This window comes from Labeo rohita, chromosome 16 (assembly GCF_022985175.1).
Source record: "Labeo rohita strain BAU-BD-2019 chromosome 16, IGBB_LRoh.1.0, whole genome shotgun sequence".
NCBI classification, from domain to species: domain Eukaryota; kingdom Metazoa; phylum Chordata; class Actinopteri; order Cypriniformes; family Cyprinidae; genus Labeo; species Labeo rohita.
In genome coordinates, this window is record NC_066884.1 from 35,994,954 (window position 1) to 36,139,132 (window position 144,179).

The 144,179-nt window shown below is 35.3% G+C and overlaps 7 protein-coding genes across 13 annotated transcripts in view; 3 read left to right on the plus strand and 4 right to left on the minus strand.

Annotated features, from left to right (window-relative positions):
* The first annotated feature begins 1,376 nt into the window (after positions 1-1,376).
* cdcp1a (CUB domain containing protein 1a) lies at positions 1,377-16,965 on the plus strand. The gene is made up of 10 exons (XM_051132439.1): positions 1,377-1,780; positions 3,085-3,288; positions 4,031-4,354; positions 4,442-4,804; positions 6,764-6,961; positions 8,063-8,440; positions 8,553-8,906; positions 9,027-9,108; positions 14,880-15,226; positions 15,505-16,965. Exons 1-10 carry the CDS (start codon positions 1,708-1,710, stop codon positions 15,549-15,551), a joined length of 2,370 nt encoding a protein of 789 aa, XP_050988396.1. The 5' UTR covers positions 1,377-1,707; the 3' UTR covers positions 15,552-16,965.
* Positions 16,966-24,593: 7,628 nt separating this feature from the next.
* Positions 24,594-26,843, minus strand: clec3ba (C-type lectin domain family 3, member Ba). Its single transcript, XM_051130564.1, has 3 exons — positions 26,683-26,843; positions 26,386-26,481; positions 24,594-25,423 (listed from the first exon to the last, which is right to left on the minus strand). Exons 1-3 carry the CDS (start codon positions 26,777-26,779, stop codon positions 25,023-25,025), a joined length of 594 nt encoding a protein of 197 aa, XP_050986521.1. The 5' UTR covers positions 26,780-26,843; the 3' UTR covers positions 24,594-25,022.
* Positions 26,844-28,164: 1,321 nt separating this feature from the next.
* fez2a (fasciculation and elongation protein zeta 2a) lies at positions 28,165-43,918 on the minus strand. Of its 3 annotated transcripts, XM_051131675.1 has the most exons (9): positions 43,579-43,918; positions 41,524-41,632; positions 41,325-41,441; positions 39,059-39,191; positions 38,725-38,975; positions 37,797-37,877; positions 37,282-37,357; positions 37,111-37,176; positions 28,165-30,669 (listed from the first exon to the last, which is right to left on the minus strand). In XM_051131675.1, exons 1-9 carry the CDS (start codon positions 43,881-43,883, stop codon positions 30,653-30,655), a joined length of 1,155 nt encoding a protein of 384 aa, XP_050987632.1. In that variant the 5' UTR covers positions 43,884-43,918; the 3' UTR covers positions 28,165-30,652. The 3 variants fall into 3 exon arrangements, with proteins under 3 accessions (XP_050987632.1, XP_050987631.1, XP_050987633.1); XM_051131674.1 differs by lacking the exon at positions 28,165-30,669 and having other exon boundaries at positions 35,796-37,176; XM_051131676.1 differs by lacking the exons at positions 28,165-30,669; positions 37,797-37,877 and having other exon boundaries at positions 35,796-37,176.
* A 4,175-nt stretch (positions 43,919-48,093) lies between these two features.
* Positions 48,094-53,645, plus strand: cnih4 (cornichon family AMPA receptor auxiliary protein 4). Its single transcript, XM_051132322.1, has 5 exons — positions 48,094-48,185; positions 48,536-48,604; positions 50,876-50,988; positions 51,080-51,220; positions 52,674-53,645. Exons 1-5 carry the CDS (start codon positions 48,117-48,119, stop codon positions 52,699-52,701), a joined length of 420 nt encoding a protein of 139 aa, XP_050988279.1. The 5' UTR covers positions 48,094-48,116; the 3' UTR covers positions 52,702-53,645.
* A 6,777-nt stretch (positions 53,646-60,422) lies between these two features.
* wdr26a (WD repeat domain 26a) lies at positions 60,423-88,556 on the minus strand. Of its 3 annotated transcripts, XR_007829401.1 has the most exons (15): positions 87,312-88,556; positions 84,764-84,863; positions 82,317-82,373; positions 82,101-82,237; positions 80,434-80,531; positions 76,579-76,735; positions 72,830-72,968; positions 72,370-72,510; positions 72,150-72,269; positions 70,032-70,177; positions 69,856-69,934; positions 65,177-65,306; positions 64,857-65,091; positions 60,770-62,463; positions 60,423-60,653 (listed from the first exon to the last, which is right to left on the minus strand). XR_007829401.1 is itself a non-coding variant. In XM_051131379.1 (14 exons), exons 1-14 carry the CDS (start codon positions 87,554-87,556, stop codon positions 62,441-62,443), a joined length of 1,767 nt encoding a protein of 588 aa, XP_050987336.1. In that variant the 5' UTR covers positions 87,557-88,556; the 3' UTR covers positions 60,423-62,440. The 3 variants fall into 3 exon arrangements, 2 of the variants coding, with proteins under 2 accessions (XP_050987336.1, XP_050987335.1); XM_051131379.1 differs by having other exon boundaries at positions 60,423-62,463; positions 64,897-65,091; XM_051131378.1 differs by having other exon boundaries at positions 60,423-62,463.
* Positions 88,557-90,840: 2,284 nt separating this feature from the next.
* adcy3a (adenylate cyclase 3a) lies at positions 90,841-129,710 on the minus strand. 3 transcript variants are annotated; one of them, XM_051131174.1, is made up of 20 exons: positions 129,690-129,710; positions 123,643-123,792; positions 116,222-116,352; positions 116,019-116,130; positions 114,645-114,772; positions 114,353-114,511; positions 111,109-111,274; positions 110,906-111,025; positions 106,690-106,832; positions 105,768-105,929; positions 103,341-103,428; positions 102,393-102,509; positions 99,750-100,018; positions 96,925-97,006; positions 95,082-95,240; positions 94,847-94,993; positions 94,642-94,758; positions 94,433-94,559; positions 94,227-94,351; positions 90,841-91,316 (listed from the first exon to the last, which is right to left on the minus strand). In XM_051131174.1, exons 2-20 carry the CDS (start codon positions 123,742-123,744, stop codon positions 91,134-91,136), a joined length of 2,637 nt encoding a protein of 878 aa, XP_050987131.1. In that variant the 5' UTR covers positions 123,745-123,792; positions 129,690-129,710; the 3' UTR covers positions 90,841-91,133. The 3 variants fall into 3 exon arrangements, with proteins under 3 accessions (XP_050987131.1, XP_050987130.1, XP_050987129.1); XM_051131173.1 differs by lacking the exon at positions 129,690-129,710 and adding an exon at positions 126,551-128,411 and having other exon boundaries at positions 110,906-111,022; XM_051131172.1 differs by lacking the exon at positions 129,690-129,710 and adding an exon at positions 126,551-128,411.
* Positions 129,711-133,253: 3,543 nt separating this feature from the next.
* Positions 133,254-144,179, plus strand: part of preb (prolactin regulatory element binding) — a 10,964-nt gene continuing 38 nt past the window's right edge. The window contains 11 exon segments of the mRNA XM_051131175.1: positions 133,254-133,320; positions 133,322-133,414; positions 135,630-135,825; positions 135,911-135,941; positions 135,943-136,147; positions 136,223-136,303; positions 138,160-138,287; positions 140,324-140,497; positions 140,585-140,657; positions 142,586-142,745; positions 143,666-144,179. The exon segment at positions 143,666-144,179 is cut by the window's right edge and continues 38 nt beyond it. Coding sequence (XP_050987132.1) covers positions 133,279-133,320; positions 133,322-133,414; positions 135,630-135,825; positions 135,911-135,941; positions 135,943-136,147; positions 136,223-136,303; positions 138,160-138,287; positions 140,324-140,497; positions 140,585-140,657; positions 142,586-142,745; positions 143,666-143,760 — 1,278 coding nt within the window. The 5' untranslated portion in view covers positions 133,254-133,278 and the 3' untranslated portion in view covers positions 143,761-144,179.

The window sequence follows — 144,179 nt, forward strand, 5'->3', positions numbered from 1 at the left end:
AGCGCCCCCTATTGACATATTGTGAAGTCATTTGGCATCCACCCACAGAATGACCTGTTGGCTATGCCTATCAAGTTTCATTTAGTTTGGACATTGCATTGAGCAGATATGTAAATTAGTCAAAATGGGTGATGACAGGCTTTTTAAGTGGCTTAGATCTTCACAACGGTTTGATAAATACATATTCTTGTGATAACATTTGAAATAAGACATGGGAGCAGAGATGAGTAGAAACATAGTTCATGCAGACTTTACATGCATGACACAACATAACAATTACCTTTTAAATTACTACCACAACTGTAATCATAATTCAACTCTGAACTGTATGAAGGGTTACTGTCTTGCTGCATGTTCAGTTTACTCACACAAATTAGAAAAATTTGTGCTGCATCTCTTATATGACTCTATAATGACTTTTTTCTTTTGTGACTTTCTTAATGTTCAGCTTCGCTTGAACAAACAACATCTCCACTGATCCTTCTAAAAGTGTGGCATAATGTGTGCAAATGGATAAAATAACAATGTCTCACAGCGCCTCCTACAGGATAGCTGTTTAGTTTAAAGTGGCGTGATTCCAGAGCCTTTAATTAATTTCATTCCAAACTAAACTAAGTTGGAACTAACCTATAAGAATATTAAAAGCATTCATTTGCAATAAATGTATGTTTTCTACCTTTAAATTGCCTTTGATGTGTATCGGTTTTTTATAGTTGTACCCTTGTCCATTCATTACCAGTGCCTTTTTTTAAAAGAAAAGTCAAAATTATATATATATTTAAAATTATTTATTTAATTAATTTATTTATTTAGTGGAGCTTGTATTGGATCCTAAATATTCATTTAATGTATACACATATTTACACAGATATTTGTAACACACTGAGTAATTACTGATAAATGTTTACATTTCTTATACAGGACAAAGATAGTGCTATTTCTGGTTAGCATGCACCAACAGACTAACAGGTTTTGGCCTGTGCCCATTTGAAACAAACTAAGTGAGGGAAAAAAACTCTTTAGTCATAAAAGAGTTTTGTTGCAACTAGCTGGTAGCTCCAACTTTTCCATTTGCCATAGTCTAAAAAAATGCCAAAAATGCCAAACACCTTGAATTACAAACAAGCTAATGAATTTGCCTTTATAATTATTTTAAATGACTGCTTCTAAATATTTGACATTTAATTATAGTAACTTTGTTAGTTTGTTTAATGTTGAAGTAGGCTAAGATATTCCATACTTGAAGCATTTTCGTGCATTTCTACATAAATACCACTTTACATGTACAATTAACATTGTTCTGGATAAAGAAAAAGGAGAAAGAGAACAAGGTCGTTTAAGTACTGACCAGCGCTTACCTGTTTTGATAAATGAGGTTATAAAACATGAGGCGGGACTAACGCTACAGGTTGATCACATGATAAGCAGGTAAATTAGCCTACTACTACCTGTTCATTTTATTCTCTAGCTCAAGTTTTTTTTAAGTGACGTGAGTGAATACGAGGTCGTCGTTCCTACGGGTTCTGTGATCATTTGCATGCTTCATCGGATCCATACAGGCAGCATAGATGACTAAGGTGAAGTCTGTCGCAAACCAGGAAGACGTTTTATATTCTCTGAAGAACACTGAAGATATGACATGTCTACGGTCGATGGCGCACTCTCACATTTTTAGGCCATTGTAAGGAGTTTTAATGCTAAAAAGTCATGCGAATTTGGCGGTTCACGTACTTTTCACTCCTTTTTGGGTTTTTCCTGTCGTCTGTCCCGGAGCTCACAGGTAACAGCCAAACCCACCTAACACTTACCTGCACAGGTATTAACTTGCTATCGATGTTGTTGTGCAGTATATTGGAGTTAATCTTCTTCTGGAGTTTATTGGCGGTTGGCAGACAGACTTATTGGGATTAATCTTTACCTCTTCTCTAATTTAAATGTGAATCTAAATCTACTGGTTTTATAAACTCAACCTGACTATGAGGTTACACCGTTTTTAAAGATTTAATCAGGTTTGATGTTTTGGTCATTTAGTATTTTGGTAATTTTTAAATATGCTTTTCACGTTAGGAAATTAATTATGGTTTAGCTAAAATACACGGGTTTTTTTTTTCTTCTAAAATACACGGGTTAACAGTGTGTTTGTTTAATCTACCTCGTCATTTCCTGAGCTAAAAAAAAAAAAAAAAAAAAAAAAACGACAGCAGGGTGTTGGACTTATTGATTTATTGGATTTATATTGGCGAATAACAAATATCTTTTCCATAAAAAAATCAACACCTTTTAACTGTGCTGTTTTTGGGGTGCATATCTAAACTGCATTATTTTTGTGTTTTTATAAATAATTTTATCATTTTTTTTCACTCCCTGTATATCTGAAAAGAGCTAAAGGTTACGGTGGTTATGATTAAAGTGTCTAAAATATATTTTTCCCTTATATACACTACCATTCAAAAGTTTGGGGTCAGTACATTTTTATTGTTTCTTTTTTTTTTTTTAAGAAATTAATACTTTTATTCACCAAAGATGTATTAAGTTAATAATTAAAAGTTTATTAAAAGTTAATAATAAATAATTTACATTGTTATAAAATATTTATATTTTGAATAAACACTGTACTTTTTAAACTTGTTATTCATGAAAGACTCCTGAAAAAAAAAAATCACAGGTTCCAAAAAATATTTGGCAGCACAACTGTTGATATTATCCAACACTGATCATTCTAATAATAAATCCACATATTAGAATGATTTCTGAAGGATCATGTGACACTTAAGACTGGAGTAACAGCTGATAACAATTCAGCTTTTCATCACAGGAATAAATTCTATTTTAAAGTATGTTAAAATAAAAAACATTATTTTATATTGTAAAAACATTTTGCAATATTATTGTTTCTTTTCTATATTTTTAATCAAATAAATGCAGCCTTGATGAGCATAAGAGACTTCTTTAAAGACTATTACAAGTCTTACTGACCCCAAACTTTTGAACGGTAGTGTAGTTTTACATTTTAATCTAAAGTATTGATGTTTATTTAATAAAAATATGTTATTATGCATGTTATGTCATTATGCATCATTTCAGGTAGTGCAGAGCTCAGTGTTGCTGTTGAACTGGGCACAACCATCCGCATTAATTCTAGTCTCCAGACAAATTGCAAAGTTTGTATCAAACAGGGCACACAACAGTTGTGCCAGTCGGCCGTGGTCCTCAAAAGTACCACGCTTTTGGATTTCAGCTGTTCACTGCCAGAGAATGTATTCACCGTGCAGATCATCAGAGATAATGGTGAGAGCTGTTAGATTAAAAAAAAAAAATTAAAAAAAAACTTTGTATTCTTTACATTTTCATTTAGACATTCATATTTCACTGGTTATCAAGACAAGTATTTTTTTTTTGTATTATTATTAAACGTCTGCATAAAATGCATAAATAAAGGTATAATTTTTACATTTTTTCTGCTTTTTACACATCTTAGCATCTGTATGAAGACCTATTAAATAAAAACAAGCCTATTAAATGTGACCCTGGACCACAAAACTAGTCATAAGGATCAATTTTTTGAAATTGAGATTTATACATTGTCTAAAAGCTGAATAAATAAGCTTTTGTTAGGATAGGACAATATTTAGCCGAGATACAACTATTTGAAAATCTGGAATCTGAGGGTGCAGAGAAATCAAAGTACTGAGAAAATCGCCTTTAAAGTTGTCCAAATGAAGTTCTTAGCAATACGTGATACTAATCGAAAATTAATTTTTGATAATTTTTCGAAAGGGAATGTACAAAATGTCTTCCTGGAACATGATCTTTTCTTAATATCCTTATGGTCTTTTGCGTAAAAGAAAAAACAATAATTTTGACCCATACCATTTATATTTGGCTTTTACTACAAATATACCTGTGCTTCTTAAAACTGGTTTTGTGGTCCAGGGTCACAAATGCTTGATTTTACTGCTAATGCATGCTTAATCCACGCTTAACATAAAGCTCCTGTAGTCTTTCTCTGACATGCACTTTTGTTCCACAGTATTTAACATTGAACCCAAAGAACACAATGCCCTTCAAAAGTTCAATCGCACTTTCATCTGGAATTTGAAGCCAACAGCCACACAGATCTTACATTTGAATTTCAGTAGGACTGGTTTACGGCAGATTCATCCCACAGACAGCTGCCCAGACAAACACGTTTACATGCTCACAGTGGAGAATGTCAACATTGGAAGGTTTTGTCAGAATGGAACTATTAGACAAATCGACGTGCGTAAAGATGGCAAACTGTCTTTGGAAGTGTCTGGAGGTCGAACTCTGGACGCGAAGGTTATCGGCGTATCACTGGGACGTCTCGTTAACTGTAAGTACAATGTTAAACTTTTTTTTTTTTAAGTTTGTCTAAACAAACTCGGCATATGTGAAATGTCGAACTTTCTCTATTTTACAGCACTGGCTAATATCCATGTTGTTCTCCCAGAGAGGAGTTCAACCCAGGACTTCTTTACCCCAAACGCTTTTCCTGAAAGTGCTGAGACAATGTGGTATTTTACGGTTCCCCAAGCGTACTACACTGATGTGCGCATTCTCGACTACACTGTTCCAACATGCCTCCAACCTGAAAACATCCCTACAATGAAGTACACTTGGCAGGGCAAAGACCCTCTGGTGAAATTGATGAATGTAAGCCAGCCGTCGGTGGAGCCTGGAAACTTTAACCTGTCCATACAAAACTGTAAAATGTCTGTGCCGCAGCCTCCATCGCAAGCCCTAATGGTGCACTTCCAGATCTCTGCCATCAAGAGAAGCAAGGGTATGTAACAGAAATTATTTGTTTCTATGATTAGAATTGCATGTTGTTATTTACTTTTATTGTAATCATGTTGGGTATGTTTGAGTGTTTTTGGTGAAAAAAAACCTACGTAAATTAAGGAGAAAAGCCAAAATACTAAATGCAATGGATGCATATTTACTGAGTAATCAACTATTTTGTAGAGAGGGGTCAAAATGACACGTTTCAAGTGAGATTTGAAACTAGAGGAGGGAGAAAAACGATGAAAAAAGAAATGGTAGCATTATTATTTTATTTTTACAGTGATCGGTGGGTCTGTTGGTAAAAATCAGTTCACGTTTGCAGTCCTTGTTGCATTATATGCCAATAATGACAGTTAAAAAGCACTTTTCACATCCCCCCCCCAAAGTTTGCATGCCTGTAAAATAAGAAGTATTAAATATATCTCAATATTCTTTTATATTCTTGTTCTTAATAAACATTTATTTTGTTTTTTTTTTTTTATTTTTAAGGCCCTACAATGTTTAGTTCCACAGATATTAGATATCAATATGGCTTTATACTCACCTGAGTGCCAATAATATTATTTTTTTAAAGTTTGTGTGCCTGTAACTCAAGAAGTATTAAATATATTTTAATATTCTTTTAGATTCTTGCTTTTAACAAACTTTTCTTTTAATTTGTCCATTTTTAAGTAACTACACTACCGCTCAAAAGTTTGGGATCAGTAGGACCTGTGATGTTTTTTTTTACAGAAGTCCCTTATGCTCATCAAGGCTGCATTGATTTGATCAAAAATACAGGAAAAAAGTAATATTACAAAATGTTATTACAATATAAAATAATGGTTTTTATTTTAATATACTTTAAAATATAATTTATTTTCATCAGCGGTTAATCCAGCCTTAAGTGTCACATGATCCTTCAGAAATCATTCTAATGTGCTGATTTATTATTAGAATTATCGATGTTGGAAACCGTTGTGCTGCAAAATGTTTTTTTGGAATCTGTGATTCTTTTTTTTCAGGATTCATTGATGAATAACAATTTTTACTAGGCATACTAGAAACTTCCTGCCAGGTGTGTTGAGGCAAGTTGGAGCTAAACTCTGCAGTTGAATTTTACCCATTGTCAGTGGTTGAAAACCCTAATTTCATTCACATAGTTTTACAGTGTATGTAGTGTAAGCACCAACGTGTTACTCTTTACTGTCGTTTTCTAACACTGGGTTTAGAGGAGTGAATCTCAAAGATGTTTTAGAGTCTTAAGATTTATTGCATTTGCATGACTATTTTCATGACCCATTTTTAGTATTTTTTGATTGATTGCTTTATCATTCTTGATTTACTGTGCTTACACAAGGCCTTACTTTGATTGAGCCATCTGTTGTGTCATTATGGAAAACCCAAATAGTTCCAGGCCATGACTCATGAATACAGGAAATGAGAAGAGAGCTTGCTCTCTCTTCAGGAGATTTTGAAGAGCCTAACGTCTCACCTCATTTAACCTTTCTTTTTCACTTGTTTAATTAGGGTGGAGACGAATGAAATATACAGCAGCAGTCATTGATTCAGTGTTGAATCAACGCTCATTTGTTTCAGTGTTTCAACACTGACCAGACAGCCATGACAAACATTAAATTGACTTATTGTTTTTATATTCTAAATGCAGTAGGGAGTTTTGCTTTTAGTTTGATCCATTGTTTACAATTTTTTCGTCATGTCAGATTACCATGTCAGAGTTAGGTTAGGGGTAACCCAACTTGGATGACAAGGGGGTGAGTACATTATATGTCAGTCTTTGTTTTGGAAGTGGACTTCTCCTTTAACATCTCTTTTCTCATAATAAAACATCCTCATTGTTTTATAACTCTGTAAGTTTTATTTTGTGAAAATGACAGACTGACTGCACGTTATGCCTTACTTATTGCATATAATGTTCATTTGATATCTGTTTTTCTTCTTCTTTCCACTGTTGCAGGGCAATGTGAGGGTGATCTGCCTGAGAAGCAAGCAGTACAGATACGTGTGATGAAAAAGGATCCCAAGTCAACCTGTGTGCTGAAACTGGATTCGGTCATAATGGATACGATCACCATAGCTTCAGGGAACCATTTTGTCCTGAACTCCTTTGACTGTAACAAGGATGAAATAGAGTTGACTGTCAACCAGACCATAGGTACTAAACTGAATCCCTCTGAGTCTTGAATAAGACAATAACTTACAAGTTTTGAGTTTAATGGTTATAAAAATAAATCATAAATCTGTTTGCTTAGTTTTCTGTGGATGCTTGTAGAGATTATCTATGGAAGCCTGTTTCCGCCAATAAATAAAAAAAAATAAAAAAGGTAAGTTGCAACTTTCTATCTCACAGTTCTGACAGTTTTTCTCACAATTCTGAGCTTGTATCTCTTAATTCTGTATTTTAAGACAAACTCACAAAATAAAGTCAGAATTGTGAGATATGAACTTGCAAATCTGACTTTTTTTCTCAGAACTGCGAGTTTATATCGCACAATTCTGACTTAATTGATCAGAATTTATGACTTAACTTGTCTGCAATTGTGAGTTTATATCTCACAATTCTGAGAAAAAAAGTCAGTTGCGAATTTGTATAAAAATTTTGAGGGGAAAAAGTTGCAATATCCTTTTTTATTTTTTATTCAGTGGTGGAAATGTGGTTCCATAATTATCTGATCCAGTTTTGGTGACAAATAATTTTTATTCTTTGGACCAAAAACAACAAGATGGTATTCATCATAATGTGAAGGTTGCAAACTAATGGGTTCGTTCTACTCTACCAATAGAATTAGAGGGGAAAAAAATGTGTTTAGACCTAAAGGTGTAAAAAAAAAGAGACCTAAATGTGAGTTTGGAACAGTTGGTGATACTGTTGAGTTTTTCAGAAACAAATAAGAAGAAGAAGAAGAAAACAAATGAATAAGGATCAAGGCCCGTTCACACCAAGGACCATAAATAAACTACTAAGTTTTAGTAATTTTCTAATTCTTTGAAAATAAGGAAGTCCAAACTACAACTATAATTTTAACAACACATAGGAACAACTGTTGGAATTTCTTTCAGAATTAATTTTCTAGCTGATAAAACGATGAAAACATTAACAGCCCATCAGAATTCAGGATCATCACAATACAGGACATCATTGTCCACACATATGTAGTTATTGTTATAGTTATCGTTCTTGGTGTCAGCAGTCTTTTATGTTCCTTCTGAAATATTCCTCTGTTCATCAAAATACTTTGTGTTTCTTTATCAACAGAATGTAAAGAATGGAAAGACTGTGCATCCACTCCATTCCCTCTAATTTTCAACTACGAGCAGCAGTGTATCCCAGGAGTTTTGAAGACGATCATCTGGCACCTTCATGGCCCTCAGAACAGTGCGGTGGAGCTACAGTCTCCTGCAGGAGATCTGCGTCACTGTCTGCCTGAAGACAAATGCAACAGCATCATCCTGCTAAATGTGTCCCATGTTAACTCCAGCATCACTCTTGGGCAGTTTTGTCCAAGGGGAACCATTGAGAAAATCCAAATCCGTGAATCCAAGATTGCAATAACTGCCTCTGTTAGGAGCTTCAATGACCGGAATTTGGCAACTAAACCCTTTTTAACCTACTCATATACACAGGCTATATCAGGCAAGTGCTTTCATTATACCTCCATAAAGCGGTGCTGTACCTGCTCAAATATCTTTAGTGCAAATATCAAAAATCAGTTTTTACTCATTACTGTTCTGCCTTCCTCATACAGAGGACTATATATTCACTGTTGCACCAAAAATGGATAATCCTACCGTGTTGGCGACCCCAGCCTGGCCGTCTGGCATGAAACCGTCTAGCACTGTGTCCTGGATTGTTAACCTTGAGCCCCAGTTTAAAAGTAATCTGATGTTCAGAAACGTCAGCCAGCCCAAATGTAAGGAGGTGCACACAAACATTGCAGTGCAGACCATTCGTTCTCAAAAGACACTGTACAGCACTAAAAAAGATGTGAAGATTAAGGATCTCCTGGTTCCAGAAAGTTTTTACCTGAACATGACTAACTGTAAGTCACCGACAGGAGCCTTCCGGGCAGTGGTGGAGATCACACAGCAAAACGGCACAAGTGAGACAGCCTTAACTGGCAACTAACTTTCTTCTGTTCTCTAAATTCCCACTAGAATTTCCGTGTAATATAAAAGAAAAATTTGAAACGATAAAGTGAAATTTATTGTCATGTTTTCAGACAAGCTTTTGCCCATCATCCTGAGTATTGTTGGAGTTGTGCTGGTGATCATAATAGCCGTGGGGATCTGGATCGTTCTCAGGTGAGAGTTTTGCAAAAACATGTAGGAGAACTCCACTTCCAGAACAACAATTTACAAATCATTTACTCACCCCCTTGTCATCCAAGATGTTCATGTCTTTCTGTTTTCAGTCGTAAAGGAATTATGGTTTTTGAGGAAAATATTCAGGATTTTTCTTAATATAATGGACTTCAATTGTGCCCCTGATTTTGAACTTCCAAAATGCAGTTTAAATGCTCAAAAGGCTCTAAACGATCCCAGCCGAGGAAGAAGGGTCTTATCTAGCGAAACGATCGGTCATTTTTTTCGAAAAATAAAAATGTGCATACTTTTTAAGCACAAAAGCTTGTGTAGCACATAGGGCTGTGTATTGGGAAGAATCTGGCGATACGATACGTATCACGATACAGGGGTTGTGATACGATATGTTGCGATACACTGTGATATTGCGAACAAGGCGATATAATGGATTATTTCTTATTTTATGAATAGGACAATTTTAGGAAAGCTCTAATTAAGGACACACAACCATATGCAAACCATTCAGTGTTATTGAATCACTTTTTGTGCAGTACGAGTAAAGGGGGAAAATAAAGTGCTTGCAAGATTCTTTAGTTATTAAATGTATAAAATGTAAGCTTTTATAAAAGACCATATATATGTTTAGACCCTGCTTTACAATTTAAATTTACAACTGTAACCATGTCAGATCATTTTGACCTGAACTTAAGAATTACTGGAATCTGCTTAATATCAATAAAAAGTAAAGTGCTTACAGGATTCCTAAAGAAAACAAAAGAATTGTAAAACAATAAAATAAATACAGATATTGGACATTCTAAGAACCTTTTTGTTCTGAGAATTTTGCAAGTTTTGGATTTTGCAAGTTTTTCCGTTTGTAATTATGCTCCATGTGGAATCGCCTAGACTGCACAAAACCGCCCCACCACGAGAGAAAGCTGCAGGCAGCCGGTGCTTGTCGCGTCCTGGAACAAACGCTACCTCAAAAGCTGAAATGACGCCACACTTTACACCAAGGCGGGAGCAGGAACTATTCTTTTATTATTTTTAAATATCGATATTCCATTTTTGAGAATCGATACAGTATCGCCAAACAAAATATACACGCGTGTATCGATATTTTCTTACACCCCTAGTAGCACAGGCTCTGAGATGCGCGTTCATGACACTACATACTATTGAATCACATCGAAAGGTCACGTGGAACCACAGACCCAGTGTTTACAAAGCGAACACACAAAGACTAAGAAAGTGCAAGTAAGTCAAACGCTGTTTACAAACAAAAAGCTACAACGATGTCGGACGATTCTGAAGTTGTAGGAGAAAATAAGATGGAGTTTTTTGCCATCTCTACCTTTTTGAGCGGGAGTACACAGACGATGAACTTGGACGTGATTCGTAGTAGTGATGGAAGTTTGGATCATTTTACCGCCTTGGACCTTTGGGTCTTGTTCAGCAAAGTGAACAAATTTTTTTTTCAAGTCATTTCGTTCATTTTAGAAAAATATAATTACTTCCCTAACGCATCTACTGCTTACACAAACGTTGATCACACTATAAACAAAACAAAACTGTAACGCTATAAGAAACAGAAAAGATTAATTCATTGTTTACCTGGGTCTTTAGTCTATGATTAGCTCACCTCACCTCTTATCTGACAAGTTTTCAGGTTTGAGTCATTCGTTCATCACGTTACAGCCCCATAAGATGAACGAACGACTCGAAAAACCCGAAGACTCGAAACAGGTGAAATAATTCCAGTACAGAACCTAATAGGATGTTGCTCATGCGCGACTGAACGAATCACTCCCCGAGACGACTCATTCTTCCCGAGTCACATTAAAGATCCGTTCAAAATTAATGAATCATTCAAGAACGTGCGTTCCAGAGCCTGTGCTACACAAACTTTTTTTGCTTAAAAAGTATACAAATTTTTATTTTTCGCAAAAAATGACCAGTCTTTTCACTAGATAAGACCCTTCATCCTCGGCTGGGATCATTTAGAGTCTTTTGAAGCTGCATTTAAACTACATTTTGGAAGTTCAAAATCGGGGGCACAATTAAAGTCCATTATATGAAGAAAAATCTTGAAATGTTTTCCTCAAAAACCATAATTTCTTTACGACTGAAGACAGAAAGACATGAACATCTTGGTTGACAAGGGGGTGAGTAAATTATTTGTAAATTGTTGTTCTGGAAGTGGACTTCTCCTTTAAGGCCTTTAGGTGCATGCATATATATATATATATATATATATATATATATATATATATATATATATATATATATATATATATATATATATATATATATGCATGCACCTAAATATAGTGCCCTCCACTAATATTGGCACCCTTGGTAAATATGAGCAAAGACGGCTATGAAAATAAATCTGCTTTGTTTATCTTTTTGATATTACATTCAAAAAATTCACAAAATGCTAACCTTTCATTGAAGCAAAACAATTAAAATTGGGGGGAAACTTACGTTATGAAATAAATATTTTTCTCTAACGCATAGTGGGCACAATTATTGGCACCCTTAGAAATTATAATGAGTAAAATATCTCTGAAGTATATTCCCATTCATATTTGCATTTATTTAGCACACTAAAATGACTAGGAGTATGATACTGTCCAGCCATGACTTCCTGTTTCACAGGATTATAAATATGAGGAGCACAAAGGCCAAATTCCCTTAATCATCCATCACAAGGAATAAAACCAAATAATATAGTTCTGATGTGCAGAACAAGATTGTTGAGCTTCACAAAATAGAAAGTGGCTGTAAGAAATAAGCCAAAGCATTGAAAAGTCCCATTTCCACCATCAGGGCAATAATTAAGAATTTCAATCAACTAAAGATGTTACAAATCTGCCTGGAAAAGGACGTGTGTCTATATTGTCCTAATGCATGGTGAGGAGGAGAGTTTAAGTGTCCAAAGACTCTCCAAGTATCACAGCAGGAGAATTGCAGAGATTAGTTGAGTCTTGGGGTCAAAAGACTAAAAAAAAAATTCAAACAGCCCCTACATCACCACATGGTGTTCAGGAGGGTTTTAAGAAAAATCCTCCTTGCTCATCCAAAAACAAACTCCACCGTATTTAGTTGTCAGACACGACTTAAATTTCAAATGGGAATGGCTTCTGTGGTCAGATGAAACTAAAAAAAGAGCTTTCTGGCAGCAAACCCACCAGATGGTTTTGGTACAGAAAGTACCCCATGCCCACAGTTAGATATACTGCTGGATCTTTAATGTTGTGGGCTTATTTTCCTGCCAGAGGTCCTGGACATCTTGTTCAGATACATGGCATCATGGATTCTAGCAAATACCAACAGATAAAAAATCTAAATCTGACTGCATCTGTTAGAAGTTCTATAATGAGCTGTGGCTGGATCCTCCATCAGGACAGTGATCCAAATCAAACATCAAAATCAACACAAAAATGTGTCACTGAGCATAAAATGAAGCTTCTGCCACGGCCGTCCCAGTTGCCTGACCTGAACCCTACAGAAAATGCGTGAGGTGAACTGAAGAGAAAAAGCACCGGCATGGAGCTGAGAAACTGAAGGATCTGAAGAGTTTCTGTATGAAGGAATGGTCTCTGATCTCTTGTCAGGTGTTCTCCAAACTCTTCAGGCAATAAAGGAGAAAACTCAGAGCTGTTATCTTGAATAAAGGACGTTACAATAATTGGGTGCCAATAATTGCGGTCAACATGAACTAGAGAAAAACATTTATTTCATAATGAGATTTCCCCCCCTGCTTTCCATTGTTTTGCTTCAATGATAGGTTGGAATTTTGTGAATTTTTTATATATATATATAATATATATATATATATAATATAATTATATATATATAATATAATTATATATATATATATATATAACATATAAAGGACCATATCAATGTACTAAGTTTTACCTGTACAACTGCTATAAAACCACTTTGTTTGTATTCATATGTCATGTGCCTGCCATGAAGGCCCATACTTTAAATAACCCTACTATAGCCAAACAAATATTACACCCGGCTGAAAAAAAAACAGCTAAAACCAGCCTAAGCTAGTTGGCTGGCTTTAGCTGGTCATCCAGCCTGGCCTTAGCTGGTCATAGCTGGTCAGCATGCTGGTTTTAGAGGGGTTTTGGCCACTTTCTTAACTGGTTAGGCTGGGAGACCAGCTAGAACAACCAGGTAAAACCAGCTTGACAAGCCTAGTCAGGCTGGGAGACCAGCTAAAACCAGATACTTCCAGCTTAAAACAGCTTTTTTTTTTTTTTTTTTTTCTTTTTTGATAATTATTGATCTAGGGTGTCCGGAGATTTATTCTTCACTGGTTTTGTTACATTTGAGCAAAACATCCAGGACTAGTTTGTGAAATGAGGTTTTTAAAATAATCTCCAATATTTAACAAAGAGTTTGATTGACAGTAGCGATTAAGGCAAAAATTCTTCAGAATGAGGAAATCGGACTTGATTTGAATAATGTGTGTAAAATGTACAATATCGCACAATGTACAATCAATTGCATACATGTAAAATGTGATAGTGCCTCCTGGTGGCTGATTTCTTTTAAATTTCTCACAGACTTCTGGGGCCACGAGTCAAACAGGCCCAATGAGCGCACCTTGGACAGAGACACTGCATGCCAATTTTTAAGACAGTCAGACCAACAGTTGCATTGTTAGAGCTAATTTCATTTAATTATAGTGTAACCCAGTGGCCAGCAGCTGCATTTTTTTGTGAAACATCAGTTTGACTCGGAGGTTGCGCTAGACTTCAACATGACGGACAGGGTCGTAAAAATTCTGTCATAATCTATTATTACCCGTTATTTTAATTTTCATATTTTAATTAGAATAACACTTGTAATTGCTTTTATTTTTGTTCACATTTTTGTTTTTAATCATGAACCCAACAGTGCAGTGTTTAAAAACAACAAAATACGCTAGGTCTGGGTAAAAAAAAAAAAAAAAAATTGATTTCTTGATTTTAATAGATTCTCATTTTAACAAACCAATATCGATTCTTAAATCACAATCAATCTCTTGGTCTATGCTGTTTTCAGTTGATGAATGGACAGTACATAGTGCGTCTTCCTTGCAATAAATAGCAATAATCTAGGCTTTGCGGTACCTTTGATATGAAACAAAGTCTCAGATTTCAAATTCTGTCAATTTCCTTAGGAAATTCAAGCAATAAATACCGTTTTGGCGCTCTTTAATGTGGCACGATAGATCGTTGTAGCTTCTGTGTACTCGCCTGTGCATAATAAAATGCATAGAAAAACATTCGTGACAGTTTCGTTTTTGTTCTGTATCCTGTGCTCTGCTGCCAGACTGGAGTGCACTCGCCAGCAACTGGACAGGGGTGGGAATTACAGCTACAATTTTACAATAGATCACCCTCAGTGTAATCTATCAAAGTGACAGACGGTCTTCAGATCGTCACTGATAAAAAATTTCCATCAATGACAGAGAATTTTCGGTTAATGCAACCTCTGGTTTGATTATATGCACATGTACACCAAATTTGGTGAAAATATTTCATTCCATTCAAGAGTTACAGCCATTTAACTAAAAGTGGCCACGCCCGCTTCAAACATTTTGGCGTAAAGTTCTAGTGAAAGTTTGATTTCAGATTTATTTGAGAATTATAGATATTCAGTCTCCAGAGAATCTACACTGGTTTGTCTACACTGAACCCCTATCAAATATTGTATCAATTGATTTTTTTTTTTTTTTAATAAAGCGTCTTATTATCACACAGGAAAAAGAAGAAGAATAAAGCTCCCCCAGTGTCCGTCTACAATCCCAGTGAGCATGCTTTCCTTCCAGGCCTCCATGGCTTCCCCAAAACACCGGAGGAGGAGGATCCTCACACCTATGCGTACATAGATGAAACTCTAGTATATAGTCATCTGCTTGAAGAAAAAGAAGAATATAAAAAAGCCAGTACAAATGAGAATGATCCACCTCTTACTAACCCACCTTTACCAGCCAGAAACAATGAAAGCCTCATCACTAAAAACAAGGCCTTGACTGACAATGAGCTCTATGGTTATGTTAAGGGACAATCAACTACATCTGACACACCGAAGAGTTTGGAAGAGGAAGGTAACTATGAAACCAGACTGTGTGTGTGAGAGGAAAATAATTTTCTACTGTAAACTAAAGTTTGTTTTTGAGTGCCCATATGTTTTTATGTTTAGTGATTTTGTGTCAGCACACTGCTTGTTATCAATATTGTATGTTTTTGATATTAAAACATCTCTGTTTATTTATTCACAGCTTGAGAAGTTAAGACATGAATTGTCTAGAAAAAGTTATAATTTCTGCAAAAATGATTGAAAATGGTTTGCAATCTGGCCGTAATCTAGGGGTTTTTGTCGCAGGTCTTGGAAATCTGTCTGTGACGGCAAAATCTAGCCAGAAGTCATGAACAGTGAGTTTGCTTTAACTGTCAAGATCAACTGATGGAAGATTCTAGCCCTATCTCAGGGAAAGATTTTGTGATTTTGTTTGGACAGGAAACAACCTACCCCTAAACCTAACCATCCTAACCACATGGGAATTGTATGATAATGTACTGCACGAATAAGATTGTACAAATTCAGACAAGTTAGCTAAAATGTAAAATATATTTACGAATTGCAATGATGTTGTGTTGGAAATTCTGGCCACTTCTGCTGTCTGGATCTAAAAAGGAACAGATGCTAGAGGTTCCACTGCAAACCCATCTAAACTACTGAGCTACTTAAAAAAGGGGGCTTCTACTGTCACTTGGGTCTGGTAAAACTTATCAGTCTTCAGTCTAGACTTAACATTGAACTAACAAAAAACAATAAATCTGTTTCTAGAATTAGGTTTGTTTAAATGTCATTTCAGTCAGGTAGATATTTGGGCTGTTCACTACTTACGTTTTTTTTCTTTTTTTTTTGACTTCTGCTTAATTATGCAGCTAAATTCCTTAGATATCCACCTAGCAATATCAATTATTGCAAATGCACAAAACCAGTAAAAACTGAAAGATTTTCTTTTTCAAATAGTGTCACATTTTAGTGTAATGTTTTTTTTTTTTCATCATATGAAATAAAAATATTTTAATTTTAGCATTATTTGTCATCACTTAATGCATATGATTGTGCTAAATCATGATTACTGGCAAAGGTTTGTTTTTTTAATGATATCAATCCATAAATCTGACTTGTGATGCAGCCTGTAATCAATATCACACAGTGTTCATTTGCTAAGACTAGAGGAGAACTGGTTCACCAACTGAGCCTGGTTTTTATTTCTGTCACATGATGGAGTTTTAGTTCCTTGCCACTGTTGACTTTGACCTGTTTAGTTGGGAATTAAAAGACGCGTAATATCAGAATTGATCTGGAAATTGACAAAGTTGTCTTCTGTAGAGCTGCATATAGCTGAATTGAATGCTTTTCATAATCAATGAACTTTACACTTTAATTAATCTGAACTGAGTAGACACTCAACTAACTTGAGATGAATACAGCAAAATTTGGATTTGTTAGCATTGATTCTGTTGTTGTCCTGTTTGTGAAACTGTTTTTAAAAAATCTGTGACTGTAACTGATTTTCAAGTGCTGGAGAGGATAGGAGTTAATAAAAACAGGAAATTTTTGATGTCACAGATGAAGCAAGAAAGAGCATGAGAATCATTTCCCCTGCATTATTTTCACACTGAATTCCTTACACATGGAATAGGCTATTACACGTGGTGTAATGTATTTCCAGTGAAACTTCACTTTCAAAGTACATCAGTTGTGTAATGCTTTTCTAATGATTTTGCATCAGCCTTGTAGCACTTTACTGTTATTGTATCAATAAAAGTTAAGAGACCATTATAGAGACAGAAATAAATGGCAAGAATTGCACATTTTTTTAAAACGAATCTCATGAGATAACTATTGTATGAGTTGGAAATTTTGTATAAATTCTTACATAACCTAACCCTCATTGGGTCATAAGTAGATTATGAAACCATACAAATGAGATTGTAAACAATTTATACAAAATTGCCAGCAATTTGCCAAATATAGATGGCTGCCAGTGTATTGGTATTTGCTTCTCTTTTCACTTTTTATGTAGTGTAAATGTCCGGTTCCTGTAGGTTACATAATGAATATTATTGGTTCCCTATCAAACGGTCTCTCCTGTTGCCTATACACGCTTACGAGTAAGCTCTTGTTTACTCTGAATCAGAGATGCTCACAAGTCTCTGAGCTAGAGTCCAAGTCAAGTCTCAAGTCTCTGAGCTCTGATTATATTAAGTCTCTCGTTATAATAAGTGTTGCATCACGTACAGCGACCCATCCAACACTGCATAGCTATATATAAGGAACTCAAAGCATGTAATATGTTATAATGACTCCTTTATCTATTAGCATACAGTATCAGCTTTGATTTTGGTATATAATCAGTGTAAACAGGCTATTGCAACATGACAAAAACACCAAGAATGCTTTACTTTTAAGTTAATATCTGTATTTTGCCTTGTAGCATGAACACAGTACAGTACAGTACAGTACAGACCAAAAATTAAGAAAGACCAAATATGGTCAAACATCACATTGTGCTCCTAATTTAAAAAAATTAGTAGCACAATCAAAATTTTAGGAGCACATTCTAAACAATAATCCAAAAATCTAATAAAAAAATTTGCCTTCCCATTATGAGGTGATATTTGACTCCTTAAAGTGATTTACAAGGGAATTTAACTTTTGTTTTTACCTTTTCATATGTTTAATGAGGCTCAGAGGTGGCAGAAGTGCAATCATATTCCTAAATTCATTGTTGAGATTAATGTTTTAAATCAAATTGTTTTAATACAGAAATGTTAAATGATTTAAATAACTGCCAGCAGGTGGCGGCAAGAGACTGATTTAATTACTGAATCATATCATTCATTTGATTCGTTTGAACTGCTGCTTCATTTAGGAATAAAGAGTGACTGTCTTTATGAATGGGAAATTGAATCATTTCACTAGATTCGTTTTAAAAACGAGTTCATTCATAAACGAAACACCGCTGTGTTTGAATGGAGATGCGCAGCGGCTCAGTTGTGACTTGTTTCAGACTACTTTTGACGACGAAATAGAGCAAAATCAGGCAATAGTGTTACAGTCAGACAATGAAAGTCACTTAATAATAACATCTTGTTTATTTAACTGCTGTATTAAATCAGTATCTCATTTACAAACTCCCTTAAAATTAGTAAAAGCTTAGTTCGCGATATCACAAAGCTCTATTATAATCAGTGACGCTGTCTATACTGAATCTTTTATCCTCATATCACATATTTTGCACTGAGCACTTCTTCTGTTTGGGCCGTCTTGTTTGAAGTTTTAAAATCCAAAGCTAACGATGAATGGCACAGCAGTCGACATGTTTGTTCGTTGCCCTCTCATGTGTGGCGGCCGCGCCTAAAATAAAAAAATAAAAAATGTGTGGCCGCGCCCGCACGCAGCAGATACACGTCGCGTGTTACATGGCCAGGTTATAGGTAATGGAGGGAGGGGAATAACAGCGAGCTCATCAGTTGTTTCCTAAAAATAAACATTGTTCACGAGTCCCGCAGCTTGAGTCCGAGTCGAGTCTGAAGTCTTTCGAGGACGAGTCTCAAGTCGAGTCTGAAGTCACTGTGTGTGCGACTTAAGTCGCACTCGAGTCCGAGTCTCAAACTCGAGTCCCCATCTCTGCTCTGAATACTCAAGTCTGATTGGTACACATTTGTGTAGCTGTACGAATAAATGGTGCTTCAACCCACCAAATCTCTGCTATATAAGTTGGCTCTGAGTGCCATTTTGTCAGAATTTTCACTAGTCTCTGAAGAAGAAGCTTGAAGCCTCCTACTCACCGTAGAACAGCTCTAGCAGCAGAAGATCACATCTCATCAGCACAAACACAAGAGCAAATATCCTAAGAGAAAATTGCGATGGTGTGGCTTGTTCATGGAACCCCTGCATGCCTCAAATGGCCTCAGTGAGTGTCTGAGGCTGAGCTCTGTGGGACAGACTGCTCCCATTGCAAGAACATGAGTCTTGCCTTGCTTTGCTCTTGGATCGCCTTCCTTCACAAAAGTTGTCCTCCCCCATCTGCTCTTCTGGAGCAATGGGACTGATTTATCGGGCTCGAGTGATCTCACACTGGCTAAGTCCCACATGCTTCACTCTCTCTGCAGTGCCTCGATTCACCAGTGTATTTCGCTCGTGCAGATTTGTGCCCTTTGTCTGCAGTGATTCCTGGTCGCTGACAGCTTCAGATGGAGAGGAGTAGATGTGTTTCAGAGAGGGTCCTGGCAGCCTTCCTCCCAAAGAGTCAACACCGGGCGGTGCGGACAGCGAGCTATAGAGGAACTCAGCTTGGATTAGCTAGCACCGAAAGAGTCTGTCCGCAGCTGCTTAGATGAGTGGGAACTGCAGACAGGACAATCATCCCACCAGAAGCCAGTACCACTCTTCCTGGAAGTTCATGGCAAACTTACCAAGACATGACATGCCCTCTACTTGGTGCTTGTTCATTTCTCCGCTTCTGCCGCCCTTATCTCCGATAAGGAGATCCCTGAAGAGAAGGTTTATTTTAAGCTCCCCCCACTGGAAGAGGCAGGCGCTGTGCCTCTTTGCCCTCCATCAGCCCTGGGTTCGAAGGCCCATGTGGTGCATCCATCCAAGCTTGCAGGACCACCTCTGCTTTAGCAGGCAAGGCTTTTTTGGAGGCTGGCCAGATTGGCTTAGTGCTTTATACAATGGTAGTGGTCCAAGTTCTTTAGGCCAATCTTCTCAACACATTGGACATGGCCGACCTGAGTTCTGATGCCTTCAAGGAGCTGTGCACAGCGACTGGCCTAGCGCTGCACTCCATGAATGCCACTGCGCAGGCAATCGGCAAGGCCATGGCCAAACTGGTGGTGCTGTAGCGCCACCTTTTGTTGAACTTAATGAAGATCAAGGACAGTTCAGCGACTGGTGGCACCATTCAGATTGACAGACTGAACCAAGGAGTGGACATGCTGTCCTGGGGCAATGTAGCTCCAGGAGAATGAAGACTACACCCCAAGTGTTTCAAACAAGTTGGCCTGTCTTCAGGAGGGGAGAAGTGGACCTCTTCGCCTCACAAGACAACTTTCACAGGGGCTCACTCCTAGTGGCCCCAGTGTGGAGGAATCAGCTTCTTGGCCAGTCACATTGAGGAAGGACCTCCTCTCTCAAGTGAGAGGCATGATTTGGCAGACTGGCTCTGCACATCATACAGTGGCAGTGCTCCAAATTTTGGCCCGAGTTCTGATGCCTTTAAGGAGCTGTGCACAGTGACTGGCCTGGCTCTGCGCTCTATGAATGCCACTACGCAGGCAATCGGCAGGGCCATGGCCAACCTGGTGGTGCTGAAGCGCCACCTTTGTTATAGTATTGTTTTGGAGATTAAGGATGCTGACAAGGTCTTCTTCCTGGACTCCCATTTCCCTCATGGGTTTATCAATTTACAGTCCTGCCCTTCAGACTTTCTCTGGCCACCTTTATGAAGTGCGTGGATCTGCGTGCCTCGTTAGCCAAATCGGAGCAGGAAATCAATTTAGCCAAGAGCTCTCTGTCTCTCAGCCAGCGAGTTGTCTTCCTGGGGACAGTTACGCTCATTGACAATTCAACGACTAGTGGCATCATTCAGATTGGCACACTGAACCAAAGAGTGGACACGCTGTCCTGGGGCAATGTAGCTCCAGGAGAATAGAGACTACACCTCCAATTTGGCCTGTCTTCGGGAGGGCAGAGGTGGACCTCTTCACCTCAGAATACAACTTTCATGGGTGCTCGCTCCTCCTAGTGGCCCCGATATGGAGGAGTCATCTTCTTGGCCAGTTACATTGAGGAAGGACCTCCTCTCTCAAGCGAGAGGCATGATCTGGCATCCCCAGGCTGAACTGTGAAGCCTTCATGTTTAGCCCCTCGACAGGAGTCTCTGCAGCTCTCTGTGAGGGTGATGAACACCATTTTGGAGGCTAGAGCCTTGTCTAGGAAACATCTCTACACAGTCTTTTCTAGAGTTGGGGTACTCGGACTCCTACTCAGACTTGAGTCCGGTCTCGAGTACAATTTTATGTGAGCACACACTCAAAGCGTGCTCACAGGATGCTCCTCTCAGTCAGTGTGCAAATGCCGAGTTCTCTTTCGCTTAACTTCTAATAGGTTCTTTTATTGCTACACGCATGCTCGTTCATGTAAATGCAGTCAGTTTTGTCTTAAGTAAAACTGAACAGTTGGGAGAAATACTAATGCGTCAAAATATTTGATCTGTGTGTCAGATCTTAAAGCGACAGCAGTATAATCCTGCAGCCGCCAGCCGCGTCTTAAATGTTAATCAAACAACAAAAGAAAAAGAAAATCACTCACTGTTCTTGACTGAATTACTTATTAATTTTAATAAATCCTCTTTAATGTATACAGTGAAGATTTTGCAGTGTTTTATTTTTACATTTATTACTTTGTGAAATGTCTGTAGTAGGCTATTTCTGTAGAAGCCTTTAGATAGACCTATCTGAAAAACTTAAAATTATTTATCTCTTTGCTTGTAAGTAATACTTAGCGTTTAATTGCCTAAGTTTAAGAATGTTTTAATTACATTAGTTTATTAGTTTTTGCTGTAGCCTATTGAAATTATTACTATTTTTTTAAACATGGTGGCAGCTTCTAGCTTCAAAGAAAGCTAGAATGTTTTTTTTTTCTAACATTTTTGTGGCAATAGTTTTTATGGGTCCAAAACCACCTTGGGTGTGCATGATTTTATAATAATTAAATGGCCCCTCATCAATTATTCCTTACATAATGTAATTTATTGTAATTAATGTAACTATAAATGCATTCAAAAATAAAATGGGTGTGAGTTGGCTGTGATTTTTGAAGAGTATATGTAGAGCTTTTATACACAGTGTGTGCCATTGTAACAACTAAGTTTATTCCTCACAGCCTTGTTTTCATCCAAGAAAAAAAATCTGAACGCCCTGTCTAAGGTCTATACATTTGTCATATAAAGACCAAAAACACACATAGCCACGATCAGAGATAGAGAGGTACATTTTCTGCTCTTAAGGTACCAATCACCAAGATACCTACTGCTTTACCTATAATTTATACATTTACTATAACAATGAATAAAGTCAATTCCCGCCCTACAATTTTTCACATTCTAAAACCTGTTTCACTCTGAAATATGTCACAAGACATAAGTCAGCCATAACTTCTGTTACATGACTTTAAGTTTGCTAAGCAGAGTAGGGCACTAATTATGAGATGTTGTGAAATCAAAAATCAAAATGGCAAGATCCAATAGAGGTTTGCTTTTCTTACATTTCAATTGACATTGCGTTTTTCTAGTTGTAAAGGTTAAAAACAGGGGTGCCCTAACTCGGTCCTGGTCCTTGGTTTAGCTCCAACTTGCCTCAACACACCTGCCAGGTGGTTTCTAGTATGCCTAGTAAGAGCTTGATTAGCTGGTTCAGGTGTGTCTAATTGGGGCTGGAGCTAAACCGGCCCTCCATGACCGACTTTGTGCACTTCTGGGTTAAAACAATGTTAAGACACTAACAAACAGTAGTGTTTCCTTGGATTCGGACTTGACTCTGACTCAGCCCATTTTGGACTCGGACCTGTCTCAGACTCGATTGGTTAAAGACTCGACTCGGACTCGACTTAGGTGGAATCGAACCCAACACTAGTCTTTTCTGACTGGTGTGCAGTACGGAACAAGGACCCATCCTCTTGTGATGTGTCATTCATGCTAACCTTTCTGCAAGAGCTGCTGGAGAAGGCCCGCACCCCTTCCACATTCAAAGAATATGTGACACCCATCACAGCAATAATTTACTCTGCCCAGTTCAGGTCCTTAGAATATGTGTAGACAGCTCTAACCACTGCCGGCACTCAGAGGAGCTTTTTGCATGCTTCGGAGGCTGCTCTAGAGCTGCCAGTTACAAAGCAGAGACTATCAGGCTGAAAAGTTGATGCTTTAGTCCTGGCTAATGCATCAGTGGGCTTACGATGTACTATTGGAGTGAGGGCCCACTCCACCAGAGGAATAGCTTCCTTGTGGGCTTGGTCCAGTTGGTGTTACCTATGCGGCTTCTGGCTGGTCTTTACAGTCTACCTTTATCAAGTTTTATAACTTGGACAGATTTGCCCTCCAGGCATGGATTTTGTTTGACTAATTTACTTAATCCCCTGTGTAAGTGGAGAAGTTCTTGTTATGTAGAAGTCAGTTTAGTGGTTTGGGTCCCAGAATTGGCTCATGCTTATAGGCACTTCTGGGCTTGTAGGCTTCATTACGGGGGCTCCTGGACTGGGCTTGCTTATAGCATGGTGCTATTGGATGCATTCCCCATAAGCAGGCGAGACCTTTTGATAGGGAACACTCCGGTTACTAATGTAACCTTGGTTCCCTGAGATACAGGAATGAGCATTGCGTAGCCTGCTGTGCTACAAGGCTGCACGCAAGTCGATGACTGTCTCTATCAGTCAAAAGATTCTGAAGAAATGGCAGTCAGCTCCATCCATTTTGGCAGTTCTTGCAGCTACACGAACGTGAATAAATCAGGCCTCAGTATTCAGAGTAAACAGGAGTTTCCTCATAAGCGTGTATAACTGGGGCGTTAAATTTTTTTTGTCAATATAAACTAATTCATCAAAGCATATAATAGTTCTGAAGTGTCATGAGAGTCCATTGGTATTTTCTTTTATTTCAGCTAATAAATATGTTCTACCACCCAGTAAATTATTTTAAAAAACTATATGTAAGGGTTGAAATACCTTGAAATATTAGTTTTAAAGCCATTCCAGTGATAAACTGACTTTTAGTAAGATGAATGGCTTCTGTTTGTTTCCCACACTCCTCACAAAATGTCTGTGTTGGGAGTGTTGAGAGTGTTTGGTAAGTGGGAATGTAAAAAATGTGAAAAGTGTGGATTGCTTTTATGGCTGCAACAGATTCACGTGTAATGCCATCCACCTTAACTAGGACAGAGTTAAATTTACCAGTTAATTCCATTCATTTAACTGTAGGGGGCTCCAAGTCACAAAATACACAAAACTACATACAGTAGAGACACAATCATTGCGTCCAAAATCCTGTACTGTCTGGGTAGGTACTACATTTGATTGTGAACTTACTTTGCGACCATTCTATATAAATATCGGTGCCAAAGATATGTAAACATAGATGCCTTATTAGCAGCTATTTTAAAGAGCCACTACACTTCCGCCATTTTGGTCCATGAACACTCAAGAGCAAGTGCAACCGTAACTCTACATATCTATGAATATTTATACTCTGCAAAACACTTTGATTGACTTAGATGATTTTGCTAAACTAACACAATACATCAAGACAAAGCTGTTGGCCAACACAACATTAAAATGTTACCATTTTACAAAAACCTGCAATACTGAGGTGATAAATATTAAAAACACAAACCAAATCACCTGTAAAAGTTTATTCCATTTCTTCAAGAAATTAAATTTGGGCAGTTTTTACAACCAAAGGCTGTGCAGGGTTGTGGCATCTCAGAAAATTGATTTTTACTGTGTGACAACATATTGACCTTTCCAAGATGGCGGATGTTGCATCTAAGTACACAAGTTAATAAATTCTATAAGAGGTGCCCAAACTCGGTCCAGGAGGGCCGGTGTCCTGCAGAGCTTAGATCCAACCCCAATTAGACACACCTAAACCAGCTAATCAAAAACCTCCCAGCAACATAGTTCTAGTGGTTTTTTTTTTTTTTTTTTTTAGATATTTTAATGCAAAAATCATACATTTCGTACCTTTAACTAAACTTTTTGCTACACATTCTACTGTAAATGTCTGTCTAATTCATCATTCTGTAGGGTGTTGCTCTACAAGTGGCTTAGACGATGTTAAATTGGCAGACAGATGCTTTTTCGCCACGGCAGTCCTCATCAAACCACTTCCCGTTGGCCGTACTGGACAAGATGGCACAGTTTTGGCTGCGGCCTCCATCGGGCTGATGGGTGATCTCTGATTCCCAGTTCTTAAAGCGTATCAGTGAGCCTGTCTGGTCGGTCCACTCGCCCTCCTTTAGTATGTCATTCACACCCAACCAGATGTGCCCTTCTGGCCCGACGGTCTGCCGAACATAATCGTACAGCTGGTCGTTCTCATCGCCAGAAAGAGGGCTGCTGAGTGTTCCTCCTTTAGCAATGCAGTCATCGTTTGCGGCGTGAAAGCTTTTCTTTGTCGTGTCTACGAGAAAACACTTGCCTGGGATCTTGATGCCTTTTAAGCAAACTGAAGAGGGAAGAAAAGAAGTAAGAATTTTTGAAAGTTTGCTTCCAGGTCAGTACCCTGAACAAGTCTGATGGACACGCTCTTAATGTTATGAGCTGTGACTAACACACAACAGACAACACTGAATTTCACATACCTCATATTTCATACAGAGGAGAGAATGTCTTCCAGGAACAAGTACATCAACAACTAAATACTATGCAGATATCACCCATGTAAAAAGAAATGTACTTAACTGGACTAATGTCCACTTGTAATATTAAAATAAACTGTACTTGCAGATAATGTAATATTAATCAAATAAAAGGCCATTTAGCTTTACTTTAAGAGAGTCACTTTCATGACTGTTTCTTAAAACACATAAAAAGTGCATGTGTAGCAGTTTACAGAGAGCATACTTCAAAGTTTGCTAGAAAACTAACAGTAACTAATCTATAAGTTCTCTTTTAGTGTAGTTTTCAGTGTAGTTGAAATACAAAGAAAAACACATGATGTAAACTAGTTCTGAAAATGTGGGACAATTTATTGCCCAGAACTATTGAAACAGTGCACTTACAAGTATACTATTACAATGATTTTAGTATACTTACGACCTAGATTATACTTGAGCTTTGTACCTAGATGAACTTAAAATAAACTTGAAGTATGCTTCAAGCTTTTTATTGTTGTCTGTCTGGTTGTTAATCATTTAACCAAAGTAAAACTGAAAATACCCTGCTGGTAAATGTCATAAATACATCACTGAAATACTACACCATGTTTTTTTTGTTTGTTTGTTTTTTGTTTGTTTTTTTTTTTTTACAATATGCCACAAATATTTAATTATAGTTGACTTCAAGAACACACTTGACTTCCACAATTTTGATAGTGATTTATTGTTATTACAACCAAATAATAATAATAGTATTTTTTAATATTCATAATTAGTAAGAATAATCATTAAAATGGATGCAGCGTTTTACCTGTTTGTAAAGCTTGTTGTTCTTTGATCAGATTCAGATCCTGCACAATCTGCTCAATTTGTTTCCTCAGCTCCTCAATAGCAGCACTGTTTGATTCTTTATTTAAAAAAAAAAAAAAAACAGAATTACACATTATACATACACAAGGCCAATTTAAATTCACAATATGCAATATACATACATATATATATGCAAACACACACACGTATATACACAAGATATATATGTGGGTATAGAAATGGTTTATGCTTTGTAAAAAGTTTGTAGCCAAACAGTAACAAATGATTTTTCATTTACCTTTTTTGCCATTCTTTTTCATGGTGGAGCTCTGCTCCGGGCTGCAGCGCACCAGACAAATCACACAAAAAAGAAACTTCAAGCTTCTGAAATCCATCTTCCTCACTGTGTGTGAGCTAGAAGCGTTTGAGACAAGCAGAACACTAATGTGTTCAACTGAAGTGAACCTGCCCATCATGAGCTGCGCAACAGCATCGACAACAGATGATTCTCATTTACCAGCGTCTCAAACAAAGCAACAAGCCTTTTTTCTGGCCTTCTGGGCTACATTATTGGTTATTTTACAGAATTATTGTTATTTAGTATTATCATTTTTACAGTATAAGTAGTATTACAGTGTTTTGCACTACATCAGTTACAAATCAGTGTATCAGTGGTTTCTTATTACAATTATTAATCATCAGTAGTAATAATAATAATATGTTTTCTTTGCATTTATTAGTGTTGCTGATTTACTTTTCACTGTTGAACAGGTTTTTGTTTTAATATTATCCTCTGAGTTCATAATTTGGTATTACATCAGTGGACTGGGTGGAGTGTGTGTATCTGTCCGTTCCCTACACTCACAGACACTTGGCAAGGGTAGAAAAATAAATGAAAAACATGGGTGGATATTATGGGTGTTAACTAGAAGCACATACTGCAGTTCAACATTTGAGTGAGTATTCACATTTTTCTTAAATGTCAGCTTGAGCTAAATAGTTACATTTACAATACCAGTCAAACGTTTAAGATACAAGGCAAAAACAGTAATATTGTAAAATACTGTTGTAATTTAAAATAATATTTTCTGCTCTATGTAATATCCAGTATTATTAAAACTTTAAATTATTTTTAAAAAATTAAAACAATTACTGTGATCAAATGTGAATTTTCAGCTTCATTACTCCATTCTTCAGTGTCATATGATCCTTCTGAAATGTCATGAAACTACGAAAGTCAATGGCTGCTATCAACTGTTTGATTAGCAAATGAAAAAAGAAATGAGAGCAACATTTGTTTAAATATATATTTTAATTTTTGCTTTGAAAAGTATAAATAAAAGTAAGAAACATAAATTGCAATAGTTTATACATATACAAAACTGTTAGACACATTATCAATAACCGTTTCTTGTTAATTTAACACAAAGAACAAACTAAATCTCTGAAATAACTGACAACTGATTGCTGTCTTGTAAGGAAACCAATTTAAAGGAATAGTTCACCCAAAAACAAACAATTTTTGCAGAGAATTTATACACTCTTTAGCCACCAAAGATGTAGAAGAGTTTGTTTTTTCATCAGAAGACTTGCTTACCTTACCAGTGGATCCTCTGCAGTGAATGGGTGCCATCAGAGTACACTTGTTCACTGGAGAAAGCAATATTATAGATAGAGGATTTTGGCCAAAAGCAATGGCTTGAAGTTGAAAATGTCTTAATGATGTACAAACACACAGCTTTTCTCTTCACAAGATGTTAACTGATGGACTGGAGTGGTGTGGATTACTTGTGGATTATTGTGATGTTTTTATCAGCTGTTTGGACACTCATTCTGATGGCACCCATTCACTGCAGAGGATCCATTGGTGAGCAATTGATGGAATGCTACATTTTTCCAAACTTATCTACATCTCGATAGCAAATGTTCATGTTTGGGTAAACTGTTGCTTTAACAGACACACAAGCAGATCTTACATTCAAACACCGGCACTGTAACACAATCTCACCAGCATGTAGATTTGTTTAATAAGGCGTAATGTGTCTCAAGTCTAGATACTGTAACTCTCCAGTCTGTTTCATGCAGGCCGGATGGCTGGTCAGTGCTGTGCATAGTTTCAAACACGCAACCTTAACAGCAAAATGTAACAGAGTAAAGCTCTTTTAGAGTTGGGTTTGTGAGTGAATTGATGTTTAGTGACGTAAGGCATTATCAGCTGATTCACTCACTAGAGTTCAATCAATCTGAGCAAAACAACACACATTTAAGAGAACAGTAAGTGCACATGTTACAGGACATCTAATCAACCCTTAGGATTGAAGCTACAACACCCCATGATGAGCTCACAGTAATACAGCATGCTTCAGTGGTTCTCAGCTGGTTTTACTTCAGAACCAGGACCGCAACTGCAATAGATATTAATGATTAGAGATGGCCACATTGTCCCCTTAAATACTGTAAATTCTTGCACTGATCTGCTGCAGTCCATTTCACAGTGCTCTGATTGCTGTTAGGATGATAGAAAGGTTTATAAGTGACATGTTTAGGTTGGTCCAACAGTGCTAGTCAAAGTCTAAATGACTGAGATGGCCAATCAAATCAAAGTAGGTGGGGTTTACTGTTCACAGCAAGAATTCCACAGTGAAGCGTCCTGCAGTTTTTTCATGTTGAAAGAGAGTGAGGTAAGATGGAAAAAAAAATTAATATTTATATTTAATATTTATGTAATATTATACATAACGAATATTAATATTATGACAGAAATGTTGAATGACTGACAGTAATATGCAGGGAAGCAAACTACTCAACTTATTTTTTTTCATATACAGCCATTTTGATTTGAAAATATTGTATGATTTATGCACTTGATGTAATTCCTAAATGAATGTGACGAGAGAGAAAACTTTTTGCTTTTTTGACATATTAGGCATACAAGTAAAAGTAAATATGTTTATTTTATTTTTTTTTGCAAATAGTTTAAAATGATAATGTAGAATTAGACAAATAATTCCAATATTGTATTTTTTCATGCTTTGTTTAAAAAAATAAAAATAAATAATTCTCCCAATGTTTAAACCATGGTTGTTTACAAATTACAAAACAGTGCCAAAATTGTTTATCATGCAAAAGTAACTGAATTAATAATACCATGAACTGCATACTCCCATATGTCAAATTATTAAAACTGGCACCATCATAGTCAGTAAAGATCAGTGGGGATTTGTACTTTGTAAATGTAATTTTATATACACATATATAAAAATTTAGATTTAAATTTTGTGAAATCAAATTTAATGATTGATATTACAACATTATATAGTATTTTATTAAAATATTAAGCATTATTTTTTATATTTTAATATATATGTGAAATATTTATAATGTCAAATTATTAACATGATATGAGCACAAGTGTCACATAGTGTATAAGTTACATTATTTGTATGCTATTTGAATTATTTTTTTAATAAAATAATTATATATATGTATATGTATGTATGTATGTATGTATGTATACACACATTATTTTATTATTATTATGTATTTATTAGAACAGGCCAGCAGCTCATTTTTGGTTTGTGAGCTGAAAACCACTGATTTAGATCATGCAGTACATGGATAAACTGCTGCTTATCCTGGGATGGTAAAAACTTTACTAACCTACCATTAGTATATTAATACTGCCTACCTTATTTTCACAGAAGTGGCCATTTGTATCTTGAATGAGTGAGGCTTCTGGTGTCATTTGCTTCCAGTTATTTTAGCCCTTAAAAACAGTCCATTATGCAGTTTGATATGTCAAACTAGTATTTATCATATTATTTTTATTTATTTGCAGTCATAAACTCACTGGATTGTAGTGCAAATAGTTTTACTGTTAACTGCATTTTGTTATTCTTCTACTTATTTACCTATACCAGCTAATGAATCAGAAGTCTCACACATTCACAGTAAACAGCTTACTAAGTTGCAAAATAAGGTGGACGTTTACACTGAGACAAGCCCTACAACCCAGATTTGGATTTGTTCTCCACTCACTGAACACACAAACCTGCAAACACACAAACACTGAATACTGCAAACTGCCATGTGCTGTAAAACATGCAAAATACAGACCATCACATCAGAACAGAAGAACTGAGTCCTGCATCTGAAGTCAAACACTTCATGCAGTGAGAAGAAGATCAAATCTGAGGAACACAGTGAGTACATTTCTCCAGAGACGCTTCAAGCTTCAATCTGCATGAGAACACAGAAGAGACGTGCCTCTAGGTGGGGCAGAGCACTGAAAAAGAAATATCATGATCAAAATCTAATCAAACTCATAAATCAAGAAAGAAACTAAAGGAGAATTTCTTAGGAATCTAAATGTGCTTTTTCCATACAACGGTTGACAGTGTTCATGTCTGACAAGATCCTAAAAGAATAAAAACAAAAAAACTAAAACTATAATGGACTGACATGGTGCCCCGATTTTGAACTTCCAAAATGCAGTTTAAATGCGGCTTCAAATGATCCCAAATGCGGTTGTAAATGATCCCAGCTGAGAAAGAAGGGTCTTACCTAGCGAAACGATTTTTTCATGAAAAAAATTTAATACATTTTAATCTCAAACGCTCGTCTTGTCTCACTCTGCCTGTTTTCAGTTCATGACAGTTAGGGTATGACGAAAAACATTTTTGTTAAGGGTGTTTGATCTTCTTTGCATGTTCACTTTGCAAAGACTGGGTCAGTACTTCTGCAGCGATGTAGGATGATTTTGAAATGGTTTTTGAAGTTGAGGGAGAAAATACGATCAGAGTTTTTCGACATTTCGACAACTGGAACTGTCTTGAGTCAGAATACACAGAGTTCAGGGAGAGCAAGACAAGACGAACATTTGAGAACAAAAAGTATTTAAATTGTATTTTTTTTAAATAAAAAAAGTAACCAGATCGTTTCGCTAGATAAGACCCTTCTTTCTCGGCTGGGATCGTTTACAACCGCATTTGGGATCGTTTGAAGCCGCATTTAAACTACATTTTGGAAGTCCAAAATCGGGGCACCATATTAGTCCATTACACTCATTACACTCCAAAGTGCACTTTTTTTTGGTGGCGGTGTTTTTTTGTTCTTCAATAAATCAATGCCTATTGGTCACCCTTTACGTTTTCTGCCTGTTTTACAAATATTTAGCCAGTGAGAGGTATTAAACGAGTTTGTGAAATCTTGTTGGATCTGTTCAAACTGTCAGTCAAACCTCATAACTCCACCCCCTCTCTCTTAACGAAATGAAATAAGCTCCACAGCAGCTGAGCTGAACAAAGTCTTGTGAGGGTAAATAATAATTTTGTTGTTTGAAAAAGTACAGCATTTTCTTTATGCAAGAAACACAATGTCTATAAAGGCTCATATTTTATGTATTTGAGGTCTGAGACATGTGGGACTGGAGAGACAGGGCTAGCGTTTGCCATCTAGTCTATAGCCAATACACTTAAATAGCCTGTGCATACAGTAGCATTTCATCTCAAATTGAGATTTTGGCTAAATGTATTTTACAACAGAAAAAACTGAGCACCCATATAGCTACAAACAAACTTTGTAACCTGTTTGTAAAACGTAACCGTTTTAATGAGGGACAAAATGCGCATTTGCACACAATCGCTGGTCAAAATCCCTGTAACTGCATTTGAGTTTGACACAAAGCGACCGAGTGATTGTCTTCACCTAAATATATTTCTAGAAAAATTCTTCTTTGATTTATGATTGCTGATACACTTAATTTATTAACATTTAAACCATATTATATGGTCGCATGGTTCATGTTTACACTGTTAATACACAGGTATTCTCTAGCTAGCTCATTTCTTAATCTAGTACTCTATACCCTTCGCTTGTCTTTACATGAATAAACATAGTAAAACATGGTTTTAAGTAATGTTTTCGTAACTAAAAAAAAACATTACAAAATCAGATCACAGTGAAATCTTCATATTTTGTGTATAGCCTATATATATATAGGATTAGGACAGGGAGCTCTGGTACAATTTAAACTTTTCACTGTAACTTTTCACAATATTTTATTATTATTATTTATTTATTTTTTTTTTTTTACTGCTGGCTTATTTTAGACCTTAATGAGACCAACATCCCTGGTCCTTAAAGGAACACTCCACTTTTTTTGAAAATAGGCTCATTTTCCAACTCCGTTTTCGAATCCATTCAGCCGATCTCCGGGTCTGGCGGTAGCACTTTTAGCGTAGCTTAGCGTAGTTTATTGAATCTGATTAGATCGTTAGCATCTTGTGAGTAAATTATTTGTAAATTGTTGTTCTGGAAGTGGAGTTCTCCTTTAAAATATTTTAATTGCGTTATTTTTTCGTAACTAATTAATCAAGTTAATGCGATAAACTGACAGCCCTAATCAAAATATAAAAAAGGTTGAACTGTTGCATGGGAGATTCCTGAGAAATTCTCCTTCTACATTACTGGTCGAAAGTTTGGAATAATTTCTGCCATAGACTCTGCTATAGACATACACAGGAGTTTACTGCATGAAATTGAACAGCAGCGACCGTTACCAGGTACATCTAGGAGGAGGCTGTAACTAGCAGAGAAATGTTATTAGTTGCTATAGTAACGGCAGGTAGACACATAAAGCAAACACAGGCACAGTATGATCTAAATGCTCATTACTCATTGAGTTGGAACTTACTCAATAACTGCTCATTAACTAAACCTCTTACAAACCTCACAACAACAGAGAGATCATGGAGGAGGAGATGATGATGATGATGGAAGATGAAGGATCTGAGATCTTAGTAGATGCCATGCAGGCACTGAACAGCTTAAATGTGAGCAAAGCAAAATCATTTTACATTAAAATAAATTTTGTGATGATTAGTTAGGCTTTGCTTTTGCCTACAGTAGAACAATCACTATTGTGTTGTGCACCATTCAGAATTGAATTGAGAGCAAATAAGATGTAGATCTGTAATCTGTAAAATCACTGAATGTAAATGTATGTGCAAAATTAACTAAATACCATAAAAGAAACGAGCAGAAGAATGACGCTGAAGTAAACATCCAAAGCTAATCCACTGACTCTAAATAAACGCTTTCTAAATATACTTTTTAATTCATTATTTTATAATATTTAAGTGTTATACAAAACTGGCTGAGTAGACACTGCCAAAATGAGCTCCTTTTCTATTGTGTATTGGATATATCAGTTTTGTTTTGTTGCTATGTTACAAATTACTCTACACTTTCATTTTTGCTCTCTTTCATGAAAAACGGCAATAACTGCAGAGCTGACATTATCCAAAATTACATCTCACCAGTACAGGGACACCTTAGCTGGTGACCTTAACAGTAAATTATCTGTCAATTTTTGTTCTGGAAATGGACTTCTCCTTTAATGCACTATGGGCTTTTCCAATATATATTTATCATTTTGATGTCAATAAAGTTATGGCAAAATCATTCATGACTATTTACAGAATATTGTGAAACTTGTGTTAGACTAATGAAACTCCTTAAAGGATTACTTCAGTTCCTGAATAAAACATTTCTGATCATTTACTCACCCCCATGTCATCCAGGATGTTCACGTCTTTCTTTCTTAGGTCAAAAAGAAGTTTTTAAGGAAAACATTCCAGGATTTTTTTTTCCATATAGTGGACTTAAGTAGGTTGAAAGGTCTAAATTTCAGTTTCAATGCAGCTTCAAAAGGCCCTACATGATCACTACTGATCGACCGATATTGATTTTTTATAACCGATACCAATTCTTTACATGTTTATGTGCCCGATGACCGATATGCAGAACCAATATTTATTTAGTTTTATAAAGTAAATAAATGACTGAGTCAATTAAGTCCATACTTCACTTTGATTTTTCCTCCTTAAAAAACTTTTTATTTATAGATTTTTTTATTTATAAAATGCATCAGCTGCAACACTAAGCAAAACAAATGTAGAATGTCTAATGTTTTCAAATGGAGAAAATAAATAAAGGACAGGAGTCATATCAACTTCATTTTTAAACTACAGTTTATAAGCTGTTTAATATAAAGAGTGAAGAAGAGCTCACTGGATAATGTTAATTCACTGAAAAACGTTCTCAGAAATTGTGGAATATAACAAACAAAACATCGTATTTTATTGCATTTCTAAACTGGTATGTTATATAAGAATCACCAATATTTTGTCGTTCTAGATTCTGACAATGCGCTGTCTACACAGAACTACACAATTACAGCTAAGAAAGTTCTTTACCTGTGCATGCCATTGTTGTTTTCTTGTCTCCCCTCAGATGCACTGAAACGGCAATCCTGCCGGTAATTCTCCAAACACCCATAATATGGCGCCGTTTATCGGTTTTATCGGTGAATCCGATATTACAAAACCGATAACCGATTATGGTAAAGTGCTTAAAATATCAGAAAAAATATCGGTAAATCAGTCGATGTCTAATGATCCCAGTTGAGGAATAAGGGCTATGTAACTGTGTGAAGTTGAACTAGTGCAAGACAAGCATTTGTGGTTAAAAACTATACAAATTTTAACTTTTTTTTTTTTTTTTTTTTTTTGAAAATGACCGATTGTTTCACCCTTATTCCTCAGCTGGGATCGTTCAGAGCTCTTTGAAGCTGCATTGAAACTGCAGTCTGGACCTTCAACCCATTGGCCACCACAGCAGTCCACTATACGGAAAAAAATCTGGAATGTTTTCCTCAAAAACCTTCATTTCTTTTCGACTAAAGAAAGAAAGACATGAACATCTTGGATGACATGGGGGTTGGTAATTTATCAGGAAATTTTCATTCTGGAAGTGAAAGAGAAACTGTTTAATTCCTTTTCCTGTCAATCCAGTTCAACATCCTTACTTGACGAATTCAATTTAAAATCAGACACACATGAACTGAACAAAGCCAATATAGTGCTGCAGTGATGAGGCCTCTTTGTAGGCCGAAACCTGGAAACAAGCATTTTTGCACAAGGATTTTTTAAATGGGTTTTTGGTTAAAAACCTGAAATAAGGTCTGTGGTTAATACAAGCTATTTCCAAGTTATTTTCTAATATAAGATTTTTTCTTTTACTTGATAAAATGGGACTACAGAGGTTTTCAAGACATGAAACATCATCACACCGAACAGATAAACTCATACTCATTAGAACTTTCACAGCCTCATGTAATATGTGACCCTGGACCACAAAACCAGTCATAAGTATCACGGGTATATTTGTAGCAACTGCCAAAAATACATTGTATGGGTCAAAATCATCATTAGGATATTAAGTACAGATCATGTTCCATGAAGATACTTGGTAAATTTCCTACTGTAAATATATCAAAACTTCATTTCTGATTAGTAATATGCATTGCTAAGAACTTCATTTGGACAATTTTAAAGGCGATTTTCTCAATTATTATTTTTTTTTTTTTTACACCCTCAGATTCCAGATTTCAAAATTGTTGTATTTTGGCCAAATATTGTCCTATCCTAACAAACCATACATCAATGTAAAGCTCAAAAATGTATAAATGTACAAATCAATTTTAATTTAAAAAATAGACCCTTATGACTGATTTTGTCCTGGGTCACATATAATTGCACTTTTGCAGACTGTTCTAACTAAATGTTTATGAACAAAGACTGAAAGAGCTGTCAAAAGCTTAACTGTAGTAAAGTCATGTGACCATGGTGTAGTATTTTCATAAAATTTGTGTTCATTTGTGAAGATTATCATGATGAACAAAACATGTAAGAAGCAAAGACTTTTGTTGGTCAGAGCTTATTTTCTGTAATAATCCAAAAGCCAATGAAAAAAAAATCCTACTGGATTTTTGTTGGGTGAATCAGGGTGATATAAACTTACAGTTTGGCCAACAAAAATACATCATCGCTGCAGTGCCCTATTCTTAAAGGAGAAGTTCACTTCATTGCCATCTAAGATGCTCATGTCTTTCTTTCTTCAGTCATCAAGAAATTATGTTTTCTGAGAAAAACATTTCATAATGTGGACTTCTTTGGTGCCCGCAAGTTTTAACTTCAGCTAAATGCAGCTTCAAAGGGCTCTAAACAATCCCAGCCAAGGAAGAAGGGTCTTATCTAGCAAAACGATCAGTTATTTTCTACAAAGAATTACAATTTATATTTTTTTTTACCTCAAACGCTAGTTTTGTTTAGGTCTGCCTAAACAAGTTTTCGGTTTTTGTACAGTTAGTGTATGTCATCTCATTTTCTCCTCCAAGTTCTACATCGCTGTTTGATCTTCTCTGCATGTTCACTTTGTAAACACTGGGTCGGTACTTGTGCAGCGATGTACGATGATTTTGATGATGGAGGAGAAAATGAGATGGGTTTTTCGACATAGCCTAACTGTATAGAACTGGAATACACAGAGGTCAGGCAGAGCTAGACAAGACGAGCGTTTGAGGTTAAAAAGTATATAAACTGTAAAAAGATAAGACCCTTCTTCCTTGGCTGGGATTGTTTAGAGCCCTTTGAAGCTGCATTTAAACTGCATTTTAGAAACTCAGGGGCACCATAGAAGTCCACTATATAGGGAAAAATCGTGAAATGTTTTACGCAAAAAACATCATTTCTTTACAACTCAAGAAAGAAAGACATGAACGTCTTAGATGACAAGGGGGTGAGTACATTATCTGTCAATTTTTATTCTGGAAGTGGACTTCTCCTTTAAATTGCATGCTTTTCTGTTTGTGGACTGTTGTTACCTTTAAGGATGTAGTCTGTGAGGAGGCTTGGGACTTTATCGCTGTCATCTCTCATGGCTTCTAAAACTGTAGGAAAGCATTCATACATCATGATCTGGTATGTATATGCTACTAACAACCTGTAGCAGTAATAACAAGGTATTCATGTTCAATAAAAGCACTGAGTCTCACTTTTGGTAAAAATCTGAAGGTCTTGAAGTGATGGTGGTCCATCTTTTCTCTCGTAAGGGATGACTGTTGTTACATACTGAATAAAAGCAGAGATGATAGGGGTTAAACAAGCCATCACATTACATCACAGACAGACATGGTGTGTCTCAAAACATCTGCACAGTCTTGGAAAATTACTACTTAGCACTTTTTAAAATGCATAATCTCATTATACAAAACATTTCTGCAATCAGGGTAGTATTTTGTGGTCCAGAAACAATGAATATCTTCATCTCTGTCTCAGCTACATTTTCAAGATGAATGTCATTTTTCACTGATTCTGGCACAATACAGCATCATTTTGCACCTAATAGTCCAAAATAGTCTTGGGATTGACAGCATGCCTATAATGCCCAAAAAAGATAACAGGTATCCAGCTTACAAGATTTTTTCAGATAATGCATTAGATATGAATTTTATGAGTAGATTCGACACTCCCAGAAGAGCAGAAAAGAGAAAGCGGAAGATATAGCCACCTGTTTCTCCCCGCCCCCATTGCCAAAAGTGTGGCGAAACCCATTCTGAATGGCAGTAGAGATTCCCTCCACGCTGAAGCGCTACAAGCACACAACAGAAGAAAGAAGAGAAAGAGAGAAAACGGGACAGAACAGAATGAAAAGGAAATCAAATCACATCAGCTGCAGCAAGAGATAATCGAGGAAGAAGGAAGGGCTCTATTTACTCTATTTAGATCTAGGATTGACATACATCTCAGATGTGTTTCCAGACAAGTGGACATTTGGTCAAATATGGTAAACTAAAGCTCAAACACGCTTGATTGATGCAAAAGAACCAATTAAGAAAGCAAAGTTGAGCCTGTTTACCATTTTTTATGTGATATGTATGTGCGATGATCAGTGCTTATATGTGAGTAAAAGCTTCAATTAAATCAGTTTATCATATGTGAAGTGATCATGTCTGTTCAGAAGACTTGGATTAAACTGTTTGGCTCAGATTACATTTACAATGTCTTGACGATGAACCTAGACAATTTGTTTGCGTTGATGTTAATGAGAGGATGGGAAATTTTAAGAAAATATAAAAAAACATTTTATGGGTTTGAATTACGTCTTTAAATTCTGTCAACATTTATTCACCAAACAGATTGACTTCCATAGCAAGGGAAAAAAAATATTATGGAAGTCAATGGGGACCAGAACAACATCTTTCAAAATATATTTTATGTTCAGCAAAAGGACTGGAACAACCTTTAAAAGTCCCTTTAAAAGTGTATTTTGAAAGCTTTCTTTCCACTGAAAAAAACACATTATGGAAAGCCAAACAGCCCAAAACTGACCAGTGCATGAAAAAACAATAGTTTTGCCTGTAGTGTCTTGCCTTAAGAAAATAAACAGGGTCAATTTTGACCAACCTCAAGAGAAAAAAAAACATAATGCTACTCACAGAAGACGGCAGCCTCTCTGATCCAGACACGTTCTTCACTTTCCTCTTCTTTCTCAGCATCTCTCGGTGGACCTTCTGCCGGTTCTGTACGTCTATGAGAACCGAGATGAAGCTGTTCTTCACCTCCTTCTCAAAATCCAGCTCATCCCTGACGGCCAGGTGCTGGACCAGCTCCTCTGAATAGCCGCGTATGGCCGTCTCCACGTCCTCCAGCTCATCGTTCAGCTCCAGCAAAGACATCAGCCTCACTCCTGCACAGAGAGAGACAGAGAGAGCACACGCTCAGACACGCTTTCAGCAGCCTTGAACTTGGCCTCCAGAAGGACGTACTCACTTTCCTCGTAGATCTGGCTGCTGTGAGATCTCTGGCTCTTCTGAGAGATGAACGTGAGGTCTGAGTGTGGACCGATCTGCTCCGATTCCATCTCTGGGGAGTCCTGCATGAGCTCCTCTATCTCCTCAATCACCTAAAAATAAAATTTTATTTTAGATAGACAGTTAGATTAGATCAAAAATACAGTATAAACTGTACTATTGTGAAATATTATTGCAATGTAAAATAACTGTTTCTATTTTAACGTATTTTAAAATGTAATTTATTCCTGTAATAGCAAAGCTGAATTTTCAGCAGCCATTACTCCAGTTTTTAAAACAAGATTTAATAATTTTATTTAAAGCTGCAGACCGTACATTTTGGCACTCTAGCAGTTAATAAACAGAACTGTAAGTGTTTTGCAGAAGAACATTCTAGCCAGAGCTACTTCTCTCTATTTAGTCTAAAATAGTCAGAATATAAAAACGTATTATAGGTGTACTGTAATGATTCAGGATAATACAAAAAAAATGGAAAATGGATTCATGATGTACTTGCTTGTTATATTAATTTTGTCAATTTTGAACACAACAAAGTTACAGACTGCAGCTTTTAGTTTGTTTAATTTAAGTTTTTCATAATTTTTGTTAAATATTCTTGATACTTTTAGGGCTCTGTTAAATTTTTTATTTTTTTCCCCCATACTGCATTTTTTTTATTTTTATAGAAGTATTTTTGAATTTTTCTTTCACAAATCAGACTTTCTCAAAACTGTGTTTATATCTCACAATTCAGAGAAAAAAAACTTTTTTTTTTTTTTTTTATTCTGTTGCAAAAACAGGCTTACGTAATAATTTCCCAAATTATTATATATGAGCGTTTGACATTAAAAGTATATAAATTGTATTATTTTTATGAAAATAACAGATCGTTTCACTAGATAAGACCCTTCTTCCTCAGCTGGGATCGTTTACAACCGCATTTGGGATTGTTGGAAGCCGCATTTAAACTGCATTTTGGAAGTTCAAACTTGGGGCACCATATCAGTCCATTATATGGAGAAAAATGCTGAAATGTTTCCCTCAAAAAACATAATTTCTTTACGACTGAAGAAAGAAAGAAAGACATGAACATCTTGGATGACAATGAGGTGAGTATATTATATGTGAATCCTTGTTTTGGAAGTGGACTTCCCCTTCAAATAGCATGACAAACACATTATTGTAAGACATATTGTTTGTATTTCGCTATAAAACGTACAGAATTTTAAAGCTGAGACTTTGGGATTTCTCCCGGTGCTCCCAATCCAGGCCATCCGCATGCGAAATAGGCTGTAACTCTCAAAATATTATACGTTTAATCTTGTAATTGCTACAAATTATTTTTTGTAATTTTGACTTTATACCCAAAACATTTAGACTTCATTGTTTAAACATTTCGACATTATTCTCATAATATTTCGACTTTATTCTTGTAATATTCCAACTTTATTCTCATAATCTTAGATTTTTTTTTTTATGTAGCACTAAAACGCCTTCATACTTTCATAACTGTTCAACCATTTGAGATCACTATTTGCTTGGATAACATTTTACATTGTTTTCTGGTTATTTTTGACTCTTCAGCTCTTTGAATGAACTGAATTTTCTGTTTTCTGGACAGGAGTGAGGAGTAAGGTGCAGTCGTCACTAGGGATGTCACAATACTCAATATAATATCGAACCGTTCGGTACGACATCCACGGTTCAATATGCGCTTGTGAATTGCGCTTTTTCAGTTTGCAGTGTGTGCCTGTGATTTCACGTGCTGAGATTAGAAAACGCCTCCCCATTAATATTTGAAAAAGCAAAACATGAAGAGCATCTTCCATTCTAATGAAATGCAATGATAAACCTTTGTCCAAGAAAAGAGAACATTATAACTTATTTTTACTTCACAGCATCAGTCGAGTGTTATATCGTTATATCTTATTTTTATTCAGTTACAGCAATAGCGATGCCTTTATCCATATTAGAGAAGCTGGAACGGAACATAATCAGTGCTACTTCTTTGGCGCATATGTGGATTTTCTGCACGAGGGTGTCCAGTATGAATAAAACCCATCCTATTTTGCATAAAAATTGGAAAAATAATACCTCTCAACAAAGTATTCTGTTGTTAATTAGATGCAAAAAAACACTCTGATTTGGCAAGCTATCAGAACCAAACCGAACCAAAAACCATGGTTAAAAACCGAGGTACGTATTGAACTGTGGACTAACTGTATTGTTGCATCCCTAGTCGTCACCTGTTCAGCAGTGAGCAGCGGTTCATCATTGATACAGGACACGATGATGGAGTGCATGTCCATCTGCTCCCTCAGGTCCTCATCATCAGACAGATCCAGGTTCACACTCTCCATCCGCTGATGAAATGAGACAGAGTAAGTGTTAATGTGATCTGAATGCTGTCATTGGGTGGATACAGGTTCCAGGCTGTAGACTCACCGGTCTGTCATCAATGCTCAGCGTTGAGAGGTGAAGTGAGCGGGCTTTAGACTGACTCCAGTCCACCGGCATGACATTGCCATAGTTATCGGTCAGAGCGTTCCAGATCCTGCATGGAGGCGAGAGAGTCTATAACCAAAACCCCACTCACACACAGAAGACAGCCTTCCTCACACAAAGAGCCAATAACCCTTAAAAAGCATGTAGCTATAAAACGTTTTCAAGCTTATTCACATGTCTAATTTGGTCAAAAAACATTTAGTCACACTTAAAAATGTCTGAATGTCACTGCATTAAATATTTCAGCTGAATTTATTTAATTATTTATTTGTTTGTTTTATAAAAACCTAGTAGATTAAGAAGAAAGTTTAGGAGGAAGGAACCAGGACTCAGAAGCCTGTTTCCTTGGAATGGTCCATATTTAAATAAATGAAAACAATTCACTACCGTTCAGAAGTTTTTGATAATGTAAATTGATAATGTTTTTGAAAGAAGTCTCTTCTGTTCACTATAGGCTGTATTTGTTTGATTTTAAAAATACAGTAAAAACAGTAATATAGTGAAATATTATTATTCCTACTTAAAAAAAGCTGTTTTTCATTTGAGTGCCTGTTAAAATGTAATTGCTGTAATCAAAGCTGAATTTTCAGCATCATTACTTTAGTCTTCAGTGTCACATGATCTTTCTGAAATCATTGCAATATGCTCATTTGCTGCTCAAGAAACGTTATTATCAATGTTGTATTTTTGTAAAAGCCATGCTACTTAATGTACAGAATTATCTAAAGAACATAAAGTTCAAAAGAACAGCATTTATTTGAAATAGAAATATTTTGTAACATTATATATATATATATATATATTTTTTTTTTTTCATTTAAAACAAATCTGACCCCAAACTTTTAAACGGTTGTGTACATGCATTCATACCTAAAAATTATCTTGACCAGATGTAATTCAGCCAAATAATAATGATATTGATTATTATCTTCCATGTTCATGCAATATCAGATTCAATATTAAAATATTAAAATAACACCTACAAACAAGTATCAAGTGACACCTGCAAACAGATGATGCTAGAACTAACTTTACTTTTCTGGACTATTTTTGCAAAAGAGTAGAATTCTTTTAAAAATGATCTTCATGCAGCTTTTTCCAGTCACCATGTCAGAAATGATAATAGAAATAAAAAGAACCATTGAAAAAAAGCACAGCTCTTTGTTGCCTTTTTTCTGATCACATATTTTAGTAATCATTAAATCAAATCATTAATTTAAATTAGGTATCATTCAAAAGCTTAAACACTCAAAATTCATTCTGTGAAATCCATTTTGAAATTGGACATTGTGTTACCATGGAAATTGTACTTTAAGCCTTTAAGTTGGCCCCTCCCCTAGTAGGCGGTGTCAAGTGTCATATACAAATCTTACTATGATATTTTCTAATCAAAACTTATGAACAATGACAAAACACATATAGTTGGTTCTATAATGCAAGGTTCAATATTTGGTGTTTATTTTGGCTTTATATTTTATAGCAATTTTAGTTTCCAAAATATTTTGTCAAATATTTATTTTATATAAAATAAAAAATATGTTAGTACATTTACAGTAAACTTAATATAAAGCTGTTTTTTACACTTTTTTTGATACATGTTTTACACTTTCATTGTTTTAAATGCTTTCACTTCTGCAATAATAATGTAACTATATAATTAAACTATTACTGTACAGCTGTTTCCTTCCTGTTCATGCCTGTACGCATGAGACACAGTAAACAACATCCTCAGTCACGTGACCTCCGCTGATGCACAGGAATTCTTCACACTAACCATTCCTAACCAGTTATAACTAATAATCAAACACTTAGCTATCAGCAAGATATGATCTGTGAACACTGCACAATATGAACCATGATGCATTACATTTTAAACCGTTAAAGCATCCTGTCATGCACTCATTAGTCGCCGTTACAAAATGTCTTCATCGGTCCATTGATGAAAATAACCGTGATGTACATTAATTACGCTAACGCGTGCTTTTGTTTACTCACTCATCGCATTTTAGGGTCGTGTCCTCATTTATCGGCGTCACTGGATTGATTGCGTCCGGGTTTGAGTCTATATTTTGGAAGCATAATTGTAACTTCTCGTCGAAGTGTCTGATCGTGTCCTCCGCGGATGTGTAAGAGCTCGTCTCAAGCCCGTTCTCGGGGTCTGAAATTCCATCCAGCAGCAGCGCCATCTCTTCGGCGTTCACATGGACCCGCTCCAGATGAATATCCCGTCCCGTTCCGCCCTTGAATTCGTTGAAATTTTGCCACTCATCATCATCTCTCCGCGTTGAAGGCTCCGCCATAACTGCAACTCGAGAGCTGTGCTCGGTTCGGACCAAATTACGAACCCTACTACGGCGAAAGCGTACCTCATGAATATTAATTAGAACATACTTGCAGTGCGTAGAAACCTTCCAGCTGCGTACACTAATTAATATTAATATAGTTCATTTAACGTATACTTTGCAGCCAATTAGTTAAACCAAAGCCGCTTTGAAGGTATAATAATAATAAATAATTTCTGGTTGAACCCGTTGAATGAACCTCACGTTGCGTAATTAATATTAATGAGCGAATCCTTTACCATAGTAAGATTGTAGGAATGTAAATCATAACGGTTCTTAAATATTTGATGGAAATGGATTATCAGTGGTTGAAATATCAGTGTATGTACTTAACAATGCATCGAGGCATTTTAGTTGTATAAACATTAATATTTTGCGGTTATGTATATTAAACATATTTAAAATATTAAAAATATCCAGTAATACAGGATACGCCAAAAACACAGTTTGGAAAATGGATTTATGATGTACTCGCTTATTATATAAATGTTGTACATTTAAAACACAAAAAGTGACTGATTGTAGCTTTTAGTTTGTTTAATTTAAGTTTTTAATAATTCTTGTTAAATTTTCCTGATACTTTTAAGGCTCTATTTTTTTATTTCCAGACTGCGTTTTATTTTTATAGAAGCCCGTTTCAGCCATTAAATATAATAAAATGTGTCAAATAAATAACCAGATTTAAATAACTAGTTTATGTACAGCAATGAAAATAAATGCCTTTTTATAATAAATATTTGAATTGATCGTATTTATGCAATAATGAAGAAAAAAACTTTAACCCTGCATTTTTTATGTCTAAATATGTTTTAGACAGAAGGTCAAGTTTCTACTGATCCGATTTGTAAATGAACCGTTCTTTTGTGTCGAATCTTTTCAATCAATCGTTTGAAACTGTTCACAAAACGATTCACGAATCGCATTGAATCAGTCTGAGTAGTTGTCGAAATCACTGCCCTGATAATCGTTGTATTTATTTATTTATTTATTTATTTGGTCCGCTTTGTAATGAGTCGTGAACCGTTTAGTGAGAATTTGACAACTCGAATTAGTGAATTTGAATTTATGAATAAAAAAAAAATAGCAAAAATAAAACAATGATGTTTTTGTATGGCGGATTTAAATACGTCCAAAGCAATTTTAGGCAAATTATTTATACATTTTTAAATATCTGTTTATTAATTCATTCATTTTTGATGGTAGTTACGTTTTTGACCGTATTATGATTACATTTTTTTAATTTTAAGTTTACTGAGGCGTGCTGTGTATTTCATTCAAACCATAGAAGTACAGTATCTTGTGAGTAGTGTTGGGGAGTAACTAGTTACATGTAACGGAATTACATAATTTAATTACAAAATAAATGTAATTGTAATTAGTTACAGTTACTGAAAAAAATATGTAATTAAATTACAGTTACTTTTGGGGATTACATCTGAATTTCTTCACGCACCCAGCTCTAAAATGAGACACCAATGTTTCAGGAGTTTAGGACACAGAATAGGACACATGCTTATTTTAAAATCTATTTTTTATTTCCTATTTGGGTTTATGCATAAACTTTTTTAAGATTGTTTTTTCCAAGGCATTGTTAGATGTTCGTGTTTTCTGTCATAACATTTGATGTCAAACCCAGTGTCATAGCTATTAAACTATTTCTTGTTATGATGTTATTTATGTTATGATCTTGTTATGACATATAGCGCAACTGCGCTCACGGTGACCCGAGTTCGATTCCCGTCTCTAGGGCCTTTGCCAATCCCGCTCCCCTCTCTCCTCCCAGCTCTTTCCTGTCATCTCTCTACTGTCCTATCACAATAAAAGGCATAAAAGCCCAAAAATATAAGTGAAAAAAAAAAAAAAAGAAATTTGTGGTGGCTGTGCTTTAAATTAAATGATTACACAGCTCAGACTCATTCGTGGCAAATTAAGTCAGCGCTATATGCTTGATAAGTTTTCTTTGCGGAAGCTTTGCATTTGGTTAGCTAATAAAATATTAATGCTTAATTCAATATTATGTGGACAATTTCTTAATTCTGTCATCCTGGTATCGTGGACTTGCTCTGTTGTTTCATACAAACGCAGCTGCTGCCATTTTTTTTTTTTTTTTTGTACACTGTAATGGATTATAAGAACTAACAAACTAGTACTGCTACTTAATTATTTATGTGGTGAAATGTTGTGTAAGAAAAGTGATATGTCTATTTATTATTAGGATTAACCCCTTGAGATGTACCATCTCGTTTTCGAGGGGGTCCCAGAACACAATGCAATACAATCACAACATAAAACAAAACAAAACACACATTAACGATACATCTTTAAACAACACTAAACACAAACGATAATTAAAAAAAAAAGCACCACAAAATGATTAACTAGCCATTAAAAGCTAGTAACAAATATACAACAAAACACCTAATACTAAATACACTATACACTGATCAGTGGATCCAATACACAAAAGAAAAAAAAAACAAACAAAAAAAAACAACAGTACCATTTTCAATAATAACATGTACAAACCAAAGCAAACTGTGAAAACAAAGTTTGCTTAAACATCTTAAATGATATAATAGTTCGAATATACGCAGGTAAATTGTTCCAATCAATAGGGGCTTTAAACATAAAAGCTTTTTTACCAATTGTTTTTTTAACACAAGGAACAAAGAAATAGGTCTGAACAGAATGTCTAACTTGATAATTTGAAGAAAAAGGTACAAAATATTGTTGTAAATAACTAGGATAGTTAAAATAAATACATCTGAAAAGAAATAGAAGCCAATGAATATGTCGTCTTGTATGCAAAGATGGCCACTGGAGTGCATCATACATTATACAATGATGAGTAATAAAAGAACATCCCAAAACAAATCTGCAAAGTCTATTATATACTGTATTGAGTGGCGCAAGATCTAATTTTGATGCAGATTGATAAACAACATCACAATAATCAAAAATTGGAAGTATAAGTTGAGAAGCAAGTTTCTTACGAACACTATATGAAAAACAATATCTAGATCTGACTGCACTGTATCCCTAAAATGTCTAGTTTGAACTTGCTAGCAGCTGATTTCTTCATGGAAGCTTTACGTTCAAATATTTCAACAGATCAGTGTTTCGTGTCTAATAATTGTGACACGAAACATCTAAATAATCTATCGAGCAGCTGTGTAATAGATGGGATAATGTTGTTGATAATGTAGCCAGTTGTTATCGCAAAATAAAGATGTACACTACCGTTAAAAAGTTTGGGGTCAGTAAGACTTGTAATAGTCTTTAAAGAAGTCTCTTATGCTCATCAAGGTTGCATTTATTTGATTAAAAATATAAAAAAAAAAAAACAGTAATATTGCAAAATGTTTTTACAATATAAAATAATGTTTTTTATTTTAACATACTTTAAAATAGAATTTATTCCTGTGATGAAAAGCTGAATTTTTATCAGCTGTTACTCCAGTCTTAAGTGTCACATGATCCTTCAGAAATCAATCTAATAGGCGGATTTATTATTAGAATAACAGCTGTGCTGCCAAATATTTTTTGGAACCTGTGATTTTTTTTTTTTCAGGATTCTTTCATGAATAACAAGTTTAAAAAGTACAGTGTTTATTCAAAATATAAATATTTTATAACAATGTAAATTATTTATTATTAACTTTTAATAAACTTTTAATTATTAACTTAATACATCCTTGGTGAATAAAAGTATTAATTTCTAAAAAAAAAAAAAAAACGGTAGTGTATGTTTTCCCTTACTTATTATAATCTTAATTCAAGCGATAAAAGATTTTGAAAGTCTGACAGTAATCAGTGTTGAGTGCTACTGTAAGGTTCACTCTGCCTGGTTTAAGTGTTTCAAAATGATTAACAGTTGAAAATATTAGAAATTTAGAAAAGTAATCAAAAAGTAATTAAAAGTAATAAGATACATCAATAAAGTAATTGAAAAATTACAATTTAAATCAAGCAACTTGTAATCTATAACCTATTAGATTTCCAAAGTAACCTTCCCAACACTGCTTGTGAGGCTGCAGCATCTTTCTGACCTCTGGACTCAGCTCATGTTGTTGAAATGATTCGGTTCCGCCGAGCGGTGGCGCTCTAGTCACTCGACACCGACGCCTCAGCAGCGCGAAAGAAGAATCACCCGGAAGCGGCAGTGGCAGTGCTGAAAGCGGAAGTGCAAAAATGGAGGCAGCCGTGTTCATTTTATCCCTCGTCGACTGCTGTGCTTTAATATTCCTCTCCGTGTATTTCGTATCCTTTATAAACTCTTCAGATGAATGAAGTTGTCTGTCAGTGATCGGGTCTCAGCAGGGTTTGTGGTTTTGTTCGTGTTCGCAGCAGCTGCAGCTGTGATTGCGGCCAGATGCGGATTGTTTAGGTTTTGTTTGTCATTCATGATGATTTATCTTTATAATGTGTGTTTTACCGCATTACCGTGTTTTAATAAGATTGACTGAAGCGCCGTGTCTTCAGTGAAGTGTGAGCTGACAGTGATTTCTCCTGTTAGGGGTTGAGGAGTGCTCATAGTGCAGTGGCAGATTATATTGTTGTTATTAATGATGATTAATGGCCTGTATATTTCCCCATAACTCCATGCTCAGATTATTACTCTGTCTGATTTGGAATGTGACTACATCAATGCTCGATCCTGCTGCTCCAAGTTAAACAAAGTAAGTGTGAATTGTGAGGTTGATGACAATTTTATTAGTCTATAATTCATTTATTCGAGATAAACAGGAGGTATTTACAGATATGGACTGTGTGGTTCAGATCTGACAGCACAAATCTGAGTGTTATTTTATTTTTTTGTACCTAAACTTTGATCAAATTAAACGCAGCATAGAAAGCGAATGTAAAAATGAGGATTCTGCACCAATCCTGTTTGACTGATCAAGGAAATGGGTCGTGTAATCATGTAAATTTGTGACATTGAATCATATGAGTCTTTGTACAGACAGAATGTTCTGGTTTTAACTGAAGAACAGTGTGTTTTTCTCCGGTCATGCTGGAGAACATGATCATCAGGTTTTGCTCCGCTTAGGTGTTGCTCCTATTAACGCAAATGGCAGCTAGAAATCATAAAATTCATATGTTTTTACTCAAACTGTTAAACCATATTAAATGGATTAGAAATTAATGCATAATAGAAAAAAATGTTCCAGACTTTTGGACCCTACTGTGTGTCTCAAATAGCTTGATTGTTTTAGATGCAAAACCAGGTAAATGTTAATTGAACTGGTATTACTTTATTATATTTTAAATTAGGGCTGCACGATTAATCGAATTTGTAATTGTGATTACAATTACAGATGCCATAATTATGTAAACGTTCAAAGGCACAATTACACACACACACACACACAAAAATCCACTTACATTATTCTGCTTTCTTCAGATGTGTGTGTGTGTGTGTGTGTGTGTGAGAAAGAGAAAGAGGGAGTGTGTGTTTTTTTCCTACAAGTTATCTTAAGGTTTTTTTTGGCATGCAGTTGCTTCAAACAGTGGTATAAAGCTATTAAAAGCATCATTCAATGTAAATTGTGATCATCGTAATTAATAATCGCAATTACAATTTCAAGGGAATAATCAACAATTATGATTTTTGTCAAAATCGTGCAGCCCTATTTTAAATGATTGTTGATTTATGATAATGAATGATATATTATTTTTATGTTTTCGTTATATTTTCACATGTGATTCTTAAGTTAACTTTTTATGTTTTCATTAGATCGTGAATTGTCAGTCGTTACAGAAAAGTTCATTTAATGTTATTAATAAAATGTCACATTTAAATTCACATTAAACTGGTTTTACATCTAGATTAGGTTATTTGAGACTTATAAACCACTGCTGAAACATTTCTACATCTAGAATAGATGTAGAAACAACCATTTCTATTTAAAAAAAAAATCTTTCTCTTTAATTTTATTTTTTTAAGACATTGTCTCCACTGAAGTTGTTACGCCCTAATATACATTTTTAATAACATTAACAGACTGTTTATTATGTAACGATTGACAACGGAGGATATAATATAACATAAAAAATAATAATTTTCCTTATAATAATAATAATGCATTTCTTCAGTTAAGCTGAACTTTTTTTCCCTGTAAGGACTGAAAAGGGCAACTATAAATTATATAATCAATGATTAATTGTTATTAATTTAAAGTTAATATTTAATAAAATATGTATAGTAATAATTAATAATAATTTAATTAATAAAAATAATATATTACATGTATATGTGATTCTTTTTTTATATTAATTGTGGTATTAACAGACATAACAGGTTTATGTGTAACATGTTTTTAAATTTTTTTAGTAATTTTAAGTGTGTTAAAGGTTACATCTGCCAGAATTTCAGTATTTGAGTTTGACACCTGCCTCTTTATTAAAATAAATAAATAAAATAAAATAAAATAAATATTGTAATTTTTTTAAATCAGGTTTTCAGTTCATTTTGCATTCCTAAATGACATGGAAACAGCAGAAATGTGATTTAAAATTTAAAATTTCCAATGTCAGAACAGATAAAACAGTGACACTTTACAATAGGGTTGACATGAACTAAGAATGAACAGTACTTCTACAGCATTTATTTATGTAATTAATGTTAATTCCAGAATTTACTAATGCATTATTAAAAACACAAGTTGTGTTTGTTACATTAGTTAATGCGCTGTGAACTGACGTAAACAAACAATGAACGACTGCATTTTTATTAACTATCATTAACAAATATGAATAAATACTGTAATGTATTGTTCATTGTGTATTTCTGTTAGTTAATAGATTAAGTAATGTTAACAAATGACACTTTATTGTAAAGTGTTACTGATAAAATCCACATGTCAGATACTGTTGTAAATGAATGTAAATGAGCTGATGTTTTGTTGTGTCTGTGACGGTGTGTTGATGTTGCTGTGGTTTGTGTTCAGTGGGTCATTCCTGAGATGATCGCTCAGGCTCTGGCCACAGTCCTGATGTTGGTCTCCATGCACTGGTTTGTGTTCCTGCTCAACTTACCTGTGGCATCATGGAACGTTTACAGGTGATTCAGCCCCGTCACACCTCGCACACACAATGTTTATACATAAACCCGAGGAATACTCCAGCTAACGGTAATGAATATGTGTTAACAGATACATGAAGGTTCCCATGGGGAACATGGGAGTGTACGACCCCACAGAGATCCACAACAGAGGCCAGCTTAAGTCCCACATGAAGGAGTCCATGATCAAACTGGGCTTCCACCTTCTCTGCTTCTTCATCTACCTGTACAGGTAAAAAACACTTGGCCTTATTCTGCTTATCTGCTTATACTACAGCTTTTTCTGGCTATTAATCATCTGCTTTGGGTCACTTATATATGCATTTGAAAACACAAAAACCACCAATTGTATAACTTAAATCTGCTGTTAACAAAAAAGCTTTAGGATCTCTATGCTTTAATATTTAAAAAGCAAAGAAATTACTATAAATATGTGTAATATATGACCCTGGACCACAAAATCAGTCTTAAGTAGCACAGGTATATTTGTAGCAATAACCAACAATACCTTGTATGGGTCAAAATGTTGTTTTTTTTTCTGTTATGCCAAAAATTATTAGGATATTAAGTATGGATCGTGTTCCATGAACATATTTTGTAAATTTCCTACCGTAAATATATCAGCTTAATTTTTGATTAGTAGTATGCTTTACTAAGAACTTTATTTGAACAACTTTAAAGGTGTTTTTTTTTTTGCACCCTCAGATTCCATATTTTTAAATAGTTGTATCTCGTTAAATATGGTCCTATCCTAACAAACCATACATCAATTTATTGCTTATTTATTCAGTTTTCAGAAGATATATAAATCTCAATTTCAAAAATTTGACCCTTATAACTGGTTTTGTGGTTCAGGGTCACATTTTACTGTTGTTCTGTGAAATAAAATAATAGTAGTAACTGCATTTTAATTTACAGCAAAATAGTATTGCAATAGCAAAATGTCTTTAAGTAATAATAACATTAAAAAAAAAACATTTTAATAATAGTAGAATTACTATTATTATCAGTATTTTATTGTTTATTATTAACAACAATAACAGCGATCATTTTATTTTTTACCATTTACTAAATATTTTATTTTTTTATGAATAATAACAGTAGTATTAGTTTTTATTAACAGTAATTATTAAATGTTTTTTTTACTTTACAGTAGCATAGTATTGCAATAGTAATTTTTTTTTTTTATTCAGATTTATTTTTTTAACTAAATAATATTAACCTACATATTAAATAATACTTTTTATTATTGCTTTTTATTGTCATGATTATTGTTAACAACAATAATAATAATAGTTATCATATTTTTATTAAATACTCTTTTACATTATTGCACAATTTTATTTAAATAATAAAATAAAATATTTTGAACTTAATTATTACCAATAACAACAATTATTGGTAGTAATAATAGTAAGAATAAGTATTACTATTAATAATTAATTAATTCATTATTGATTATTATTATTATTATTATTATTATATAGTCAGACTAAATAGGTGGAAAAAGAGTTTTTTGTTTTGTTTTGTTTTGTATCACGTTTGCATACAGCATTCAACAAAACTTAATCAAATCACGTAAAATCTAAAAATGATCTCCTTATGCATTTCAGTTTACAGGTGAAATGTTAAAGAGCTGGTTGTGTTAAAGTTGAGTGTAAATAAAGTTTGTTATTTTTTTTCAGCATGATCCTGGCTCTCATCAACGACTGACCTGCGACCGTCTTCACAACACAAACTGCCAAATCATGAACTGGCCTTTACATTTTGTGAATGAACTCCATGCATCCCAATCAGAAGATCAGCACAGCTCTCCTCATCACATGCTCACTACTGACCCTCGGAGAAACGGCTCATCTGCTGACCACAGACCCCGATGAAGCGAGCGCCGCCACGTACGCTTTCCTCCCTTCGCGTCTCTGCACTTCACTTCGGTTTCTCAGCATCTTGCACTGCTTCTCAGGGCTGAAGCATCAAGACAATCGCACTGAATCACACAACATGTTTGACCACGGCCAGCTCACACTCAAATGGAAGCTAGTTTCCACAAATGGAATAAAAAGTGATAAAGGTAATTGTGACACTTTACCACACAATTCAGTTTTTTCTCTTACAAATCTGAGTTTCTTACTATTCAGACTTTTTCTTGCAGTTCTGAATTTTAAGAATAAACTCACAGTTCTGAGAAAGAAGTCAGAATTGCGAGATACAGTAGGATTTTGTTTCAGAATTGCAAGGTTGAGAACTTGAGAACTTAGAATTACAAAAAAAGTCTGAATTTCGAGTTTATATCTCACAATTCTTTTTCTCAAATTGTGAGAAGCAAAGTGTGAATATATTTTGTAATTCTGAGTTTATATTCTTTGTATGTCAGTTCTGAATTGCGAAATAAAAACAGAATAAACTTGCAATTCTGAGAAAATAATATGAATTGCAAGATGTATTCGGATTTTGTTTCAGAAGTAGGCAATACAAACTCATAAAAAATACAAATAAATGTGCAATTGCAGAACTTAGTTTATACCGAACAATTCTGACTTCTCAGAATTGCAAGATATTGATTGATCAAATTCAAAATTGTGATATAAATCATAACTCAGAAAAAAAAGTCGCAATTACCCTTTTCATTTATTTTTATCCTGTGGCAGAAACAAGATTTCATACATTCACCCTCAAAACTAAAATAAACAAGTTTTACACAAAGAAAATGAAGCTTGTTTTAGGACCAAGAGTTTTGGCATTATGATTATGACAATTGAGCACATTTTAACTTGCACTGTGTCATTACTGTAATGAGCTTTTTTTTTTTTTTTTAATAATTCTTATTACACTCCATGCTTGTTTTGTTTTTTAAAATAAAATTTCAGTGGTACAACTATTACTGTGATGTATTACCATTTAAATTTTTTGCAATTCAATTCAATTTTTTTTTTGTATTATAATAATGACAAATTAGAATCAAAATGTGCTTGCTTGTCATCTGAATGTCAGTGCAAGAGATCTCAGTGGTTAGAAATGTATGCATCATTTTTCTTTTGATGAGCTGGACATATTCTTGATTTTCTTCTTTATCCACTTGCACGCTTTTGTAAACTTCCCGTCGCTGGAAGCGTTGTCTGTGTATGTGAACTTGTTTACAGCTGAACGGCTCGTGACTCAAAGGAGCTGTAGAATTACCAGAACAAGCGCTAATATGTTCATCACAGCCTCTCTGATTCAGATCCGCTCTGAATCACATCTGAGCCATTTGATCAACTTCCTGCTAATGACATTTCAATGGCTTGTTTTTGAGCAGATATGATTGGTTTTGTGTCTCCTGCTTTTTAGGTTCAAGAACGTGTCAGAATTTGATCAGATCAGACCACCTGATATTTGCTGACGTTAGAATGAAATTTCATCCTTGTAGGGGTGAATCTCTCAAAACTTGGACACCAAAATCACAAGAAATAAATGATATTTTGTTTAAAGAAACTGAAGGCAATGTTTAGAACCATTAAGATATTTTTAAATGTTATTTTAATGAAAATTAAGCACATTTCTCTTTCACTGTAATTCATTGAATTGAAATCATAAAGTATGTTTTGTATTTACATATCATAGTATTTGCTGTGCTGCCTGTTGAGCTTAATTGTCTTGGAAATACTGTACAAAAAAATCGAAATGGTCCTTAAAAACAGGTGTCATTTTCTTTACACAAAATTCTCTTCTCTGATTTTGAATTGATTTTTTTTTTCTTTTTTTGGGAATTCACCTTTGTTGAGGTTAATGAATGCTGGGTAAGCGGGTGTGGTTTTGTTCAAACACTACGCAGTTGTCACATGATCTTCATTGAGTTTTATCAGTCAGTGTTCTGCATTGAATAGCCCTGTTCAATAGCTGTTCATGTCTCATCATTTGAGAGGGTTTGTTTGTAAGCATGTGAGATCTGTGTCATCGGTTTTGTTTAGTTCTTTTGAAAATTTGCGTTTGTGGGGTTTATTAAATAAAAAGATGATCATGAACAAGCACGATTTCACATTTCCTTTGTATTCACTTTAATGCACATTATGCTTTGTGATCCAGTTTTGTTTTAAAACGAAATTTTGATAAGAGAAAATGGAAAACCTAATTATGTTGGATATTTCTCAGAACTGTAGGTTGCATAGAGGTTTTTCTTCTGTAATTTAATCCAGCATTTTTAGTATTACTTAGATACTACTATAGTTTTTTTTTTTTTATTAATTATTAAAATTATATTTATGTTTTTAAGGTTAGTTTTTGTTAAAAGATGTTCTGTTTTTATTTTAAAGCTCTAGTAATTTTTGTAACTTATTAATTTTATTTTACAAATATTCATTTATAATTTAGGTTTTAGTTTTAATATTGATTTAACAATTTTTAGAAATGTTTTTATTAATTAATATTTTGAAATTTTATATATAATTTCATATATATAATTTAAAGTAATTTAAATTCAGGTAATGAAAGTTCCCTTATCGATACGGTTTACTCGCATTGCATCAGTTTAAAGGGTTACTCCACCCCAAAATGAAAATTTAGTCATTAATTACTTACCCCCATGAAACCCATAAAAGTTTTGTTCGTCTTCGGAACACAATTTAAGATATTTTGGATGAAAACTGGGAGGCTTGTGGCTGTCCCACTGTCAAGACCCAGAAAAGTATTAAAAGCATTGCCAAAATAGTCCATCTGCCATTACTGGTTCAATCTGAGTCTTATGAAGTGATGGGAATACTTTTTGTACACAAAGAAAATAAAAATAACGATTTTATTCAACAATTAGTCTCATCTGTGTCACCGCAGCACCATTTTGGAGAGTATCCGATGGACTGCATACGTTGTTCTGTGTGAGCAGCACCACACGGATACGCTGTTTTCATTCAAATTAAAGCGTAAATAACCCAGAAGATGTATCCATGTGGTGCCCTTAAGGCTGGGACACGCCACTCCGACTTCAAAGAACTAGTAGCGACAAAAGCTGACGGGGTTGTCGCCTTGCGTCAACAGTGTCTGGACCAAAAAGCTGTGCTTGAACACACCGCACAGACTATAGATTTTCTCTAGATATTCTAGATTCATTACATGTAAAGTAAAACATTTCAAAAGTTTTTTGTTTTAATTTTGATGATTACAGCTTACAGCTCATGAAAGAGAATCTCAAAATATTAGAATATTTACATTTAAGTTTCATTAAATGTCCATCCCTACAGTATAAATTCCAGGTATCTCTTGTTTATTGAAACCACAATAATGGGGAAGACTGCTGACTTGGCAATGATCCAGAAGAATTTACAGAATGTTGTATCAAAGCATATTAAATGCAAAGTTGACTGGAAGGAAGAAATTGGGTGGGAAAAGGTGCACAAGCAACAGGGATGACCGCAAGCTCGAGAAAACTGTCAAGCAAAGCCAAGTCGTATAATAAAGCTGGAGTCAGTGCATCAAGAGTCACCACACTCAGACGTCTTCAAGAAAGAGGCCAAGCCACTTCTGAAACAGAAATAACGTCAAAAGCATCTTACCTGGGCTAAGGAGAAAATGAACTGGACTTTTGCTCAGTGGTCCAAAGTCCTCTTTTTAGATAAAAGTAAATTTTGCATTTCATGTTGAAATCATGATCTCAGAGTCTAAAGGAAAACTGGAGAGGCACAGAATTCAAGCTGCTTGAAGTCCAGTGTGAAGTTTCTGAAGTCAGTAATGATTTGGGGTGTTGTGACATCTGCTGGTGTTGGTCCACTGTGTTTTATCAAGTCCAAAGTCAGTGCAGCCACTTTTGGAGCACTTTATGCTTCCTTCTGCTGACAAGCTTTATGGAGACGCTCATTTCCTTTTCCTGCAGGACTTTAGCACCTGCCCACAGTTCCAAAACCATATCCAGGTGGTTTGCTAACCATGATATTACTGTGCTTGACTGGCCACCCAACATGCCTGACCTGAACCCCTTTGAGAATCTATGGGATATTTTCAAGAGAAAGATGCAAACCAGTCGATCCAACAATATACAGACGAGCTGAGGGCTCAATAGTGCCTCAGCAGTGCCACAGGCTGATCGCTTACATGCCGTGCTTTACTGATGCTGTAATTTGTGCTGCCGAGTGCATAAATAATCTGTTTTTTTTTTCTTTTTTCTTATTGTGATAGGACAGATCAGAATTGACAGGAAGTGAAGTGGGAGAGAGAAGGGGGGTGAGATCAGGAAAGGTCATCGAGTTGGGATTCAAACGCGGGATGCCCGGAGCGCAACGGCGCTGTATGTCTCAACTTGATAGATCAGATCAGACCTTAGAAAATAATTTAATATTTTGAGATACTAGAGCTGCAAGCTCTAATCATTGAAATTAAACCAAAACAAAAAAAAAAAAATTAGAAATGTTTTACTTTACATGTATTGAATCTAGAATATATGAAAGTTTCAGTTTTTGAAATAAGTTACAAAAAAAAAAAAAAAAAAAAAGGTTTTTTTTTTTAGAATATTCTAATTTTTTAAAAAAGATGCACCTGTATATATTTGTCATTAAAAAGAAGAAACTGAAACCAGGATATACAAGATATATGCAGATATACAAAACGTAAACAAAAGCAGAGTTTGCTTACCATTTTGAACGTCAGTTTTGTTAACTTTATTCATTTTAAGCGGTCATATTGTTATGAAAATATTCACATATTGGAAGGCTTGGGTAAGATCACGTAACATTAGAACAGTCTTCTGTTCATTCCACCTTCGTTTACTTACTCGTTTTTAACACTTTTGCTTTAATTCTCCAGCACTGATTTGTTCGCTAAACTGAACATCCAGTCAAAGTTCTCATTTGCACCGACAGCCCCGATGTGGATTCAACCTGTTGAATCAGAAAAACTCCCACTGTTGTGAGTCTGATGAAAGCCGATGTGTGGAACACACCAAACAAACTGGCCTGACAGACGCTGGCTGACGGCCTGATGGCTTTATGTGGTCCATCTTCTTTAACTGATGCACAGCCCAGAGAACATAGACCCTTTGTTTCGTGACACTGCGTTCACATTATTCTTCCTACAGGAGCTGCTGGATAACGCCTGTACCCCTTGCACGCTTAACATATGCATGGCAGCCACTGCATTAAACTATGCTCTTGTACGATCACTGCTATGTGCCTCTAAGGTAAGGTGCTCTCTAGTCCGTTCAGGGCACATAGGTCATTACCCTCTCTGCTCTTACCTTGCACTTACTCTGTGCAGACTGTGGTCTGGGGTCTCAGAGTATATGCAGAGTTCTCTTAGCCAGTTTCGGCAATTAAAACAGCTTTTTGAGGCTGCAAAAAAAAATCAATCCCGCTGGATACTGGATGCAATAGCACTAGCTCCTCCTCGGGTTTACAGTGTCCTGTTAGAGTTAGAGTGGTGACTCCACCAGGGGTATGGCCTCTTCATTGATGACATCTGTGCAGCAGCTGGCTGGTCCTCCCCATCTACCTTTGCCAGGTTTTATAGCTTGGACGTCTCTGCCCTTAAGGCACTTATATTCTCACCTTAAAGGAGAACAACAATTTACAGATATTGTACTCACCCCCTTGTCATCCAAGATGTTTATGTCTTTCTTTCTACAGTCGTAAAGAAACTGTTTTTTTTTGAGGAAAACATTTCAGGATTTTTCTTCATATAATGGACTGATGTGGTGCCCCAAGTTTGAACTTCCAAAATGCAGTTTAACCGCGGCTTCAAACGATCCCAAACGCGGTTGTAAATGATCCCAGCCGAGGAAGAATGATCTTATCCAGCGAAACGATTGGTTATTTTCATAAAAAAAATACAATTTAAATACTTTTTAATCTCAAACGCTCGTCTTGTCGTGCTCTGCCTGAACTCCTGAACTGCCTGTAGATAAACTGTATTATTTTTATGACAATAACAGATCGTTTCGCTAGATATGCGAATTGTTTACAACCGCATTTGGGATCGTTTGAAGCCGCATTTAAACTGCATTTTGGAAGTTCAAAATTGGGGGACCATATCAGTCCATTATATGGAGAACACTGCTGAAATGTTCTCCTCAAAAAACAATTTCTTTACGACTGAAGAAAGAAAGACAAGAACATCTTGGATGACAAGGGGGTGAGTACATTATCTGTAAATTGCTGGACTTCTCCTTTAACCAGCCTATGACCCTAGTGGTGGTCGAGCCTGCTTTAGGGCATCATGACCTAAACCTCATAGTTTCTGGGTGAGTTGTAGTTCCACTCTAATATTAGCCCATGCAACCTATTACGGCAGTGGTTTTTAATCCTGGTCCTGAGGACCCACTGCTCTGCACATTTTTTATGTCTCCCCTATCTGACACACTCAGTTCAGCACATGGATCTCTCTCATAATGAGCTGATGATCTGAATCAGGTGTGTTAAACAAGGGAGACACACAAAATGTGCAGAGGGTCTCCAGGACTCAAAAACACTGTATTACAGCCCTTAACCTTAAGTACCCTGCGGCTGGGCTCACAGGACGGGTTTCTATTTTGTGCTTTTAGCATGGTGCTTTTGGATTTCGTTCCACAAATGGTCAGCTAAACTGAAGCAATGAGAGTGAACCGTATCAATAAGGGAACGTGTCGATTACCAACGTAACCTTGGTTTCCTGAGATAACGTAAAAGAACACTGCATAGGTGGCTGTCGATGCTTGCCGCTCCTCAGTCAAAAGATTTTGATGAAATGGCATTCAGCATCAACTTACATTGGCAGATGGCTCTGCCTGTTTTGGCAGCCTAAAATGCCATTTGTTTGTGCATTTGCATAAACATGATTCAGTCAGGCTTCAGTTTTTCAGAGAAACTGACTTTTCTCAAAGCTTCAACTAAACAAGGGGTGCCCAAACTCGGTCCTGGAGGGCTGGTGTCATGCTGAGTTTAGCTCCAACCCTAATTAAACACACCTGAACCAGCTAATCAAGCTCTTCCTAGGCATACTAGAAACTTCCCGTCAAGTGTGATGAGGCAAGTTGGAGCTAAACTTTGCAGGACACCGGCCCTCCAGGACTGACTGTGGGCACCCCTGAGCCCAAGACATTTTGTTAATGGTTTTAGTGTTGATTTAGTTTTAGCCAACTATAACTCTGACTAAACACTCTTAAAACAATCTTTACAGTCATAAACATTCAGGTTCTTCTAACTCAGGTTTGGTGCCCAAACTCAGTCCTGGAGAGTTTAGCTCCAACCTTCCTCAACACACCTCCCGGGACATTTCTAGTATGCCTAGAAAAAGCTTGATTAGCTGGTTCAGGTGTGTCTAATTGGGGTTGGAGCTAAAGTCTGCAGGACACTGGCCCTCCAGGACTGAGTTTGGGCACCCCTGATCTAACAGGTTCTTATTTGATGTCTGCAAGATGGATTCCAAATTATGACAGAAATTCCATCAGCATTCCTTTCAGATCAACCACTCATCTAACAAAAGTGAGGACTTACTCCAGATAGTTTAAAACCCTGAATGCTTTATTGAAAGTATGTATACATAACACCTCTCCTACAGAACATTACATAATAGTACAATCACTTAGAATAATAACACACTGAAATGCAAAACAGATCCTCAGAACCTGACTGCAATAAACTTAGTCGTAGCCCAGAACTCCACCAGGGCGCTACCGTTACCGTCACCCCGCCTGTTACACCGCCTCAGAGCACAAGAAAGTCAAACTAAGACTGAAATGAAACACAAATATTCAGAAGGAAAGGAAAGTTCAGTTGCATAAACCAGAACGTACAACACCACGATTCGGTGAGATCTCGCATATGTGTGAGGGTGTTTCTGCATGCACCTGTTTTGTCTTTTCGTTTGTGCGCGTCACTCCTCGCTAACGGAACAGGTTCGGCTGGTCAGGGAGCAAATAACCTGTACAAGGAGTTTACCTGATGCAGGTGAGAAACGGTTAACATTTGTAAGGGAGGATACATGGCAAGAAATACACACACATATTTTTATATATATATATATATATATATATTTATATATCTATAGATTCTTCATATATATGCATATGAAGAGCACATAATTACAGAATAAATCATAGTAGGTGAGTGATGACACTCTGAATACCTAAATCATTACGGGTACACCTGCGTGTACTAATGCGTCATATGGTACGAAAGTATAAGAAATTCACCAATAGAAAAAAGCATTTAAGAGGCCACTTGCCAAGACATCCGTTATACGATAATACAAGGGAAAAAGCAATGAAGCAAAACAAATTAATCAACCCAAAATAAAAGCCAATAAAACTAAGAAAAGCTGATGAGCAATCATATACATGTCTGAAAAGCTTTAAAAAAAAAATAAAAAGTGAAGATGTGATCATACGAGAGGAAACGAGACCAAAGAGGAGGGAAAAAAACAAAAAACAAAAAACAAAAACAGATGAACATCATAGAAATTGAACTCGGAAACATATGGGAGTCCGTTCTGACGTACTTACCGTGACAAAACCACTCGCCTCACACCGAGAGCCTGAACATTCACTGCAAAAATGACCTCGAGCACGTCACGAACACCTAACAAAGGCAAAGTACGCACGCTGAAGGCCCGTATTTACATGTGGAACGTGACGTCAGCTCATTCGTGTGGCATTAGCATGCTGTGAGTCTTAGCGAGCCTAGCTTAGTTTGTCTTCGACCCCGTTGCCAAAAACAACCTGTTTTGTCCTGTCCTATTATGCGTCTTTCTTCGTAAATCTTACATCTCAAGACTAAAGAATAATAATCCATCACTTCCCGCTCTCAGAATAAAGTACCATAAGCAATGAAAATAGTGGGGTTGTGATTGGACTTTTCGAAACGAAACGAATATCTATCTGTTAAAAAATGCCTGTAAATTCAGTCATTTAAAATAGTCGTGAGGGAAACGAAAACAATATCTTATATCTCTGCTGGTGAAGACACTTACTTTCAAGCATACGAGGTGGCTAAAAGAAGTTCATGCTGAAAAATAAAGATATGATTTGTTCTCTCTCCGACACGTGCGAGAGTCTGCACATTTTTTTTGTCCCCTCGACGAGTGAATATTGTACAGAACACAAAGCAAGCCTGAGGCCTTGATTCATTCACAATAATAAATTAAAGCCGTAATAAATAACGATCTGAACGATGCTTGTCCGTGTGTGTGTGTGTTTGGGTGGGTGTGGCTTCAGGAGGCAGTCGTCCACTCAGGATGCAGTGTAGGGAAGAGGGGGAGGGGCTTGAGCCGAGGAGGGGCGTGCCCTCGGGCGAGGCGTGTAGCGTGTCCGTTTGGTGCCGCCACACGGATGTGAAGTCAGATGGTGAAGGGCAGCCGCCGGCTTCATGTGTCCGCTGCGCTGCGGGTGGGGATGTGAAATCGCCAGGAAAAAACATCCGTCTGCCATTAGATTTACTTCATTTCTCGTTCTTCATTCACAAAGTCTATAGTGTGTCTCACTGTATGTTTTCCAAAGTGGACATCTGCTCCAGAGTCAACATCAACTGTCCATGCTATAGCATTCTACAGGAGAACAGAAGCAGAGATACAGACCAAAACCACAACATTACAAACAAGCTCAGTTTAATTCCTGAATCTGAATGAAATCCATTTGAGTTCCAGAAGCATGTTTAAGACCATATTTAAGAGTTGTTAAGTCCAGTTTCAACACCAATTTTGTGGTTAAACCACAAAATGAAAATATTTTTCCAATATAATTCCATGTTGAAATGCCATATTGGTTATGAAAACTTCTACAGGAATTTTTAAAAATGTACAAATACAATGAGTACGCTACCAAATACATTTTAGCCTCAAAGCTAACAGGCACAAAATTTCAATTTTAATTTTATGGCATTTCAGTTTTCACTACAGTACAGAAGATAGACACATACATATAAAAACGCTTTTAACAGTGAGCTTTCAACTGAATTTATAGTATAATGAAAATCCTATTTACTGTTTATACCAGCCACATTGTTAATTAGACATTTTTTTTAAAATGAAAAATATAAGTAAGGAATACTGGAGGGTGTGCATGCAACACGGTTATTTTAGTATCATAATAACCCTGATGATACCATTATAGTTTTTGCTAATATTTTGAACCAGATTTTGCTGTAATAATTTTTTGTTTTTACGGTAATTTTAAAGTCTTAGTAATTTTGTTGTGCATTTTTGTAATTTTTATTAGCTGTCTATACCAAGTTTTCTCAAACTCAAATATTTCCAAAAACCCTCTCATAATTATATCAGTGATTACGCATACAGGTGCATCTCAATAAATTAGAATGTTGTTAATGTGACCCAAAATCATCACAATTAAAAGAACCAAAGACTTCAACTTCTTCAGCCTGTGTGCATTGAATTTATTTAATACACGAGTTTCACAATTTGAGTTGAATTACTGAAATAAATTAACTTTTCCACAACATTCTAATTTATTGAGATGCACCTGTATGTTTACTACAACTCATACTCTTAGATGACATTAAAAATGTTGATTTTTCTGAATTATTTTTTTGTTGTTGTTTTAATAATTCAATTTTAATCATCTAAAAGCATGTCTAAACAATTGCATTTACAACATTTTCATAACTTACCTTTTATTATTGTTTTATAATAATATGGTCATGTGAAATGTTTTATTTTTAACTTTTTAAAAGTTTTTTTTTTTAAACAGTTTGCTTTTACTTTTTTTGAATTTATAAATTAATACAAATTTTGTATTATATTTATATAATATTTTGTATAATTATTTTAACATTTATAATAATAATAATAATAATAATAATTAACCCCTTGGCTTTGGATCATGGACCTATAGAGTTTAAATTTTAATCTGTTTCCTTTTAACTACTTTTAAGTTGAACTAAAGAAACTTTGGCAACTTGCTGAATAAATCTGTGCTAACATTTACTCTATTTCAAATGAGTAGTTGACATGTTGCTTATCCATTTGTCGTCATTTCTTTGTTTTTGTTTTTTGTTTTTAAATTAACCTTAAAAAATGTAGGTTAACATAAGTGCATATTTTTAATCATATACAGTCAAATCAAAATTCAGACACCTTCAGCATTTCTCACATTATCAGTTTATTCGCTATAGTTTAGAAAATGGTAATAAAATATGACAAGAACTCAGAGTTAAACTGTGTCAGAACAAATTCATCTTTATAATGTCAGATAACTTTGATAGAAAGGTATGTAATGAATTAGGTTGAATAGCGGTCAGCAACTAAATTTATGTACACAATTAGATATCAATTTAGGTTGACCAATGACCAAGCAATGCTTAATTTTGTTCAGTATGTGGTCTAAAAAGGTTGCATTAGCAATTAAAGAAAAAACACATGGTCAGGTCAATGTGTCTGAATAATTTTTGGTCCTATTAATATTAATATTGATATAAAGCAATATTAATATTACTATAAAGCAAAACATGGTCAGGTCAATGTGTCTGAACAATCTTTGGACCTAAATGTGTATCAGTTTTACTGGCAGTCCACTGTATGAAGAATTTTTGGATATAATGTGTCACAAGTTACTTTATTTTGTTATCCTCACTTACATAAATGAACTAAAGTGTACTGCACCCACTAGTAAAAAAACATAAAAAATTATATCTGGTGTCTGAATAATTATGTGTTACAGTAACTGATCATTACTTCATTCAATTAAGGTTTTTCAGCTCATTTTACAATTAGTTTTTTGCCTTGGCTAGTTATTTTTAAATGGCCTAGTGCTGAATTTTTACACGCAGTACATATATTTCATATAATCTGTTACTCATATGAGCTCATAAAAACAGCATGCATTAGGAGACAATTAACAAAACGCTGTTTAAAGTTGTTCTCTAGTTTACCAGTTGAATATTTTTAGATGGAGTTCAGTAGTTTCATGTTAACCACCCACTTACATCAATTCAGCAGCATTTTGACTGATGAAGAGGTTCGTACCCGTAAGCCCCTCGGTCTCCTGGGAGTCCAGAAAGGGTGCGGGACCCCAGACCCTCACGGTGCCATCATCCGAGGCGCTGGCCATCAGGCCCGGCAGCACGGGGTTCCAGCTCACGCAGTTGACCGTGCGCGTGTGACCCGTCAGCTCGGCGATGGGCAGCTCGCTACGCTTGTGCCAGATGTAAACTTTGTGATCTAGAGAGAACACACAGATCACAAATGCCATCAGATCTCTGCCGGACGCGTTCAGTCCATTACACTGAGATGCAGCCGTTCTTACCTTCACTGCCACTGGCAATAAAGTCTTCATTATAGCCGCCAAAACAGGAGTGGATGGTGTAGAAGCCCTGAGTCACACCCTGGTACTTCCTGACTAATACCCGGTCCTGCAGGTCCCACAGATGAACTCCCTAAAGACAGGAACATACAGTGCTAAGACAAAATTATACTGCCACATGTTTTATTGCATGAGTAATAAGTCAACCATTCCTAGTATGGATGAGCAGTATTGGTAATTAGGTAATAGTTTACAAAAAGGTCCCATTAGTTACAGTTAATTAACAATGAGCACCGTTAAAGAGTGGAAGGATCTAAAGCGGCAGACGACAGCGGCATGTGCTTAGAAAAACCAGAATGATATTGTGCACTAATGTGAAAAATAATATAGCTATCATTTTAGTGATATTTACAGTTACTCTTGGTTTAAACAGGTCTTTGCACTGTTTATTGATCTGTTAATATTAGTTAAAAAACAAACAACCAAAAACCAAAAAAAAACCCATCAGTTTATTGTTGGTTAAATTAAACTTTATTTTACAGTTCTTTGTAACAGTGTAATTACGGATTTAAGTATTGAGTAATATTAATTAGCAATGTACTTACTATAGGGTTAGGATTAGGGTTTGGTTTAGTAATAGTTGCATGTAATTATGCATAATTTACTGGTATTACTACAGTAGGTACATGTAATAAGGACTCTAAAATTAGTTCATGTTAGCTCACATCTATTAAATAACATTAACACATACAACCAGGGCCTAAAACTAATTTTTTGCCATGCCTGCCAATGGCCGGGGATGTGGTGCCCCGATTTTGAACTTCCAAAATGCAGTTTAAATGTGGCTTCAATCGATCCCAAATGCAGTTGTAAACGATCCCAGCCGAGGAAGAAGGGTCTTATCTTGCGAAACGATTGGTTATTTTAACAAAAATAATACAATTTATATACTTTTTAATCTCAAGCGCTTGTCTTGTCTTGCTCTCACTGAACTCTGTGTATTCTGGTTCAGGACATGTCGAAAAACTCTGATCGTATTTTCTCCCTCACCTTTAAAAATCATTTAAAAATCATCCTACATCACTGCTGGTCTTGACCCAGTGTTTGCAAAGTGAACATGCAAAGAAGATCAAACACCCTTAACAAAAAAGGTAAAACAGCGATATAAGACGATTTTGAAGTTGAGGGAGAAAATACGATCAGAGTTTTTCGACATACACTAACTGTCTTGAGCCATTTTTTAAATGAAAATAACCAATTGTTTCGCCAGATAAGACCCTTCTTCCTCGGCTGGGATCGTTTACAACCGCATTTGTGATCGTTTGAAGTTACATTTAAACTGCATTTTGGAAGTTCAAAATCGGGGCACCATTATATGGAGAAAAATCCTGAAATGTTTTCCTCAAAAAACATAATTTCTTTACAGCTGAAGAAAGAAAGACATGAACATCTTGGATGACAAGGGGGTGAGTACATTATTTGTAAATTGTTGTTTTGGAAGAGGACTTCTCCTTTAACTTTACTTACAACAAACAGATTTATTGATTTATTAATCAATGTTCATTAATGTTTCTGAGTTTCTTTTGTTTTTTTTGGTTCCAAAAAAACATTAAGATTCTTGTCCTTTGCACCAATGTTAATGGATTAGAGCATTTCATTTCAGGAGCGGTGCATCTGTGCAGCGATTGTTTCCACACCAAGTCTATTTTTGCTGTGCTGCACGCGCTAAAAAGCAACAGCGCATTGTTCGCGGTAAAAATGAACATGGATTGACACGGAAATGTCGCAATTTCACAATATATAGATATAATTAAAGTCTACTGTGTTTCGGTCAACACATGGCTTTTAGCTAGGTTTAAAACAAGGAATTGTGCACTTTTAGATAAACAAGGCAACATAATGCACTTGTGGAGGTAGAAAAACAAAGTTTTCCACAAAGGAATTCTTGAGTGAAATTTGTTAATATATATCCTACAATACTTTTTTTCCAGTTTAAGCATTTCAATGGCAGCTATAATGCCAAATGGAATCCATTTAATTTGAGTATTCAATAAACAAGAAAAAAAAAACAAGAAAGTCATTATACAAATTATTTATACATGAAACTAATTTAAACTGTATTGTATGCATTGCATTTATTTTCAAATTTTTCTTGCATTATAACAACATTAAAGGTCCACTGAAGTGCCTTGAAACACACAGCGTTGTGTTGGTGACATATTTTCAACTGACACAGGAAAACAGGACGGGACATATCAATCAGCCACGCCCCCTCTTTAAAATAGCCAAAAGCGTTTCATTTATATCTGCTCAGCCGTTGAGCTCGGTAAAGCCACATTTGACAGCCACAGTCTAAATGATTACCCCCTAGATTCAATATGAAACTCTTGCTAAAACAAAATAGTGATCATAATCATGTTGAGGCTGTGTAGTTTTAAAAATGTTTAATATACAGTACAGACCAGAAGTTTGGACACACCTTCTCACACTTTCAAAGTTTTCCCAATTTTTCGGACTGACTGACCTTCATTTCTTAAAGTAATGATGGCCACTTGTTTTTCTTTACTTAGCTGCTTTTTTCTTGCCATAATACAAATTCTAACAGTCTATTCAGTAGGACTATCAGCTGTGTATCCACCTGATTTCCGGACAACACAACTGATGGTCCCAACCCCATTTATAAGGCAAGAAGTCCCACTTATTAAACCTGACAGGGCACACCTGTGAAGTGAAAACCATTTCAGGTGACTACCTCTTGAAGCTCATCAAGAGAATGCCAAGAGTGTGCAAAGCAGTAATCAAAGCAAAAGGTGGCTACTTTGAAGAACCTAGAATATGACATATTTTCAGTTGTTTCACACTTTTTTGTTATGCATATAATTCCACATGTGTTAATTCATAGTTTTGATGCCTTCAGTGTGAATCTACAATTTTCATAGTCATGAAAATAAAGAAAACTCTTTGAATGAGTGAATGAGAAGGTGTGTCCAAACTTTTGGTCTGTACTGTATGTCGATTCGCGTATATGATCCACTCCGTGCGATCGCATCTCTGGACTGTGCGCGCTGCCGCTGTTCGCGTGACATAACGCGAAACCAGACCTCATTTGCCCCAATCAAAAGCATATTTACACTGTCTGAATCGTTCCCTGTCGCCTCCATTGTGCACTACATGCCATTCACCGTACAGAAAATGCTAACGCTGTGAACAAGTGACCGATCTCAGCCCCAGCTTCAGTGTCTATTTATAGTGTAGGGGGCGGGACGCTTTGGACTCCAGAGAGCATTTGACTGGACAGAAAGTTTGATGAGAAGCTGAAGTGTGGGGTGATGTCATCAAAATCGCTGATTCATATTGGTGGAAGTGAGAGACTAAGTTTTGAATGCTCATATTTTGTAAACGCGAATTTTGTCAGTGTTTTGGAGCACACTAGCTTATAGATAACCTTAAGGTTAACATATTCATACCAAAAGCCAAAAAACTTTAATTTTGATTTCATGGGGACTTTAACAATAGTGACAAAATATAGTGGTGGCCAAAATGATTAGAGCACTAGTATTTTCCCCAGCTAAAAAAAAAGTTTTTTGCTGCCAGTAGCAAACATCAATTTACATTTCCAAACATTCATTTTGCCATTAGTTGTAATAATCCAGAGAAACGTTTGTTTGCACAAGGAGTCTGACAGCAGCCAGTGCTCCACATAGAGATCTGCCAGAGATCATTATCCGGTCTGTCTGAAATGATGTAAACAAACAGAAGCAAAATGAGACAGACTAAATCCAGAAGAACTGTGGCAACGTCTCCAAGATACTTTAAGAGACCTACCCGCATAGCTACTTGAAAAACTGTGTGCAAGTGCACCTAGGGCAAAAGCCCCTTTGATGCAAAGAACAGTCATAACAAATGTTGATTCATTTAGTTAAAAGAAGTTAATTGATAAATGGAATCTATTTATGACATTATTTTTGACAGCATCCTCATTTTACAGCATTTTTACACAAGTGCCTAAAACTTTTAACAGTACTGTAGCTTTGCAGGTAGGTTTTTTGAAGCATCTTGGAGACATTGCCACAGTTCTTCTGGATTTGGTCAGTCTCAGTTTGTTCTGTTTCTTCATGTCATTCCATGATGACTGGATGACGATGAGATCATGTCTCTGTGTGGAGCACTGGCTGTTGTCAGATCTCACTGGACTATTACATTTAATGGCAAAATAAACATTTGGAAATGTATACTGATATTTCCTACTGATACACTAAAGCAAAAGATAGAAAAAACTGACTTGAACTGAACCATTTTTTGGCTGGTGAAAATACTAGTCTTCTAATTATTTTGGCCACCACTGTAACTACTTAACTACATTGTACTGCTGAAGCCAGTGCAGTTTCGAGTGTTTCTGTATGATGTTGCAGTGGTACAAGTGAGAACAAGTTTACAAGTTGCAATTATGAGTTCTGTGAGGATGTCAGCACTTATGAGTTGAAATCATAATTATGGTGATTCTGACATGGCATGAACACACCTTTAATTTAGAACTTTATGGAATCACACCATAAGTTCAGATTTGCATAACAAATCGGTAAGGCTGGCATTAGTACAAAACAAACCCTTCGCATTATGAAACACCTGAGTTCAAAACAAAGAACTGAAAACAGTTCGTCCAGCCGTGTTTTCACACTCACCTGAGTTGCGACATTTAACAGAGCTAATCGTCCATTCTTTGACACGGTGAAGGACATTATAGGGTGGTCCTCTTGAACTCTGTGAGAGATGACAACCAAACACATCCACATAATTCATACAGCCACTTTCAGAAAAGCCATAACAGGATCTATGAATGATACTGCAGTCAACATACATGTTCCTGTCAGTCAGATCTTCAAAGTTGTATCCACGTATGCGCTGGTGTGTATCAGAGGCCAGCACTGTCCTACCGTCACTCAGACACCACAGACACTGAACACGAACACCCTCCCACGAGTCCAGCAGGTTTCCGTCCAGATCCTGATCAATAACATTAACACACCATCATTCACCATCACTTATCAATGTGTGCATTACAATGCACCATACTTCTTAATGGGTGAATCTCCACATGTCTGTCAAGATTTCATATGTCACTGCAAAAAATATACACGCATACAAAAGTTAAAAAGTTTGGGGTCAGTAAGATTTCTTTTTAAATAAATTAATACTTCTATTCACCAAGTACGCTTTAAATTGATCAAAAGTGACAGTAAAGACATTTATAATGTTACAAAGGATTTCTAGCTCAAAAAAAATTCTGTTTATTTCAAACTTTATATTCAAAGAAAATAAATGTTTTCAACACTGATAACGATAAGAAATGTTGCTTGAACAGCAAATCAGCATATTAGAATGATTTCTAATATCATGTGATTGAAGACCGGAGTAATGATGCTGAAAATGCAGCTTTGCATCACAGAAATACATTATATTTTAATATATATTCACATAGAAAATGGTTACTTTAAAATATAATAAAATTTCATGATATTTATGCTTTTACTGTATTGTTACTCAAATACACTGCTGCTCAAAAGTTTGGGATTACTAAGAATTATAATGTTTTTTTAAAGAAGTCTCTTATGCTCATCAAGGCTGCATTTATTTGATCGAAAATACAGAAAAAAACAGTAATATTGCAAACTGTTATTACAATATAAAATAATGGTTTTTATTTTAATATATTTTAAAATATAATTTATTCCTGTGATGCAAAGCGAATTTTCATCAGCTGTTACTGCAGTCTTCAGTGTCACATGATCCTTCAGAAATCATTTTAATATGAAAAACAGTTGTACTGCTTAATAATTTTTTTTTGGAACCTGTGATACTTTTTTCAGGATTCTTTGATCAAGAAAAGGTTAAAAAGAACAGCGTTTATTTAAAATAGAAAGGTTTTCTAAGAATATACACTACTGTTCAAAAGTTTGGGGTCAGTTTTCTGAAAGAAATTAATAATTTTATTCACCAAGGATGTGTTAAATTAATAAAACGTGATAGCACAGATTTACATTGTTAGAAAATATTTATATTTTAAATAAATGGTGTTGTTTTTAACTACTTATGTTATTCAAAGAATCCTGAAAATAAGAATCACAGGTTCCAAAAAATATTTGGCAGCACAACTGTTTTTTTTTTTTTTTTTTTTAAAAACCTTCCTTTTAGAAACATCACAAAAAAAACTTTTGAACAGCATAGTATATTTTTCTGTATATTTTAAACTATATTATATATATATATATATATATATATATATATATATAGAGAGAGAGAGAGAGAGAGAATTATTTATTTCAATATTTATTATTTATTCAGATTTCATTTGTAATGAATTTTGACATTTTTAATGACAATTAAGCATACTTTAGATAATTAAAGATAATTAAGATTCTTTAATGCACAGAAATTTCACCTTTTTCTAAGTAAAATCTAAGTAATTTCACTTAGTGGTTTCACTGAATTTAATGCAAGCTGGTTTTAATAAAAATTATAATAATTGTTTGTTTGATCAATAATTAGGAAGACATTTTTTTCTTGGAAAAGAGTATATTGTGCAGAACTGTGGATAAAAAAAAATGGGTAACACTTCACAATAAGGTTCATTAGCTAAAGACATTAGTTAACGAACTAAGAACGAACAATACTTCTACAGCATTTATTAATCTAAGTTAATTCATTTCAACAATTACTAATGCATTATTAAAACAAAAGTCGAGTTGAGTTAATGAACTGTGAACTAACATGAACTAACAATGAACAACTGTATTTTTATTAGCTAACATTAACAAAGATTAATAAACAGTGTAATAAATGTACTGTTCATTGTTTGTTCATGTTAGTTAATACATTATGACTTCTTACTTTTTTGTTGAAATATGACCTATCTCATTTGTTAACGAGATTCACCCAATTATATGCGAGAACTCTGTAACTGTACAGCGGCACTTACACACTGGTAGAACTGGCCTCTCTGACCTCCGGTAACGAAACGCTTGCCGTCTGGATTCCAGGCCACGCTGGTCAGGCTGTCCTCATGGGACTGGCTCATTTTGGTTCTCAGTTCCCCTGTCTGGATAAACAGAGTGGCGAATTAAACGCGAGACGAGCCGGTGGAAAGAATCTGAGCGCTGACTGCGGGTCAGCAGTGTCCAAGCGGGCCAGACCCTCACCTGAACGTTCCACAGCCAGAGCTCGGAGCAGTCGTCCGGGCCGCACGCTATCAGATACGTGTCATCGGGGCTCCAGGCCAGATAGGAAACCCCATAGGCATGACCCTCCAAAGTCTTCAGCTGCTTGAGCTGGTGAGTGTCCTGTCAAAACACCACAGACCATCAGACTCTGGGATCATGAGCGAAATTACTGATTACATATTATTTACACAATAGCAATAAATTATTCATAAATGGTACATTCAATCAGTATGGTACAAGATTATCCTATTAAAATTAATGTGATAAACAAGAGTAATCTAAAAGTAATCAGATTGCATTACCTTAAATGTGTAGAGTAATGGATTACGCTACTGATTACTATTTTTGTCACGTAATTTGGAATCACTAACAGACTACAATTTGTCAGTAATCTACCTAGCACCGGTTATTGCATGGCAATGAGGGAAAGGTCACTCACAGGGTCAACCTGCCATATAATGACTGTTGTGTCTTTGGATCCCGAGGCCAGTTTGGTGCCGTCGTTGGAGAATTTACAGAACCAGACTTCATTGCAGTGCTCTGTCAAGATCTGCTGGGTGTAGCAGGGGAACTGTTTCCTGAAGATAACAGTCAATGCGTTTTAGAGCTGAACTTGTACTTGAACTTGCATTCATTAAAGAACAAGAACCTATATTAGACTATACTGACAAATACAACGACAATACACATTCTCACATATATGTAGGGTTGGGTATCGTTCAAGCATTTTCTACAACAATGCCGATACTGATACCTTGACTTCGATACTGGTTCCTAAACGATATTTTTTTCGATACCAATTTTATTAAATCAATTTTAACAAGATTTTTTTTCCAGCTTATTGACGTTTATACAGATTCAAAGACTCCTGAGCCAAGGAATAAAATATATCCAACACAATAAATCAGTGAAAATAATTTTAATAAAGCTCAAAAAGTTTTCAGTTCACACGTTAGGCTACATTCACACTAGTGCATGTTCGTTTTAAAATGCATAGCTCAGACAGAATCATAATTTCTATTCATTTTCCACTAATTTACTGACAAGCACTACCACCTTCCAGCGCTGTCTGCCAGTATGTATAACATTATATGCCTTCTCTCTTCTGCAATCGCTGTTCTGACTCAAAGAACATAACATATTTCAACAACATTACATGACCTAAACACACATTGGAATGGAAGTTATTACAAACACTCACTGGTGGTTTAAAATGAGTTTTGAGTAAAAGCGGAATATAAATCTTATTTACTGTCTTATGTAGCATCATGCTACAGTGTGCATGTATGATCACATAACGCACACTTTCGGTCGTGTAGTGTGGACAGAGATCTTTTCTGAAATGCCAGTATGGATGAGGATGGTTTTCATTTTTTAAACAAAAACCTTACATCTAAGGGGGTTGTGATGCTTTGACGCCACAGCCTGAGTCACATCTATGAGTGTAACCGGTGTAAACTAGCAAGTGTGTTCGACTTTGTCACGGCTCTGCGCAGGACCAAGTGAGCTATAGAGAGCAGACTGCTTCTTATGCTTTCGGATCGCTTTCACGGATGTCAAACACCAATGGATCTGTATGGCGCCGCTTCTAGTTGAACACACCTGGTGCTGCAGGCTTACTGGCACACTGACGTTGACGAGATTAACCCCTTAGGTATCGAAGTTTGGTACCGAACAACCAGAGATTTTCAGATTACTCGATAGTAACAAGGCATTTCGGTTGGTGACTAAAAAGTATCAAACTCGATACCCAGCCCTATATATATATATATATATGAAAAAAAAAATACAGATGCTGCAGGTGCAGTGACCACTGCTCTGAAATTTCACACTAATTTTGGTATTAGAGGGATATACACTGTTGCCAAGTTAAAATCCGTGTAAAACTTTAAATATAATACTCATATTAAATATGTGTTCTGAGTTTGTCACACCCCAGAAAAATGTGTTATTAACCACACAGCCAAATTTGAATGATAAAAAACCTGGCAAGTAAATAAAATAGGGCATCAAAATCTAGCAAAAAAAAAATAAAAAAATAAAAATGCAGTGTTTTCTGCTCTCAAATGGTGAGTCATTCTATATTCACTCATTTGAGGTTATTCTGTAGGGGAGCACATCTGCATAGAAAATAGCTGAATATGACTACTCTGAAGACTTTTAGCACTGAACAATTTGGGGAAAAAACCTTGGGAATTCTCTTTACAAGAACTAACTTAAACCTCTTTTAATAAAGCTGTGGTACAACTACAATTTGAGCATGCAAAATTTCCTCAGATGCTGCAACGATCATAATGAAGTAGTCGTTTTAATGTTCAACACATAACTAACAATACATCTAAAATGTAAAAACATACAATCTTTTTTAAATGGATTTAATATGACTAAAATAATTATGTTTTTATTGTGAAAAAAATTAATCAGGTATTTAATACAAATAATTATATAAAATAATTAAAATAATTATTTTATAGCATTTTAACTGTAAAATTACAGGACCAATACTTACATCTTGACTTTTTAGTTTTCAAAGGGTAAACAATTAAGCGTTTTTTTTTTTTTTTTTTTTTTTTTCATCTTAAAGCTTCTCCTTTGTCAGCAACTAGTTTATAAATGCTTCTCATTAAAAATCTTGTTAAATGATCCCAAATGCATGCTCTAAGCAACCCATTTGCACAGCACTTGCTGACAAGAAGCAGATGTGAAGCAGCATTTACTTCACTGAGCTGTTTTGAGACGCCAAATTGCATGCGTGTAAATGAAAACAGCACCACACTTCACTCTAAGGGTGTGTTCACACTTGTCATGTTTGGTTTGGCTTTGTAATTCAATAAATCAGTATAAGCCATATCATGATTACGGCCAAAGATATATTTAAGTATATCTGATTGTGCTAAAGTGGAACTACTGCAAGTGTACTTTAGGTACACTCTAAACATTTTGCATTTAAAGAACGATATTATTTAAAGATCATCAATAGTGACATTAAAATATATTTTAGGCTTAATATTAAGAAATGTGCATTGGGCGCAAGTAGTACTCCAAATAAAGTTTAATTACAATTTTTTTTTTATAATTTTTATATCAGTAAGTCTCAAGCGATATGTCAGTAAATATGTTAACAGACTTGAACTATACTTAGTATACAATAAATGCATTTTAAATCTATTACTTTTTTACTAGAGACAATATACTAAAACTGTAACTACAATTTAAAACATAAAATATTAAATAAATACTTAAATATTTGTTAACACTTTAGATTAGGAAACACTATTCACTATTAACCACTTGCATATTACCATGCATATTACTAGGATTTTGGATACTACATGTTAACTGGTACTTATAAAGCACATATTAAAGGGGTCATCGGATGCCCATTTTCCACAAATTGATATGATTCTTTAGGGTCTTAATGAAAAGTCTATAATATACTTTGGTTAAAAATTCTCCTTTTTACCTTGCCAAAATCAGCTCTGCAAAAATCATCTTGTTCTGGTCGAGGTTGCTTTAAATGTTAATGAGCTCTGCGCACCCCGCCCCTCTCTTCTCTCTGTGGAGTGACGAGCCTGTTTACTTTAGCCGCATTCAATCGGAGATATTCTTGTCTTGTCAGTCGGACAATGGCGGTGGGACTGTTACAGCTGATTTAGGGCGGGTCTGAGGTAAGACGCTCATGTCAATCAACTATCGTGGGAGCGGACTCTGTCTGTGTGACGCCACACCGACAGGAATCTGAGAATGGCTTGATTTGAAAAAGGGGATATTATTTTTACAGATTAATTAAAAACCACTGCATGTATTTTTATCATTATAGGGTAGATTTGTACATACACTGCCAACACACATTAATGTTCAAACAACATGTAAAAGTGAACTTTGCATCTGATGACCCCTTTAATGCTTTATTCTCCATTACCATATTCTAGATCCCTTAATCCTACTCCATACCTGAACATAACAACTACCTTATTTACTATGAATAAGCAGCAAATTAGGAGTTTATTGAAGGGAAAACTCTTAGTTAATAGTGAATATGTGCTCCCTAATCTACAGTGTTACCAAATATTAAAATAATACTAGTAGCCAGCAAAACAACTCACTAGAGTTTGGAACAGAACTCACATCTGATCTTGTTCTTATCATTTGCATAAACACTGACAATACAAATTCAACAAACTGTACCTGCTGCACACGTGGTCTATGAGCAGAGACACATTGTCCAGTCCACTGTCCAGTTTGGTGTTGTGGTAGAGACAGCGATCTCTCTGCAGCTCCACTGCCTGACGCAACAGCGTCTGCAGACGACGAGGCGGCAGCATCACAGACGGGGGCAGATACGCTGTATGAGAGACATGAGAGACAGACACAGAGATGGAGCAGAGAGGTCGCAAAGGGTTAGACTCAGTTTCATCTGAATTCAGCCAACACAGGACATCAAGTGAAATTCACATCTTGCACTTGAGACTACGCCGGTCCGTCACGTTCGTTAGGTTACCACCCGAAATCAATTCATCTCCTGAATTGGCTGAACTGAAATAGAACTGACCCGAACCCTAGTTGAAAAAAGAATTACATGAAACTGTACAAAAGAAAACAAAAGAAGGGATGAAGAGAGGAAGAGTGAACAGAAATAATATAAAAGTGAATAATAATGTTTACATAATAATTCTCAGATTGAGAATTAGTTCTGTGCAGTACATGTTCATACCCTTATCATATATCAAGTCATCAAAAAAAAAAGCATGTAAAAAAAAAAAAAAAAAGTGTTTTTTTTTTTTTTTTTTTAAATAAGTTTTGTCAAGGACTAGATCTTCTAGCAGCTTAATGAATTTGCTAAATAAATAAAACATTTTTTTGTGTATCTATCAACTTGTTAATATAATCACAATATAGCACAGCTATTCCTTATCACTTAAATGTAATTAATTATATTAAAATAAAGAAATACAGTCTTATTACAATTAAATAAACAGTGGAGTGAATTTCAAATAATTTAATTAAAATAACTTAAGCAATTAAAGCAATCGTTGACATTTGTCATGGTGTTCTAATATAAAAAAAAGTTATAGGAATTTACGATACACACTACCAGTCAAAAGTTTGTGATTTTTAATGTTTTTTTAACAGAAGTCTCTTCTGCTCACAAAGCCTGAATTTATTTGATCCAAAGTACAACAAAAACATATTATACATATTAAACATTAAACATATTAACATAATATGATAACAAATATTTTTGCTATTTAAAATAACTGTTTTCTATTTGAATAGATTTTAAAATGTAATTTTTTTCCTGTGATTGCAAAGCTGAATTTTTAGCATCATTACTCCAGTCACTGATCCTTCAGAAATCATTCTGATATTCTGATTTGCTGCTAGGAGCTGCTAAACATATAATGATATTATTATTATTACTATTATTGTTGTTGTTGTTGAAAACACCCAAGTATAAAGTTTTCAAGTTTCTTTGATGAACAGAAAGTTCAGAACTATCTGAAATAGAAATCTTTTGTAACAACATGTCTTTATCATTACTTTAAATTTAAAGCATCATTGCTAAATAAAAGCATTCATTTCTAAAATTATACAGATTTCAAGCTTTTAAATGGTATAGTGTATAAATGTTACAAAATCTGTTTATTTCAGATAAATGCTGATCTTTGGATCTTTCTATTTAAAAAATCCTGAAAAAAGTACTCAACTGTTTTAAATATAAATAATAATAATAATAATAATAACAATAAATATTTATTAAATGGCAAAACAGCATATTAGAATGATTTCTGAAGGATCATATGACACTGAAGACTTTAGTAATGATGCTAAAAATTCACAGTTGAAATCACAGGAATAAATTGCATTTTAAAATATATTCAAATAGAAAGCAGTTATTTTGAAGAGTAAAAATATTTCACAATATTACTGCTTTTGTTGTATTTTAGATCAATTAAATGCCGGCTTGGTGAGCAGAAGAGACTTCTTTAAAGAAACATTAAAAATCTTACTGTTCAGTGGGTTGACTGTAATACTTTTTTTCATTTTTATTTTCATTATTAATGGACTACTTGCACAGCTACTTCCGCGTTCTACTTGTTAGGGCTCGGGAGTTTCCGGTTAGCGTTCAGCGCACCTACATACAGACAGTTTCTCATGAGGACGCAGATTATTACTACATTTTAGGGCTGGCATTTCTTTAAAAAAAACCAATTAATCATATTGTCTGCGTTAAAATGAATCATATTGAACCTGCTGAAAGGTTACTATAAATATATTTCCCTTCGGTATGTGCATTCTGAATAATAAATAAATACATTTCCCCACTAATCTGCCGCATTCTCATGGACAGCATTTTTCTTTTACTGATCATAATTCATACCTGATGAATTTGTTGTTATATGGTTTAACTTTAATTGCATTTTTTGCTTTTATTTGTAGTAGAACCATGGCTAATTTGTTTGTGTGCCTTGGCGCTCTTATTCCGAGCCCATACTGCTTATTCCATTGTTTAAAATGGCTGAATGAATGTGCGGTAACTGCCTTATTTAACGATGTTAAACCTTAAAATAATTTTTAACAGTAACACGCTGACAGTGCGACGATTGAATACTCATATTTTGGCATTAGACTACATGCAGTGAAATGATGACAGAATATGACACAGAATAGTGACTAACATATTTAATACAGATAAATAAAGGATCATTATGATCTTATTCATCAGATCTCACAAACTGCAGCATTGCGATTAGGCCACTATAGATCACTGGCACCCTGTGGTGAACAATCATCTATGATTACTAGCCATCGCTTTCTCAGATCGGTTTATGTTGGATTAAAACTTCACATTCCGTTGAGTTTGGATAATTATATACGCAATAATTATCAGAATATGTTTTCTCCTGTCTCTGAAAATTTGCGAATTGGAAATCATCCTGCGAAATCTCATTTTAATAGACGTTTAAGTCAACTACATGATTACAGCGCATTGAAAATGTACATAACCGGAAATAACTGAGCCCTACGATTTCAAAACGGAAGTATGTCACGAGGCTTAGTGCAAGTAGTCCATTGAAATGTTTTAAGCAAAACACTGACATGGACATATTGTATTAAAATAATTGTGACCCAGAGAGGATTTCCTTTTTCCAGAAAATGCTAGTTAATGTTAATGTTATCGAATTGAATTAAAACCTATAGCCTTTGTTCACAAAATACTTTTTGTACTTTATGACACCATTTTGTTGCATTTGTTATGTTCCCACCCAAAAATCAGCCTACAAAATTATTACCAAATATTGGACTATTAATTAAGTTTTCTTTTTATTAACACAGATTTTGTATTTTTTTTTTGTAACGAACTGATCATAGGCCTTTAGTGAATATTAACAAAACAATATGGAAATGTTGCTTTTTTTAAACTAAAAAATTAAGATATATAATCTTAGATCAATAAGGCCTGTCATCAATCAGTTAAAAAAAATAAATACAAAATCTGTGATTTAAAAAATAAAATGTTTGTGTATAATATATATATATAGGAGATTGGCATGCAATTTTTAAAAGGTCTGTCATTTTCGACTGAGAACAGGTTTCCCCAGTATTGCATGTCTTTTACAATATCCCTCTAACTAACAATAGTTCCTGAATGACATCATCCTCCAGGAAGTGACATTAACAGCACAAACATCAGTAAGGTTTAGCAGTGAATCTGATCAATTCTGTGATGCTTTGTGGAATTAGTTGTTAAAACATCCTGTTTGCTCAAATTACAGTAAGATAGCAACATTCAAAATTAACCTCAACATCCTGCTTCAGCTTTTTGTTTCATTCCTAATAGGAAACATGTTTATGTTCTTTCTAATCAAATCATTAACAAATAAAATAATATGATCAAGTGTCTAAGCTTGATCACAGAATATTTCTGAAAGTCTCCTTTAACCATTTAATAATATTTCCCTTAAATTACCACACAAGCATATTTCTTTATGATCACAGCAGGACGACAGGACTGAACCGTATGCGTTTATGTGAACTCACTCTGCAGCTTGTCGAGGAGTTTGGATCGTGACGCCGTCCCTTTCCCTTCCCACTCAGCTTTAGCACGCAGGTCATCGGGATGACTGCACATCAGGTACCTACAGCAGAAACACAAACAGACAGCATCATCAACAACAGGCCTTCGACTGCACAGTGGATCGCAAAATCTGAATCCTTTCTACACACTGACAAAACAAGGCTGGAGCCACAGAGCTATTAAACTTCAATTAAAGTCGTATGCCTCATTTGTTAGTCACTGTGGAGCATAAATTAAAGTGTTCATTAGATGAGATGACACGTGGGACACAGAAAGTTTAAATTCTCAATCTGCATTAACATTCTGCAAATCATATTAATCATATCATGATTACACCCTCCTACTATTCTCACTGAGAAAGTGTTATTTTGGTATAATTAATATCCTATGATACTTTTTAATATTTTGAATTATATTTTTTAAAATATATTTTCTGTTTTCTATGGCAGCATGTTTCCACCACTGAATAAAAAAAAAAATAACTGTGACTTTATCTCACAATTCGAGACATAAATTCAAAATGGCAAGATATAAACTTACAAATGTAAATAAAAAAAAAGTCAGAAATGTGAGCTAAAAAAAATTGACTTTTCAGAATTGCAAGTTTATATCTCACAATTTTATATCTCACAATCTGACAAAATAAGTCAGAATTGTGAGATAAAAAGTCACAATTACTTAATTTTCATTTGTTTTAGTCATTTAAATTTTTATTATTACTTTTTAAATAATTCAAATGTTTATACAAGTACTAAGTAAACAAAAATGAGAAATATTTGCTACAACTGGCTGAACCAAAATCATTTTAAAAGTTCTTTTAACTGCACGTAATGAAAGTGTTTTCATATTGTGCTCTTTTAGTTAATAATAATTGTGACTGATTTTAAACCTCAGTGCAGGATTATTAAGTTTTATGACCTGCTTGACTCTTGAAAATAAATGGGCCATTTTTTGCTGCTGTGCCTTTAAAGTCAACACGACATCACCTTTTGCAACAGATGACATACTTCCAAAAGAAACAGAACAAAAGTAGGTTGGGACTTGATTTCAGAAAGACAGAGGAACTTTGGTTTTGATTTAATTTTGATTTCATCTTGACTTTAAAAATGTGTGAACACTCTTTTACAAGTAAAATGAGAAACAGAGCTTTGCTGCTTTTGGCAAGCAACCTAAAAAAGTAACCTTAGATGATGATGTAGTTACGTTACATGAACTTATTATAGTAATAACAGAAAATGATGCATAATTACAAGATACTAACCCTAAACCAAACCCTAATCTTAACCATATGGAAAATACACGTAGCTAATTAATATTACTCAGTACTTATGACACTGTAACAACCTCACCTTAAAAGAAACTGTAACAAAAAAACAACATACAAACAGACATATACTTGTACTATTTTAGTAAAAGTTCTACCAGTACCCAATTCTTTGGAGGGCTTTAAAAAGCTTTTTTCGCTATCTGCAGCCTCCATAACAGGAGTAGGAGCATACAGGCAGCATTTCTTTCAAAGGTCAGAGTAAAGTTTCTTTCTCATGATAGGACACCTAAAATGTCATAGAAATAAAATGAGGAACTGACATCATTGTCCTAATGCAACCAAAATAGGAGTGAGGTATGATACCCGCTGAGGACGTGGATGCGCTCAGTGTTGTACTTCAGGGGTGTGAGTTCGGCTCTGAGCACCTGCAGTGCTTCTAGAACCTTCCCGTCCTCCAGATACTCCAGATACTTCTGCTGCAGGAGCAGGAACTTCATCCGCTGAACAACACAGGAGAAAATCAATCAGCATGTTCATAAAACGGATGGTGGAGATGTTCAGAGGACTTTGAACTCTTACCACCACAGCGCTGGGTGAATGCATCAGTGCTTTCAGCTCGTTGAGGTCACTCTCAGCCTGTTAGAAACCACAGACAGATTAACTTAGTTTTTACAAGTTGACAAACCCTTGCCTTGTTTGTTTGGCTTGTGACCCATATGACCATTACATACAAAATGGGCAAAGTTTAGAAACGCCCATAAGGTGTAATCCTACTAAATACTGATGGGAATCAAAAGTGGTTTAATGATTCTGGTTCCACTTCTGTTAACAACTGTTTTAACAGAATATGTAACTCAAAAATGACAATTTGCTGAAAATATACTCATCCTCAGACAATCTAAGATATAGATGAGTTTGTTTCTTTATTTAGCATTACATCACTTGCTCACCAATGGATGTGAATGGGTGCCATCAGAATGAGAGTCCAAACAGCTGATAAAAACATCACAATAATCCACAAGTAATCCACACCATTCCAGTCCATCAGTTAACATCTTGTGAAGCAAAAAGCTGCATGTTTGTCATAAACAAATCCATCATTATGACGTTTTTTGAACTTCAAACCATCTCTTGGTTTAAATAAGAGTCCAAAAAATGGCCAAATCAGAGTCCATAAACTACAATAACACTTGCTCTTGTCACAATCCACCCACTGAGCTGTTTTGGCTTGATCTGTGCATATTTCTCTCCTGATTCAGACCAGAAGACTTTTTCAGTGAAGAAAGTGTTATTGTGGATTATGGATATTTTGGACAAAAGCGACAGTTTAAAGCTAGAACATCTTAAAGCAGAAGTCCACTTCCAAAACAAAGATTCACATATAATGTACTTACCCCCTTGTCATCCAAGATGTTCATGTCTTTCTTTCTTCAGTCATAAAGAAATAGTGTTTCTTGAGGAAAACATTTCAGCATTTTTCTCCATATAATGGACTGATATGGTGCCTTGATTTTGAACTTCCAAAATGCAGTTTAAAGCAGTTTCAAACGATCCCAAATGCAGTTGTAAACAGCCGAGAAAGAACGGTCTTATCTAGCGTAACGATCGGTTATTTTCATAGAAATAATACAATTTATATACTTTATAATGTCAAACGCTCGTCTTGTCTTACCCTGCCTGAACTGTTTTTGCTCCGGTTCATGACAGTTAGGGTATGTTGAAACTCTCATGTTCTCCCTCAACTTCAAAATCATCCTATATCGCTGTTTTACCTTTTTTGTTAAGGGTGTTTGATCTTTTTTGCATGTTCACTTTGCAAAGACTGGGTCGGTACTTCTGTAGTGATGTAGGATGATTTTGAATTTATTTTTGAAGTTGAGGAAGAAAATATGATCAGAGCTTTTGGACATACCCTAACTTGAGTCAGAATACACAGAGTTCAGGGAGAGCAAGACAAGACGAGCGTTTGAGATGAAAAATTATTTAAATTGTATTTTTTTTAACGAAAATACGTTTCGCTAGATAAGACCATTCTTCCCTGGCCTGGGATTGTTTACAACCGCATTTGGGATCGTTTGAAGTTCAAAATCAGGGCACCATATCAGTCCATTATATGGAGAAAAAAAACAATTTCTTAACAACTGAAGAAAGAAAGACACGAACATCTTGGATAACAAGGGGGCGAGTACATTATATGTGAATCTTTATCTTGGAAGTGGACTTCTCCTTTAATGACAGATTAGTTTTTTTACGAACATGCATCTTTTTCTTCATTTGATGGACTGGAGCGGTGTGGATTACTTTTGGATTATTAGGATGTTTTCATCAGCTGTTTGGACTTTCTGACGGCACCCATTTACTGAGGATCCATTGGTGAGCAAGTGATGTAAAGCTATATTTCTTCAAATCTCTTCCAATGAAGAAACAAATTCATCTACATTTTGGATAGCCAGAGGGTGAGTACATTTTCAGAAAACTGTCATTTTTGGGTGAACTATTGCTTTAATAATTTAGCTGAAGACTGTTTCTTATTCACTGGCCACTGAAGCCTGTTGTTAAATTATGAGACAGCTGCATATGCAGGTCATAATCTATAATTATGCATCATGTCTCAGCTACAGCATGTATACTATAAAAAGGTGTCGTTGTTAATGACAAGAAACAACTTGTATGCTTAAAATTTAGTGATTAAAAATATGGATGATTACGGAGACGAATAAAGGTTGACATCATTATGACAACAGCCATCATGCTTTTTATTCAGATATGCATCAGAGTAACACCACGCCATTCTTTAAACTAAGTTAGTTCTATGCTTTGGGACACATATGTGTGTCAGTCACTCAGTAACACTATTAAAATCTGTGGTCACTGTACCATGGTACCTCTACAGTGCTTAAAAAATTCCTTTCATTGTGTCGAGAGTAAACAAAGCTTTCCAGTTGTCTCCCATCTGCATGCCACAAACTGTTTTTTCCCTTCTGTATTGTTAAGATATTTCCTTGACTGGCTACATGAAGACGCACCTTTTCCCACTCTCCCTCCATCACATGATTCCTGAACTTGGTAGCAGCAGGATGCTCAAGTCTACAGCCTGACTCCTGCATCAACAGGTCCACAGTTTGACTGAAACAAGAAAAAAGAAAGATGTTAATGAATACTGTGAGGTGGATTAATACTCCTTTCACAAGATCGCCTCAGGATTAGAGAATTGATTCAGACTTTACTCCTGCAGACTCACACAGCACCAATCTCCTAGCAACAAGAAGTCAGTGTTTGATTCATGAACACAATAATTAACATATAAACTCCAGAACGTGTCATTTCCTAGAAAGGAACACTACTCCTAATCAACTCGCTATAAACCATGCAGAGCACCAATTTACCTGCTTTTCTATGCCAAAAGACAACAGCAAAGTTTATGCTAGGCAAGACATACTGAGACTCGAATATATAACCTTTGGGTTACAAGTTTGACTCTCTAACCATTAGGCCACGACTGTCCCTAATACACTAGATATGCATAAACACAAATATAGGTGTTTTTGCAACTTTTTTTTATTTTCTTCTTTTTGTTATATGAAGGTCTTTGAGTTCTACAGCAATGTTAAATTATACTCTATTTGCTAAAGAAACATTATATTACATAATAGTGTGTCTTGCAGTTTAGAGCAACAATAGCATAAAAATACAAAAATACCGCTGCAACATCATAGAAGTCACTATTATTACACTATTATTAAAGCAGAAAACACCACTGACACTGTCATAAAAACACAAAAACTGACAATGCCATGAAAGTACCACTGAAAACAAACAAAATCCACAACATGTTCCAAAATACCACTAAAGCCATTATGAAAAGAATACCAGCACTGACATGTTACAGAAACAATACTGACACATAATGAAAAACAAAAACTCCACTGACATGGTCGTAAAAACTCAAAAACACCACTCAAAACTAAAATGTCCACCAACATGTTCCAAAATACCACGGACACGGTCACTAAAGCACAGAAACACAACTGACATGATTATGAAAATAACAAGACAAAAGTCGACTGACATCTTCATAAAAGCACAAAACACCAATGAAAACCAATAATATATATATATATATATATAAATGACAAAAACTGCACTGACATGATCTTGAAAGCACAAAAACACCACTGCCACTGTTGTTAAAAAACAATAACACCATTGACATTGTTAAAAAAACTCTACTGACACAATCATCACAACACAAAAACTCTACTGACACTGTTATGAAAACAAGAACAACACTGACGTTACAAGAACACTACTGACACCGTCATGAAAGCACAAAAACACCACTGAAATCTAAGAAAATGTTACAAAATAGATCATGAAAGCACAGAAAGACCACTGACAACGCCATGAAAATAAAATAACACTACTAACACGGTTATTAAAACACAATAACACCACTGACACGAAAGCACAAAAGCCCTGCTGGTTATGAAAACAATAACAGCACTGACATGCTACAAGAACACTACTGACACCATCATGAAAAGACAAAAACACTGAAACCTAAAAAAAAAAAAAAAAAAAAAATTCCACTAACATGTTACAAAATATTAATAGCACAATTATGAAAGCACAAAAACACCACTGACACCACCGTGAACATACAATAACACCACTGACACTGTTATTAAAAAAAACAATAACACCACTGACATAGTACAAAAACACTACTGACACCATCATGAAAGCATAAAAACACCACTGAAATCTAAAACAAATCTACTGGCATATTACAAAACTCCACTGACACCATCATGACAACACAAGAACAGGACTGACACTGTTGCTAAAAAAAACAACGCCACTGACATGGTTCGAAAACTCTACTGACAATGTTATGAAAACAATAACAGCACTGACATGTTACAAGAACACTAGTGACACCGTGGTGAAAGCACAAAAACACCACTGGAATCTAAGAAAATAGTAATGACACATCATGACAACACAAAGACACCACTGACACTGCTGCTAAAAAAAAACCACCACTGACTTGGTTCAAAAACTCTACTGACACCATCATCACAACAAAAACTCTACTAATAATGTTATGAAAACAATAATGGCACTGACATGTTACAAGAACACTACTGACACCGTCGTGAAAGCACAAAAACACCACTGAAATCCAAGAAAATATAACAAAACAATAATGACAAGATCATGAAAGCACAGAAAAACCACTGACACGGTTATTAAAAAACAGTAACACCACGGACATGGTCCAAAAACACCATCATGACAACAAAACACCACTGCCACTGTTATGACAACAATAGCACGGACATGTTACAAGAACACTACCGACACCATCGTGACAGGACAAAAACACGGGTGCCATAACCGTTAAAACATAAAAACATCAGTGACACGTTCGAAAAACACAACTGTCACCGCCGTGAAAGCACAAACACACCGCTGACACTATCGCGAAAGCCGCACTGACAGCATCATGGCTTCATCTCATCTGACCAATCCAATAATAACCCGACGACAACGCGATAAAGCTTCACTTACTTGAGTCCTAACCCGTGTAGATGTTGTCCAATGAGCCTGATCACATCCTCGTCGCTCTGGGACAGTCGTTTCTTCTTCTTCATGCTGGTGTCTGACGCCGGGCTCTCGGTGGACGGCAGCCCGTTATTAGCGGAGGACAGCAGCCCGTTGGAGTGCACAGCTCCCGCGGCGGAGGACGAGGACTCTCCGTTCCTGCAGGACAGCTGCGGCTCTGGCTCCTGTCCGCCTGTCCCGTTGGCCTGCATGTTATAAAAAGCGTTTACAGTGGCGGCTCTGCGCGACTGCGAGCTGTTATTGGGACGGATGGCCGAGTGCTGGTTGGGGGTTGGGAGAGACGCCGCAGAGAGGCCCGTGATCCCGGCAGCAGACGCCCCGCTCTCTCCTGCTCCCTCCGCCGCCGAGCCTCGGCTTTTCTTCCGCGGGGGCGGCGAAGCTCCGCCGGTTTCCGAGTCGGACGAGGAGGCAGCGGAGGCCAGAGTTTCCTCGCCGGGAATGTCAGAGTCGAGACGCCTCACAGGCTCAAAATCAGCGCGATTACAGACACGGAAGCCGCCGCCGTCGTTCGCTCGCTGCTCTTGTTATTGTTTGTCAGAGAACAGCTGCAAGTCCATTATGGACGTCGGTCGGTGCGCGATGACGTCACCGGAAGCGCCGCAACAACCTTGAACTCTATAGAATCATAAAGACACTTTCAAGCCAAGTGCTGCTGGCTTCAAGTTGTTCCTCTACAGTCTGTAACAAAATGTACTGACGCTGTGAGACTGTAATACAGTGATACTTTAATGCTTACTGAATGATAAGTATTGAACGCCACGAAGTGGAATTACAACAAGCTTGTTAATACCTAGGTATTAACATGGTACTTCTTAAGTGGACTTACAGAAAAGTTTTGTATCCAATAATACCATTACTGATAATGCTGGTATGAATGTATTTGCGTGGCAAATAGGCCTACCAATATTTACTACTGCTGCTGTTGCTAAAAATATTAGTAGTATGTAAATTAATAACTAAATACATACATACCATGGTACTGCTGTGTTTCGAAATATAAAATAAGTAAGCTGTGTCCATAAATCTATAGTAATACCATGGTGTTTTTGGTATGTTTTTGTTTAGTGTTATAGCTGTGCTATACCTGGCATGACCTTTGCCCTTTGGAGAAGGAATTTTAAAGACTTTGTGACAAGACTTCTGAAATGGAAACCAGGGGCATTTTGTCCTAATGTCATTATCTGTGAATTTAAAAATGGGGATAATACTTTTTTTGTTGTTGTTGTTTTTGAGTTTCATACACTTTTATATGGTTTTAGAGCCAGTTCATCAAAAAAATCAGGGCTATGTCTTAAATAGTAAATAAATATTAATAGTAATAAATAATTAAATAAATATAATTAATTATATTAATTAATTAAAAATTATTGTAAAACATTTTAAACATTTTCTCATTGTATTTAATATTTAATTTTCAAAAACTGAATATACTGTGTAAAGTATGTACAAATATTGATCTCACTTTATTTTAAAGGTCTCACTATTAACTATACCTTTTGCCTCAGTAAACTCCTAATTTGCTGATTATTAATAGTTAGTAAGGTAGTAGCTCAGTTTTAGTTTAGGGATCTAAAGTATGGTCATGCAGAGTAAGGCATTAATATGTGCTTTGTAAGTAATAATAAACAGCCAATATGCATGCTAGTTAATAGCAGGGTTGCCAGGTTTTCACAACAAAACCTGCCCAATAGCTACTCAAAAGTAGCCCAGTGGAGTTTCGAGGGGTAAAATACATGTTTTTTTGGTGGGATTCCCAGGGTAAAGTTAGCATTACAGGGGATAAATATACGCTTCAACTCACAAACAATGAAAAACAACCCACAGCAACAGTGTTACAGTAGGGAAATTCCACGGGAAAACTGTTGACTTGGCAACACTGATCAACAGTGAGAATATGTCCTTAAAATAAAGTGTTACACAAATATTACAGCAGATTTTTTTTTTATTTTGTTTGTGCTTTTGAAAGCTGGTCTGGATTTTGCAGTGTGTTTGCGAGGTGCTGTGAACATGCTGTAAAATGGGGAAACTTCTGGGAACAGGAAAGCAAAAACCAGTGCTTTAAAATGTTCTCCATTTATGACCCTGCTAAAAAAAGTTGGTTTACTGGTCTTTGTATCCCAGTACAAGTGGCTAAATCTTATCTAAAACCATACCAGCAAACCATTTTAGGCTGGTTTTAACAATTTTGCAAGGGAGTTATACAGCACAACTTTATATATATTAATTATTTTGTTGGTGTACCAATGCCATGTTATCAAAGTTTTACTGTAGTAGCAATAATTGGAGTAGCTATGGTATTTGGTGAACCATTTTGCTGAATAAGTTTAAAAAACACATTTAAAATGTAAACATTTAAATAAAAATGAACGCAGACAGCATTAGGTAACAGATCATTCAAAGTGCCATTTTATTCCATATCTAAGGGTAATTCAAAAATATCAAATTTTAGCAAAATCCTGCATCAAACCACAGCGATCGGCCACAATGTCATGCCTTCATAAACCATTTCAACATCTCAAAGTCAAAATCAAACGGACGTCTGCCTAATGACAGAGAAGGTCCCTGCCACTGGTAATAAATGAACTGTTTGGCCAGTTTATAAGACACACCGATCCAGCCTAACGTCCCGTCTCTTTGTACAATACTCTTTAACTACAACATCATAATATAAAAATATGACTTGCCAGGAGAGGAGGGCTCTTCGTAAATCTGTACTGGAGAGCAGAATGCCGTAAAAGAATAAACTATTGCACATTCATCTAATCTTTTAGGAAAGACACCGTGGGGAATATATTTTGAACTAAGAAACATTCATCCCTGCAATACTGCCCATGAATGACGCACACAATGAACCCGTTCACAGTGATACTCATACACCCCTGCTGCACTTATGTCCTCCGAGTACCACAAACTGACACACAGTGGCTATTTGGCACGCGAGGAACACTAGGACATATAGCGGGGTCCAAAAGTCGGAGACCGACAGTGAAAGTGCTTATTTTTATTTTTTATAATTTAAAAGAATATTTTTCATTACTAATTACGTTGACAGCATTTTTTTTGTGTGTTTTAAATATTCTCATTTCTTTAGATATTTGATGAGTTTTAAAACCCTAGAACTGTATTTGTTAAAACTCATGATTTAATGTGGTCTCAGACTTTCGAACCCGCATGTGAATGTCTGAAAGTCTAAAAAATAAAGAAAAGGTGACTGTAGACTTTAGAAATGCATAAACACACACACACACACTTTCATAAGAGGCAAAGGCAGTCAGTACGCTTTCCTACACAGGCATTCGGAGTAGCTTTTCAATTGCAAACAACATTCAGATATATCTGGGACTTTTAGGGTAATCTTTAAATAAAGGATTAAATAACAAAAGCATTTCAAATGAAAGAAGAACAAAAATAGGTAATTCATCGGTTCCTTTGAGCAGCGCGGCGTGTAATATACAGTTCATTGTATTCGGTGTGGTTTGAGTTTAAAAACAACCTTTTTAATCACTTTAGCAACCTAATAAAATCATTCAGCTTCATTCATTCGTCTCTGTGCACACTTCCAAAATGTATATTATATAGTACTTCTCTTATATAAACAGAAAGTCTCTCTCTCGTTTCCCACCAGCATCTCTTTCCTCAGCCTAATAAATAGAGAAAACACATTTGAAAGTACTAATTACTGGAGCACATGTACTCGGCAGAAGAGGTATGACGTGAGGTGTGCGCGAGCAAGAGTTTTATGTACGACAGGATGTGTGTGCGTGTCGGTCAAGAGCTGTCCACCACTTGGTGCGGCAGGGTGACAAAAGAGCCGTTAATGAAGGAGCCTTGTTTTTCACGTCCCTTTAGGAAATAGGTGAGCAGCTCTCCCTTCCCCTTGACAAATATGGGTCCTCTCCTGACGAAGCGGAAGCCGTAGTCCTTCAGGATGCAGTAGCAGTCCTCCACCACCTGGGGGAAGCAGAGTTTGTTTAGCCATCGCCTTTACACTGCAGTAATGAGGCCTACAACTCAGAAAACAGCTTGGATTTTGGAACTTCCAGTTGCATCGTCTTGGGTTTATTTGAAATCATCTCAGATTATATTCTAAGACATCAGTAAAACCCAATTTAGCGATGTGTTAAGCGCTAAATGTGACTGCAGAGGTTGTTGAGACATTAAACATAATCACACCAAACAGGTAAATTTATACTCATTAGATGCTTTTTTGGTGTTTATAAACACACTCCTGCTAACTATTCTAACTCATCCTTTAAAAGTTGTAGATTTTAAATAAAGATTGAAACATTTTTTGGAAGATTTGTAATGATATTGAAATATACACTACCGTTCAAAAGTTTGGGGTCAGTAAGACTTGTAATAGTCTTTAAAGAAGTCTCTTATGCTCATCAAGGCTGCATTTATTTGATTAAAAATATAGAAAAAAAAAACAGTAATATTGCAAAATGTTTTTACAATATAAAATAATGTTTTTTTATTTTAACATACTTTAAAATAGAATTTATTCCTGTGATGAAAAGCTGAATTTTTATCAGCTGTTATTCCAGTCTTAAGTGTCACATGATCCTTCAGAAATCATTCTAATATGTGGATTTATTATTAGAATGATCAATGTTGGATAATATCAACAGTAGTGCTGCCAAATATTTTTTGGAACCTGTGATTTTGTTTTTCAGGATTCTTTCATGAATAACAAGTTTAAAAAGTACAGTGTTTATTCAAAATATAAATATTTTATAACAATGTAAATTATTTATTATTAACTTTTAATAAACTTTTAATCATTAACTTAATACATCCTTGGTGAATAAAAGTATTAATTTCTTAAAAAAAAGAAAAAGAAACAATAAAAATGTACTGACCCCAAACTTTTTAACGGTAGTGTACTTTAAAAAAAAAAAATACTTATATTATAGAAATAATACTAATATACATAAGTGCGAACTGAAAATATATTTTTTTATCGTTTCATTATCTATATTAAATGCAATTAGCCAAACTTTAGTGCTTTTTTGACCCACGTAAGTAGAACCTAAGTTCATCTTCATACAGTTGAGGTCAAAAGTTTACATACACCTTGCAGAATCTGCAAAATGTTCATTATTTTACCAAAATAAGAGGGATCATACAAAATGCATGTTATTTTTTATTTAGTACTGAATAAGATATTTCACATAAAATATGTTTACATATAGACCACAAGAGAAAATAATAGTTGAATTTATAAAAATGACCCCGTTCAAAAGTTTTCATACACTTGATTCTTAATAGTGTGTTGTTACCTGAATGATCCACAGCTGTGTTTTTTTGTTTAGTAATAGTTGTTCATGAGTCCCTTATTTGAAACAGTTAAACTGTCCACTGTTCTTCAGAAAAATAATTCAGGTGCCACAAACTCTTTAGTTTTTCAGCATTTTTGTGTATTTGAACCCTTTCCAACAATGACTGTATGATTTTGAGACCCGTCCTTTCACACTGAGGACAACTGAGGGACTCATATGCAAATATTACAGAAGGTTCAAATGCTCACTGATGCTCCAGAAGGAAAAACTATGCATTAAGAGCCGGGGTGAAAACTTTTGAACAGAATGAAGATGTGTACATTTTACTTATTTTGCCTAAATATCATATTTTTCTTTATTTAGTACTGCCCTTCAGAAACTACAGAAGATACTTACATGTCTTCCAGAAGACAAAATAAGTTAAATTTACCCTGATCTTCCAATTCCAAAACCTTTTAAACCTTCTGTAATAGTTGCATATGAGTCCCTCATTTGTCCTCAGTGTGAAAAGATGGATCTCAAAATCATACAGTCATTGCTGGAAAGGGTTCAAATACACAAAAATGCTGAAAAACCAAAGAATAACCGAAGAGGGCAGTTTAACTGTCCAGGACAAACAAGGGACTCATGTACAACTATCACTAAACAAAAAAGCTGTGGACCATTTAGGTAACAACACGGTATTAAGAAATGTTTGAACAGGGTCATTTTTATAAATTAAACTATTATTTTCTCTTGTGGACGATATGTAAACATCTTTCATGTGAAATATCTAATTCAGGTCAGTACTAAATAAAATAACATGCATTTTGTATGATCCCTCTTATTTTGGTAAAATAATGAACATTTTGCAGATTCTGCAAGGTGTATGTAAACTTTTGACCTCAACTGTATGTAATTTCATGTATGTAATTACTTTCAGCTGAATGTACTGACAAGCATTTATAATAAACTAAAATATATTTGAATGGCATTTCTTTTGAAACTTGCATGTCATGTAATGATTAAGTTGCACTTTAGTACATCTAAAGTAAAACTTTTAATTTGACATTATTACAGTGCAAAGGTTGTATAAGAAACAATCATGAAGGTGCCTTTTTTTAAAGCGCATTTAATTGGCCTTTTATTTTATTAATAATATATCTGCAAGTTTTTTTTTATATATACACTTTTCAGATTTGAAGTACACTACAAGCGCACACTACTTTTATTACAAAAGTTTCCTTATGGCAATTATAGTTGTGTTCATTTGTGAAGATCATGATGATGAACAAAACATGTATAAACGAGTCATAAGCTTTTGTTGGTCATAGAACTTATTTTCTGAAATAATCCAGAAGCCGATAGAAAAATCCCGTTGTCCCTTTTGACGGGTGAATCACTGTTATGCTAACTTTGGGTTGGTGTACAAAAACACACCATAGCTCTAGTTCTAGTGTTGGGGAAGCTACTTTCAAAGCAGTTCACCTAAAGTCAAGCTAAATATCATTTTAATAATCAGATCAAATATGACAGTCTTTAGCATTGCTACTACACTCTTTGATGCTGAAGTATCATAAAATAATGTGAAACCCGTCACCTGGATGTTTCCCATCACCCCTGTGGACTCCATGCGACTGGCGACATTCACAGTGTTTCCCCAGATGTCAAAATGAGGTTTACGGGCCCCGATAACACCAGCCAAAACGGCCCCTTTATTCAACCCTATGGAGAAAACACACAGGAGAACATGAAGCGTAATAATGGTTGTGTCATTCACACAAAGCTGGATGTCAGGCCACTAACCGATGCGGAGCATGAAGTTATTGAAGGACTGGTAGTTGATGTTCATCAACGTGACTTTCATGGCCAAAGCAAAATCTGCAAGATCTGCCAAGTGCTGCCACCGCTCCCTTTCTGAAATCTCTTCTTTCTGTTGGGACAGACAAGAAATCCTTTACCTCTGTTTCATCAGAGCGAGATGGATATACTGGACTCATGTGTAGCTCCTTTACCTTCACACAAGTGTAACCATTAGTATTATTATCTGAAGTGACTCCTGACGCTGCCATGTAGGTGCTGCCAATAGTCTTGATCTTGGTTATAAAGCGAAACTGTGGTTCGTCTAAAAGCTAAAAAGCACAGAGCAAACAAATAACAGCGTCTCTACTTCTACTTCTATTAGCAACAACTGGGTGAAATACTCTTACTACTACTTACGCTATCAAAATCGGAAATGATTTCATTGAGGAACCTCAGACACTCAATCCCGCCGTTGTTGATGCTTTCCTCCGTATAGAAATCAGAGAAGTTTGGGATGGAGGCGAACATGACTCCGATCTCATCGTAGGACTGGCTGTAGAGCTCCTGGGACGTGTGCGTGTAAAAGTTAATTGAGTTTGAGGGAATTTGTGTAAAATATGGAATCTGAGACTGACAGGCTGGATTTTCTCACCTCATCCCTCTTCTTGGAGCCCAGGAAATGTCGGGCGACGTGCTCTGGAAGCATGTTACCGACCAGAGCCTCGTTCCAGCGGCGCATCTCGTACACCTTCTCCTTCTGCTCGTGCACTTCAATCTTCCACAGGAACAGCGTGCGTGCGAGCTTCTCCACCTGAGCGACGTCAACCCGAAAGAAAGGTGAGAATGTACACTGTGTTTTTGTAATACTTCTCTTGAGTAAGGATGCATTAAACTCATTAAAAGTGACAGTTCAAAAAAATGGTCTGCTTTTGAACTTTCTATTCATCTGTGAATCCTGAAAAATAAAATGTGTCAGGTTTCCACAAAAATAGGAAGCAGCACAACTGTTTTCAACACTAATAATAATATGTTTCTTGAGCAGCAAATCAGCATATTAGAATGATTTCTGAAGGATCATGTGACACTGAAGAATGATACTGAAAATTCAGCTTTGATCACAGAAATAAATTACATTTTAACATATATTCACATAAAAACAGTTATTTGAAATTGCAGTAACATTTTTACTGCATTTTTGATCAAATACATGCAGCCTTGGTGAGCATTTAAGACTTTCAAAAACATGAAAAAAATCTCACCAACCCTAAACTATTGAAATATAGTGTACTTTAAAAGAATATTTAACCCATGTGTTTGTTTAACATCATGTCACTTCTATGGAAAATAGGGCTGGCAAATGATTAATCGTGATTAATCACATACAAAATAAAAGTTTGATGTGTGTGTACTGTGTATAATTATTATGTACACAGTACACACACATATATTAGGCAAACTTAAACTTTTATTTTGTATGCGATTAAGCGCGATTAATCGTTTGCCAGCCCTAATGGAAAACAATGTTTAAAATATATCCTGGCTGCTCCTCTTTACCATACAATGCCAGTAAGTAGAAACTAGGCATGTCAAGCTCTAAAATGTGACCCTGGACCACAAAACCAGTCTTAAGCAGCACGGGTACATACGTAGCAATAGCCAAAAATACACTGTACGGGGTCAAAATGATACATTTTTCTTTTATGCCAAAAATCATTAGGATATTAAGTAAAGATCATGTTCCATGAAGATATTTTGTACATTTCATACCATAAATATATCAAAACTTATTTTTTTATTAGTAATATGCACTGCTAAAAACTTAAAAGTGATTTTCTCAATATTTTTTCACACCTTCAGATTCCACATTTTCAAATAGTTGTATCTCAGCCAAATACTGTCCTATCATAACAAACAAAAAGCTTATTTATTCAGCTTCAGATAATGTATAAATCTCAATTTTAAAAAATGTATTCTCATGACTGGTTTTGTGGTCCAGGGTCACAAATGACAAAATAATCATCACAAAAGTATAATAGTAGTAGATACGATACAATAGATGTAAGGAATAGTTCGACAAAAATGGTCAATGAAACATTAGTTCTTGCATCTTTTAACCAAATGTCACTGACGTCAAACCAGACCGAGTGCATCTAATATGCCTTTCTTGATTTGAAAGCTTCAAGGAAGTTGACAGTGTACAATAAATAACATCGTTTTTGGCGTGGTCCTCAAACAAAACTCTTGTATGTCTTCGGAAGACTTGGAATAGAAGACATGTATGGGCGTTATTATATTTTTAAGATGCTGTTATGTCATTTTGGAGTTGGAGATTCTTTTCACTTTCAGTAAATGAAAAAGAGTGGCCAGGATATTCTTCAAAAAATTCTACTTTTGAGACTCACTAGAGAAAGAAAGTCATAGTAAATAATGACAGAATTTCCATTTTTGAATGAACTAAAAATGATTTAAGAAAGAGAGAGAAAAGTAAATCTCACATGTCGGGAGAAATAGTAGAAGCTGACCATCATGACGAAGATCATCACACTCATGGCGTATTTGGAGGGCACAAGATTAACTCTGTAAAAAAAAAAAAATAAAATAAAATAATAATAATAATAATAATAATGTAACATCCAATTTCTCTGTTATGATATTATAATACCTAGTACGGATGTGCATCTCCACAGGCTGATGGCCGATGCAATACACATCTCGATAACCAACAGTATAATACATTCAATATTCAAGATATAAAGCAGGTACCCTATCACGATGCAGTGCAATTCATTTTTGATTCGATTCAACACAATGCAATTCAATGCAATACAATGCAATGGATAAACATATGATGCTATGCAATTCAATATGGTACAGACAATATGGGTATGGTACAGTTCACTTTTATTCCTTTGGTTCATTGTAATTATTTGGTGGAAGATACAGCTCTTCCTCTGCCATGGTAATTACATTGTGTTTGACTCTAAGGACACGCCTCGGTCTCCATAGTGTTGCGATTAGTCATATTTACATTGCAGCGTGGTGATGAGAGAATGCGCTTGAGAAACAGTTTAAAAAAAGGAGAAATCAATCCACATATAGAATATTGGTCACAAATTATTGGTCACTTTCTAAATAATGAAAGTATAGTGCATCTACTCATAATAATATATACAGTGCTGCTGGAAAGTTTGTGAACCCTTTAGAATTGTCTATATTTCTGCATAAATATAATGCAAAACATCATCAGATAAAGGTTGAAAAAGAGAATCCAATCAAACAAGACAAAAATATATACTTTGTCATTTAGTTTTAGAGAAAAATGATCCAGTGTTAAATACTTTAAATATTAAAAGGTGCAAAAGTATGTGAATTTTTGCTTTCAGTATCTGATGTGACACCTTTTTGAAGCAATAACTGCAGGTAACGTTTTTTTGTAACCGCTGATCAGTCCTGCACAATGACTTGTAGGAATTTTAGCCCATTTTTTTTAGTACAGAAACACCTGAACCCTGTGATGTTGGTGGGTTTCCTCCTAAGAACTGCTTGCTTTAGGTCGTTCCACAACATATTTATTGGATTAAGGTCTGGACCTTGACTCCATTCCAAAACATTACCTTCGTTCTTGTTTAACCATTTTTTGGTAGAATGACTTGGAGTCATTGTCTTGCTGCATGACCCACTTTCTCTTTAGATTGTAGTTCATGCACAGATGTCCTGATATTTTCCTTTAGAATTTGCTGGTTTAATTCAGAAATTATTGTTCCATCAATGATGGCTAGTCAGCCCAGATGCAGCAAAACAGGCCCAAACCATGATACTACCACCATGTTTCACAGATGGGATAAGGTTCTTCTTATGCTGGTATGCAGTGTTTTTCTTTCTCCAAATAACACTTTTTATTTAAACCAAAAATTATATTTTGGTCTCATCCATCCACAAAGCATTTCTCCAATAGCCTTCTGACTTGTCCACATGATCTTTATCAAACTGCAGACAGGCAGCAGTGTTTTTTGGAGAGTTGTGGCTTTCTCCTTGCAACCCTGCCATGCACACCATGGTCGTTCATTGTTCTCTTGAAGATCGACTCATGAACTTCAACATTAACCAATGTGAGAAAGACCTTTAGTTGCTTAGAAGTTATCCTGGGGTTGTTTGCAACCTCGGAAACTATTATACATCTGCTTTGGAGGGTAACTGTGGTCTAGAATTTCCTCCATTTGTACACAATCTGTCTGACTGTGGATTTGTGAAGTCCAAACTCTTTAGAGATGGTTTTGTAACCTGTTCCAGCCTGACGAGCAACAACAACTCTTTTTTCTGAGGTCCTCAGAGATCTCCTTTGTTTGTGCCATGATTCACTTTCACAAACATGATCAGACTTTACTAGGTCCCTGTTCTTTAAATAAAACAGGGCATAAATTGACACCTAATTGTCATCCTATTGACTGAAAACACTTCTGAACAGATAGACTCTAATTTCACCTTCAAATTAATTGCTAATCTTAGAGATTCACATACTTTTGCAACTCACAAATATTTAACGCTGGATAATTTTTCATAATAAATAAATGACAAAGTATATATTTTCATCTCATTTGTTTAATTTTGGTTCTCTGTCAATTTTCAAATCATACTTATGGTCATATTTATGCAGAAATATAGAAAATTCTAAAGGGTTTACAAACTTTCAAGCAGCACTGTAAATAAATAAATGTTTTTTTTACCAATGTAAATATGTTATAAACAATGCATCGCGATACAAATGCCAACTTGTATCCAATGAACAATTTTTTAAATCGATGCATCGCATTGTTAACTTTTATGCCAATGCACCGATATAAATCTTTAAATTTTACATCCCTAAAATCTAGAGATAACAGGCTCAATCAATGTAAGTAAAAATCACAGCTAAAAATCACAAGTCTGAAGTGACAGTTCACCCATTTACTCACACTGATTTTGTTCCAAACCTGTATGAGTTTTTTTCTTCTGTTGAACACATTTTAAATAATACTGGTAACCAAACTGACGGTAGCCACTGATGTCCATAGTGTGGAAAAAAATACTATGGCTGTTGGTTTAACTGCATTCTTCAAAATATATTTTTTTCGTGCTCAGCAGAAGAAAGAAACTTGAGCAGGTTTAGAATAACATGGGGGGGGAATTTAATTTTGGGGTAAACTTTAAATAAGTTACAATACACTTCTGCTAAACAGACTGCTTGATTTGAGATGTTATTCATATCACATAATAATAGAGTACTAATGGCTAGTAATGGTCTAACGCTGCTAATCCTTACTGTGATTGGTGCTTGACCCACCTGTATTCCTTAAAGCGCATCAGGTCGTACAGGTCAAAGATGTTCCTCCAGGTGTAGATGTTGACCACACCTGTAGCTCCAGTGATCAGCAGCATGAGGGTGAGTTTGACCATGTGGCTGACCTGCACCAGCATGGTGGTGGCGATGAGCGCGAGTACGGCGATGTAGCTGTAGTATTTAGGATTCTCCGAACAGCCACTGGCGGCCGAAGTGACCGGAGTGACCGCAGTCGCCTCAGACGTGGAGGACTCAGGTGGACGACAACTCAACTACAGAAGACACCAGAGGTACAGGTCTCAAAAACATCATCCTAAAATTAATGCGTGTTGTTTTTTTCTCTGATTTAGATGTTAACATGTCTGTCCATTTATTTATCTCAACATAAAATGTTAGGAGTTAAATGACCATTCAAAAGTTTGGGTTGGTAAGATTATTTAAATGTTTTTGAAAGAAGTCTCTTCTGCTCACCAAGGCTGCATTTACTTGTTCAAAAACACAGTAAAATCTGTAATATTGTGAAATATTTTTACAATTCAAAATAACTGTTTTCTATGTGAATATGTGTTAAAATGTAATTTATTTCTGTGATAAAATCTGAATTTTCAGCATCATTACTGCAGTCTTCAGTATGCTGATCTGCTGCTCGAGAAACACTTCTGATCATTATCAGTGTTGAAAACATTTGAATATTTGCAAACTGTGGTACTTTTTTAACACTATTTGGTGAATAGAAAGCCCAAAAGAACAGCATTTATTTGAAATCGAAAACTTTTGTAATATTATAAATGTCTTTACGGTCACTTTTGATCAACTTAATGCATTCTTGTTGATTAAAAAGCAGTCAATCTTACTGATTAGGCATTAAATCCTGTTTACAAACTTACGTTGTTTAGCAAATAACTAGTAAAATAATAAAAGTTGTTTTTAAGGTTTTTTAAGGTTATGCAATGTAATAATTTAATTATTGTCCATTGTTCAATTATGCATGTTCTTAGTGTTATATTTTGACAGAAAAAAAAATATCCATCTTGGTGTTTAAGGCAAATAACTATGTAGGCAGTTGATAACAAGGCAGTGTACTAGGTTTTGGTACAAAGCCTTAAACCTTGGATAGTGTGCTCTGCATACTAGTTTTAACTTTTTTTAATGCTTCAGAGCAGACAAATCCCATTTTTTGGTAGCAGACATGTAGACATTTTCAATTATACATAAAAGACACATTATAGATATGTAAAATTAGCATAAACCATTATTAGTAATAAAATATAAGACAAAAAGTAACACCAGCACACCTATGTCTGTTTATATACACATAGCTTACTTACTTACTTACTACACACTAGAAGTCTTTTCTGCATTTATTTGTTCAAAAACACATTAAAATATGTAATATTGCAAAATATTTTTACTATTTACAAGAACTGTTTTCTATTTTAATATATTTTAAAATGTAATTTTAAATTTCCTGTGATCAAAGCTGAATTTTCAGCATCATTACTCCAGTCTTCAGTGTCACATGATCATTTAGAAATCATTCTAATATGCTGATTTGCTTAATCATAGTTTAAATTATAAATTTAGCAAGGATGCTTTAAATTGATGAAAAGTGATGATCAACACATTTATAATGTTAAAAAAGATTTCTATTTCAGATAAATGCTGTTCTTCTGAACTTTCTATTCATCAAGGAAACCTGAAAAAAATTCTACTCAGTGGTTTCAACACAAAAACAATAATAAATGTTTTTTGAGCAGCAAATCAGAATATTACAATGATTTCTGAAGGATCATGTGACACTGAAGACTGGAGTATTGATGGTGAAAATTCAGCTTTGAAACACAGGAATAAATTACATTTTAAAATATATTTAAATAGAAAACAGTTATTTTAAATAGTAAAATATTTCAAAACTTTACTGTTTTTGCTGTACTTTGGATCAAATATATGCATTAAAAATCTTATTGTTCAAAACTTTTGACTGGTAGTGTAATTCTACCAAAAAAGGTCCCAAATTAACCCATTAACTGTCACTCCCATTTTTGAACACAGACATAAAAATGCACTATCCAGATGTAAATTTTTATCATTCATAAATTAAAACATTTTTTAATATGATTTTAATGTACATTTTCCGTGGTAATGCAGTGTTGGATTTTAAGATGCCTTTCAAAGGATGAATTTTGAGATTTTAAGTTTTGAACTGATATATAATTTCTTATGATTTCTAAAATGTGATAGGGAAAAAGGCAACGAAGAAAGTCTTTTGTGACAAAGGTCAGAACTCATATTATGATGCAGTCTTGACATATATTAATCTTCCTTACTTTTCCTACATAATTTGTAACATAAAAATATGGTAAATATCTATTTAGGAGTCTTAGACCTTTCCAACGATGTATCGTTTGTCATGATTAGATTAGGATTTATTTGTAATATGGTGAAGTAAACTTAGGCGTCCCACAGAGGGGACGGTGACAGTTAAAGGGTTAAAAATATGGTGAATTTGCAACATTTTTACTTGCATCCCTGTTACCCAATTTTCCTTATTCATCTCATTATTTTAAAGAAAAAAATTAATAAATAAAATAGCTAATATAAAAAAAAAGCTAATTTGACTTCCTGAGGCTGATTTGTTTAACTTACCATATCTACTATGTCGGCCATTGTGACTATGAAGATGGCCGCCATGGCCCAAGTGTTGCGAGCCCAGCGCGTGTGATCAATCCAAGTGGAGAACGACACCAACCTCTTTGGAAATACCTTTGAAAACAAGACGAAAAACGACGTAAACATCCTATCACAGCAACAGTTGTTAACCTTGTACGTACATGACCTGTTCTGACAGTAAGTGAGCAGTGAAGTCAATGGAAAGGCCTGTGATCTAATCACGCTGTGCATGTGTTCAGTTCAGCCCCGCGGCTGCATGTACAGTGTTTGTGGAAACGATTGATTTAACTCACAACAACATGCTTTTTAAAATCAATAAATTCTTCAGTTAAGCCATATGGACTCATATGTCCTTCATCTGTTGCCTAGTGGACGCGTGTGACCGTCTCCCCTTTCAGAAACACATTATCACTGCGCTCGCTCAATCTGTGTGTGTGTGTGTGTGTGTGCGTGTGCTTGAGAGGGAATCAATACCGGGAACTTTATTAGTCAATTGGGAATGTGTTGACCTAACTAATGAGGATGAGTCAAATACACTGCTGCATGTTCCAACAGTAAATGGAAGCGCATGAGCCTAAGGAACTACATTTCATTCATGTGACTTGTTACATTAATATTACATAAGCTGTTGACAAAGATGCATTGGAAATGGAAACATTTTTCATCACGATCCCAGTGACTAATGGAAAGAATAATCGTGCAGGAAATCTCATAGCAAAGAATGACCTAATATTAGCACAAAATGAGGTCCAAAACTTCAGCGATGAGATGCATCTGAGATTCACGTTAAAGTTGATATCAAACAGAAAATTGAACCAACTTTCTACTAGAAATTCGCATCATGTACAAAACCTATTGGTGTCTGAACAAGTTGATACGTGTTCTGTGTGATTGGTTGAGGAAGATGTAAGAACAGTAACTCACCCGTGGGAAAATGGCGGCTAGTGAACAGATAGTAAGAATGAGTAGCAAGACTTCACCTACGGCCAGAGTCACATAGTTTGCAACCAACCTGTGCGGAGCAAAAATACACAGGCAGGGGAAAATGAAAAGAAAGACACAGGAAAATTACAGAACAAAGTAATACATCAATAAAAAAAACACACATTTGGCCATTTCACACTGCATTGTGCATTTATATTGTACTTAAAAGTATAAAACTATATTTGCACACTGAAAAAAAAACAGTGTCTATTTACACTAAGAGCAAATAACCCGCCTTGTTGGCAGAGGCTGTTTACACTAACTCCGCCCACCAGCGTGCGATTGGGGTCATCAAGAATACAAAAGACAGCTGTCAATCATCAGCTCCAGTGGTGTAGGTGGTAAAGTGTGTGTCGTAGTCATTTTGACGCGATCGACCAGAGGTTGAATCAATCTCATATCACATCGGAAAGGCATTTATTTTTAGTAAAAATGAAGGAAATAATCAAAAAGTTGAAAATAAAGTATCGGGTGGGGTTAGGGTAGAAGTAGGGAGGGCTTTATTGTCCAAATTAAAATTATTGAATTAAAATTATAATTTGCACTCAAACATGCACTTTTGCATAGTGTGCAAAAATAATGTACTACAATACTGAGGTGCAGATTATTGCCCCTTTTTGCAATAAATACTATAAAAATTTTGCTATTTTAACAACTGTAAATAGAATCTATAGCTATTTGTACTTAGTGTAAATAGCATATTGCAAAAAAACCCCTGCTATTTTCACTTAGTGTAAATAGCATCTAATAGCCGCTGACCAAAAAATATGGCAACCTAAAAATGATAACATCTAAATTGACTGCATCTATTAATGTAAAAAATATTATTTAATATCAATGAATCAACCCAAATACATTCATTTATACCAACAAAGCTTGTTTATATTAGTTAAATTAAGTAGAAATATCTCTCTAAAGTAACAATTGCTGATTATCACTTTTTGCAGTGCAAATAATATTAATTAAATAAAAGGTGCAGAACTATAGACTGTTTCATTAGATGCACGCACCTGAGCTGAAGTTTATTTCCGGTCTGTGATTATTGTGATTGTTGGTCTGGCTAGTTACTGTGGAAGCTTGGTAGCCAGGCAAGACATAGGTTTAAGTTAACTTGCTAGCTAATGTAACTGTCCGTTGTTACTGATTCTTAAAGTCTACCAAAAGTTCAGTTTGGGCCACGAAAGCGTGCATGCACAGAACGTCTGTTTATGGTGCCCTTGAACCCGTCTATACAAAGCACAATGGGTCAAACTGTTAAACTGGACTGCAAGAGGTAGGTCTTTTGCAAAATACTGTGCACAAAAGTGGCAAAACTATTCAATGCATTGAGCATAAAAAAAAAAAAAAATAGTCAAATGAATTACTTTTGTCACATTTATGGCTATTTTTTGCCATTTTTGAAGCCTGACAGCCCCACAATCCATTCACTTTCATTTGACTGAAAAGTGCAGTTTAAACATTCTGCCTAACATCACCTTTCACAAAAGACAGCAAATCATCTGGGTTGAGGGTGAATAAAGAAAGTAGGATTTTAGACTTTCAGAGTAGTCACATTAAAATTGCTGTGCAAAAATATGTCAAAAAAAACATTTCTTTCGAGTTGTTCTCATCTGCTGCATGCAATAACGTACAGCACAATCAGTTTAGTCAGATTCATGAATAAATTACTCTTTTATACCTTTTTTTTTTTTTTTGCAGAAGCAAAGCATTTTAAAGTTTAAAGTTTTTTTCAAAGTTGTAAATAAAAAAAAAGTAGGGATGTAACGACGTTATATAATCTCATCATATCGTGATAGCAAAACTGTCTCGATATTATCGTGGTCACATGACAATATAAAACAAGGTCTTATGTGCAAAAAATTATTTATATATCTTATTCAAACTTCATTCGGGCGATCAGTTTGTGATCCAGTGTTTCCGTTTTTACTGCATTTAAAAATGTAAACTAAAATACAATTAGTTTTAATTGTAGAGAATATGCAATTAAATGTTCAAAAACATTAAAATTCAGTTCCCACTTGCGTATATTTTTTATTTCCGTTACAAGTATTCTTTTTAAAGTAAGCTGAAGTGTACTTGTTTTTCACAAGGGTCTGCACAGGCGAATCGAAATCAAATCAAAATAAGACTCTAATTGGATCAGGAAACCTGTACGATTCCCAGCCTTGAATGAAGGTGGATATTTCAAGTCCAGAGACAAAGGGAAACGCCAAATAGCAACAGGACCTTATTTTTAGACCAACAGACAGATGCTGTAATAACTGTAAATAGATTATGACTGGCCTCCGTTGACCTTTGCCTGCTAAAATAGCCAGCTGGGATGCGGCTGATGGTGTTTGTGTGCTGATGTGTTAATAGTTAACTGACCAGGGGTCAATGAGTGCCTCCATGACAGCGGTGAAGAGCAGCACCACACATGAGCAGCTGAACGCCGCTCCGCTCTGCTTCTCCTTCTCCACGGAGAAACGCGTCTCCAGCTCCGGATCAGTAAAGCGCAGAGACAGACGATTAGTGTACTTCCCTTTCAGCCTGAAGCGCACATGGAAACACAAACACTCAGGAGTTCAACACAACCATTGTGAAAAAGAAGTGCGTTGACTTAAGTGTACAACAAATTTTAAAATATTTGTTTTAGAAAAAAATGTACTTGCAAATAATGTACTTAAAGAGAGACAGTTTCATGACTGCACTTTTAAAAAGTGCAATTTGTAATATCAAATTAACCCCAGTGAAAAATCATCAACAGTGACATTAAAACCTATTTTAGGCTTAATATTAAGAAATGTGCATTGTGCACAAAAATAAAGTTTAATTACAACTTTTGTATAAAGCAGTAAGCCTCATGCAATATGTCAGTAAACATGTTATTAGACTAGAACTATTTAACTCAGTATTAAAATTTTTCTTAAGTAAAATTAAAATAATTATGTTTTCATAATCATTTATTGTGCTTTAAAAAAGTACACTTATTTTGATGTGTTGATTAACATACTAAATCATGCGCAAAGTACTTTACATTTTACATACATTTGGAGTTAAAATATTTTGCATGCACTAAATTCCAACTTCATGTGTAATTGTATAGCAGTATGCTTTCACTATATTTTAAAGACAATGGGAGTAATTGCATATAAAGATGTACTTAAGTCTAAGTTAAGAGGGTTAAAAATCACTCTTAAGTTCAGCCAACTGCATACACTATGAAATCAATTGTCTGAAAATATTACATTCAGCTGGAGCTTAAGTATATTCTTAAGTATATTATTTCCACTATAAGTACTGTACGTACGCCTGTACTGTCTCTCTCTCCAGCAGAGCTTCATTGAGGAGTTTATTGAGCTCCTGTTCGTTCTCCTGAGCGTCGATGACTCTCTCAGCCAGATCACGTAGACGCAACCGACGCCGAGGGTTTGGAAATGAAGGGTTCACCACCTACGACCAAACACACACACATTCACATATTCACATGCTGTCTGTTCTCTGTAATCTGCACACCTCACTTATATTTTCAAAAAACAGTAACCAAATACATAAAAAATGCAGGTGCAAATTATTTGTGACAAATTTTTAACAAATTTAATTTTTTTAAATGAAACAATGTATCCATATGGACGTCTTCTGTAACACACTAAAGAACCTTTTTGAGTCCTTGCAATAGGAATGAAACTTGTTTCTTTTATTTTGTCTGGAATCATCATGCTAATACATAGAGCCTTATGAAATCTGTTTTATTTTTTCCCAAATTCCATTTTATTTTTTTTCAACTTCCGTTTTTTCCCCATTTTAATTTTCTCAACTCCTTTATAATGGTTAAATTACATTTCATTAATCAAAAAGCATGTCTAATTAATTAAAATCATAAAACTTATACAATTTCACATCAATTTAATAAAGTTTTAACAAAAATGACATGCATAGGCCCATAAAAAGTGTTTTAGTTTTTCTCACCATATGTTTTATTGTTATCAAATTCTGTGTTTTAGCATGTCTAATTATTTGAACGCATACTTAATTTATTCGTATAATAGCCTCATGAAAGTTTTTTTTACCCTCAGAAATTCTGTGTTGTGTATTTAAAATGTTCTGGTTATCAAATGAAGGCATAAAACATTAATTTCATTTATCTTTTAATTATTGAAAATTAAGCAAACTTAATTTTTTGGCGAACAAAGGGGAGTTTACTATTAAAATTAAAACATGGAAGAAATGTTTTGTGATTCTACCCTAAAAATAATGTTTGTTTCATTGTAGTAGTAGTAGTAATAGTAGTAATATATTTCTGGCACAATGTCTTCAAGTTAAATCGGACTTTTATTTTGACGGGTTGCCGTGTCTACCTTTACATTTCTGTGTATATGATATAACGTTAGTTTTCCTAAAATGGAACGGTCAAATGCTCATGAAGTGACTCTCGGCAGATATTGTTCATGTATTTATGTCCTCACGTAGTGAGACGACAGACGCTGAAATCACTGCAAGCATCATGCGCGCCTCAGTGTGTGTAGTAAACAAAACCGCTCATCTGCTCCATTCATTAAAACAGAGACACGCAGAACATGCAGGATTCACATTTAAATGGTATTTTTGTGGTGTAATATTTACAGGTACTAGTCCATATTGCAGTTTGATGTAAGTGGAATGACCTACTTTTGATTAATTCATTCAAACTTTGACAAATTCTGTGACATTCCGCTTTATTCAGTAAATTCCGTCTTTATGATTGTATTCTGCGATGCTGTCCCCGTTTTCCGCATCGCGGAAATCATAGGGCCCTAAATACATGAACATACTGAAATATAACACTTAAAGGGCCATTTTGATATCAGAAAAGAATACAGGGCATCCTTGAGACCTATAAGTCAACTAGTTTTTTAGCAACTATTTGATTATTAGGAAATAATAATAATAAAAAAAAAGGCTTTGTTTTTTTCTGATTTGCTAAGAAATGCAGCTAGATTTTGGTATAGTTTGTAAACGCAATTTCTCGTCGATTTTAATACATTTAAAACATAAAATACACAGATAGAATTTATACCTAACAACTTGTTTATTATAACATTATTTCTAACATTATTATTACTAACACATTTATTCATGTATGCAAATATTTTCAGGGACTGAAACTGCTGTTTTAAACTGTAATGATTTAAACAAAAAAATATGCACATCACCTTTTTAAATAAGCATGTAATTATTTCCATTCCAATATCAGTTACATAATTATACAGGGCTTCTTTAAGACTGATTAGTCAACTAGTTAATTTTGAAAATCCCTATTACCATTAAGGAAAGAAATAAAATCCCACTATACTTCATTATTTTCCCTGATTCACTCAGAAATGCACCACATTGTGGAAATATAGTACTTTTTAAAAGTTTGGGGTCAGTAAGATTTTTCTGCTCACCAAGACTGTATTTATTGCATCAAAAATTTTGTAAAATCAATAATATTGTGAAATATTATTGCAATTTCAAATGTGATGTGATCTGGGAAAGCCCGTCAGATGTCACTCTTGGACGTTTTCAGGAAATTTGATCATTTTTTTCGTCAAAATTAGGTTTTCATTAAATTATTATTCTATAACATCTTGTCTATCATCTCTGAAAATATCTTGGCAAAATTCACTTGTTTAGTGCAGAAAAATAGCAATTTATTGCAGCAAGCAGAAATGACTGTGTCTTTCTCTCATGTTAAGAACGTGCTGTGGAGGTGCTTTCTCTTAACACCACAAAACAATTAACCTATCAAAATAAACCACGTAACATATTTAATAAAGGTGTATCAATGCACATTCACCGCCAGTTCTGTGCAAACTACAGCACGCAAGGTTTTTATTTATTTATTTTTTTATATTGTGAGATGGCGGAGCTCAACAACGCTGTCTGAATTACTGTAGCTGCTCACTTGAACGATCTTACTCGTCTCAATCTGCTCAATCCTGGTGATGTCAGTGCCCTAAATGATGTTATAATGAACTATTTCACATCCAGAGATGGAGGATTGGATGATGAAGTTACTAAAGAGGAGGAGTCTGATGACATTCTGTTTTATGCACAGTGCGTGAACAGTTGCGCTCGCTTTTCTAAATGTAAGCTACAAGGTACGCTATTCGTGCTATCTAAACATACAAGGGGTGATCAAAAGTTCAGAGACTATGCCCATGATAAAGAACGAAAAACAGATGTTAGTCTGTTTGTGTAATGATGCAGTATATATGCTCCTGACAGACAGCTCTCGTTAAACCCGTTAAGTGAAAGTAAAACCACATCTCACTCTAAACCCGTTTTTCTCAAAATTCCATTCCTGAAAATCACAGCTATCAGCACACTTACACTGCAAAAAATTACTGTGAATTCAATGGTAAAAAACTGTAAAAATGCTAGAGTAAAAACCTGTTAAATGGTTAATGGTAAAAGGCCATAAAATTTAGAGTGAATAACCGTAAATTGACATTCCCAGATTTTTTTTTTTTTTTTTTTCAATTTGATGGGTTTTTTTTGTTTAAATAATTCTTTCTTAGTTTTTTCTTAGCAGTTTTATACATTAGGGTTGTATGTTACATCTAATGTTGTTAAATGAATGTTTATTGCATTATTTCAGTTTCATGTGTTTTACCATGATGGTGTTTAGTGTTTGTGTGAATGACACTGTGCACCTTCCATATATGTTAATATTTAAAAGCTGCTTGTGATGGGCTTTGGTTCATCATGTGACTTTCTCATCACCACCTGCTTTTGGTGGTTATCAGTGTATTACAAAGGTACAAAACAGATTTCAGTACTTCAATAAGTTGGTACATTAACAATATATCAGTTACGGTATTTACCTGTAAATTTAAGTGAAAACCGTAAAACATAAAACGTTGCTACCACATTTTTTATGGTAAAATTCCGGCAACCACAGCTGCCGTTTTTTTACCGTAAATTGTATTTTTTTACAGTGTAAGATAGCCATAACTTTTGTTACGTTCAAGCTATGTTTTGAAAAACAGCTTTCATATGGTAGCATCACAAATAACTGTTTTCTATTTGTTCAAATGTAACTGATTGTGGTGATGGTTGAATTTTCAGCATCATTACTCCAGTCTTCATTGTCACATGATACTTCAGAAATCATTTTAATATGCTGATTTGCTGCTCAAGATCATTTCTGATAATTATCATAGTTGAAAACAGTTGTGGTGACCAATATTTTTGTGCAGACCATGATATGTTTCATTTTTCAGGATTCTTTGATGAATAGAAAGTTAATAAGAACAGTATTTATTTGACAGAGATCTTCTGTAACATAAATGTATTTACTGTCACTTTTCATCACTTTTATGCATCCTTGCTGAATAAAAATAATAATTTATTTTTAAAAAGTCTTGGGTTTTGAATGGCAGGGATGAAAGTGAAATCCCTTGGCACTTTAATCTGTAAGTAAGTAAAGAACTTCTAAAGTAAACAGATTATATTGGCTTTAGAAAATTTACAGATGTCAGTGTGTGAGATCATGTCAGTACCCGTGTGTCCAGCTCCTCCGGTTCCTCCGGTGTGGTACAGGCCGTGTGGACGCTCCCATTACACTCTGTAGTGTTGATCAGCAACGGAGAATTGCCGTTAGAAGACGTCACCGAAAGCTTCTGGAAAAAAACCAGCGGCGAGAGCGTGAGAATGAGAGAGACGCATAGAGACGCAAACGACAGAAACATGAAAAGACACTCACTACCCCATTGATGCCGTTTTTGCCCATGGGTCCCTTGGGCACCACCACCAAGTACGTCTCAATGCCCCTTTCCTTCAGGTATTCGCAGCGGTCTCCTCCATTCCCCGGCTCCACGTCAAACTCTCCATGCAGACACTCCAGGGTACTCTGGGAGATGTGCACTCGCCTACCAGACACATGATTGAGTTCAAACACAGCCTGAGTTTGTTAGTGACAAACATAACCAGTTGATTTACTCATTACACAATACTTGCAGACAGTGTTGCTGCTTAGCTGTGGAAAAAAAACTACAGGGCATATTAACTAACCGGTTTCAGGATCAACATCCCTGAGACTCGTTTCATAACATTCAGTTTAATAATGTTAATGCATTTGCCCTTGTGAGAAACAAGTACACTTCAACATACTTTTAAAGTACTTATTGCGGAAATAATGTACTTTACATTCATTTTGCACTTCAGACACTTAACTGCATGTTTTCTGGAATTAAAAGAAAATGTCTTATAGTTAAAATGTATATTAAATGCAATTAGCTGAACTTTAGAATGTTTTTGACCCACTTAAGTAGGACTTAAGCACATCTTAATATGTACTTTAATAATTAATTGAAAAATGGTTATGTATTTATGCTACACTAAAACATGCTTTAAACGTCATTTCTAATGAAACTCGTATATTATGTATTAAAATATATAAAAATTACACATTTGTAATTATGAAGCTGCAATTTAGTACATTTAAAATGTATTAACTTTAAAAGTATAAGTAAAAACATTTTTAAAAAAAAATGCATAGTTTTTAGTAAGGGAATGAAAGTATATCATGCTTTAAAACCCTGAAAATACACATTATTTATTTATTTTATATATTTTTCCAGATTTTTTATAATTAGTTTGTAAGACATATACCCTAGTAAAAAGTTTTACAATTTTTTTTTAAATGCATTTATTTTATGCTAAGTATAATTCAAGTCTGTTAACTTGTGCACAATGCACATTTTTTAATATTATGCCTAAAGTATGTTTAAATGTCACTGTTGATGAGGATTGTATGATCTTTAAATAATATTGGTGTTTAAATGCAAAATATTTAAAGTGTACCTAAAGTATACTTGCAATAGTTCCACTTTAGCACAATCAAATATACTTAAGGTATATCTTTAGTTGGACTTCAGCTCTACTTCTGCACAGTTAAAGTGCATGAAGCACAAATATGCCTATTAACAAACCATTACAGCATGAAAAACTGATTACTTTTTTCATCTGAAAGTTATGAAAGTTAAAATTATGCATATAAAATGATTTTATTTAATTATTTATTTATTCAGAGTATTTATTCTGAGTAATATTTAAAAATAAATATATAGGCTACATGATTTTGGACTGCTTTTGAGCAATATTAAGTTAGAATTTCAAAGGATTAATTTAAAGAATTAAATTCTGTTAATTCCAATGAGGTTAATGCAGGTAATTCTCAGATTATATGTTCTTATAAATGTCATACAATGATATATTAAAATAAAAATTCTCATCAGTATTGAAAAAAAAACTACATATATTTTGCTTCAGAGTTGCACTGTTAGATTTTTTTGATGTGGTTCACATGTAATTTGAAATGTCAAAGAATTTCTACATTTATTTCATTAATAAAAAAGGGATAAATGCAGTAGTATCATGATGAACATACAAGATCATGGATCATACATGATACACAATATGGATTTAGTTGAAAAAATATTAAGTTATGACCTGGAATGCATATATATACACAGTTGCGGTCATAAGTTTACATACACCTTGCAGAATCCCCCAATTATTTTACCAAAACAAGAGGGATCATACAACACGCATGTTATTTTGTATTTAATACTGACCTGAATAAGCTATTTCAGATTTAAAAAATGTTTACGTATAGTCCACGAGAGAAAATAATAGTTGATTTCTTTTGTGTTTTTTTGTTTAGTGATAGTTGTTCATGAGTCCCTTGTTTGTCCTGAACAGTTAAACTGCCCGCTGTTCTTCAGAAAAATCCTTCAGGTGCTGCAAATTCTTTGGTTTTTCAGCATTTTTGTGTATTTGAACCCTTTCCAACAAGGACTGTATGATTTTGAGATCCATCTTTTTCTCCAAAAAGAAATACGATGCATTAAGAGCTGGGGGTGAAAACTTTTGAACAAAAGGAAGATGTGTAATTTTTTTCTTCATTTGCCTAAATATCATATTAATTTATTTAGTACTGCCCTTCAGAAACTACAGAAGATACTTACATGTTTCCCAGAAGACAAAAGTTAAATTTGCCCTGATCTTCAAATTCATGAGTCCCTCAGTTGTCCTCAGTGTGAAAAGATGGATCTCAAAATCATACAGTCATTGTTGGAAAGGGTTCAAATACACAAAAATGCTGAAAAACCAAAGAATTTGCAGCACCTGAAGGATTTTTCTGAAGAACAGCGGGCAGTTTAACTGTTCAGGACAAACAAGGGACTCATGAACAACTATTACGAAACAAACACACACAGCTGTGGATCATTCAGGTACAACACAGTATTAAGAATCAAGTGTATGTAAACTTTTGAACAGGGTCATTTTCATAAATATGTGAAATATCTTATTCAGGTAAGTACTAAATAAAAAATAACATGCCTTTTGTATGCTCCCTCTTATTTTGATAAAATAATTAACATTTTGCAGATTCTGCAAGGTTTATGTAAACTTTTGACCTCAACTGTACACATATATATATATATATATATATATATATATAAATAAAAGTGTGTAAAGAATTATGAAAATGTACTTAAGTGGCCTTTTATTTCATTAACATTATATTATGCACAAATACAGTTTTTTTAGAATACACTTTTAAGATTTGAAGTACACTACACATTCAATACTATTAAGTGCCCTGCTTTGTTCTCAGTGGTGGCCCCTTTTTCTAATCGAGTCTTAGTAATGATCATGATGGATGGAGTCTAATAATCAAGCATATATCTAGATGTTTCCATCCGCAAGTTTCGTTCATGACTGCTGTGTTCCTGTATTCAAGTGTAGTTTATTTAAGGAGGAGTAAAGTTTACATATCTGACCTAAAAACCAGATGCATTTACACTTGTCTGAGTCACTTGTTTGTCTTGACTGTGTCTCACACTTGATATTTTCATAAAGGGATGTCTAGTGAATTAGTGGATGGATATTTAATGAATTTAACCAAACTCTTTAGTGCTGGTGAACGTGCACGTTTTTACCCTGGTATTCCTCCAGCCTCCATCTTGTTGGCCACCGTCACGTCAGTAGACCACACATCATACTGCCAGCGCTTCTGTCCGAGCACCCCGCCCAGAACCGTCCCAGAATGCACCCCGACACGCATGTCCACGTCCGTCTGCGTCTTCTCTCGAACGTATCTGAAATCCAGATGAATGTGTCAGATCTCATCACACTCAAGCACGCCCAGCTCAAGCTATTTAAAAATAATTGGCATGAATTAGTCACTATTTTCTATAAACAATCCTAAAGAGTTGAGTACGCATCACTCACGAAATGGCCTCAACCATGGCCAAACCCATCATGATGGAGCAGGCCGCATGGTCATCGCGGTAATCCGGAAGGCCACAAATACAATAATAGCAGTCGCCCAGAATCTTGATCCTCAGCTGGTGGTATTTCTGAAAGAAGAGCATCTTAGTTAGCTTTAAACTGCAGCAAAAATATGACTGCGTTCTGTATTTTTTCTTTTTTTAGTAATTCAATTGAGCACAACAACATGTATCCACTTTTTCATCTGCCTTGGTTCTGGAAATACTTAATTATTTTATTTTTATTAAAATAATATTAAATAAATTCTAAATTAAACAAACATTATCAGGGTAAATAAAACATACAAAACAAAGGTGGTGTGTACTTGGATACAATATATACATTTTCACTCAGAAATTACTAGTAAATTTCAAAAATAATCACAAAGAAAAGGCCAGTTATACATTTTAATTGAACTTTTTTTTAATTGAATTTTGGGGAAAAAAAACCCCTCAAATTTGTTAAAATGTACTTTTATAATCTTTGTTTTATTTACAACTTAAAAAAAGTTTAATTCCATTTTTTTTAATCAATTTTTTATTAATTCCATTTTTTAATTTCGTTTTTTTATCATGTTTAATTTTCAAAACTCAAATTTGTTAAAATGTACTCCAATAATCTGTTTTATTTACAACTTCAAAAAAGTTTAATTCCACTTTTTAATTATGTCTGATTAAAATTTTTACTGCATTTAATTCCATTTTTTTTAATTCCAAGAACATTTTTTATCATGTTTAATTCAGAAAAAACAGTAACACATTTTAATTGAACCTAATCCTAACCCTAAAAAAAAAAAAAAAAAAAAAAGGTTTGAGGGAATAAATTATTCATCCAATGAATCACTGCAAATTATGTAATCAAAAAACAAAAGTGCAGTACAATATATTTGCAAGTCTCTACTAATGCTGCATTTATTTAATCAAAAATACAGTAAAAACAGTAATATTGCAAAATATTATTACAATTTTTAAAATAACTGTTTTCTATGTGACTATATTTGTATAGTAATATGCTGATTTGCTGCTCAAGAAACATTTCTGATTATTATCAATGCTGAAAACAGTTGTGCAGCTGAATATTTTTCAGGAAACTAAAACTTTTTATTTTTCAGGATTCTTTGATGAATAGACAGCTCAAAAGAGCAATTACTTGAAATAGAAATCTTTGGTAACATTAAAAAATGTCTTTACTGTCACTTTTGATCAATTTAACGCATAATTAAAAGTTTCTTTTTTAAAAGGGATTAAGACCATTAGACATCAAAACCGATTTCGTCTTGTAAAATGTACTAAACGTGTGTTTAAAAAAGCATGTGTGTTGATAACAGTAACTCACAGCTGCTAGCTTGTCGAAACGGGCGAACAATTCGTTCAGCAACTTCACCAGTTCCTGCGCACTACAGGACGAGGACAGCTGTGTGAAGCCCACGATGTCTGCAAACAGAATACTGAACACAAACACAGTCGTAGTCAACAACGACATCAAGCTTCGCCCTCTTTTTTTTTTTTACTGAAACACTGCTCGTAATCGTAACTGACCTGACGTTCTCGTGCCGATACATGTACATCGTGTTGAACTGCTGCATCTCTTTCTGACTGGCTTCTTTCTTCTGGTCCTGAAGCATCTCGTCTGCGATGTGCTTGGGTAAGATGGACAGCAGGAGACGCTCCTGTATGCAGAAGAACAACCACCGGTTACACAGCCATATATTATCTACATCCAGGGGCGTTTCTAGGATTTGAAAACATCAGGGGCTAGTAGTGGTGGATGGGAGATTACATCATAATTACGTAAGATTTTGTTAGACACAGGTGGGTGAACCTGGATCCTTCAAGGGAGGTCTGGGGGCATGCCCCGCAGGAGAAAATTGGATATATTTTAAAGTTAAATTCATTAATCTGGTGCAGTTTGAGAGTTCAAAAATAAGAGCTATAAGTTAACCCATGTTCAGTGTGCAAACTGAACAAAGAAAAAAGGCTGATGACCTGACCCCTCTTCTGATACTCTAATAACATTGGATCATGAACTCACCGCGTGAGCAAAGTCATATTGGGCTTTCGATTAAAGTTCATTTGACAGATACTTTGCCAAAGCAGTGCCACAAAACAACATTGTTACACTATAAAAAAACAGTACATAGTAATCACTGCAAATAGCAAACATATCAAAGTATTATCACAAAATTATAACTTTACAAAAATATAGTACACAAATAAACTAATACATTTAAAATATATACATATTTGCATGCAAAAATAGGGCCCCACTTTTTTTTTCCTATTTTTTTTGTTTTAATTTTTCTGGACTCCTTTTTAATGGCTAAATTTCATTTTATTAATCAAAAAACATGTCTAATTAATTAAAACAATGAAACTTATACAATTTAACATCAATTTATCAAGAATAAAGTTATGTTTAGGGCCCTATGAAGCGTTTTATTTTTTCTCACCTTGTATTTTATTGTTACCAGATTTGTTTTAGCATGTCTATTTATTTATGCATAAAACAACTTTTATTTATTTCTACAACAGCCTTATGAAATGATGTGTTGTGTATTTAAATTTTTCTGGTTATGAAATAAAGGCATCAAATATTAATTTATCTTTTAATTCATGAAAATTTTATTTTATTTTTGGCAAATAAAGGGGGTGCACTAATAAAATATAAAAGATGGGAGAAATATTGTGTAACAAAGTTTTATTAATTTTTCAACAGTAGTAGCAGTAGTAGTACTGTAGGTACATACCTTTGACTGAATGACTGTAATGTATTTCTGCCACAATGTCTACAAGCTGAACCGAACTTTTATTTTGACGGGTTTCCCTAAAATACCTTTACATTTCTGTGAGTATATAACCCTGGTTTACTCAAATGAAACAGTGAACTGCTCAGTAAGTACTCTCAGAGCAGTTCTGGAGATGTTGTTCATGCATTTTTTATGGCAGACGCTGAAATCACCGGGAGCGTCACGCGCGCTTGTGTGTAGTAAAGGAAACCGCGCCTGCGTCGGTAAAATGCACCATTCATTCATAAAGAGACACGCAGAACATGCAGGATTCATATTTATATGGTGTTTTGCGGCGTAATAATTACAGATACTACCCCTGTCTACATCTGCAGAACTGATGGATATATTCACACAATCCTGTACATCAACCACCTCTTGCATGTTTGTTTGCTAAATACTCATTTGTTAATAGTTTCAGTTACTAATACAAAAATGTACTCTGAAATGAACACAAATTTTACAAATATTTATCAGGCATAATTATATTTTAATCATATTTAACTCCAAGAGTTAAAGTTTGCATTTCAATTTTGAGTTTTGGCATATATTTTTAGTTTTATTCCATTTAATTCAATTTTTTAAATTGTGTTTAATTCCAAGAAAATGTTTTTTATAACGTTTAATTCCAAAAAAAAAAAAAGATCAGAAAATTTAAATGTTAAAAAATTCTAAAATAAATAAATAATTAAATAAACAGAAAATCGTTTCCAAAAATTCTAAAATTCTAAAAAAAAAAAAAAAAAAAAAAAAAAAAAAAAAGTTTTTGAAAATTATGTTAAAAAAGGAATATTCTGTTTAGGCCAGCTATGTGGTGCCAGGTCCTGTTATTTATTTATGTTTCTTTTTTTAAGAAATTAATACTTGTATTCAGCAAGGCTGTATTTAATCGTAGTAAAAACATTTAAAATGTTACCAAATAAAAGCTGTTTTTTTTTTTTTTTTATCTTTCTATACATCAAAGAATCCTGATACAATGCATCACGGTTTCCTAACTCAACAGAGTTTTTTTTAAATTCTGTAACTCAACAGAAAACAATTTTTTTAATAATTTTTAAATATTCTGGATGTCCCAGGTCCTGTAATTTATTAATCCTTTAAAAAAATTAATACTTTTAATCAGCAAGGCTGTATTTAATCGATCAAAAGTGATAGTAAAAACATTTAAAATGTTACCAAATAAAAGCTGTTTTTTAAAAACTTTCTATACATCAAAGAATCCTGAAAAATACAATGCATCATGGTTCCCTCAAAAATATTGGGCAGCACAACTGTTTTCAGCACTGATAATCATCAGAAATGTTTGCTCAGCAAATCAGCATATTAGCCTGATTTCTGAAGGATCCTGTGACACTGAAGACTGGAGTAATGATGCTGAAAATTCAGCTTTGATCACAGCAATAAATTACATCTTACAATATATTCATGTAGAAAACAGCTATTTGAAATTGTAATAATATTTCACATTTTTACTATTTTTACTGTATTTTTATCAAATAAATGCAGCCTTTCTGAGAATATAATAACTATCGACAAACTTTTAAATGGTATTCTATATGTGCTAAAAAAGTTTAGTCAGCTTTTAGTAGTTCACAGCTAACAGACATTGACTGCCCTTTAAATGGTTAAAGAAAATGCAAATTAAGCTCTTGGGGAAAAAAACGCACAAATATATGTAAATTTATTGGTCAAATATGCTCCTTGACGCATCGACGGCACTAACCATTAACTGAAACTCCAGATGGCGACCTGTTAACATGTCCACTCACAGCAGGCCGTTTCAGCCCAAACATATTTCACACGTGAACACGTTAAGCGGCTCCGCTTTGACCGGTGCGCCATCGACGTGATACGACTCTGACATGACAGGCAGGACGACGCAGAGCCCTTTAGTGCACGCGCACACACACACACTCACTGCCCACCGCTTCTCCTCCGACACATTCTAGCACTCCTACACACACACTCACGCGTGAGCAGAGGAGGCAGCTGACGACGTATCAGGTCAGCGTATTCACCCGAGAGTCTGACAATAAAAGAAGATAAAGGTTGGGAAGGATCAAGAGGAGGGAGTCGCTAGTGTGATTACAGCTGACATCGTCTCAGGAGGTTGGTCGCCATGGTAACCTGCCGTCGCCGGATGCTCCTTGATTGGCTGGCGGACCCCGTCTCCCAGCAGCCCCTGCTCCTCCATTAGTATTCAGGGAGTTTCTCCTCATATGCTTCTTATCGGCCTGTTTTGCACTCTCTCTCTCGCACACACACACACACACCTATTTCTCTTCTCAACTTGTAGTTAATAGGAACCGTTTGCTCTGTAAGTGTCGCACTGACTGCTGAATCTCTGCACATACACAAATCAACGGCACGACGACTCCAAAAGCATTTTCTGTCATCACAAAAACTGAAAATGCCACGTCACACACTCTCAGCCAATCAAGACATGTCTGATGTTTGATAGACAGTTTTGTGGGGTGGGATTTTTAGCCAATCAGATTCCAAGATGGGTGGAGCTACAAGATATGACATCACAGGCAAACATATCAGATGTTTGATAGACAGTTTCGCAGGCCAGGATTTCAGGCCAATCAGATTTCACAGTGGGCGGAGCTACAATGTATGATGTCACGGACAAACAGACCAAACGATTATCAAAAGCTGAAGAGAGTTATTTTATTTTCATATAACATTATGAAGGTTCTGCATGAAGAAATCTTTTGACTTCACGTGAAACTTGTTTTTGATTGTGAAAATTTGCAAATCAGCAGTAAATGTGACTGTATTTGGTAAATTCGCTTTGTTCCGCTATGAGGGCGAAAGATTTCCTCAAGCTCGGTTCGGGTTCAAGTTTGACACGTGAATTGGTCACGTTGATCAACAGAAAGCCGCTTCATACAACGCTACACAACTGCAAAAATTTGCTAATGTGACTGCATCTTAAAACCAGGAATATGCCTGCGTGATTAATCAAAACTGAAACTGCAATATGGCTCAGCACAATTATCAATATTTAATAACAGATAATAGATATATGACCTGTGTGTTTCTGAGTGAAGCGCAGCACTGTGTTCAGTTACACACGAGCAGCTCACGCAACTTAGTTCACAATAAATGATGCTCTACATAAACATTTGGAAACCAAACGTGTGCCAAATGTCTTGCCAAACATGTAATGAGAAGTGCTTATCGACAAAAGAGAAGCTTTAAGCACTTCCTGCGGTTTTCTGTCAAAATAAAAGTTTGACAATGAGGACATCAAGACAGATGTTAGTATTCTAATTTTACTGCTGAAATGTAAAATTGAAATATTGTCATATTATTTATTTTTGTTTTGTTTTGCAGTGAAATTTTTAAAATAGTAAACAAGTATTAAATAAATTATTATTATTATTATTTAAAAGCCATATTTATATATAATCACAAATATTTTAGTCAAATTGTGAAGCACTACAAACAAGCACAGCAAACCTGAATTTTTTTTTTTTAAAGCACAAATTGCAATTTTTCAAAATTCAGATTGCAAGCCCTATTTAGACAGTATTTGTTTCTTATTAATGCAACCCTTTACTTACATAAGGTAAACATAAAGCTGCTTTGTTTATATTATTACGTATATAACTGTAGGTCTATAACATACATATTTTAAAATTGTATTGCATATCTGGTGCTGCCATACACTGTAAAAAATGAATCATGGGTCTTGTAATTTTCATTTTAAAAAAGTACGGTGACAATTAAAAATAGTGTGTATATTTTATTAAGAAATTGTGGTTCAGTGTTGCATAGAAAATACTAAAAACTTTTCACTAATAAAACTAGATATGTTTGAAGAGTTCAGACAGAGCAAGACAAGATGAGTGTTTGGGATTAAAAAGCATTTAAATTGTATTTTCATGAAAATAAAAAATTATTGCGCTAGATAAGACCCTTCTTCCTCAGCTGGGATCATATACAACCTCATTTGGGATCGTTTGAAGTCGCATTTACACTACATTTTGGAAGTTCAAAATTGGGGCACCATATCAGTCCATTATATGGAGAAAAATCCTGAAATGTTTTCCCTAAAAAAAAACAATTTCTTTACCATCCAACACATGAACATCTTGGATGACAAGGAGGTGAGTACATTATCTGTAAATTGTTGTTCTGGAAGTAAACTTCTCCTTTAATTTTAAGAGAATTAGCTCAGTTTTGCAGTTTTATTTGGGCAGTGATTGTTAGTTCCCAGCATGCTTTGCATATGAGAGAAATACTGAAATTAGATGCTACTTCATATGTTTTTGAGTACAGGAAAACATCTATTAATGTTTAATGGTATGTTTGACATTTGAAAGAGTTTCAGTTATGTTTAAGTTTTTATTGTTACCATTGTGCAGAAGAGTAGAACTGGATAACTGCATGTACTGAGGCATGATGCTTTGTTCACTGAGCAGTAGCTTTGCTAATGCTAGTGCAGTAAAAAGTTTTTTCCTGCTTGAGCTGTCTGTCTGTATACAGTCTTTTAATTAGGTTCTGAACTCCAGTCCTCAGGAACCACTGCTCTACACATTTTGTATGTTTCTGAAACTGACACACACAGTTCAGTTCACGGATCTTTCTAATAATGAGCTGATGATCTGAATCAGGTGCATTAAATGAGGCAGACATACAAAATGTGCAGAGCAGTGGGCCTCGAGGACTGGAGCTGAGAACCACTGTTGTAAATGTACAAAATAACTCCATAATAAGTCCAAGACAAAAAGGCCTTACTCAAATTCACAGACTTTTAAGAACCAACTTAAAAAAAATGAGCACATTTAACTTTTAATATTAAATTCATTGTTTCATAGATTTTACATGATTTATTCAGGTAGATTCCATTAAAGGGGTCATCGGATGCAAAGTTCACTTTTTCATGTTGTTTGAACATTAATGTGTGTTGGCAGTGTATGTACAAATCTACCCTATAATGATAAAATCCATGCAGTGCTGGATGTAATAATGAACATAGTGGTCGTCATTTACTCCCCACATCTGAGCCGCTGAAGATGCAGTGGATTACATTTGTTTGTAAAGGGAATGTGCCTCCCGATCTACATATATCCGTCTATGTTCAGCAGAGCTGATTTTGGCAAGGTAAAAAGGGTGTTGTTTTACACAACCATTGATTAATTTTTAACCAAAGTATATTATAGACTTTTCATTAAGACCCTAAAGAATCATATCAACTTATGGAAAATGGGCACCCAATGACCCCGTTAAAAAAAAAAAAAAAAAAAAAAAAAATCAAGCCTTAAAAACTAATCAAAAATAATACTGTTACCATAATTTTTTTAGTAAATAAAAAAAATCTACTATTGTTCTTGTAAATACTTTCCAGAGTTTCAGTATTTTTTTCCAGTAATAAGTATGCCTGCAAATTACGGTGAAGTGCAACAGTTACCGTAGAGTGTTCAGCAGTGGTCAGAAAGGATATAAACATTGAATTTTGAATTGGTTTCTTCTTGTAAACTCAAAGATGTGGATTCGGACAGCAATTAAATTACCACACACCCTTAATGTTTGTCAAAAAACAGTAGGTAATTCGGCCAGGGATTTTTACGCGGATGGTGGGAAAAAACACTGGTATTCTGGATTTGAACGGAAATAAAAACCCTTTATGTATACATATGCATGTATTATTCAAAGGTCAAGTGTGCATGTGTTTTCTGCACAACTAATAGCATCAAATGGAAATGTCTAGCTATGCTGCCAACTGAACACTATCTTACTGTATTCTGAACACTGTACACATTGAATGTTTCAGTATATAATGCCTTCTACTTTAAGAAACAGCATGCACACATTGTGCAATGCTTCAAACACTAGTATGCAGCACCTACGACCTCACTACACTAAATGTTTAATTCACAGATTTCACCTACTTATCATCAAGGGGTTGTTCATGCACAGAAAAAGTTTATGAATTCCACTTTCCTATTGTTTTCCTATGTAAACCTGCCCTACGACATCTGTGACCGCTGCTCTTGACTCTCACGTCTTTCCATGACGCTGCATTCTAAAATTGTGATGCTCAAGTTAAAAGTTCAAGTTTTCAAAACATATCTCAGGATATTGCATCTCCAGTGAAGGAACTGACTGGCCAGCATTAAATTCCACACACTCATGTTGGTTTTGTCCGGTTGTTTCTCTCACCTGCTGCTGACTTTGCTCCTCCATGTTGAGCTTGACCTCCAGCGACTGCCGGGCCTCTAGAAAGGCCTTGCGGTGTTTGCGGTCGGCCATGTAATACGACATGACGCCCACTGTGATGGCACATAAGTAGATCACAATGTTGGCCAGCAACTGCAAAACAGAACAGCACCATCATGACTTGACAAACGAGCCTTCCTCACCTAGCATCTGCTTCTTTCAGACCACTACTGTACTTATTGGCAGATATAATACTGTAATATTTTTTAAATCAGCCGCAAAAGGGGCAGTACAACAAATACAACCATTATGTATAAATGCTATATTTATTTGTATTTGTCAGTGTTTTTAAATCAACACAAAAAGGCAGTACAACAAATAGTACCATTATTTGTATATATAATTCTGAAAACATAATAATAATAATAATAATAACTGAATAACTAAATAAATAAAAGAAATATTGTAATGGTTTTAAATTAGCACAAAACAGCATTACAACAAATAGTACCGTTACGTATATAAATACCATATTCATCAGTAGAAATAATTTAGAAAACATAATTAATCATCTTCATGGTTTTGATTTTGGGGTGAAACAGATGAAATTGTTCTTTACAGGTTTCATGAGATTCACCTCTGTGAGCCATTGATCTCCAGGTTCTGTCTCTGTAATGTATTTGAATAAACTGCTTTCTGTGTTATGCCTCTCGGGGCTGCAGTTTGTACCAAAAACAGTCTTGCTGAGTAAGAAGAGCGAAGCACCTCGGCTGGACACCCACCTGCCGGCCCTTCTGGCCCCGTCACCATCTTATGACTGCAGTGACACAAACACCACTCAAGCAAATATCAGCTTACTATTTATGATCTATTAGCTGAATCTGATGAATTCATGTCCAGTCATATTTGATCCCAAAATCAACAGAAAATATCTTACGTGATATTATATCAAGAAGGCCAGATTTTCTGCATTTTAACATTATTTTTATGACAATTAAGCATATAAAGGCAAAACAATAAACGCTACCATGATGTGTAAATAATTCACAACGTAATTTCTTAAACTGTTGTAATAGTACTTGGGATAAAAAAATATGTTTAATCGTCTTGAAAATAACTCGACATCAACCTGATGGTGTTTTGGTTCAGAGGTTTAGCGTAATTCAGAGGATTTGTAAAGAAACCCTTCATGCAAGCCTAAATTCATGGAATGAAATAAAGGTCTGCGTCTGTTAATATCTGTTGCACCAGAAACGTCCACGCTTTTCTTATAATGCAACACAGAACCATTTTGTCGTCAAGTGGAGACCAAAGGGCAACTCTAACATACGACATTATCCACTCGCACAGCCCCTCATATGAAAAGTTCTTTTTCTTCCTAAGAAAAGAAATGTGATCGATTGTACACTATGTCAGAAATGTTAAACAAACAAAATCAAAAAATGAACAAGGCACGAATGTGATCTGAATGTCCAGCTGACTCAGGATTTGATGCCTTTGATTGTAAACATAGCTATTTTATCGTAAGTCAGCTGGTTAAAAGTTAAAAATAAAGGTTTTCACAGTCACAGAAAAATCATAGTTCTTAAAACAACCTCTTTTTTAGTGTGAAGAACATCTGAATAATCTAAAAAGCCTTTTCATGGATGTTAAAGGCTCTTCATGGAACCATCAATGCCAATAAGTAAGCTTTAACATGATTTATAAAATAATTATTTTATGGTAACACTTCGTTAATGTTTGTTAACGTATTAATGAACACACAGCATTAACTAAAGTTAGCAAACAACTTGTGATTTTATTATTGCATTAGTAAATGCCGAAATTAACATGAACTAAGATTAATAAATGCTGCAGAAGTATTGCTCATTCTTAGATCACGTTAACTAAAATAGTTAAATAAAGTGTTAACAATTTTATGACTAAAGCTTTAGCTCAGTTTGGATTAAGGTACCATTTAGACTTCATAGTACCATATAAATATTAACTATTATAACTAGCATTATTAATTAGTATTAATTAGTACAGTGTCATGCATTAAATCTAATGATCTAATTAAATCTGTTTTAACACTGTTGACACTTTACAATAAGGTTACATTTGTTAACATCAGTTAACTACATTAGTTATCATGAACTAACAATGAAAGTTAATGTTAGTTTCAATGTTGAAATCAAAAGTCATCTGTTAATACTATTTAATGGACAATGAACAGTTGTATTTCTATTAACCAGCATCAGCAAAGATTAATAAGTACTATAACAAATGTATTCCTCATTGTTAGTTAATGGAGAAACTAAAGTGTTATCTTACTATATATTTTGTAATAGTACTAACTAACTGGTACGTCCTGTACCAAACATTGGTAGGTAGCTTATAGACAGATAGATCTACAAGGCTTGCATCTACAAGGCTTTTCAGGATGTATTCCCTTCAAAATGACTAAGAAAAGTACACATTATTTTAATATCATTGATTTAAGATCTAAATGAGTGCGATTATTAAAGAGAGTCAAATTTTCATGCAGCCTTTAGACTACAAAGCCTGTGTTTGTTTGATGCCAAAAATTGTTGTCATTGAGTCTTTCACGTTCGCAGGATTTAACACCAGTTGAATTGGGCTTTGATCAGAAACCTCAGGAGGAACTGAGAGATGATATTTTTAAAATGCTCTTCACACTTAGCAAAAATGGTTCTTTTAAGAACTGACCACTCATAGGCTCTTTGGGGAACCAAAAATGGTCATGGCATCACTGTGAAAAACCATTTGTGGAATGTAAAGGTTTCATTGATTTTTAAAGGTTCTTCGTGGAACCGCAGATGCCAGTAAAGAACATCATGATCATTTGAATCTCTCAAGATCCGTCTTCAGTTCTCCAAACTCCTGCCATCTTTTCCATCATTTTTCTCACCTGTCTTCCAAGAGCCGCCCCCTGAATGTCCTCCTGCTGCTGCTGGGCAATAGTGACGCCCAGGACGAGGGTGTGCACGCCGCAGGACACGGCCGTGATGAGCACTATGGGGGTCAGCCGCAGCGGCAGCGTCAAAAAGAAGGAAAAGCTAAAAAAGGCCTGCCAGCCCACCGTGTCGCTGGGCTGATGGAAGCGGGCGAAGTTCAGTCCTAAGTAACAGAAGATCTGGGCCGCTATGAGCACCCATAAAGCGTAGGGCACTAGGCGGCGGGTCACGCGGTCCGGGAGCAGGCCGTACCGGCACAGCAAGTACAGCACGACGTCCGCCGCCAGTCCCACCGACGCCACGGCCACAGAGGCCAGCTTATCGCTCGTGTAAAGCACAGTGCACATCACAATGACGTAGCAGTCGAAGAGGGCCGCGAACACCACCAGCACCAGCAGGGTCTCGTGCCGCTGCCGGCGGAAATAGGTCTGGTAGAGGTTCTCCAGAGAGTCTGGCGCGAAGGTCAGACGCATGAACCGCGGCAGACACAGGCAGCAGCCGGAACTGCGCACCGTCACCTCGTGGGTGCGCCCGACCGCCTGCCCGGGGTCAGAGGGCAGGGTGACCGAACAGTCCGCCGAATATTCCGCAGAATACTCGGGCTCGGAAAAGGCCCGGTTCCGAGGCATCCTGGGTTGGGTCGTAAAAGATGCTCTAAAAACTAACACTCCGTGTGGGTTTTAACGCAAACGTGTTCGCCAATGTCCAAACCTGAGATCAGATCCGAAGCGGCCACCCGATTGTCATGCCTGGCATGTTTAGACGCCGAATCAGATCTCGCACGCATGTTCGTGGCATTGGCCCCCGCCAGCGCCTAGAGACGCTTTGGCACTTGGGATGCGCTTCTCGAACAAATGCCCCCAGCTACACGCCTTTGTTTTTCTGAGGTCTGCACAGACAAGTCTCAGCAAGTTGACATGAAGGCGACAAAAAGGATATGGGAGCTGTTTACACATCCATCAGCCTCTCTGTTTCCAATCCAGGATCCAGTCTCGGTGTCCACCAGCGCTCACTGTGGGTTTCCATGGTGAATCCTCGCATGGATGAAGAACATCAGGACTCAGGAAGGAAGCGATACGACCACTGAACGCGGTGTTTCTCCCCAGATCGGCATGACACCCTGTGATAAGCAAAATAAAACCCGAATGGCAGCTCAGATTGAGAAAACAGACGCGATCGTGATCGGAGAGCGTATCGTGGCCTGACACAGTCTGTTAAAATGCATTTCTCTTCCTGTGCATTATCGGCGCGTACAGGATTCACGCAGGAAATACATGTTGCGCTCCCGTGCCGTATGAAATATGGAAATGCATCTCACAATACACCACTAGCGCCTTGTGTTGTGCCTAGAAATGGTGCATATCCTCACATTTTCACTACTGAAATCACCACAAGACGTGCAAATCAAGATTTTCGCAGAGGTTCAGTGATGAAAACGTGGATCTCTCTTCAGACTGTCCGTATCTAATGGAAATGCAACGCTGTCTTTATCCGTAACGTATCCATATAACATAACACGGTCCGATCTGTGCCTCCCTCGAAGATGTAAAGTGACAAGGAGCAATTTCAAAATCACCCGTCAAACACATGAAAATCCACCGTGTGCTCGATTCCAAGGCTTTTTCCACTAAAAGTCATTAATAATCAGGCGACTTCCCGTTTCATGGATGAAAGAAGGAGATACTGGCACAGCCTTCAGTTCCGCTATCCTGACAGACAAGGTCTGACACTAGACAAACCTGACTTTTCATTGAGTCTGTGTATATATACGGAGAGATCCAGTCGTTCTCACTTCTAGATGCAAACGAACATGATGTCCGATTCGCGGCGGAATTGTTGTTGTGAGTCGGTTCTCATTAGTGATTCAAACGAACCGATTCTTAAAGCTTTCGCGAATCATTTGATTTGAGTGGCGAAAGTTATGTTTGAGCGAAGCTAGCATATAGGTTACATATGTAGCGTAACCACGCTATTTATATAATTATACAGTTAAATAGCAGTACTTGTTAATTTCCCTTCACCAGTTAAACTGTAAAGGAGAGCTGTCATGTTGTGAGCTCAATCTGTGTAATGTATTTAAAAAGCAGGACGTGAAGTGACTTTTCAACAATGACTCGTTTGAATCGATTCTCTAAATCGAATGTTTCGAGCGAACCGATTCGCTTGAATGAATCAAACTTATCAGCGCTACAAACGAAAATTACCAATCGTACTATGGCGACGTCTCGCTATATGAATATTCATTCGAATGTGCTGACGTATCTTTGGAAGCGTCCAATCAGGCGGCCTGTTTAATATTCATGAGCTTGGCCTTTTTTATAGTAGGATTGGTAAATTCGCGTCCCTGGCACCCCCTCCTTTTCACACCCCCTTTCGTGGGCACGGTTTGTGGAGCAAGGACACGGGCCAGCCTATGTCAACCGCTAAAAATATGCAGCCCATCTTATTACAAAACCTATAGTGAGTTTTTATGGATAAATAATGCAGCACTGTTGCAGCAATGTATTCTTCACAAAACTGTCAACACCCTCAATGTAAACAAAGCGAGAGAATAATAGTGTATTTGCTAAAGTAATTGTACATGTACAGCATAAATGTTTTAGGTTCTAGATCTAAGAAAAGATATGAGAAGTTATGAGGTAACATAAAATCAAACAATGAAGTCTGTACATGTATATTTACTCAGATCTCTCTCCCACAAACACACACACACACACACACACAAAGAGAAGTTGCTTTACCACAGTAATGGCTAAATTTATGGCTGTTTGGATACCAATATCTAGCTCTAGGCGTGTTCAAGAAGGGTTGGGTTAACTTTTATCATAATAACATTACATAAAATGACATGTTTTGTCTATTGTTCAAGCCGACACTGACTGTCTGACACCGGATGCCTCCGCTGACATCACCTCAGGGTCATATTGATTATTCCACTGAAACCCTGTATTGAACAAGTAATCAATAGTCAGACAGCTGACCTTTATAAAGCATAGATAGAACACATCAACATCACATCATGCCTGACAAACACATCACATCAACTCACACTACTCAACCATGAATGTGACATCACATTATCACCGAGCAAACCTTCTCTGCGAAGTCACTTCGTAGGCCTAATGTACCGACCGTGCTGTTCACCTGAGCGCTGTTTGCGGTAATTAATATATATTCCCAGGCTCTTGTTGCTAAGTACACAAAGAGAACCTGAGGGAGAGCGGGAGCGTGGTAATTATTAAATTCGCTCTGCCTCAGAGGTTCATAGGGGAACAATTATCCAGTACTTCATTATACATGTGGAAGTTTGGGACTTTAAAGCTTCAGGGAAAAGAAGAGTGACCTTTTAGCACCTTGTTTAGTCATTTTCTCTTCTGCTTCACTTCTGGTACAAGCGTTGCCCAATTTTATGTTAAAATTCACGTCATAAGATGTTTTATTTAAATACTGCCGTATGAAACTGTGCAAAAAGGCTCCTTGGAGGGCGAACAATAGGGGGTTAATATATTAGTCTCTGACATTGTGCTTCTGGGTTGTTGTAAATTATGTTTCTTAAATGCTGATGTTGCTCCACGGGTTTCCAGAAAACATGGTTTTGTTTTTCTCTCTGAAAAGGAAAATGAAGATAAAACTTACTTTGACAATGTGCTTTACATTTTTAGCTGATTTTTTAAATTGAACTTAAAGCCTGAGGAGTAACTTTGAAAATGAGACGAAGCAGAAAGAAAAAAGAAAGAATTGTGCTTAAGCAAGTGATCCCAAAAATACTTTTAAATATACAAATAATAAATAAAATTGAATAGCTTTCTAAGATGTAAAACAATGTAACAGTAAAATATTTTAAAAGAAACAGATGTCTCTAAACTGGCTTTCTTTAAGGGTGAGAAAATGCTGTAGTAAACAAGAGTGAACTCATTAAAAGTAGTGAAACATGCATGTATACCATAACCTGGTTGGATTTTTATTTTTCACTTTCCATTTGTATATAACACCACTTTGTGCTACAAATATGTATATGTATAGTTATTTTCCTGGCAGCTGCCTTTCAGCTTTTCAGCTTAATAACAGCTTTGACAATTTAAAGTCTCAGGTTGCCACCTAGAGTAGATTAGTATTCTGCAGTAAATCAATATTAAAGACTAGTTTTGTAAACATATACAATATTTTTATATAATTGAAGTCATATGTTGGTTAATTTGTTTATTTTTACATTTTGATATTGTATTTTAATTATATTTATTATTTACTTAAAGTATTAAATTTACTTAGAAATCGTTTAATTCTGTTTAAACTGTTAAACATTTGTTTATTTACCCATTTCAAAAGTCTTGGGTTGTCACCTCCTGTAGTCAAGAATTTTACTATTGCCTGCATATTTTGGTGTAAATTTATATTTTGAATAAATATTTATATTAAAGATTACTTGTATTATGTAAAATATTTGTTTATTTTTACAGCGTTATATTATATTTATTATTAATTAATGTATTACTTTTTGTTTCATTGTTAAAATACATTACCACTCAAAAGTTTTTGATCAGTAAGATTTTTAATATTTTTTAAAGAAGTCTTTTCTGCTCACCAAGCCTGCATTTATTTGATTCAAAGTACTGGAAAAACAGTAAAATTTTGAAATATTTTTACTATTTAAAATTACTTTTTCTATTTGAATATATTGTAAAACGTAATTTATTCCTGTGATCAAAGAGAGATTTTTAGCATCATTACTTCAGTCTTCAGTGTGACATGATCCTTTAGAAATCATTCTGATATGCTGATTTGCCATTCAAGAAACATTTATTATTATTATTAATAGAAATGAATATTAATGATAGAAATGAATCCTTTTATTTAGCAAGGATGCTTTAAACGGATGAAAAGTGATGATAAAGACATTTATAATGTTACAAAAGATTTCAGATAAATGCTGTTCTTCTGAAAAAAAAAATTCTACTCATATGTTTTCAACATAATAACAATAATAATACAATTAATTATGTTGAGCAGCAAAACAATAGAATGATTTCTAAAGGATCGTGTGACTGGAGTAATGTTGCTAAAAATTCTGCTTTGAAATCAGAGGAATAAATTACATTTTAAAATATATTTAAATAGAAAGCATTTATTTTAAATAGTAAAATATAATGTTTCTCCTGTACTTTGGATCAAATAAATGCAGGCTTGGTTTTCTTTAAAAAGCATTAAAAATCACTTCAGTGACTCAAACCAGTTCGTTCAAACTTCTAGATGCATTTTTACTACACTTATTACGGTTGCGCGTATGACGCCATGCACGCAGGCGCGTAGGATGTGACGCTCTGCTGACGTGTACCTAGGGAAACAGAGGAAGTAGATGGTGCTTCTTTGACAAATGTTGTGAGAGATCCAGTGGGAAATAAGAGTGGCATGTCCACTAAACACTGGAATAACTGGAGTAAGAGACTGGAGCGCGTCCACAGACACAGGTGCAGTGACTCACACCGACACCGACACCGACACCGACGCGCTAACTCACATCTCGAGCCTGAGAGATAGCGAACAAAGACAGCAGACACTCACACATAAACGGAACCGAATGTATTAGTGCAGTGATGTTTATATCCCGTTATCCGAAGGAGTCTGTGTAATGAAGGATGTGTCGTGTTGTAATGACTGGAATATAGAGCTGAAGGGATTAAGGTGCAGATGGAGCTACAAGGAATGAAAACACAGAGAATCCAGTGTTTATATTGCTAAATAACGACATAAAATTATATATGTAGATGTGTTTATAAGTCCTTGTGATGTAACTGAAGGGAGTCTGTCTGTAAAACTGTATACTATCAGAAAGAAGATCTCAGACAAACTGTATTAAATGAATAGTTCACTCAAAAACAAACAAACCCCAAAAATTCAGAAAATTTCCACACCCTCAGGCCATCTAGGATGTAGATGAGTTTGGTTCTTCACAGAAACAGATTTAAAGAAATTCAACATCACTTCCTCACCTCTGCAGTGAATGGGTGCCGTCAGAATGAGACTCCAAACAGCTGATAAAAACATTACAGTGATCCACACCGCTCCACTCCATCTACTAATGTCTTACCTTTACTTAATGTCTTTTTCATTTGAAAGCAGTGCTTGATCTGTGCATATGTCTTGCTTGATTCAGACTAGATGACTTTTTCACTGGAGAAAGCAGTATTATAGACAGAGGACTCGTATTTTAGCCAGAAGCAATGGGTTGAAGTTAAAAATATCTTAATTGTGGATTTGTTTATTGCGAACACGCAGCTAGTGGATTACTTGCATTACTTGTGGAAAGAAAGTGTTTTTCTGGAAATATTTTGATTAGAAAATACAAGAAAATAGGCAAATGTATAATATTTCCTAACGAAATGTCTTTTTTTTTTTAATCGGCCAAAGGCAAATTGGCAACATCAACTCAAACCGCTCTTATGTTCCCTTAATTTTACTATATTGTGATTACTAAAACATTATATCCATTGGTAGAAGATGAGTTTAATATTTTATCCAATGATAATGGGCATGAAAATGTAAAGTAGGACTGTCCCCTCAGCAGAGCTTAATCACTGGAGTGTTGTCTGTGCTACAGCTGTGTGGTTGTGCATTGGTTTTGTGTAACTGTGTGTAACAGTCAGTAATTTACTTTCAGACCAGAGTCCAGAGATCACAGCGCAGCATGGGTAAACGAAGAGCGCCTGAGCTGTACAGAGCCCCCTTCCCCTCTCTATACTGTGAAAATCGACCCCAAGACGGGCCTGATCATCACAGCTGGAGGAGGCGGTGCATCCAAGACGGGGATCAAGAATGGAATGGTACAGTCTCTAACAAATATCAGCAGCCTTTCAGAAATGACTTACATGGCCATTCATATGTGTAAAGTTGCTTGATTACACAATCACAATTAATTAATCAGTCAACATAATTACATATTTGTCATTTATGGTCTTTACATAGGATGTATATGGTTTTTTATAGTGGTGCAACATAGAATCAGGTGCTTTATATTCTTGAATAACCAAATTATGAATAGTCTTGTTTGGCTTCAAATATTCAAATAGATGATTTCAGCTGTGAATGATATGTTATTTTATAGAAAAATAATATTTGTTAAGGACAATAAATGAAGGTTTTATTTAGAAGTACTTTTATTTGCAAAATGTTATGTAGTTTCATCAAAAGTGATCGTGAGTCTGCATGTGTTATTATGTATAACAATATTACTATTGTACAGTAGAATGTCCTTCTTAAAATAATAACAACAAAAACAATACGTTTATTACAACATCACATTGTTTCAGAAATATCACAATTGTTTTTTCCCTATTTAATTTAATTTTAAACAGTAAACCTGTGTTGTGCAGTACTTTGTTTGCCAAAAAATGAAAGGAATTGTTCAAACTTCATTTGATTACATTTCAAAAGATTAATTAAATTAGGTTTTGTGCATTCATTTGATTACAGCAGGTTTTGATTAGGGCTGTCAGTCGATTACATTTTTTTTGATGTTTCGATTAATGAATCTAATTAACGGCAAAATAAATTTAACTGAAAATACCCACAAAAGATTATTAAACAGCTATTTTTGTATTAAATGAGAAAGTATCAAGTAGACATTACAAATAGTAGCTTTAAAAAGAAATATTTTAGGCTGCAATGGCCTAACGTGCACTATGGAACACAAAAGAAGATAATTTGAGAAACATCTGTTCATGCGATGAAAGTCATTGGTAACCAAAACAGCTTTGTTACCAACAGTTTTCAAAATACCTTATTTTATGTTCTACAACAGAAAGGGTTGAAACAACATGAGGGTGAGTAAATGATGACAGAATTTACATTTTTTGGGTGAACTATCCCTTTAATGTTTTTATTTTTATTATTATTGTTAATGAAAAATAAGAAACTAAATCTGCTAGCAGGGGGTGGTAAATGTCTATCATTTGATTCATTCAAATGGCTGATTCATTCAAGGAATGAAATAAATGGCTCTCTTTATAAATGGGCCTTTGAATCATTGGTTCATGCGATTTGTTCAAAACGCGGATTCATTCAGAAACTAAACTGCTGTGTTGCTCAGAGAAGTGCAACAACTCTGCTATGGCTTCAAAGGTAATATGTTCTGTGCAAAAATTGAGCAAAAACACATAATATTGTGTTTAAAATATAACACAATATCAACTTCTTACTTCCTGAACTGTTGTATAAAATTACATTTTAGCTCTTGATAGATTGGGACAAAATCAGCACTTGTGTCATGTGATATGTGATGTATATAAATATGAAACAAAACACATAGAGGAGCATTTTTGCACAATAACTTGGATTATAGGGCAAAACTATAGGGCATAACTGCATTTATGGAATTGTTGCCCTGCATCATATTTGTCAACACTCAACTATAGAAATATAAGATGATGTACAGGTGTGGGGACGGGGCCAACGTGTTAACTGCGTTAAAATATTTTAATCACGTTACTTTTCCATAACGAATTAAGTTAACACGTTAAACTGACAGCCCTAGTTTTGATTGTGAATTTTTATTAAAACATAAAACGCATAACCTGGAAACATTAAAAACAGACAACACACAGAATTTCTGAAATAATAATAATGAAACACGCTGTTATTGTTAAAGTTTTAAGAATTCAGTTGTTTTGACATCTGTTTTGATTAATAAAATTTAATTAAACCATTGAAATGGAATCCAGAAAAAATGAAACAGAATAAATAGCTGATTCCATTTTTTTTATTTTTTTAAACTTTCAATCAGTTGTTGCTGTATTGTATACATTTCATGATTTCAAATTGGTTACAGTCTGTCTAGATTTCAAATTGGCTTTTTGATGATTAAATTTGAATTTAACAATTAAAATGGAATCCAGAAAAATGTAAACACAAGCTGTAAAATTTGGGGAGAAAGACTGAAATGGATTTCACAGGGCCCTACATTATGTACTATTTAGCTGTTGAATGTGACAAAAGTGAAGTGAAAGTGACAGGGTGTTTTGTGTTACTGTTTTGTTGCAGCATTTCCTGAATTTAGATCTGGTCGGCGGTGTGCACAGCGCCACCTTGCTGCACACTCATGAAACGGACACGCGAGCCACCATGTGCATGTCTCTGGGTGGGGATGTGATCGCTGCGGGTCAGGATGCCAATTGCAGCTTGATGAGGTTCAGTCAACATGCGGCCAAACAGGCAAAGAAACCTGCAGCCAAAGATGGTCAGTAGAGGTGAAATCAAAGCATTGATGAATGAATAGTCATGTGTACATTATCATGCATCTTTTACTCTGACACTGTTAATAGGGGCTGGAGATAAAGGTGCGGCCAGGAAGAGGAGGGAAAGGCCAGAACGGAGATGGGGGAGGAGGAGGAGACATGGCACAGATGAAGGAGGATTCTCCTCAGATCGTGGTGGCGGATATTGGAGCGGTGCAGGCTGACCTCAGCCCACAAGAGCCCTGCGTGAAGTGTGTGCGCTTCAGCGCCGACCTCACGCTTCTGTTGAGCGGCGGGGCCGACGGTTTCGTCAGAGTGTGGGAGGTGAGCTTCTCCCATGAATCTGTGACTTTTTTTCCCAGCACTGTCCTTGTCTCAACTCGTTTCGTCTTTTTCCAGTTCCCCTCTTTAAAGGAAAAGTTCAGCTTCAAAGCTCACAAGGATGAACTGGAGGATATAGACATCAGTCCTGATAAGAAGGTGTGTTTTGTGAAGATTTGTTATAGTTATTAAGAACTGAGAAAAAGCAATTAAAGTAGTCCACTTCTAGAACAAAAATTTACAAATAATGTACTCACCCCCTTGTTATCCAAGATGTTCATGTCTTTCTTTCTTCAGTCATAAGGAAATTGTTTTTTAAGGAAAACATTTCAGCATTTTTCTCCATATAATGGACTGATATGGTGCCCCGATTTTAAACTTCCAAAATGCAGTTTAAATGCAGCTTCAAACGATCCCAGCCGAGGAAGAACGGTCTTATCTAGCAAAACGATCATTTATTTTCATAAAAATAATACAATTTATATACTTTTTAATGTCAGGCTCTCGCCTTGTCTTACTTTGCCTGAACTCTGTTTTTTCCGGTTCATCATAGTTAGGGTATGTCGAAAAACTCTCATCTCATGTTCTCCCTCAACTTCAAAATCGTCCTATATCGCTGTTTTACCTTTTTTGTTAAAGGGGTCATCGGATGCAAAGTTCACTTTTACATGTTGTTTGAACATTAATGTGTGTTGGCAGTGTATGTACAAATCTACCCTATAATAAAAATCCATGCAGTGGTTTTTTATTAATCTGTAAAAATAATATCCCCTTTTTCAAATCGAGCCATTCTCAGATGTCTGTCGGTGTGGCGTCACACCCACAGAGGCCGCTCCCACAATAGTTGATTGACATGAGCGTCTTACCTCAGATCAGCTGTCACGGTCAGACCTCCATTGTTTCCATGCTGGAGCAGAGATGTAAGTTAGACAAGAATATCTCAGATTGATGTGTTGTGTTGCTGGATGTAATAATGAACATAGTGGCCGTCATTTACTCCCGACATCTGAGCCGCTGAAGATGCTGTGGTTTAGGTTTGTTTGTAAAGGGAATGTGGCTCACGATCTACACATATCCGTCTATGTTCGCGTGAATCATTCGCAATCCAGCTTCACTTACAGCCGAAGTGAGTATAAGGGTTTGTTTTATGAATCTTTGCGATCGCCTTTCCCAATAATGTGGCTAAATGTGGCTAAAGTAAACAGGCTCGTCACTTCAGAGAGAAAAGAGAGGGGCGGGGCGAGCAGAGCTCATTTGCATTTAAAGGAACAATCCCTCAGAATGGGATGATTTTTGCAGAGCTCGTTTTGGCAAGGTAAAAAGGTTGTTGTTTTACACGACCATTTAAAATTTTTAACCAAAGTATACTTTTCATTAAGACCCTAAAGAATCATATCAACTTGTGGAAAATAGGCATCCGATGACCCCTTTATGGGTTTTTGATCTTCTTTGCATGTTCACTTTGCAAAGACTGGGTCTGTAGCGACGTAGGATGGTTTTGAAATGATTAAGGGAGTTGAGGGAGAAAATGCGATTTGAGTTTTTCAACATACCCTAACTGTCTTGAACCAGAATACACAGAGTTTAGGCAGAGCAAAACAAGACGAGTGTTTGAGATTAAAAAGTATTTAAATTGTATTTTATAATGAAAATAACTGATCGTTTCGCTAGATAAGACCCTTCTTCCTCGGCTGGGATCGTTTACAACCGCATTTGGGATCGTTTGAAGCCGCATTTAAACTGCATTTTGGAAGTTCAAAATCGGGGCACCATATCAGTCCATTATATGGAGAAAAATCCTGGAATGTTTTCCTCAAAAAACATAATTTTTTCACGACTGAAGAAAGAAAGACATGAACATCTTGGATGACAAGGGGGTGAGTACATTATATGTAATTTTTTGTTTTGGAAGAGGACTTCTCCTTTAAGCAATTAAGAACTGATTGTCTATTACCAATATTGTCTATTTTACGCTGGTTCATTAAAGTAGTTCTGTTCTCTCTTTTTTAATGTAGCACATTGTGACAGTAGGCCGTGATTTCGAGTGCAGCGTGTGGAGCGGCGATCAGCTGGCCGTGGGTTTGTGTTGGCATGAAAACATGCCTCAGATCGCAGAGAAGATGTACCGCTACAAGTCATGCAGGCAAGTTGTGCACTTCCTGACAGCTGCTACTTTCCCTGAATAGGCAGACCTAACTGTAAGTTGTAGAGATTAGAAACTTGGAGGGATGGTAGTACTCACATCGCCTACAACGTCACCAGGGCTCGCTCCAGTCGGCCTGACGGGGACGCTACAGTGAGCAAAACTATGAAATCGCTCATAACTCCTAAACTGTCAGTCACAAATGTCATATGCCGTTGGAATCCTTGGCTCACGCCGGGCAAAACGCATGCCTCAGATTCAATCGTGAGCCGGGTAAAATTTTTTTAGGTATTATGCATTTTTTGAAAAACCTACTTTTGCGAACTAGTCCTAGGTTTTTCATCTGATAGGAACCAAACCAGAGCAGAAAGATTGTCTGGAGAGTGAATATGAATAATTATCAAACAAAAATTTTACTTTTGACTCACCGTTGCAAATGGATGCCAAAATGTTCGAAAAGGGGCAGGGCCTTTTTAGTAAAATGCCTTTAACTCCTGAATGGAATGAGTTCTTGAGGTTAAAAAGTTACTCTTTGGGAGGCTATAACGGGGTCATTTCGAAAAGGGGCCTGCCCAAATGTACCCAAAATTCTATAAAGCCTAAAGGAAAACTCAAAACTTCACACAACCTGGTAAGCACATGAGACAGGTGATTTTAAACAAGCATGCAAAGTTTTAAGGAGATGAGACCACCGCTGGCACTATAACATAATATTTCTATGGTAAATTACCTGGATTAAAATCATTGATTTGGTGGTTACAGGCTTGCTAAATAATGTCTATTTTCATATGTTATTAAATACCTTAAAACACTTGAACCCCGGTAATCGCTGCTTGCAATTTACAAAAGCAGTTTTTACAATTTAAAATAACTATTTTCTATGTGAATATATTGTAAAATAAAATTATTCCTGTAATGCAAAGCTAAAATTTTGCAGCTGAATTTTCAGCATTTCTGCAGTCATTGTCACGTGATCCTTTTTCAGGATTTTTTGATGAATAAAAAGTTCTAAAGAACAGCATTTATTTGAAATAGAAATAGTTTGACTCCAGTCTATCTGTTAACTTCTTCTGAGAGAAAAGCTGTGTGTTTGTAAGAAACAAATTTGTTTATATATTGATTGCTCTACTGAAAAAGTCAGGAGAAAAATATGCACAGATCAAGCACCGTTTACGAACCAAAACAGCTCTAAACAAATATGTGGATGGATTTTGATGTGAGAGGACAACAGGAGATAAACTTTTACACTGGAGGAAGCATTATTATGGATTATGGCTTTATATTTTGGCATAAGGCGGTGGTTTGAAGTTAAAAATGTCTTAATGATTGATTTCAGGCAAAAGATGTGTTGTTTGCCAAACCTTAGGACTTCAAAGTATTATTATATTCTATAAATTTTACATTATTAGGGGTTCAAGAGCGTAGAGCTGAAACCCTGTTGCAATTGTTAGAATCAGCATTTCTGCAGTCATTGTCACATGATCCTTTTTCAGGATTTTTTGATGAATAGAAAGTTCTAAAGAACAGCATTTATCAGGAGAAAAATATGCACAGATCAAGCACTGTTTACGAACCAAAACGGCTCTAAACAAATATGTGGATGGATTTTGATGTGAGAGGACAACAGGAGATAAACTTTTACACTGGAGGAAGCATTATTATGGATTATGGCTTTATATTTTGGCATAAGGCGGTGGTTTGAAGTTAAAAATGTCTTAATGATTGATTTGTTTCTTACAAACATGCAGCCTTTGGCTTCACTAGAAGTGAATTGATGGACTGGAGTGGTGTGGATTATTTGTGGTTTATTGTGATGTTTTTATCAGCTGCTTGGACTCTCATTCTGACGGCACCCATTCACTGCAGAGGATTATTATCTAACAAATCTAATAGTTAAAGAACGTGATTTGCATCACCATAGCTGTAAGAAAATGTAATGGAAAACAAAGTCAAAATCTGGAAAGGGCCAGTTAGTAACAGACAAGGAGCTGTCAAACTTTCTAATGTTTTGTCATTCTGTTATTGCATAAAATTAGGTTTGCAAAGGTGGAGGACCAGAAAGATGCTTTAAGACTCTATACAGTCCAAATCCCCCACAAACGGGACCGCAAACCCCCTCCATGCTACATCACCAAATGGGACGGACGGGCTTTCCTGCCGCTGCTCACGAAGCCTTGTGGAAATGAAGTTATATCTTGTCTTACAGTGAGGTAGAGGGAATATTTCTGTGTCTCTCATGCATTATTCATTGTTATGGTGAATTATCCTGTGTTTCATGGTGGTGTTTTGTTCCTCAGTGACTCTGGAACATTTCTTGGTCTTGGAACGGTGACGGGATCTGTGGCCATCTATATAGCATTTTCCCTGCAGGTACAAACAGCATAATCAATAATCAATTACATGTAGTCAAAACCTAGCTTTTTAAGGCTGATTTATTTTATTTTTTTTTACTTTTAAGAAAAAAAAAGTAATCTTTTGCAATATTATTGCAATTTAGAATAAAGTCGAAATACTGCGAGAATAACGTCGAAATACTACGAGTGCGAGAATAGTACCTTGTGAATAGTCACTTAAAGTTATATACTTCAGAAAAGGCAACAATATAACGTATGTTAATGAGCTGGAGTCCACTTAAACCTTTCGAATGTTTTATTGTTGTTTTTAATTAAATACATGTGAGGAATAAAAGATTGTGTGCCACAGACATTTTTGAGTAGGTGGTGGAATTTTCATAAAGAAAACAGTGTAATTTAATTGAGTCAGATCAACACAGCGATCTGTCCCGCCACATTAAAGAGCGTGAAAACGCATTATTGCAAGACACATTGTTTGTATTTCACTACAAAACTGATTTTGAAAGCTGAGACTTTGTTTTATATTAAAAGTACCAAACGCACCAAGCTTTTTGCTATTGGGGGACTGGCACACCACAAATAATGAATGCAATTGAAGAATTCTGTCATACTGTCCCGGCAAGTATTGCACATGGTATGATTTCTGCTAATAATCCCAGATATATTTGTAGTAGGGTTAAATAAGAGAACTATGGTGCACCCCAAAAGAAATGTTTGATTGGGTATGTGAGGTGATGTTCAGATAAAAAGTTGTTCCTGTTCAGTCTGTTAATAAATATCATATGTGACCCTGGACCACAAAACATAATGGTCAGTTTTTTGAAATTGAGATTTATAAATCAGCTGAATAAATAAGCTTTCCATTGATGCATGGCTTGTTAGGATAGGACAATATTTGACCGACTACTATTTAAAAATCTGGAATCTGAGGGTATTGAGAAAACTGCCTTTAAAGTTGTCCAAATTAAGTTCTTAGCAATGCATATTACTGATCAAAAATTACGTTTTGATGTATATACAGTAGGAATTTTACAAAATATCTTAATGGAACATGATCTTTACTTTCCTAATGATTTTTGCCATAAAAGAAAAATCAATCATTTTGATGCATACAATGTATTTTTGGCTATTGCTACAAATATACCCCAGCGACTTGAGACTGGTTTTGTGGTCCAGGGTCACATATTCTTGATATTAAGCTGTTTCCGTGATTCTTTAAAATGGACTCTTCCTCATCCCAGTACGATGATGCGGCTGCTTGGACGCAAGTAATTAAAATATATTCAAATAAATTCCGGTCGCCTGAGAACTTCTCCTGGTGCTCCCAGTGCGGGCTGTTTGCATGCGCAATATAGGCTATGCTCTCAAAATATTAATTAATTAATATTTTAATTTAAATAATTACTATTTTAATTAACTTTAATTTCCACTATTTAAATTTTTGAAACATTTCACCGTTATTATCATAATTTCAACGTTATTCTCATAGTATTTCAACTTTATTCTTGTAATATTTCAACTTTATTCTCGTAATATTTCAACTTTATTCTTGAAACATTTCGACTGTTGTTGTAATTCTGACTTTATTTTCTAAATATTTCGACTTTGTTCTCGTAATTTCTACTTTATTCTCAAAATATTACCACTTTAATCTCGTAATCTTAGATTGTTTTTTTTTAATTAACACAGCACTAAAGCGCTGTCATAGTTTTCTATGTGAATATATTGTAAAATGTAATTTATTCCCATGATCAAAGCTGAATTTACAGCATTATTACTCCAGTTTTCATTGTCATATGATCTTTCAGAAATCATTCTAATATGCTGATTTGCTGCTTAAGAAACATTTCTGATTATTATCAGTGTTGAAAATAGTTGTGCTGCTTCATATTGTTGTGGAGTCATTATTTTAGTACTGACCGTCTCTTCTGATCGCCCCTCCAGAAATTGTACTACATCCAGGAATCTCACGGCATTGTCGTCACAGACCTGACGTTCCTACCTGATGCTCCTAAAAGTAAAGCCGTGAAGGGAAATAATGAAGTGGTGCTGTTGAGCGTAGCCGTCGACAGCCGCTGTCAGATGCATGCCGTGTCTAACCGGAGTAAGTATGACGGGATCAGATTTATGTATTCATACATGTCCACATTTATCTGCACACATGCAGACAACAAGCTGTATGAAATGAACCCTAATGTGGATAAAATTCACATCTGTATTTTCAGTAATCACTGGGATCAGATCATATATACATGATGCCAAATAGGACATTTCACAATCGCACACAATTTATTAATATCAAATGAAGATGCACTGATATGCTATTTATAGTTCAGTGTCTCATAAATTATTAAATTGTGCTGGTTTAAGTTCAACCCTGAACCCATTTTAGATTTTTTTATTTAAAGCAAACTTGAAAAACCTGATAGAGGATTTCAAATCACTCTTTATATGAAGTTAAGAAAGTTAAAACACCAACTAACCAACCAGCCAGCCAGCCACATACATACAGTATACTATATAGTCAATTTCAACCACCTGATTTTTTTTGTTTTGTCGAAAAAGTAGCTGTTATTGCTCAGCTCTTTATATAAAGTTGGATTTATACGTTTATGATCATAAATGCAGCAAACTCATCTAAAGCATAATATACTATAGGCCTATGGCAAGTCTGAACTGCGTTATTGCTTGTATTGTTGCAAAATATAAACTTTATTATCTAATCTGCTCATTGTAAAACATGAACACAATGAATTTCTGTAAAGCTGCTTTGAAACAATGTGAATTGTGAAAAGCGCTATACAGAAATTTGTCTTGACTGTTACATTCACTTTTTTTTTTCACCACTCCCAAGAATACTTGATTCTGATTGGTCAGTCAAGCCTTTGATGATTTTAAATAGTGTATTTGAAGATTGTTCTGGTGCTAAATACATTGTATCTTTTTGTAGCATTTTAACAGTTTAATTTAAATTTAAATAGTGAATGCTGATGTGTCAGTAATGCTGTTCTATTTGTATTTCAGGATCATTCCCGCTGTGGCTGGTGCTGTTCTTCTGTGGTCTGATGGTGGTTGGAGTGATTCTGCTCCTGCAGTCTTTCTTCCCAGGATTTATTTAGTGTAGCCTATCCATTCACACCATCACCTGAGCATAACATTTTATATACTAAAATGACTTGAAAACAAAGCTGGATCTATGAAATTGTTCAAATCAATTGGAAATAATAGTAGGAATGGGAATGAAAGTGTTTAGCATCATGTTTTAACTGAAGCATCATCTCTGGAGTGTGAATTTGAGCTCTGAGTTCTTATGAATCAGATCAGATGAAGAATTTGGGCATGATGTGAAGATCCTGAACTGCTGTTTCTCGTCATCAGTGAGAGAAATGTTTCAGGACTGTTGAAAAACTGGTTGGAAACAGGACTGGATTTCCTCATATGGACGTCGACTGCTCCACCAGCATGAGTCGAGAAATGCCTTTTAATGGAGAAATATATATGCAGGGAATTTCAACAGTGAATTATTTTAAATATTTAA

Coding starts and splice junctions, on each gene's coding strand:
- cnih4 (XM_051132322.1), top strand. CDS start 48,117: ATGGAGGCAGCCGTGTTCATTTTATCCCTCGTCGACTGCTGTGCTTTA. Junction 48,605..50,875: donor GCTGCTCCAAGTTAAACAAA/GTAAGTGTGAAT, acceptor GTTTGTGTTCAG/TGGGTCATTCCTGAGATGAT. Junction 51,221..52,673: donor TTCTTCATCTACCTGTACAG/GTAAAAAACACT, acceptor ATTTTTTTTCAG/CATGATCCTGGCTCTCATCA.
- adcy3a (XM_051131172.1), bottom strand. CDS start 127,225: ATGCCTCGGAACCGGGCCTTTTCCGAGCCCGAGTATTCTGCGGAATAT. Junction 95,241..96,924: donor TCTACTATTTCTCCCGACAT/GTGAGATTTACT, acceptor GACGTCGCTCAG/GTGGAGAAGCTCGCACGCAC. Junction 94,352..94,432: donor TAACTTCATGCTCCGCATCG/GTTAGTGGCCTG, acceptor TTTTCTCCATAG/GGTTGAATAAAGGGGCCGTT.
- fez2a (XM_051131674.1), bottom strand. CDS start 43,883: ATGGCGGAGCCTTCAACGCGGAGAGATGATGATGAGTGGCAAAATTTC. Junction 41,633..43,578: donor ACGACCCTAAAATGCGATGA/GTGAGTAAACAA, acceptor GCCTCCATGCAG/GATCTGGAACGCTCTGACCG. Junction 37,177..37,281: donor CCTTCAGATTTTTACCAAAA/GTGAGACTCAGT, acceptor GCTTTCCTACAG/TTTTAGAAGCCATGAGAGAT.
- cdcp1a (XM_051132439.1), top strand. CDS start 1,708: ATGCGAATTTGGCGGTTCACGTACTTTTCACTCCTTTTTGGGTTTTTC. Junction 1,781..3,084: donor GTCTGTCCCGGAGCTCACAG/GTAACAGCCAAA, acceptor GCATCATTTCAG/GTAGTGCAGAGCTCAGTGTT. Junction 9,109..14,879: donor GGGATCTGGATCGTTCTCAG/GTGAGAGTTTTG, acceptor ATTATCACACAG/GAAAAAGAAGAAGAATAAAG.
- wdr26a (XM_051131378.1), bottom strand. CDS start 87,556: ATGCAGGCCAACGGGACAGGCGGACAGGAGCCAGAGCCGCAGCTGTCC. Junction 82,374..84,763: donor TGGAGGGAGAGTGGGAAAAG/GTGCGTCTTCAT, acceptor GGTTTCTAACAG/GCTGAGAGTGACCTCAACGA. Junction 76,736..80,433: donor ACTCCTCGACAAGCTGCAGA/GTGAGTTCACAT, acceptor TCTCTCATACAG/CGTATCTGCCCCCGTCTGTG.
- clec3ba (XM_051130564.1), bottom strand. CDS start 26,779: ATGGATTTCAGAAGCTTGAAGTTTCTTTTTTGTGTGATTTGTCTGGTG. Junction 26,482..26,682: donor GAAAAAGAATGGCAAAAAAG/GTAAATGAAAAA, acceptor TTTTAAATAAAG/AATCAAACAGTGCTGCTATT. Junction 25,424..26,385: donor ACAACAAGCTTTACAAACAG/GTAAAACGCTGC, acceptor TTCCCTCTTCAG/TTTGCTTAAAAGGCATCAAG.